This window comes from Oryza glaberrima, chromosome 3 (assembly GCF_000147395.1).
Source record: "Oryza glaberrima chromosome 3, OglaRS2, whole genome shotgun sequence".
Taxonomy (NCBI): domain Eukaryota; kingdom Viridiplantae; phylum Streptophyta; class Magnoliopsida; order Poales; family Poaceae; genus Oryza; species Oryza glaberrima.
This window is the reverse complement of record NC_068328.1, coordinates 19,313,670-19,457,848: the sequence shown is the minus strand read 5'-3', so window position 1 is coordinate 19,457,848 and position 144,179 is coordinate 19,313,670. Positions and strand designations below refer to the sequence as shown.

The 144,179-nt window shown below is 42.7% G+C and overlaps 1 protein-coding gene and 1 long non-coding RNA gene across 7 annotated transcripts; both read left to right on the top strand.

Annotated features, from left to right (window-relative positions):
• The first annotated feature begins 60,601 nt into the window (after window positions 1-60,601).
• LOC127768113 (protein virilizer homolog) lies at window positions 60,602-80,206 on the top strand. Of its 6 annotated transcripts, none has more exons than XM_052293642.1 (29): window positions 60,602-60,854; window positions 61,008-61,127; window positions 62,503-62,591; window positions 63,289-63,412; window positions 65,103-65,774; window positions 65,852-66,223; window positions 66,309-66,410; window positions 66,537-66,719; window positions 68,910-69,051; window positions 69,131-69,312; window positions 69,799-69,884; window positions 70,453-70,501; window positions 70,580-70,646; window positions 70,731-71,209; window positions 71,298-71,397; window positions 71,509-71,642; window positions 71,753-71,820; window positions 71,904-72,123; window positions 72,222-72,437; window positions 72,529-72,681; window positions 73,262-73,315; window positions 73,391-73,602; window positions 73,690-73,759; window positions 75,771-76,087; window positions 77,044-77,209; window positions 77,278-78,708; window positions 78,805-79,575; window positions 79,672-79,743; window positions 79,905-80,206. In XM_052293642.1, exons 2-29 carry the CDS (start codon window positions 61,053-61,055, stop codon window positions 79,923-79,925), a joined length of 6,627 nt encoding a protein of 2,208 aa, XP_052149602.1. In that variant the 5' UTR covers window positions 60,602-60,854; window positions 61,008-61,052; the 3' UTR covers window positions 79,926-80,206. The 6 variants fall into 6 exon arrangements, with proteins under 6 accessions (XP_052149602.1, XP_052149599.1, XP_052149601.1 ...); XM_052293639.1 differs by having other exon boundaries at window positions 78,787-79,575; XM_052293641.1 differs by having other exon boundaries at window positions 68,907-69,051.
• A 3,295-nt stretch (window positions 80,207-83,501) lies between these two features.
• Window positions 83,502-91,804, top strand: LOC127768694 (uncharacterized). Its single transcript, XR_008016610.1, has 4 exons — window positions 83,502-84,067; window positions 84,428-84,636; window positions 84,735-84,832; window positions 85,099-91,804. It is a non-coding gene; the product is annotated as an uncharacterized LOC127768694 (long non-coding RNA).
• Window positions 91,805-144,179: the final 52,375 nt, after the last annotated feature.

Genomic DNA, 144,179 nt, shown 5'->3' with positions numbered 1-144,179 from the left:
CATGAGTTTGCTCCTGATCTTCTCCAACATAGACAAAATGGTCAACTCCCTAGCCTCAAGTATGTACCTAACATGGCACTGAATAATTTTAGATAAATGATGATAATATCTTATATGAAAACTAAAGGGCATAAATAACAAGCACTTGTTAAAAACCTCCGAATTATTATTCAACAGAATATCACATTTTGAGAAGTCCCTGAAAAAAGCTCTACACCATTGGTTGGGAGGGATCTCCTCCAAGTAGCCATATGCATCTTTGTTTACTGCCTCCATTTTCTCCGTGTTAACGTTCCACTCAGGTACAGTGGTTGACCTCGCTATGGCCCATAATTGATTCTTTAGTGCCTCACCTTTGTATAGCACTGCAAAATTTTGGTAAAGATGTCTAACACAAAACCTATGCTCACTATCAGGGAATTCATCCTTGATTGCTGGAATAAGCCCCTACATTTACATGCAAACACCATCATTAAAATATGTGAAATGCAAATTAATACATACAGAATGTAAAACAGGCAACTACCTTTTGCCTATCAGTCATTACTGTCTATGGAGATGTATTCATAATACCAAGGTCTTCTTTGAGAGTACTTAGAAACCACCCCCAACTTTTTCTGTTTTCTACCTCAACAACTGCAATAGCTATAGGGTAGATACAATCATTAGGGTCCATGCCCACTGCTGTGAGAATATGTCTACCAAACTTTGTTTTGATATGGCATCCATCAAAACATATGAGAGGTCTGCATCCACTAAGAAATGTGTGAAAGCAGCCATTATGAAGGTTCGAAAAAAATTTGCTACCAGGATTTGACCTTCTCAACTCTTGAGCATAGTCCCAAAGTTGGTCGTATTGAGCAATCTCATCTCCGTAAATAGCTTCCCTTGCTATTTGTCTAGCTCTTCCTAATTTATGCCTTGATGGTGTAATGTTCAAGCTTTTCTGTACCTTCTTAGCAAAACTAGCTAGTGTCATCTTGTCATCACCCCTGAATTCCTCAATAAACCTTCCTGCGAGATATCTTGCAGTCACAGCCTTCAACTCCCACTCCTTCCTACAAGTGTGACTTCCCACATATTGCTTAACCATGAAACAATTTGCTCTACTATCAACGCTTGCTACTAACTTCCATGGACAGTTCTCAGCACAATGAGCTTCATATCTCTTCTTGTTATTCCTATCAGGCTTCACGGCAACCCTGTTTGTAATGCTATACTGGGATACCGCTTTCCTAAGTTCCTCAATAGTGCCAAACACCATACCTAGATAGAATTCTGGTGATTGCATATCGACATCAGGTCTAAATGTCTTGAAGTTAAGCTTGATTTCACCTTCATCTTCAGAACACTCGGGAAGAAATAGTCTTTCATCACTATAGAAAATATCATCAGACGCATCCTGAATATTACCCACGCCTTCCTTAACCACAGCCTTGCCCTTGACAAGAGCTAACTCATCATGAACAGTACCATCTATATATTTATCATACAAGTCATCATCATCCCTGTCAACTTCGTAATCACTGTCTACAAAATCTGGGTCCTCCATAGTATTGTCCTCTTCATCAATGTTGCATTCAGGGTTGGCAGCAACTGAAGGAGGGGCTTGGCTAGTCATTGCAATATCATTTAGATCAATTGCCTCTAAGATGTCCTAGTGATCAATATACAACACCAAGGATCTAACCTTTGGCACCAATGCAATCATGCTATTTGTATCTGCATCACACTTCAAACTCCTCAGACCATCACTAAATGTTTTTCCTGGGAGTAGCCACAACACCTTGGTCTTCTCTGACTTCTCATACCCAAGTTGCTCAATAAAGTCCTCAATCCAAAGGTGAGACCATGAATCAGAATCACAATGGTCAAACCAGCAAATATTATCATCAACGTATCACCGACTAACACCAACTCCACAAAAGAATCCTCCATGGTGCATCTCAATTGTGAATTCATCACTACCAGTATCTGCAATATGATTGTGTTGAAAAGAGTCAGAAAAAGTCTTCAGTAGAATATATTTATGTAGTGAAAAATCGTATGATCGACTAATTCTTATATATAGTTGTTTAGTTTTACGAGTATAACTTAATACTATGTGCTTGGCAATATTTCAGTTCAGTGAGGTATGTCAAGCAACTAGCATCGCTGCAAGCTGCGGCAGCCGGCGGAAACAGAATCATTTTGCAACATAATGAAAGCAAACAACGAACAAATTATTAATCTAAATGACAACTAATTTAATTGATGTGACTTATGCTTATTGCAAATAAGTTAATAATATCTTTAAAAGAAATCTAGATATCTACAGTCACATATACACGCAAGGATGAAAACTATTTCTAACTTGTTTGTTTACGCGTACATATTACTCAGTGCTAACAGATGGGCTAGTTATTTGGCTGCACATGCATATAGCTTCATGGATTTATGTGCTAAGATTTTGCAATACGAGAGAATCCATGTGATGGCAGTAGAACAACTAACCATATGTGGGCTGATGAACACCGGTAAGACGCATCATTGGAGCCATCAAATGGAGCGCTCGTGGCCAGCGTTGATGATTTCGCCGGCGATGGATTCATACGCAGCCACGCAGGCTATCGCCGCGACTCGCTAGATCTGGCACCATCCTGTCCCGTGCGCACGCTAACAAAAACCTACAATCATGGCTTAGCACACGGGGCATAACATATCTAAATCGGCCAGTTAGATTAGCAAAGAGTAATATAGTAGAAGGGTTTTTCTATAAAATTGTATTACTTTCGCCAACTCATCGTCACGTCTGCCATCGTATCGTCCACCTTGGCAAAAATAATACGCGTGGCATGTTTTTTATTATATTTGCACCTCTAAACAAATTGAGTGACTTATTTGAGCAAATTACAAGATGGGTGACTAAATTGCACCCACCTTACAAGTTGTGGTACCTACAACGCATTTTACTCTAATAATAATATATCTCCCGAGTGTAATGAAGTTGGTGTTCTTTGTTTGTTAGTCCATAGGTTAGTGCTCACTTAAGTGACTCAATATACTATGAATCGGGCATAGTATCATTAAGTTCTTGAAATGTAGCATTGGAGTAGAATATTAATGACGAGTTGGGTATATATGGAGGGGCGTACTCTCAGGAGAAGAGGCAGAGTATGTTAGAAGAATAGTTGATCATAGAACCTATGCCATTAAGGGTAGAATTCATTTAAGTATTTTTTTATCAAATAAAGACATGATCATCCTAGTCTGCATTATAAATTGTCATTCATATTTAAAAACACATTCATCATATCCATTACTTTCATCCTCAAGTTAATCTCGGTTTCCTTAAAATCTAGTAGTCATGAACCGTTTCTTTTAATTTAGCAATTTTAGTATTAAAAATCATATGCAAACATAGGGATGCATTACACTTTATATCCAATATACAATTTTCTTTAATTAATCTAGATGTACACCATCCAATTTTACCTGTTCTACCGTCAAGCGATGCATAGATAGGTCTAAACTTACAATTAGTAAAAATAAATAAAAATTAGCATCATCACGGATAGATATTTAATTTATGACTAGTACAGTAGAAAAAAAATGAAGAACTTGATTTATAAAGAAATGTACATCCATTGGAGCATAGTAATAGTTAAAAAAATCTGAATCTCCAATATAGTACATATTAATTTTTATTCAATTCCCTGGAAATTAGAATTTAGAAATCTTATTTTTCTACTGTATATGTTTAGATATGACAAAAATTAAAGATTAGTTATAGGTTAAAAAAATGGGTCATTGGTAAATAAAGCACCAAGTTATTATATGCTTGCAGAAGTTAAAAGTTAGCAAAGAATGTAAGTACACCTTTTAGATCAGTTTATTTACTGTAAAAAAACATATCATTTCAGTATAATTTCATAATTATTAAACTATAAGTGTCATATAAAAGAAATTTAGAGATGAGAAACTCATTTACTCTCTAGATGACAGGTTACAGATTATTTAAACTAGAAGTTAGTTAAACAAATATGAACATGGTAGGAATAGTCTAATAATAACTTTACTGTGTTCACCAGTGTTGTATTGCATTTTCATTTTTGTTTAACCGTACATGTTAAGAAGTAATTTAAAGTTAGGTTAAAAAAAATCTCTCATGTATTAGGTTCAAATCAGTTTTATTCTTTCACAATTAAGTAGCATTCCAACATCAGGAAAAAAAACTTGAAATTTAATCTTATGCATTGCATTACATTAATACTTTAAGGTGTCCATCGTCCATTTAATTTCTGGACCATTAATCTCTTTCCTCGATCTAATTAACAGTACCTAGCTATATCCTTCCTAATTTAGCCATAAAACTAGAGATCAACTATATACTTGGGGTACATTTGTTTGGGTAGATAGAAAGGTCAAAAAAAAATCAATTCCAGTAAAAAAATGGTAGACAACAATTATTTTAGTACCCATTAGTTCTACAGAGACATCTTATCTGCTAACTTGTAGATTTCTAAACTACAGTGATCTTACCTTAAAATTCTTAGAAATTACTCTTGTAGTAGACTCTTATAGGATATTCTTAGTAAGTCATAGATGCTTAGCAAACTACATAGGACTAAGGAGTACATACTGCTGTAAAAAAAAATTACTTTAACAATTGAACATAAAAGTGCTCACTTAAACATCATTTTAATTTCGAGGACGAAATTATTTTTTAGGGGAGGGGGGGAGGTAGGATGTAACATCCGGGTTTTAGCTATAGTCTTATTCACGCTAATGACCTAGTCACACTGGCTAAGAGCGGTGTCGATTGAGCCACGATGCTTGCTAGGATCTATAAATATATCGATTATTGTTCTATTATGGATCTTAAATGATTTTTCGATCGTTTCCTTGTCATTTATTTATCAAGCCATATTCATATGCATCATTGATTTATTGTTAGTTAGACTAAACCTGGTGAGGAGTGAGATAATTTAGTTTTGGTTAAACTGTAGTGTAGATTAGTCGTCATGAAGCGAGGTACACGTGTGCACAGTAGAAACCGCAGTTCTTTATTTACAATTTACCACTATAGGCCTGCATACATACATGCATATTATTGTACTCTAGAAATCTTATACAGTATGCATCGCATATATTGTGAATATAAATGGTGTCAGGGTTATGGATACCACATACTTAATAGTTGTATGCATCATATATATTGTGCATATACATGGTGTTAGAGTTATGGATACCACATACCTAATAGTAGTTGACTAAATCTCGGCAGGACCCACCACATACCATGTCTTATACGGAAACAAACTTCAGATATAGGAGGAGTTCCGCATAAGGATGAATAGAGTTCTACATGGAAACGACAATGACTACTCGGATTGTATCCATATTGGTTATACTAGTTCTACTTGGACAAAGGGACACCTATGGGTATAAATACAAGGCCCCCTAGGAGGAGAGGGAACAGAGAACAATAGATCAAGACACAAGATCAACATACAAGCCAATATACGCCAAGACATGCCGCCAAGTCGACAACAGTTAGATAGGCTACCTCAAATATAAATATTGTACTGGTGTGATTATGATGAATAAGAGCAACGACCGGCTTCGGCCAACAGGAGTAGGGTTATTACTTGACAATTCAAGGGTCTAAACCTATATAAAAATCCTCGTCCCCATCTGTTTTACCACAGTCTCGCGTATACCCTGTTACCGACGATCCCCATACTATGCAAATACCGGAATCACGACATCAAACGTCAACACATGGTGCTTATAGATATCACACCATAAACTGAACCATCTCAGTCAAAGATTCAGTAATTATTTATTTTCAGAAAAACTCTTGAGTTTTAGGGCAATTGCATCCCAGTCTCTAAACTCGTAGTAATCTCCAATTTACCAAGCTTGTGGGACTCAAGTGCAAAAGCACCAAACATGTTAGACTTTACAAAACTTCTATTGATTGGGAAATTAGTAAATATAGCTTTAGATTATCCCACCGAACCAGCTTTGTTGAGGTGGCAGCAAGCCCTTATCCAACCGGCATGCGAGCTGGTGAGTCACTTAGCTTTCATTAAAAATTCACACATATATTAGCCTCGGTTTGGTCGTGCAGATCAACACAGGCAGCAAGCAGTTGCAGTAGTAGTAGCAACAGCAAGAGCACAGCCATGGCGCAGAAGCCTCAGCCGCAACAGCAGTAGCAGCAAGCAGTTCGTCCGGAAAACCACCTCAAAAGAGAGAAATGGCAGAGCAGTAGCTAGTAGTCCGGCACCACAGTCACACCATATCTCAATAGTAGCAGCCATAGAAAAACAACCAGGCTGAGAGAGTAGAAGGAAAAAGAAAGGAGTGCATTAGTTTCAAGAAAATCAAGAGGTTTCTTGCTAAGGAGAAGAAGTAAGTAGCAAATCCAAATACCAATCAAGATTATCACATACCTTACCATATAAACCATAGCAGCAAGAAGATGCTGAAGTGAGACAGCAGAGAGACCAACCTGAAGAAGGAGCAAGTGGTGTTCCAGCAGTCCAGCTCAAGAAGAAGAAGAAAATGCCCAATTACTATAGTTTCTGGAGGAGCAGCTGGTGCCTGAGCAAGGAGGAGAAATATTCAAGTGTTCCAGTTCCAATAAAGGAGTGAAGTTACAGTCCCAGCAGGAGAAGCGGTAGAACCAGAGAGGGAGAAACCACACAATCTTCACAGCCACACTAGAGTCATTGACAAGGTAATCCTGAAATAAGAATGAGAGGGAAATCACATCATGGCATGATTCTTGGTTGATGCATATATTAGTATGTTTAGGAGTTATGTGCATGCACATAGTTATATCCATTAAACCTGAAAAATGAACCTCAGTAGATGGCAGCCATGTTGATATGTGCATATACTAGTACTATGTGTTGGGGTTATATTACTGAATATGCATCCTTAGTTCAATAAGCAAGACATAATTTTTATGAGTAATTGGACAAGATAGTATCGTCTAAAATTTAATGGACTCTTAGTAGGATAATTGAAGTATAGATCAGCCATCTCAGTGCATAGTTGACAGCAAGAATTATCTTGGATGATCTATAAGCGCATTTGAGTTAAGGATTTATATCTGTATACAGTGATATAAATCAAGGTTCAGTAAAGCCGTCATAGGATGAATTTTTAATGCATGCGTAGGAGCAGAGCATAATTAGAGAAAAGAATGGCATCTATTAGTGTGCGCAAATATATCTTCAGTTTAAGTATATGAAATCGCAGTTTATAAAATTGTCAGGAAACAGGAGAGTATAGTATCTGAATAAAAACCATAGCATACAGTTAGGTCATCAAATAGTCTAATTTCTCCTTGCATGAATATTTCAAATCAAGTAAATTACATAGAGGCAAGAGGTAGTACATATAGTCAGTAGCAGTAAATTATTTAAGGAAATTAGTCAACATTTACATAATTCCATTATCTATAGCATACATCTTGCCATGATCATCAAGTATAGAACCATGCAAGTTACATCACCATTCAATAAGATTTATTATTGAATCTAATCCGGTTGATGTGTTACTAATTTCAGAAATTCGGTTATTTCAACATGCAAAGCATATACATAAGGATCTGATCATGTTAGTGTTTTAACAATTTCAGTATTTCAGTTAATTCTACATGTAAGCATATATATATAAGGACAAAATCATGTTAGTGTGTTTTTAGTTTCAGTACTGCATTTTCATATGATATATTATGCAAGCATTCATTCATCCATCCATAGCATATGGTTATCATCTAATTATAGCAAATCAATTAATCTAGAACCTACAGATAGCAGGATAATTCTGAGTATAGCATCATCAAGTTGGTCATTAGGACTAGTTCACAAGCATAGAATTCACAGTAGGTCACTATATAATAGAACACCAATCAGATCACATCACAGAAGTAGGGAATGAAGGGATCAGAGAGAAGGAGCTCGGGGAGACACGGCTGGTCTGAGTCATGCTTGGATCAGGGGCGCCGGGGCTGGGGAAATTCCAATCCCAGTCGTTGAGAGCAGTAGCCAGCAGCAGCATCGATTGGAGAGGGGTTGATGGCTAGGGTTAGTTTGGGGATAGACTCATGAGGAGCCACGAAACCGATTCAGGCCGGCAGCGGCTGCGGGGCGGCTGCCGGAGGCAGGGAGCAGCGGCCGGCGTGGGGTGGAGCGGCGGCGAGACCTGAGGATGCGGCGGCGCAGGGGAGAGCGAGAGAAAAAGAAAGAGAACGAGAGAAAGAGAGGAGAGAAAGAAGGTGGGTTTGGTGGGTTGTGTTGCTGTGGGCTTTAGTAGATGGGCTAATAAAATTTAGAGGTAGAGTTAGAAAATAAAGAAAAATAATAATATATGACATTTAAACTTTTTAAACTATTCAAACTTAATTCATGCATATTCTAATGCTACTTATTTTAATTCACTTCAGATGATTTTTAAATTAAATTAAAGTGTGTCTTTTTGAAGTAAATATATATACAACCAAATCTTTCATATTATAAATCTAAATAAAAGTATTTCTTGAAATATATCTTATAAACTATTTTTCTAAGGAAACAAATATATTTAGTTCTATGAAATCAATATATCTTAGGGCTGTTGAATAAAATCTCTAGAGTGAATCAAATTTCTTTTAAGTAAAATAATTACTCTTTCTTAAAATAAAAGTAAGTCCATTACCTATATATATCCAGCCTGTGCATTAGGGTTAGACATATCATGTGCATCGCATTCATATAAACATTCTCGTATTTAGTTGTGTTTTATTGTTTCTTTCAATTGGGCGTTTATCTTGGATTTCTGGAATTCTTCGTTGATTTATTTGTTCCCCGATTTCGGGTATCTCAGGCAAGTCCAACACCTTTGACCAACTCTTGTTATATTTTCGTAATTGCAATCTATATGTATCACCTTGCATTAAATTATACTTTCTATAATTGAAATAAATATGTTGATGGATTGGATTGACTGGTGGAGAAGTCGGTCATACTACAGATGTATTCTGAACCTGCTATGGTGGTGGGGGTTCAGTTGCATATATTTATCATCATAAGGTTAAATAACAACTGTTATATGGCATTCAAGCACCGTAGCGATCATGTCGACCATATGACCTGGAATGGGACATGCTGGCTTAGTAGTTCTTTCTTAATGGCTTTATCCTGCGGGCTTAAGGACTTCCGCGAATCCCGTGAGCGTGGGCTAGCGATGAGGGTTGCCGTTGTTGCGGAATCCAATTAGATGATGTGGATCGCCGTTGTTGCGGGATCCGATGATTTGCCGTTGTTGCGGGAATCACCCGTGGAGATAACTGTCAGATGGGATTGATGAAAAGCTTGTGACCTTAGCCTTGCCGGCATACACCATGAAGTGTGCTTAGGCGCTGGCGTGGTGGCGGTGTAGCGCGGGCGTTAAAAGGTTTAAGGCATCTATGGGTACAGCGACACGCCTCTGCAAAGTGTATGAATTGTGATATGTCACTCCCTGTTTCGGGTAGAAACTACGAACGCGGCAGGAAAGGAACCTAACAGAGGTTCTAATACCTGTAGTGCCTTATATGCAGTAGATTTTATAATTACTTAATATGAGATTTTATTATACTGTTTTATGAACATGCATAAAATTCCTTGTTGGATTATGGGATTTGGAGATATATGTATTATGCAGGTAGATTATGAGCATATATTTGTTGGATTGCTATAGTTGGACTTGTTGAGTACCATTCGTACTCATCCCATATATATATTCTCCTTGTAGTGTTGAGCTAACAATTAGGTGAAGAGAAGATTCTACAAAAATAAACAAGTGTTGCATATCTCTACATTAACTTAATGGTGAAGGTGATGAAGATCTAGAAGAGCAAGGTACTATTAGTGTTATTATTTTGGTAAAAACTATTTTTTTATGGTTTTTATTTAATAGGTTTCGCTACAATTGTTTCTGCTACGCTACTCTGGTGTGCCCATTTCTTGGTAAGTTGGTTCTTACTAAGGAATGAGCCGTAGACTGGTATTCTACCTCGGAAGTGGAATACGTGGGTCGATACACGAAGAATAGAATCGATGAGATTTTCAGAGATACCAGGAATGATACTAATATTGAGATGCCTTCGACTAAGTCTGAGTTATTATAAAACGAACGTATTGTTGTGCCTATTGCTTTGGATACTAATATTTTGCAGGCATATGAGAACAACCAAGGTAATGAGGAAGAGAGGAAAGACGAAGAGGAAAAAGACCTATCTATAGCTCCATTCTTGCTTGAAGAATGTTCAATTGACCAAGCGCCTATAATTTCTGAAGATGAGAAAAAATGTAATGATAATGGTGCTACAGCAACTCAAGGTATGCATATTTATGATATGCCAACTATGTCTACTACTTATATTACATTAGAGCAACCCATAGTGGAAACAATTGCTGAAATATATTTGTCACAAAACAATTTGTTTGATGTTTCTTGTGATAAAGAACAGTTCTGCGATGCTTCACTTATATCCATGCCACAACTAGTGAATGGACATGTTAGTTCTATAGTAGAGCCACTATGTATTCAGTTTAAACATGTTATTCACATTGCTAGGGAGAATGAAGAGTTTAAATTGCTATCTTCTTTAAATACTTGGGCTTATATTCAATTTGATGATTTTTGCCTACTCAACAATTTAGACAAGAAATTATTTGCTAGATTTGAATTGCCATGCCCTTCTGATGTGATTTTTCACGTCATTGGTAATTATGATAGTAAAGGAGAATATAATGTGCATCGGGTATATATTTGTTTGAATTTGACTATACCTTCTTTTCATGATGAGATGTATTGTCTAGAGGACCGCATGCATATAAGTAATTCTCTATCTAGTTCCTCTAGTTGTTAAATGAGTTATAGGTTGGTTTGCAAGAAGGGGAGTGTTGCGGTTTTTCGACTACAAAGATTTCAGGATCCAACCAATTGGCCATCAAGAAATATCCTCACCTAATGGTGTGATAGATAAAGATAAATTCCATAGGCTCCATGACAAGGTGAAACCGAGAACGGTTTCTAATCAAGAAGAGAAGGATGATGAGGACACAACTAGCTCGAATATAACCATGACTACCATATGTTCTATATTAGATTTACTTGTTATATATTTGAACAAAAGTTGCTACACAATGAGTTTCTATGTTTTCGTTTGCAAAGGTACTTGCTTGGACGAAGGAAAAGAGGCCGAGCATAACAAATGCATGTAATATCAAAGAAGTTGAGTAGGGACAAAACCAAGATCTTCTCCAAGTTGACTTCGAGGGCAATTCGGAGTCTAGGACCAGTCTACACTAAAACGGGCACCCAGGTCGCTTACGTGCTTGGATTGGGGCGTTCTTTATATGGATGGAAAGCTAAGAAGATAACCATTCCAATGGTTTTGGTCCCACATCCAAATTCTTTCCAAGTCAACGGGAATCGACCGAATAAATTGACGTCCAGAATCTGTCCCGGCGCTGCGTTGAAGCCCATTAGGGTTATGTCAAGGGTTGGTTGCACGACCCTAAACTCTATATATCAGTACCCGCCGTCATATTTAGGGTTTGGGGTTTCACTTAGATTATTCTGTCGAGAACAGTTTCGCTGCTAAATTGGTTTGTAAGACCCCAACTTGTGAGCTTAATCTTTCATCTGCAATTTTGGTTGTATTCTACCTTGTTCTTATTTGTGTTCTTCGATTGGCAAACATGGATTAGCCTTCTCGGCAAGGTCATCCGTGTTTCGGCACGGGTGATAACCAGAGGACATGTGGTGTTGCTATTGCGGGGCTCAAGAGCGTGCGCGTTCAAGAAGTCCGATCGATTTGTGTCGTGACTCCGCCTAAATCGTTGTTTATCAGAACCTTTTGGAAAATCAGGAACCCTAGTCCACATCAATAAGGCTTATGTGGAGTTCAGGGTATGGAAAAGGGTATGGAAAAGAGTACAGCATTACCTGCATCACATATATTGCTTAGTCAAATAATCGATCCAAGGAAATACAAGACATACTTTTTGTCAAGAATGTGCATGTCTATGTGTATGGTGAATTTGTGGGTGGAAAATGGAAAATAAAAATAACTCCTTTTGTATACCTCCTCCTCCTTTTTTTTCTCTTTTGGGATTTGGGAGAGTGCATGGCTATCTCTTTTTTTTTATCATCATGCTCCATACTTGTATGAGCACTTTTTTTTCTTTCTTTTTGCATAGCCATGCCTCTCCCTTTCTCTTTTTCTTTTAAAGAACTTTAGAGGAAGAGGCATAAATGACATGGAGTATTTATTTTGTGGATAATGGATGGAAAGAATGGTAAATGAGAAATGCTAACTTCCAGTATAGAAGTCAAGCATAGATGGGTGTATGTGAAGTGTGTGATATTGACCATGAAAGTATGAAAAGCATTTCACTAGGGTCACAAAACTTGACAATGCTCAATGTACTGACAAGCGGCGTATGTAGCAAGCTAATCATGACCGATCAACCTGTGGCTCTAGTGGGAATAAAAATATCAATTTGGAGTTTAGCATCGTTATATATATATATTTTTTCTTTTTATAAAATTCCCAAATGTGCAACATGAAGAACAGGATTTCTACCATCAGACTATAATATCTCATTCATCAATTACCTAGATAGCATGGGTCCCTATTAGATATATCACCACAAGCAACAAGTAATGAGCAAAGAATAATAGGCATGCATGTTATTTTCAGGGAGACCATGAACTCTAATTGTACCATCCCTAACTTGGGTTCAATTATCTTCGATATTTTAGAATTGATAATCAAATTAAACTCAAGATAGAATCGATGTCCAATGTAAAAATTGTGCAAACCTACGCTCTGTATAAAACATAGGACGATTCATGGTAGAGGTGGTTCAGCCAAACTGGAGGTTTGGCTAACCCCTCATTGGGTCTGACTACATCAATTTCCCTTTCGCGGTTTGTCATGACTCATCACTTCTGGGGTGATCTTGCTTTAATTATGTCGTTGATGTGCAAGATCACCCCCACACTTGTCTTTGTACCTGGGACTCTTTATTGGACACAAAAAAGAAAAACAAAGACACGAGTGAAGAAAAATGACTCACTTGGTTGGAAGACCAAGGAGCCACATTTATTTTGTTTTATTTTGTCTTTTTTTATGGGAACGATGGATACGGTGGGTATCCTAGCAGGATGAAAACATGGGATGAGGATGCATAAGGTGTTGAAGATTCTTAACAGATAGATATTTACCAAGCTTAAACCTCAATTGAATGCAAAATGTTTTGCATTTGTTCTGCTTGGCTGTTGTGCATCTCTTTCCCATGGACCAAGGAGCGCAATTTAAGTGTTTGAAGTTATTGTATACTGCTCCTTGATTGTCATTTTATTATCTGCAAAAGGTTAGTGGACAAGAAATACCCGAGGGACTATAAAGAATTGCAAAGATCTTATCGTAGCCTCGAGATTAGTTGTTCACATCCATGCTAAAAACGAAATTGGATTCAAAATTTAAGAAGCGTGGATCCCACAAGTTTGTCAACTTTTTATTTTATTTTTCGAGAGACAGTTCTTTTATTCTAAAAACATTTCAATTTTTTATTATTCACCAAATTTTCGTTTAAGCAAAACTCATACAAGGCTTTAGTTAAAATTACACGAACATAACAAAGGAACATTCGACAGTATACTTACCGTGCACTTTGAATGGTGATGCGTTCATCCTTTGCATGTTAGCAATTTACTGATTTATTTCTTGAGCCCTAACTTACCTCCAGTGTGAATTGAACTTGAGGACTCACCCGTCAGTTTGAAAACTGTCCTGCAGGGGTTAGTCTATAGAAGATATGCATCCAATATCCATGAAAGTGCATGCTCTAATGGTTCATTAATCAAATTCGACACCATGTCTAATTTGATTAAAGCAGACTATTTTAACCTAAGCACATGTTGACGTAAAACACGAAGCCTGGGAGATCTGCTTAACTCTAGTGCAGGTCCAAAACTCGCCTTTGGGTATGCTAGCGTGCCAGTTGATTTGATTCTGCAATCAAAAAGAAATAAAGACAAAGAAACTGCAGTTAAACCTATAAACGATAGCCGATCGACTAAGTGCCGATGACATATCATTTATCTTTGAGCCGATGTCATATATAAATCGATCGGCAGTTATAAGTAGATAATAAAGAACTAGATCTACTCGATCGGCTGTAGATATTAACAATATATAGTTCTTATATCGATATATACTTAAATCAAGTGATTGGGATAGATCGGTGTAGAGATTATGGGTACCCCATACCCACACGGCATGGTTATCCGACTAGTCACAGGGGATAGCTTATATCTATGGAATATGTAACAGATCATGACTTGGGTATTATGTTTCCTTTTATATCATTGAGTGGCCTAAAGTCCTGATTTGATAATATTGTAAATTAGATTTAGGAAACCGATACCGTATTGGTTAAGGTTTCTATCTTGTAATCCTTCCCCCCATCCTATATAAGGTGGGCAGGAGGCCCTCTAGGGGGCATGAGACATAACCTGATCATCAGATCAATACACACCCGGCGGATTCAAATCCCAAAACAGGAGTAGGATATTACCTCTCATTGAGAGGGCCTGAACCTGTCTAAATCCTTGTCTCCGCATCCATCCACTTTTAGGTCTCGTGCGCTACCCCCTTTTATTATTGCCGAATTCATGTTCCGATAGTTGGCACGCCAGGTAGGGGTTGCGTCGAGTTATCTATCAAGAAGTGCGATGGAATCAACTTTACGAGTCGCCGGCTTCGTCTTCACTTCGGGAGCTGCAACTTCCTCGCTGCCGACGAATTCCCTAAGCTTTTCTTCTCCAACTCAGATCCAATCTAGCCGGGAAGATTAATCTCGGCGATGGATCCAATCACCGTCGCCGCCGAGTCTTTTCTTTGATCGGCATGACCGGACGTCAGTCACCGAGTTTTGTTCTTGATCAGCAAAAGATTTGAAGCCAACAGCTATTATGAGCCTCCATAAGTAGTTGTTCCTGTCAATTCTATTTTATGCAATGGGATCAAATCTGTCGCCATGTGCTGTCAAGCAACAGATCAAGCATCAGCAGAAAACATGCATGCAAAGCTCTGAAGCATCGGCGTCTTTTCTCGTCGACATCAATATTTGTTGGCGAGATTCAATTTCGGAATCGACATGGACTCCAAGCCAGCTGATTGGAGCAATTGTTGCACAAGGGCATCGATCAAGCCACTTCTGTCCAAGCTATACATGCAGGTGCATGATCTACCTAGACAGATACATGCACGCAGCGACCTTTTTGCTGGAATCCACGCAACAAACATACCAGGATATAAAGCAGATTTGCTGAGATCATCGGGAGATATCGTCTCTGATTCAATCAAGCAAGCCATACACCGCTGATGACATACATGCATTAAAAATCTTGGATTACAAACCAGGTTTATCGTTTTAAATTCTTTTGTAAATTAGATTAATTCACAGATCACTAATTATTGTTTGATCTGTTATTGTTTATGCATGTATGTCGGCTGCTGTCGTCGCCGCCGGCTGGCTTCTTTGCGTCCATGGTTGGTGTACTCCGCCACCATTGCTGATGGCGACATTGTCTTCACCAACCGGCTGCCTCCGTCGCCGCCGACTGGTGTCCTTGCCTATACGGTTGGTTGGTCATACCACCGCTGATGGGCATCTTCCTCATCACCACTGGCCTGCCTCCGTCGCCGTCGACTAGTGTCCTCGCCTATACGGTTGGTCGGTCACACCACCGTTCATGGGCGTCCACGTCTTCACCGACCGCCTTGCCTTTGCCGCCCCCGACTAGTGTCTCCGCCTACACGGCTGGCCTATTATGCCGTCGTTGTTGGGCGTCTAAGACTTCACCGCCAGCCGCCTTCGTCGCCGACGACGGGTGTCCTCGCTTATATGGTTGGCGGATTCCGCCGCCGTTGACGGGCCTCATCATCTACACCACCGGCTTGCTTCCACCTCTGCCGACTGGTGTTTTCATTGCCATTGATGGACGACTTTGTTCCCACATTAGCCACCTCTGCCGTCATCAAGAGGAATATTACAAAGCTAAGTCATTAATTTCTTTCTTTATATGATATTTTACTTTTCCTCTGCTTCACTATGTCAATTGGTTTGCCGTTGACTAGTGAGTCGGGGGCTACAGATGTTATATCATATTTTTTAAACAATTTTCATAATATTTATCTTGATGGCTTGCGATATAATCTGAGTGCAAAAGTGCCTATCGAGTTATGGAGTTCTATCTTCCTATGCTTTCCGTTTGGTTTGTCGATGGATAGTTGCCTTTAGGCCGATTCCTAGCACTCGGGGGCTCGTTGGATAGACCGAGTAACGCAAGGTGCTAAGTATTACTTGGAAAAAGTCAAAAGCATAGAGATAAGATAATTTATTTTCTGCTATTAAGAATTACAAAAGTACCCGAGTAGTAAACTCCGATCCGTGAAACTTTGTTCCATTAATGACGAACTCATGTCACTCGTATGCATGTTTGGGAAGTGCCTAGGCCGACTCCCGGTGCGCGGGGGCTATGACTAGTCGGGCAGAGTGTTTAAACGTAAGGAGTCATCCGCTCGGGGAAATCAAAATTAACAATAGGAGAAATACATATTTATAAACATTTTTAAATACTTGAATTTTCCTTGAGTATTATATTTACATCAGATACTACTCATCTTATATGTTTGTTCTGCAGGATCCAAATCCAGATATGCATAAAAGGGATTTATGGCTTTAAGCTTATCTCTTATGCTCCAGGAATGGATCAGTCAGAACATCACCACCGGCTTGCCGTCGTCACCGCCGACTGGTGTCTTCGCCTATACGGTTGGTTGGTCACACCACCGTTGTTAGGTGTCTACATCTTCACCGCCGGCTTGCCTTCGCCGCCGCCGACTGGTGTCACCGCCTGCACGGCTAGCCTATTATGCCACCGTTGTTGGGCGTCTACGTCTTCAACGACCGGCTTGCCTTTGCCGCCGCCGACTAATGTCTTCGCTTGCACGGCTGGCCTATTATACCGCCGTTGTTGGGCATCTACGTCTTCACCGACCGGCTTGCCTTCGTCGCCGCCGACTGGTGTTTCCGCCTATATGGTTGGTTGGTCACACCACCGTTGTTGGGCGTCTACGTCTTCACCGCCGGTTTAACTTCGCGCCACCGACTGATGTCTCCGCCTGCACGGCTAGCCTATTATGCCGCCGTTGTTGGGCATCTACGTCTTCACTGACCGGCTTGCCTTCGCCGCCGCCGACTGATGTTTTCGCCTATACGGTTGGTTGGTCACACCACCGTTGTTGGGCGTCTACGTCTTCATCGCTGGCTTGCCTTTGCCGCCGCCAACTGATGTCTCTGCCTGCACGGCTGGTCTACTATGCCGCCGTTGTTGGGCGTCTACGTCTTCACCGACCGGCCGCCTCGTCCGCCGACGACTAGCGTTTCCGCCTGCACAGCTGGCTTGTTATGCCGCCGTTGTAGGACGTCTACATCATCACCAACCGGCCGCCTCATATGACGCCAACTGATGCTATCTTCTTCACGGCTGGCTATGTCGCCGTCACCGCTAATAGGCGTCATCGTCTTCAACGCAAGCTGTCTACGTCTGCCGCCGACTGGTTTCTTCACTTCCATGGCTGCATGATTCTTCCAGTGTTGATTGGCCTTATCATCTTCACCACCGGTCGTCTCGTCTCCTGCCGACTAGTGCCCTCGCCTCCACAGCTACGCGTCTTTGTCATTATTGACTCGGACAAGTGGTTCTCCAATTTTCAAGAATTCTACTAGGACATCTTGAACATGTATCTTCACTCAAGCAATGGCTACTCGACGACGAGCTACAGTTCTCGACTCTATGTTTAGTTGCTTTCCAACTAACCAAAGAGTTTGGGGCTACACAAATATAAGACTCAAAATTCGACAAGTTTTATGTCAAGATGAAGCAATCAATCAATCAACGAGTCAACTCTGGGAGTTATTATCTTCGTCTTCGTCTTCGCTTCAGAGCCGACATTTTACTTCAACGACTCTAATTAATACTTCAGCCGCCTCTACTTTTCTCCAAGTGAAGCATCTGCAACAACTATAACACCAAGTTCTACTGACATCTTTATAAATCAAGTTTGATGGATTATTGTCACTGACATCATCATCAACACCTCTACTTCATCGGTCCTGACGTCTCCGCCGTTGCTAATGGGTGACTACGTCTTCGCCTCCGGTTGCTTCCGACATTCCCGACTTGTTATTTCGCCTTCATGGTTGACCTACTATGCAAACGCTGATGAGCGTCTTTGTCAGTATCATCGGCTACTACACCGCTATTGACTGGATCACCGTCATCGTCATCTTCATCAACATCCTGTCAAGCCACTTCATCATAGCTTACTCTACTGCTATTGATAGGCAACTTCGTCATCATATTCGATCATCTCTGTTGCTGCTAATCGTCATTACCGTCGGTTGCGTTTTCTGTCGCTGACTATTTTCTTCATCTTCATGATTGATGGATTTCGCCATTGCCTTTGATGAGCGTCTACGTCTTCACCACCGGCTTGCCTCTGCCGCCGCCCATGATGTCTTCGCTTTCACGGCTGGCTTATTATGCCTCTACTGATGGGCGTCTTTGTCTTCTTCACCAGGTGCCTCGTCTGTTATTGACTGATTATTTTTCTGTCATGGCTGCACAACTCTATCGCCGACTGAGAGTCTTCGTCTTCACTACTGACTGACTTGTCTGCTGCCGATTGGTTTCTTCGTCTCCATGTCTATGTGACTTCATCACCTTCGATGGGTGTCATTGTTTTTACCACCACCAACATTTTCGTCACCTCTGACGGGCGATATCATCCCCATGTTCGTCATCTTGCCTTCATGTCGACTGCATCAGCTATTGCCAATGGATAATTTTGACTATGGCAGAAGGACAAGCTATATATATGCTCAGGGGCTTATCAACTCAAACACCAGGATCATACCTTCAAGTTGAATTTTGTTCTAGATACATGCAACATGCACTCGTAGTCCTGAGATTATTTTCTATGCTCGAAGACTGGACCAATCATTATTCCCCATAAGGGCTATCAACTGAATACTTGCGCCAGTCGGGATTCAATTTTTATATCTATTTTGGAGTATCCCATAAGGGATAATCACTTAGATCAGAAGCTATTCATATGAGCTACACTTGGTCTATATCACCCGAAAGATTTATTACTCGGGAGCATGTTACATGCGTTATCCTTTAAAGGGTGTTGAAGGCATATTTTTTGGCCTAGGCCTAATATGTCTGCAGCCCATATTTTCAGGTGTGGCCTGTCACGTTCTTTTAGGGACTTAGGCACTTTTTGCTTAGGCCAAAGTGCGCGTGATCAAGTGCCCAATACATTAAAATCCTTTTATACTGCAGTTACTCGACTTTTTAGGAGTTGGTACAATGCATTTTAAAAGGTGCCCAACAGTGAAGTTTTTCATAGCTGCCCCGTTGACTTTTTTATATAAGTCAAGGCGCTGTTTGGGTTTATACAGCAATTGAATGGATACAATATCATTGCTTTTTGCCACATAAGTGTGCATTTTTATTGACCAATATTATGGCTTAGGCTGATTATATATCTTGGTCATTTTCCAGGCGGTTGATAAATCCTTTATGAGTTTATTTTCTCGGATGTTACACCACATATGCCATATATTTCCAGGTGTGATGAAACCATGTGTCTTTTAGGGACTTAAGCACATTTGTTAAAGCAGTGTGCGCATGGCGTATGCCCAATACTTTGGAAAATTCTTTATTCACAGCATATAAGGTTCTTTATAGCTATTTTTGCCTTGTGAATTTTCAATGATGTAGTCAACTTTAGGTTGTACGCATCATGTTTTACAAAGCAGTCGGTATATCACTTGGATTATGTTATTCGGGGATTCACACCGCATATGCTACATATTAATATCAAGTCGCTTGGTTGACTACAATTATCGAAACCACTCGGTTGGTTGGATTATTTATTCCTTGACTATATGCTTGGTTTGTTCAATTAACCACATAGTCGGGGGCTACACCTATTAGATGCATCGACTAGATGCACCTGACTTTTTTTTTCAGCCCTTCACAGTCTTCAGATGATGGCTTTGGAGTAATCTAGTTCGAGAGAAGATTATCTTTTCGATTGTGAAGGTCTCAGGGGCTACTGTGGAGATTATGGCTACCCCATACCCACACGGCATGGTTATCCGACTAGTTATAGGGGATAGCTTATATCTATGAAATATGTAACAGATCATGACTTGGGTGTTACGTTTCCTTTTATATTATGGAGTGGCATAAAATCCTGATTTGATAATATTGTAAACTAGATTTAGGAAACCGATACCGTATTGGTTAAGGTTTCTATCTTGTAATCCTGCCCCCCATCCTATATAAGGTGGGCAGGAGGCCCTCTAGGGGGCATGAGACACAACCTGATCGTCAGATCAATACACACCCGGCGGATTCAAATCCCCAAATAGGAGTAGGGTATTACCTCTCATTGAGAGGGCCTGAACCTGTCTAAATCCTTGTCTCCGCATCCATCCACTTTTAGGTCTCGTGCGCTACCCCTTTTATTATTGCCGAATTCATGTTTCGACAATCGGTCGCCATGCCGAGACTGCATAAATCACTTAGATCGAAATATATATTAATAACGAGACTATATTTGTTTATAGCATAGCCGATCAGATAGATCTAGCATGTATCGGCTAATACTCCGATACGACTATGTTAAGATGTTAAAGCAAGCAGAATATAACAAACAGAAGCTTAATATACTAATATGCAATAAAATCTTGACATAAAGGGTAGATTTAATGTGTCAATGAAGCATATAGAGCAAATATAGTTAAATCAGGTAAGATCGGCTGAAACTCCGATACTACCCTAATCAGCAACCAGAAGGCAGGCTATAGATTGATATTCTAAGCACGACTTAATAGATCAAACTCAACTGATGCAACATTAAGTATGAAAAGAAGAACAATATCTAGACAATCAAGCCGCTGGAAGTTTCATAAAGTGGTAGATATCTTATATAATCTAAACCAACGTCGATATCTAACCTAATCAGCTGCCCTCTGTTAACAGATGTTAGCCGATTGTGGGTTAGATGGTGATATTTCTAGAGATTATGTAAGATATATGGTAACTCGACGAATTACATAAACAAGATTAGAGTATCATAAAGATGGAAGCACTAATCCCGAGAACGCAAGCCGTCATAACAAGTTTTATCTCTTGTTGAAGATCGAAACCGATACAGCTCAACCCGAAAGCAAGAACTCGTCGAAATAAAACAAAAGCAAAAGGGTGGTGATGCGCCGAAATTGTATTGAACGTGTGTGTTCTTTGATTACATGGGGTTCGGGGTCTATTTATACCCGAAAATTACAAACTATGTCCATGTCGGACACGACTCTTATCTCTAACAAACTCTAAGAGACCATAAGTCTTTACGGCAGACTATTGCCCCAAACATATCTCTAAGAAAATTACATAAAACATTCTAATTAATAGATACAATTGCCTTCTCAGGACTCTATCCATGTGCGGCAATCATCTTGAAGCATATCAACTCAACCCGATGTTGTACACTAAGTCATATTGTCGGAATCGGCTGCATCGGCTTACCTAGTCCGATTCGGACCCAACCGATCCTAATTTTAGCCGATCTAGACTCCAGCCGATTCTTGCTCTGTTCTTCAATCGATCTCCGCCTTTGACTCCACTTCAATCTAATCTTCTTTTCCGATGCTGATATTACCAAATTTGGTCGTTAACACATGCCCCCCAAGTCCGGAATATTTGGTAATGTTTCGGATTTGCTGTATATCGACTCCGAGCAAATTTCCCACTATGTCGTTTACCGACTGTTACTCCCGTGCTTTAAATACTAACCGTCACCCTCGAGAAATCTCACACCGTCCTCTTCCGTTTTCACCGCTGAAGCAAACCTTGTCCTCTTTCTCTCCGGCGACTCCACCAACACAAAAGGCGATTCCATCTCCGGCCGGATCTCCGCCTGCGGCGATGTCGTCTTCCGCCAGCCCGTCTACCGCGCTATCGGCCGAGTATGCTAAGGTCAGTTCTCATCGGCTAGATCCCCTTTTCCTCGCATGAAATCGATTTCCCCTTTTCTCATCGTGTTTTCTTCCTCCCGATTCCTTTGGATTTGCAGCACCTCTCCAACCTAGTCGTGATTCCCAGCCTGTCGCACGAAAACCACTATTTTCTTGGCCCAATCGGCAATCTTGACCCCACTGATTTTATCATCGGCGAAACCAATAGAATCCCCTTTAGATTAGACAACCCTAATTTGAGTCACTGGAAGAATACTTTCAAGTCTTGGCCATCTCTTGAGAAACCACCCCTGAGAAGAGCTGGACCACGTGGTACAAGTGCGTATCGGCTAGCAAGGAAGTTCACTGGGATGAGATTGGCATTGGCCAAGCACTTGCCCTCACCATAGCTAATTCTGCTAAGGATGAACCTTTGATGGCCGCTGCCACCTATTTTTGGTCCAACACTATCAATGCCTTTTTGTTCAACCAAGGGCCGATGACTCCAACTTTGATCGACATTACCATGATCACCGGTTTAGATGTAACTTCATCGGCTAATCCTATAAGCATGAACACCAAGAATCAATTCGACTTCAGGACAAAAAGCATAGGTGGTTGGTCTGGCTATGTAGCAGCATATATGGGCCAAGGATCTTTTACTCCTCGAGAGCATGTAGCTTTCTTGCTAATGTGGCTCAAAAAATTCCTCTTTTGTGGATCGAGCTGTGACCCTACAACCAATTGGCAATTTGTAGCCAAAGCCCTAGAATCAAAGAAACAATTTCCCTTGGGCAAAATCCTCCTCGGCTATCTATACCAAATGTTGAACAATGCATTAGCCAAAATAGCCGTCGGCTTAGTGGTTGGAGCAGATGGACCATGGTGGCTGCTACAATCCTGGCTCAACTTGATGGTCATGAAGGTTGTCAATCGGCCGTCAGTAACAGAAGCCGAATTCCCAAGGCTGGAGCCGATTGTAGAAGATGATGGAGAAGAACGCACCCATCGTAGGTGCATGTCTTATGGGGAATATGCATCCACACCAACCGATACCGGAGCAAAACTATTGGCTGAGCTGCTCAAGGATTGGTTTTGCAGTTTTTATGAAGGCTTTCAGAAAGATGCTCGAGTTTGGTTTCCTTATGAGGACTCAGCAAACCTCGATCTCCCATCAGACTTTAGGTTTGAAGACATTAATCATGAAAGATACCAAAAGGCCAGGGAAGTTCTCTCAACTGCAATCAGCCCATGCATCTTACCTGTCGGCATTCACTAAGAAACATCCAAGTCTCCTATGAGTTCTATCACCCAATGAGTTCAGCAAGACAACTTGGATTGGGCCAACTCCCAATCGGCTTATTCTTTGCCAACAAGATCCAGTGCCGAGGAGAAATCACATCAACTCTGATGATGGATCGGCTGCTTAACCTCCCAAGACCCCCTTTGGGCAACATTGACAATATTGAGTTGGCAGGATTCAAGAGCAGAAACTTTGATAGATGGTGGGGTGAATGGAAGCTGCACCTATTTCATCAATCGGCCTCGATGTATATGACAGATCTATTCCCTGATGTCATACCCCAGGTAAACCCTGTCATTATTAACTTGAATGATTGTCAGCCGATTCATTACTTGACTAATCTTTTGTTCTTGTTTTGCAGACAATCAATTCTTCCCCTCCACGTCAAAGCAACAGTGGAAGGGACATTGAATATGCTCCAGGCCTGATTCCTAATGGAGGTGGACCATCTCCCCCTGATTCATTACTTGACTAATCTTTTGTTCTTGTTTTGCAGACAATCGATTCTTCCCCTCCACGTCAAAGCAACAGTGGCAAGGACATTGAATATGCTCCAAGCCTGATTCCTAATGGAGGTGGACCATCTCCCCCTGTCATCGGCTATCATGCCCCCAAGACTTCAACTCTCCTCCAAGGCCTAATCAGGGAACCAACCGAAGCAGGCAAGAAAAGAAGAACTAGGTCATTGGCTATGGACGCATTAGCTCTTGCTCCAAAGAAAAGGGCCAAGTCCAAGAAAACCAAGCCGACCGATGACCTGCCTGCCTTGGATCCATCCATTGAACAAGCTCTGGATGAAGAACAAATTGGTGAGGACGTTGACCAGGCTACAGCTAATGTAAGTGACATCGAAGAAACACCATTAGCTTCACCCAAGCAGACACCTCCAACTCCTTCTGCCCCCACTCATTTCTCAAGAGTAAGCATCTTTCTTCGGCTTCTTTTGTAATTACTTCACTTTTCGGCCAATCACTCATAGGCTGTATGGTTGCAGAAGAAGAAAACTGCTGTGAAGAAAAAGCCAGTAGCAACAATTCTCAAGTCGGCTCTATCAGTAAGATATTTTTAATTCTTTTACTAGTCAATCTCAGCCAATTTTATATAACACTTGTCTATTTTACAGCCTCCTCCTCCTCCTTCTCCTTCCGTACAACAATCATCAAGTGACCAAACTCCGTCGGCTGTGGGGAGCCATCATATTGAGGAGGAAGAACAATCAGTTGCTCCTACTATCCCAGTAAGTTTCCCCTTGATGCAAGAAATTAGATCGGCTATATTTACTTAGCTCTCAATCTTCCTGAAATCGTCTCTGCAGGTTTTAGCCGATCTCTTCTCTTTTGACATCAGAGATTATCTTGATGAGGCAGAAGAAGATACTTCGAGCAAAGCTCTAGCTCCCTTATCCAATGATGTGAAGAAAACACTTGAAGATATCTCTCGTCGGCTAGAGGCCTCCTCTTTAGATAGCTTAGTGGTCGACTGTGGATCGATTAGGACACGGCTGCATGAAGTTCAAGCTCTAATTCCTGAAGAACTAGCTGACGTCCTTACTCCAGCCGCTTATCTTGAGCAACATCAATTCAACCTGGAAAAGGCCAAGCTAAGACAAGCCGAACACCGGGAGTGCAAGGAGATTGAAGCCACAATCCAGGTCAATCGGCAACTTCTGCATAAAGAAAAGGTCAAACTTGATCAGCTATCTGAGGGTCCGATTAAGTCCAATATTGATCGGCTCGAAGCTCGCAAGATCGATCTCTTGGCACAGCTTGAAGAATGCAATGTTAAACTAGACATGGAACACAAAAAGCTAGCTGATCTCCCAAAGTCTATCGAAGAGTAGAAAGCAAGACTCAAATCGGCTATCAAGAATGTTGCTGATCTGACCAAGTCCCGAAAGGTTATTTCTGGGACTGATGCTCAAGACGCCCAAGCCATTGAAGAAGTAGAACAAGTTAGGCAAAGGGCTATTTCGGCTATCCAGCAATACTTGTCTCAATGACTTTCTGTGTAATAGGCTTTAGAAATTTTTGTAATCGGCTAAGATACTCTTAGTACTTTATGTCTTGACAATCCTTTTTGCCGATTAACACAACTTCTAACTTCGCTCAAAATTTTCATTTTCTGTACATATGTGCCCCCCTAATTTTACAATGTCAAAAGCATTGATAAAATTATAAGGCAAAATTGGTTATATAGCATCGAAAATTCATGTTTTTGGTTTTATAGCACCGAAAGTTATCGGTTCACTTTAATAGCACCCAAAGTTCACCATGTTTCCATTTTTAACACTTCCGTCAATTCTTGATCGTTTTCCGTCCATCTTGATCGTTATTGATCCAGCCACACACACGATATGACGTTTCTACCCCTCACAAGTACAAGTATAATGCATGTCAATGAGGGGTAGAAATGTCATATCGTGTGTGTGGCTGGATCAATAACGAGCAAGACGGACGGAAAAATTGACGGAAATGCTAAAAATGGGAACAGGGTGAACTTTGGGTGCTATTAAAGTGAACCGGTAACTTTCGGTGCTATAAAACCAAAAACGTGAACTTTTGATGCTATATAACCAATTTTGCCAAATTATAAAAACAACTAAGGGCGATATAACAATATCGGCCATTGTATATCGGCAAACCACAACCGATTACCATATAGAAAAACAACTAAGGGCGATATAACAATATCGGCCATCTCTAGACGATGGAAACACATCGGCTATCATGTATCGGCAACATCAGCCGATCATGCATTAACCCAGACACTTGGGTAATATATCTTCAAATATTTGCCATTTAGTGCTCTGCCAAAAACGTCTCCATCGAGTCCTTGCAACATGTAAGCTCCTTTAGAGACAACCTTATAAATTTGAAACAGTCCTTCCCAATTCGGCGACCACTTGCCGAATTTGCTATCACGAGTTCCAATTGGCAAAATCAACTTCCATACAAGTTCCCCCTCTGAGAAATCTTTGGGTACTACTTTCTTATTGTAATGCCGAGCAACACGCTCCTTATCCTTGGTAACTTTTGCAAGGGCTCGCAATCGTGACTGAACCAGATCTTTCTCTCATCGGCCATAAGGTTGTAATACTCATCGGCCGTTAAATCATTTTGTAACTCCGTTCTTCTAGAGCCGATTCTAATTTCCCTTGGCAAAACAGCCTCATGTCCATAAACAAGTTTATAAGGAGGGACTTGGATCGATCCATGACAAGCCATTCGATAAGACCACAATGCTTCGACCAACCGAGTATGCCATTGCCGAGGATAATCAGAAATTTTCCGCTTAATCAACTTGATCAAACTTTTGTTTGATGCTTCGGCCTGCCCATTAGCTTGTGCATAATACGGTGAAGAATTCAATAATTTGATAACCATGCTATCGGCAAACTGAACAAACTCATCGGACACGAAGACTGAACATTGATCAGTTGTAATAGTTTGAGGAATACCAAATCAGTAGATTATGTGCTCTTGAACAAACTGTCGCATCAAATCGGTAGATTATATGCTCTTGAACAAACTGTATCGCATCCCCAGAATCAACCTTCTTTAAAGGAATCGCCTCTACCCACTTGGTGAAATAATTGGTCGCCACCAATATAAACTTATGTCCTTTACTCGATGGTGGATTTATCATGCCGATCATATCAATTCCCCAACATCTGAATGGCCATGGCTTAATGATAGGATTTATAACCGACGCCGGTGCTCGCTGAATTGCTCCAAATTTCTGACAATCTTGACACCCTTTGTAATATCTGAAACAATCTTCCAGCATTGTCGGCCAAAAATAACCTGCACGCTGAAGTAACCACTTCATCTTATGAGCCAATTGATGAGTATCACAAATTCCTTCATGGACTTCGCCGATTGCAACTTTAGCCTGATCGGCACTCAAAGACTTAAGCAACACCCCATCAATCGTCCGATAATAAAGCTCATCATCCAATAAAGTGTACTTCAACGCCTTATATCTTAATTTCCTAGAAGCCGATTGAGATGGATTCTGTAAATACTGATGCACATCATACCTCCAATCATCGGCTGTCATTGCTGCAATTTCAACCTTCACATTTTTGATCATCGGCTTATACCCCGACGCCCCTTGGGCCAAATCATTAACTTCGATATTTTGTTCTCAAGATACATGCTTCAAAGTAACCAACCGAAATTCCTTCATCAATTCTTGGCACTTCTCATTATAAACCATTAATGCATCATTCTTACACTCATATTCTCCTACCAATTGACTGATTACCAGCAAAGAATCCTCCATGATTTCAATAGCATCGGCTTCAACTTCCTTGAGTAATTGTAACCCTTTGAGTACTGCCTCATACTCATCTTGATTATTAGTTGCATTAGGTTTAATAGTATAAGCAAACTCAAAACATACCCCCCTAGGGGAAATTATAACTAAGCCGATACCACAACCATGAGTACACACCGATCCATCAAAGAATAAAGTCCATTGCACAACCTCGACCGAGCCGATTGAATCAACACGATGTTTCACAATAAAATCGGCTATAGCTTGTCCTTTAATTGCCTTCGGCGAATCATACCGAAGATCAAACTCAGTTAAGGAAAATATCCACTTTCCAACCCTTCGTTTCAAAATCGGAGCCGATAACATGTATTTGACAACATCGGCCTTGCATATAACAGTGCACTCATTGGATAGTAGATAATGCCTCAACCTTGTACATGAAAAATATAAGCACAAGCAAAACTTCTCCACAGGGGAATATCTAGTTTCAGCATCCAAGAGCCGACGACTGAGATAGAATACAACCCTTTCTTTTCCTTCAAGCTCATGAATCAAGACTGAGTCGATCGACTTCTCACCGGCCGATTAGATATAATCTAAAAGGTATTCCTTTCTGTGGAGGAATTAAAACAGGAGGAGAGCTAAGATATTCCTTAATATTATCCAAAGCCTTCTGTTGCTCTGCCCCCAGAGTAAACTGCTGATCGGCTTTCAATCTCAACAATGGTGTAAAAGGTTCTAACCTTCCAGATAAATTAGAAATAAACCTTCTAACAAAATTTATCTTGCCGATCATCTCTTGTAGTTCTGTCTTGTTCTCTGGAGGCTGAATTTTCTTGATCGCATTAACACTCCTTTGAGTCACCTCGATCCCCCTCTCATGAACAAGAAATCCCAAAAACTGGCCAGCCGATACACCAAAAGCACATTTTGTCGGGTTCATCTTCAAGCATTATTTTCTGGTTCTCTCGAAAACTTTCCTCAAATCGTCTATATGGTCTTCTATCTCTTTAGACTTAACAATCACATCATCAATATGGACTTCAACCAACCAGCCGATTAGATCATGGAATATATAATTCATGGCTCTTTGATATGTAGCTCCAAGCACTCTTCAAGCCGAAAGTCATCACAACCCATTCAAATAAGCCGATTGCACCAGGACACCTAAAAGTTGTCTTATGAATGTCTTCTTCGGCCATAAAAATCTGATTATATCATGCGTTTCCATCCATAAAACTCAAAATCTTGTGCCCTGACGCAGCATCAACCAGCTGATCGGCTACCGGCATTGGATATTCGTCCTTCGGGGTAGCTTTATTCAAGTTTCAGAAATCAATGCACACCCTGACCTTACCGTTTTTCTTGATAACAGGAACTATACTAGAAACCCACTCAGCATATCGGCAAGGACGAATAAAACCAACATTATATAATTGTTTAATCTCAGCCTTGACAGGTTCAAGTATATCGGCTTTGCATCTCCTCGGAGGTTGTTGGTGTGGCCTAACCCCTAGTTTGATAGGTAGCCGATGTTCAACAATCGATCGGCTGAGTCTAGGCATTTCATAATACTCCCAAGCATAGCAATCTCTGGATTCTTTCAACAGCTCTATCAACTTGGTTCTAAATTCTGCCGATAAATTCTTACTAATAAATGTCGGCCTTGGTCGATCACCTGGACCTATATTAATTTCTTTCAAATCATCAGCCGACATAAAACCCTGTCCTTGTTTGTCATCGAGATCATCCACTGTGTCCTTGTTGTAGACATCTGAACCCTCCACGACGCCCTCAAAATAATAGCTTGGGTTCTCCATCTTCAATTGGTTGTATATCAGAATCGGACACTTTTAGAAAATCTCCATCCCAAACTTTTCCAGATAAACAATCAAGACCATCCATCTCCCAAAGAGCTAAATCGGCATTGGCAACATTGACTGACCTGTCGGCTGGCACAATTTCAATCTTGTCGCCTTGCCACTGAATCAAGCATGATGCATGGTTGAAGGAATGCAACAATTAGCATGAATCCAATCCCTTCCGAGCAACAAGCTATAAGAACCCTTCCCATCGATGACAAAGAACATTGTAGGGATGGTTTTGTTGCCGACTGTCAGCTCCACATTCAAAACTCCTTTGGTTTCTGATGGATTGCCGCCAAAATCTTTGAGCACCATGTTTGTCTTGATGAGATCTTCAGCGTTTCTGCCCAACTTCCTGAATATAGTGTAAGGCATCAAGTTTACTGCAGCTCCACCATCGACCATCATCTTGGACATCGGCTTCCCACTGATATAACCATTTATGTACAATGGCTTAAGATGTCGATTCTCCGTTCCCTCTGGCATCTCGAAAACTGCCTGCTCTGGTGACAAAATTAGCTTAGCCGATTCTTCTTCAACTTCGTCAATATCGGCTTGCTTGATCCCAAACTCGGCAGGCAACGTGAAAACCATGTTGACCGAAGCAGTTACAAGACGTTTTCCTTTAGGCAGCCGTTTTGCTTTATCGGCTGTAGCTTCATCGGCTACAAGAACTTGATTCTTAACACGCCACTCCTGCCTCGGCTTTGTTTTCTTCAGCCGATGGTTGATTTCCTGCTCGACTTCCGGAAAGCGCTCCCTGTTCCTCAATCTTTGAACCCTTCTCTTTTGATTCTTCGTAAAGATACCAGAAGGACACCATTGAGTTTTCCTGTTTTCATTGTCCTCCTGGCCACGATCTTGATTCACTGGACCCAATCTTTGATGAACAGGAAGTCTTGTCTGCCTTAGCCGATTGCCCCTACTATATGATCGGCTTGAGCTCTCCGTAACATCATTGTACCCAGGACAGTCCTCAATAGATGGCAGCCTCATACCTTCATTCCAACAAAATCTAAAGAACTCACAACCCCAATGAGGATCAAAGCCATCATCATCTTCTTCATAATGCTTCTCCTGCTGCTTGTCATACTTCCTTTGATACTTGTTGATAATCATGGCACCATTTACCTGAAAACCTCTTGCACGGCCCCCATCGGCTGTTCGGCCAGCTTGTATGCACCATATTAACATGAAAAGGATTGCCATCAACCTTCATCGGCCTCTTAGAGTCATCAAATTTGATTTTGCCTCCTTCAATAGCCGCTTGGATCTGCTGCCTGAATACCTTGCAATCATTAGTCGTTTGAGACCCAGAATTATGCCACTTGCAATACCTTTTCTTACCCAATTCTTCAGTCGTTGGAATTGTGTGACCAGCAGGAAGTTGAATCTGCTTCTCCCGGAGTAGCAAGTCAAAAATCTTGTCAGCCTTGGTTATATCAAAGTCATACCTTTCCTTTTTCCCTGAGTTCTTCACCCATTGGCATGGTATAACCTTTTTACTCCTTACCCATTCGGCTGCAGCTATCTCAGAATCATCATCCGACCCATACATATAAGGACAGACATGGTTAACTTTCCTAGAATTCTTCCTCGCCTCTGCAAACCTTTGTTCATGCAAGGTTACCTTTTGTGTAAGATGGGACAAGCTTTCAAAATCCTCAGATGAGAATTTCTCCCTAATTGGAGCAATCATACCCTAAAAAGCCAAATCGGCTAACTGGGCATCAGTCAAGCTTAAGCTGTAGCACTTATTCCTCATCTCTCTAAATCTCTGAATATACTCATGCACAGGCTCATCATGTCTTTGCTTGATGGATGTCAGATCGGACAATTTCATCTCATGAACCCCACTATAAAAATAGCTGTGAAACTGCTTTTCTAAATCGGCCCAACTGTTAATTGATCCATATGGTAAAGAAGGAAACCAAGTAAAGGCCGATCCAGACAAAGATAACCGGAACAACCTAACCTTCAAGGCATCCACAGCCGATGCTTCACCACATTGGGCTAAAAATCGGCTAATGTGCTTATAAGTCGATGTACTATCTTGCCCTGAAAATTTTGAAAAGTCTGGTACCTTAAACCGATTGGGTAGAGGAACCCTCTCAAACCATTCAGGATAGGGTTGTCGATACAAATTTCCAGCATCTTTCGGCCTAAGCCCAAACTGCTCCTTCATGACATCTGCAATCAAATCGGCCCATGGTCGTTGTTGAGGTGTTCCTTGAGGTTGCTGTGGCATAGGCTCGAATTGGTTGTATTGAGGAATAAATTGGGGTTGAGCCGATCCTGCCTGCTGGTATTGAACTTGAGGTGATGGCGGCTGATACTGATAGTTCAAATTGCCCCCCTGATAATTTTGAAGATCTGGCTGAATATTGCGCACCAAATGTTCAGGAATAACTTGAGGAATCACTGTGCCATCTGGTTGTACGTGATGAACCAAGTGCTCTGGAACAACTTGATTCGCGGCATGCTGCACAGGCTGACCACTAGGTGTTGCAAACCCTGCCGATGCATTCATTGAACCTTGCTGCTGAATCGGCTGGACAACGTGCTACCTTAATGGCGCTTGCTGAATCGGCTGCAAGACCTGCCGTCTAGGTGGCATCTGCTGAGCTGGTTGCACAACCTGTTGGATTGGGGGTGTCTGCTGAATTGGTTGCACAACTTGCTGCCTTGGCGGTGTTTGCTGAATCGGTTGCTGCTAGGTTGGATCAATGGTGTGTTGAGGAGGTAAGAACATAGATGCAACCTGGTCTTGCGTTAGCCGATTCACATTCTGTCTAGCGTGCTGTGGCTGTTCTCTCACCAACAATCGGGGATTAATTACTTGGCCTGGAGCCGAAAGTGTTGGAGCAGGTGCATGAGCCGATACTGGTGCCGTCGGCTGAGCCGATGTTGCATTAAGAGGGATTGACTAGACGACTGGTTGATTATCAGTGATTATTGGTCGATAATTAGGGAATACTCCTCCTGGTAGGTACACCGGTCCTGTAGCTTGATACTCGGCCATTGAACCATCAACCATTGACTTCACCATGTTTGCCAAAGTGTTGGTTAATATTCCAGATTGGTTGATCAAAGCATGGTGTACAGCATAGTCAACCTGATCTTGAAAGTTGTTGAACTACAACTGTGCTGCATTGTCGTCTTGATTAACACCTCCACCTTGAACTCCCTGAGAACCATCACCTTGAACTCCCTGAGAACCATCACCTTGAACCCCGTGACTCCTTGAGAGTTGTCACCTTGATTTGCTGGAAAACCATATGTGGCACCTTTGTCACTTGGTTGAGCCAAGCCATCTGGAGCTTGTTTCCCTTCTTCATCCTTAGAAGAACTAGTCCCGGGATCATCAGCAACTACCTTTATTTTATACTTCTGAACAAGTGTTCCCTTGCGGGTCTGCATGAATGAGTTCAAGAACTGATCCCGTGCTTGCTACATCATTTCTTCAAAATCTTTCTTTTGATCAGGTGTGAACTTTTCTGGATCGATGGTCACGATGTTCCCTTCATTAACGTCTAACAAACCTAACTTCTGGATCTTTTCTTTAACAGAACCTGGGCTAGCCGAGGACGGTGATTGCGGTGGTTTCTCGGCCATGAAGAAAACTGCTTGTCGACTCCTAATCAGTCCCACCAGGCGTGCCAAAAGCGTGTTGACATAAAACACGAGGCCTGGGAGATCTGCTTAACTCCAATGCAGGTCCAAAACTCGCCTTCGGGTATGCTAGTGTGCCAGTTGATTTGATCCTGCAATTAACAAGAAATAAAGACAAAGAAACTGCGGTTAAACCTATAAACGATAGCCGATCGGCTAAGTGCCGATAACATATCATTTATCTTTGAGCCGATGTCATATATAAATCGATCGGCAGTTATAACTAGATAATAAAGAACTAGATCTTGTCGATCGGCTGTAGATATTAACAATATATAGTTCTTATATCGATATATACTTAAATCAAGTGATTGGGATAGATCGGTCGCCATGCCGAGACAGTATAAATCACTTAGATTGAAATATATATTAATAACGGGACTATATATGTTTATAGCATAGCCGATCAGATAGATCTAGCAAGTATCGGCTAATACTCCGATACGACTATATGTTAAGATGTTAAAGCAAGTAGAATATACCAAACAGAAGCTTAATATACTTATATCCAATAAAATCTTGACATAAAGGGCAGATTTAACGTGTCAATGAAGCATATAGAGCAAATATAGTTAAATCAGGTAAGATCGGCTGAAACTCCGATACTACCCTAATCGGCAACCAGAAGGCAGGCTATAGATTGATATTCTAAGCACGACTTAATAGATCAAACTCAACTGATGCAGCCTTAAGTATGAAAAGAAGAACAATTTCTAGACAATCAAGCCGCTGGAAGTTTCATAGAGTGGTAGATATCTTATATAATCTAAACCAACGTCGATATGTAACTTAATCGGCTGCCCTCTGTTAACAGATGTTAGCCGATTGTGGGTTAGATGGCGATATTTCTGGAGATTATGTAAGATATATGGTAACTCGACGAATTACATAAACAAGATTAGAGTATCATAAAGATGGAAGCACTAATCCCGAGAACGCAAGCCGTCATAACAAGTTTTACCTCTTGTTGAAGATCGAAACTGTCACGTCCCAAAACAACTCTAAAATATATCCTTTAAATTATGCCTAGAATAATTAAAATCCGTGTGAAAGCCTCCAAAAATTAAAATGTGCAAAGTAAAAGTCAAACAAGGCTTAGAGGATTTTTGTATATTTCCTAAAAGCCTAAAATGTGTAAATAAATTTTAGTGGAATTTTTAGAGCACAAATAATAATTAAGAAGAAATAAACAAAGTTAAAATGATTTTATAAAAAGAAAAACCCTAAAAGTTCCCCTTCCCTCCCTTGGGCCGGCCCGGCCCATCTCTCCTTTCCCACCCCCCTCTCTCCCCGCGGCCCACTCGGCCTCTCCCCGCGCGCGCGTCGCTGACGGGCGGGCCCGCCCGCCACCCTCGCTGACGGGTCGGGCCCACCCGTCATCCCCTTCCTCCCGCCGCTCCCGCCGCCTCCCCCGTGCCCTAGCGCCGCCGCCGCCGCGAATCCCGCCGCCTCCCGCCGTCCCCGCGTGCAATAAAGTGGGGGGAATCACTCCCCGTGATCCCCTCTCCCTTTCCCCCCATTTTTCCCTCTCTCTCTCGCGTTCAAACGGGCGGATTTGCCCCCGCAAATCTCGCCGGCGCCATTGATGGCGGCCGGACCTCCCGCGCCGGTTTCCTTCCCCTCCGGCCGCTCTCTCCCCCTTCCAACCCTATTTAAACCTTCCCCGCACCCCCTCCGTCCGTTTCCGCCTCTCGCCGCCCTTCCTCCTCGCCGGATTCGAGCTCGCGACGTCGCCCTCTCTCTCCTCCGTCGCCGACGACCTCCGGCCGGCCTTCTCCGCTCGCCGGGACCATCTCCCGCCCCGGCGTCGCCTCCTCCGGCTTCGCCGCATCGCCGTCGACCCCGTCCACCCCCTCGCCGAGTCCGCCGACCACCGGAACGCCGTTGACCCCGTCAACCTGAGCCGCGCCGCCGCCTTCCTCCGCTCCGGCCTCCTTTTTTGTCGTCGCGTCGACCTAGGGTGAGCCGTGGACCGTCGCCTCTTTTCCCCCTTCCCTTCCCCTCCCTCGGCCGCCGCTCCGCCGTGCCTATGGCCACCGCCGGCGACAATAGGGGCGCGGGCGCCACCTCCCGCCGGCCGCGCCGAGTGGCCGCCTTCGGGCGCTCCGAGTGGTCGCCGCGTGGGGCACGGCCGTCAGCCGCCCGCGCCCTCGGGTGCGGCTGACGCATGGGGCCCACGGCGCCGGCCGGTGCGAGCCCCGGTGCGCCCGGTCCACCGTGGACCGTGAGGCTGCCATGTGGGCCCCACTCCCGTGGACCCGGTCCGCGCGCCCCCTCCCCTCGGCTGACGCAATAAACCCTTTTCAAATTAAATTTTAAATGGAGAAATTCGCAAATATTCATTTAAAGAGCATATAAACTTCAAATGGTCATAACTTGGCCATTTGAACTCGGAATTGGACCGTTCAAGTCTCTAATTTTTCCTTAAGAAGTCAAGAACCCATTTTTGTGCTTTGTTCCTGCTTGTTATATGGAGTTTATTAGAGTAAAAGCCCTTTTATTTCTCGTTGGTCGTGTAGACGCTGCAGCTTCGGAAGATCCGCTCTTCGTGGAGGTTGAAGCCGATGTTTGGGAAAACGAGCAAGGCAAGTCACATCATCCTTGAACATATCGAATCGCAGTTTATAAAATTATTTTGATTTAAATTATTGCATTATCGCTTTATTTAAATTCCCGCGTTATCGCTGTTTTATCTAGCCATGCATATTTACCTTTGTTATGACCTTATTATTGTTATTGTTATTATTACTTTGTTCACCCTAGAATAAACAAAACCTCAACTAGTGGGCACATTATTCATGGTTCCACTAGCATGAATCTGGGTAGATGCTTCGCTGGTTAATTAGGCAACATTAGGTGGTTTTACAACTCTATACTTTGGGGATATTCATATCACTTGGACACTATGGAATGGTTGGATTATTGTGGAATTGGTTTCACACCTCCCCCTCTATTCAAAACCCTCAAAATGGTTTTAGGCTGGGCTCGGGGTGCATGGTTTTGATAGTAGCACCTCGGCCATGTAAGGACCGGTCTTCGGGCCTCTGTTGCAAAGCACTACCGTACTTCCACATGTCTAGTGGGTAAGGCTTAGTTTGTGGCTCAGTCTGGTTATAAACAAAAGTACACGGATGGAGATGGACGAAGTCGGGGGTCGATGGACATCTCTAGGGCAAATGAAGGCTACACGAGCTGCGGCCCGATAGTCGTGATGTCATGGCACAGGGCCGGTGTCCTGCTGCTAGGGGCTCAGTCCTGCCTACCTGTCCCGGGGGTTCCGGCCGTAGGTGGGGTTGGGTCGGTACTCTTGTCTATGGCCAGGATGGGTTGGAAACTATGTCACGTCTTCCGTCCATATACCGTGGTGGTATGTGGCACGTGGTTACACGTGAGGAAGATGTGTCTTGTGGGTAAAGATGTACCCCTCTGATCAGAGTATAATCTATTCGAATAGCCGTGCCCTCGGTTATAGGCAAGCCGAGCAATGTACCCAAGTTAGTGTTTTTAATTCTTAAAACCTGCTTAACAACTAAAATGTGGAATGGTTGGCCTGGGTTGGCTTGGGACGAGCTGGGACCCAGGGTCGGGCTGCCAGTTCGGTCTGAATCATCGTAGGCCTTGGGTTAAGGCAGGTTCGTGTGGGTTCACGGCCTTGATTAATAATATTGTATAGCTCTAGGATCGTATTTACAAAATAGCTTTGAGCAACTAAGTGTCTTTAAATGCTGTTTACTGCAAACCCTAACCCCTATATTATGGCTCCCTTGTACTCCCTTGCATTTATTCTGCACTCGTGGGTGTGTCTTGTTGAGTACGGTGGTTGTACTCAGTCTTGCTCAATTTTGTCCCAAACCCAGAAGAGGAGCCCCTGGATGATGAAGGCTTTGGTGTCTAGCTCGTGCCTGCCGTCAAGCGCCTGTGGTCGTCGCCCTAGTCTTCCGCTGTTTTTCGTTTGTCTTCTTGTGTGCTGGGTCTTCGCCGCCCATGTAATAAATTAATTAATTACGCTTTCGCTTGTTAAACTCTGAATTGTATCAACTTTTGGTGTACCTTGCCTCCTGGGACAAGGAATAATGCACACACGTAAGGAACGCCCGTTGGGTTATTTCCGGCCGTGACAATTTTTCCCTCATACTTGCTAAAATTTAGCATGGCCAGCCATTTGGCCATTCTATTGGAGTTGCTCAGGGTTGGTAGAGAATTTGATGGATGCCTGTCTCCTCAAGTCCCTGGATGCTGGAACCTAGAGGTCGCACGTAGTGCTTGGCTCCCAGCCATCTCGTGATACCTACAGCCGACGCTACAAGCGCGCGGCGCGGCGGTATGGCTGGCGCGTGGGGGATGGGGGTGGTAGTGCGACACGGGGAGGAGAAGCGAGCGCGCCAGCTGGCGGGCCCGCAGCGCAGCTGGCGCGCGCACGCTGGGCCGAAGGAGAAGCGAGCGCGGGCGCTAGCGGGCCCTCGGCTGTCGTGCGTGAGGGATGGGGGAAACCAGCACGGCGGGGAGGGGAAGCAACCGAGTTCGGCGGCAACAGCGGTTGTAAGCGATCCGGATGGGGCATGAGAAATAGAGAAACCCTAAAAAGAGATGTGGGCTAGGCTTCACGCCTATGCGAGCGTCCGGATTAGATCGAACGGCTGAGAATTAAATGGTGATGTGGCTTTACCACATGTCAGCTTTGGGTCTTAACTACATAGAAAGAAGGGATACAAGGACTCAAATGTAAAATTCCAAAGCCAAAATTAGAACTATACAAAAATGAAATGCTCTTGTCACATAGGTTTTCTTTTTGCAAACGGATCTCCAATCTGACACTCCAAAATTATTTTACCAAGGTGTATGGATCTCACGGTGTTGGTTTGGAACCAAGAGAGAGAGGGAATTAGACTCAGTGGAGATGGTTTGCATGAGGTGGACAGCCAGCACTGGTTTGGAAAGGTCCCACGTGAAAAAAATATAGAAACAAACTGAACCAAAATAGAAACCAATCCAATCTAATCTCTACCTTCCATCTTCCTCGCGCACATCAGCACGGCCGCAAGAGCACATACAAACAATGGAACAGGGCAATACCACACGGCATAAACCCTAGATGCAACTCCAAAACTGACCATTATGCGGTGTAGAGATGGTGCTCCTGGTGCTCCGTCTTCTGCGGGTGACATCGAAGGCGATTCCTGATCATGGCTCCTACTGAAACCCATGGCGAAGGCTATGGAGCAAGAACGGCGCAAGGCGAAGAGTAGCGCCAAGCTAGAGGCGTCTCAGGCGAAGGGTGCAAGGCGAAGACCGTCTGCCGAAGGAGGATGACTTCGCCTTGACAAGTTCGCCCCCGCGAGGGCCGAGGAAGCCTTTCCGGCCCATTAGGCTGGCGATCGCCAGACGGCCCATCAGGGGCCCATGAGCCCCTATAACATTATGTACCCCTGTAAATGTCCCTTTTGTATGGGTAATCATGTAAATTCCCCTGTACAACCTAAACCCTGGTAGTAAGAACCTGTAATGGGGCTATAAATAGTCCCCTAGGGCCATGTAATGGGGGGATCCCAAGTGAAATTCAAAATTTAGTACACTTCTTTTTTCCAACCACTGTTGAGTAACCACGTCTTTCAACGTATGCAGTTGTCGTTTCGACAACAGCTGGCGCCGACCGTGGGGAGTCCGAGCGAAACCACTGAGAGCGAATGCCACCAAAGAGGGTTGTGAAGGAGAAGGTTGTCAGGCGGAAGGATAGCGACGCCGGACTGGACATGGCCGCCGAGGAAGGAGCAGAGCCTTCGGCGTCCGTGGCCGAAGATGGAGAAGCACAAGCGCCATCACAGCCGCCTTCGGCCCCCGCGCCACCACAACCATCTTCGGCCCCCGCAACCTCAGTACAAGTGCGGAACACGACTGACGTGGCGAAGGTGGCTGCGGCGGCAAGGGCACTCCAGACCAGGGCGGAGATCCTTTCGACTAACCAACTGGTGGTGCCTCAAGCCGCCCCGTCGCAGCCGACGGCGCCAACTGCGCTCACTGTTGTACAGGCCCAAATCAGCCTGGACCCTGAAGCGCAAGCCGAAGCCGACATGGAAGCCATGCAGCAGAACATGACACGGCTTCAAGACATGCTCCACCAAATGCAAGAACAACAACAAGCATACGAGGCGACAAGGCGGACCAAGGCCACGTCGGCTCCAATCATTCAGTATCCGGCAGGCTATGCCCCACCTCAAGTCCGGCCGCAAGTGGTGACCCAGCCCTCTCCGCCACTAGCCGCACAGCCGCCGGTGTACTTCGCCGGGCAGCATCAACCACCTGGCCAAGCGCCACAATCAGTGGCGGAAGGGGCTTCGGCTCTGCAGGCGCAACTCCAAGCTTTCCTTCAGCAACTCAACCAACCCCACTACATTTCAAGCACAACCCCATCGGCTCACCCGGTGGGGAATACAAGTCAAGGTGCGCCCAATTGGTTCCCACCAATTCAGCTAGGCTCGGGACCTTCGCCGTGGAGTCAAGGACCGCAGTTCGACTTCGTCAACACTGCTCAGGTGCCAACCGTTCCGCAGCAAGTTCCAACCCCAGGCTTCGGAACAAACCAAGCACCAATCCGAGCTGCCATGATGTGGTCGCAGCCAATCTTTGACCCATCCATGGCGGCCCAGCAAGTACCACCAGTTGGAGCCGGGCAGTCGAATGCCACGGCCCAACTCCACGCACAAGCAGCGATTTCGCCCTTCGCCACACCGTACCCGCAGCAAGGTGCGGTAAACAGGGCGGGAGGCGAAAAGGGGCTGCCGCTGAGTGGGGGAATCAAGACTCGTCCAATCCCGCCCCAGTTCAAGTTCCCACCTGCCCCGCGTTATTCGGGCAAAACTGACCTGAAGGAGTTCCCCTCCATCTACGAGTCAGCGATCGAAGCAGCTCATAGTGACGAAAATACTAAGGCGAAGGTAATACATCTCGCTCTAGACGGCATCGCCCGTTCTTAGTATTTCAATTTACCAGCCAATAGCATTTACTCATGGGAGCAATTGTGCGATGTTTTTGTCCTTAACTTTCGAGGCACCTATGAGGAGCCGAAGACGCAGCAACACCTTCTTGGCATTCGCCAAAGGCCGGGGGAGTCGATAAGGGAGTACATGCGTCGCTTCTCGCAAGCCCGGTGCCAAGTTCAAGACATAACCGAGGCGTTAGTTATAAACACCGCTTTGGCCGGTCTGCTTGAGGGCGAACTAACAAGAAAAATCGCCAACAAGGAGCCGCAGACACTCGAGCACCTACTTCGCATCATTGACGGGTTCGCAAGGGGTGAGGAGGATTCTAAGCGACGACAAGCTATACAAGCTAAGTACGATAAAGCCTCCGTCGCCGCTACTCAAGCTCAAGCGCAAGTTCAAATTGCCGAACCACCTCCCCTCTCTGTTCGCCAGTCTCAGCCGGCGATCCAGGGACAGCCGCCAAGGCAAGGCCAAGCCCCCATGACTTGGAGAAAGTTCAGAACAGATCGGGCGGGCAAGGCTGTGATGGCTGTCGAAGAAGTGCAAGCCCTCCGCAAGGAGTTCGACGCCCAGCAAGCAAGCAACCATCAGCAGCCAGCCCGCAAGAAGGTCCGAAAAGACCTCTACTGCGCCTTTCACAGACGCTCTTCGCACACCACGGAGCAATGCCGAAACATTTGCAACGTGGCAACGCGCAAGACCCAAGGCCGCAGCAGGGAACAACTGTCGAAGCACCCCGTGAAGCAGTTCAGGAGCAAACACCCCCAGCCGAACAACGCCAAGATACACAACGAAGGGTAATCCAAGTGATTACAAGAGCTGACCCGCCAAGCCAGTTGTCGAAACGGCAGAGGAAGATGCAGATCCGCATGGTCCACAGCATCACTTCGGCGGGTGAGGGGGCGCCGCAGTACGTGAACCAGCTGATCTCTTTCGGGCCAGAAGACGCCGAAGGAGTCCTGTTCCCGCATCAAGATCCACTGGTAATCTCAGCTGAGATAGCCGGTTTTGAAGTCCGACGAATCCTGGTCGATGGAGGGAGTTCGGCCGACGTGATCTTCGCCGAAGCATATGCTAAGATGGGCTTGCCAACCCAAGCTCTTACACCAGCACCAGCGTCGCTCCGGGAGTTCAGCGGAGAGGCAGTGCAAGTTCTTGGCCAAGCACTTTTGCTGATAGCTTTCGGCTCGGGAGAAAACAGGCGCGAAGAGCAAATACTGTTCGACGTCGTCAACATCCCATACAACTACAATGCCATCTTCGGCCGTGCAACCTTGAACAAGTTCGAAGCCATTTCCCACCACAATTATCTCAAGCTCAAGATGCCTGGCCCAACAGGGGTGATAGTAGTCAAGGGGCTTCAGCCTTCGGCCGCTTCAAAATGCGATCTAGCCATAATCAACAGAGTAGTGCACAATGTTGAGACCGAACCGCATGAGCAGTCGAAGCACACGCCGAAGCCCACCCCTCACGGCAAGGTAACAAAAGTGCAGATTGATGATGCCGACCCCACAAAGCTCGTATCACTGGGGGGCAACATGGGCAAAGAAGAAGTTGACAGCATATTAGAGGTGCTCAAAAAGAACATCGATATCTTCGCCTGGAGCCTTGACGAGGTGGGGGGCGTCCCGGCGGATCTCATCATGCATCACTAAGCAGTCAAGCCGAATATTAAGCCAAGAAAACAAAAGTTGCGCAAGATGTCTGCCGATCGCCAAGAAGCGGCGAAGACCGAAGTACAAAAATTACTCCGGGCGGGGGTTATTCAAGAGATTGACCATCCGGAGTGGTTGGCGAATCCAGTGTTGGTGCGGAAGTCAAATGGCAAATGGCGCATGTCTGTCGATTTCATAGACCTGAACAAGGCATGTCCGAAAGACGATTTCCCCTTGCCACGAATCGACCAGCTCGTGGATTCAACAGCTGGATGCGAGCTCATGAGTTTTCTGGATGCATATTCCGGTTACCACCAGATCCACATGAACCCGCTCGACATCCCCAAAACATCCTTCATCACTCCATTCGGCACATTTTGTCACCTCAGGATGCCTTTCGGCTTAAGGAACACAGGAGCAACCTTCGCCAGGCTAGTGTACAAGGTCCTTGGCAAGTAGTTGGGGCGAAACGTGGAAGCTTACGTCGACGACATCGTCATAAAAAGCCGCCAGGCTTTCGACCATGCGATCGACCTGCAAGAGACGTTCGACAGCTTGCGCGCGGCAGGCATAAAGCTGAATCCGGAGAAGTGCGTTTTCGGCGTCCGCGTAGGCAAGTTGTTGAGTTTCCTTGTTTTCGAAAGAGGCATCGAGGCGAATCCCGAGAAAATCGATGCCATCCAGCAAATGAAGCCTCCGTCAAGCGTACATGAAGTACAAAAGCTCGCAGGCCGAATTGCAGCACTCAGTCGATTCCTCTCAAAGGCGGCCGAAAGAGGTTTGCCCTTTTTCAAGACCCTCCGGGGCGCGGGAAAGTCTAATTGGACACCAGAGTGCCAAGCAGCATTCGACGAGCTAAAGCAATACTTGCAAAGTCTGCCAGCTCTGATAAGCCCACCCCCAGGAAGCGAACTGCTATTATACTTGGCAGCTTCGCCGGTGGCAGTCAGTGCAGCACTCGTCCAAGAAACAGAGTCCGGACAGAAACCGGTCTACTTCGTCTCCGAAGCACTGCAAGGAGCGAAGACAAGGTACATTGAAATGGAAAAGCTCGCTTACGCTCTAGTGATGGCTTCGTGCAAGCTTAAGCACTACTTCCAGGCCAATAAAGTCATAGTGCCATCACAGTACCCCTTGGGCGAAATACTCCGAGGCAAGGAAGTCACTGGCCGGCTCAGCAAGTGGGCGGCAGAGCTATCCCCGTTCGACTTGCATTTTGTTGCACGCTCTGCTATCAAGTCTCAAGTGCTAGCTGACTTCGTAGCTGAATGGACTCCAGTACTTGCCCCCGACCCCGAGCCGGCCGAACAGTTCTGGGTGATGTGCTTTGACGGTTCGTGGTCGCACAAGGGGGCAGGCGTTGCGGCAGTCCTCTTTTTGCCGAATGGTGTGCCGATTTGGTACGCAGCGAGATTACAGTTCGACACAACCAACAATGCAGCAGAATACGAAGCCGTTCTCCTGGGCCTAAGAAAGGCGAAAGCACTAGGAGTCCGGCGCCTGCTAATTCGAACTGACTCTAAGTTGGTAGCAGGTCATGTTGACAAATCCTTCGAGGCAAAAGAAGAGGGCATGAAGAGGTATCTGGAGGCTGTTCGGTCCATGGAAAAATGCTTCACCGGTATAACGGTCGAACACTTGCCTAGAGACCAGAACGGGGAGGCAGACGCCTTGGCGAAATCCGCTGCTTGTGGTGTCCCACATTCGCCGGGCATCTTTTTCGAAGTCCTGCATGCTCCAAGTGTGCCCATGGACTGCTCCGAAGTCATGGCAATCAACCGGGAGAAACGGGGCGAAGACCCACATGACTGGCGAACCCCATTTATGAAACACCTTGAAATAGGCTGGCTTCCGGTAGACGAAGCAGAAGCGAAGTGTTTGCAGCTCAGAGCCACGAAATATAAGATGGTTTCGGGTCAGCTTTACCGCACAGGGGTACTTCAACCCTTACTTCATTGTATCTCATTTGCCGAAGGCGAAGAAATGGCAAAGGAGATACACCAGGGGCTATGCGGCGTGCACTAGGCTGCAAGAACAGTGGCCTCCAAAGTATTTAGACAAGGAGTTTATTGGCCCACTGTGTTGAAAGTCTGTGTTGAGCAAATCAAGAAGTGCGAAAGTTGCCAGCGTCATGGCCGAAGCCAAGCCGCGCCCCAGTATGATCTGCAGCCCATTGCGCCAATATGGCCCTTCGCCAGATGGGGACTGGACATCATTGGGCCGTTCCCAGTAGCGCGAAATGGGTATAAATTCGCAATTGTAGCTGTGGAATATTTCTCTCGATGGATTGAAGCCGAACCCCTTGGGGCAATCACTTCGGCAGCAGTACAGAAAATTGTATGGAAAAACATTGTTTGTCGTTTCGGAGTGCCAAAGGAGTTCACTACTGACAACGGCAAGCAGTTTGACTCTGATAAGTTCAGAGAAATGTGCGAAGGGCTTAACCTGGAAATCAAGTTCGCATCCGTCGCACACCCGCAGTCAAATGGGGCGGCCGAACGTACAAATGGCAAGATCTTAGAAGCACTGAAGAAAAGACTTGAGGGGGCGGCGAAAGGCAAATGGCCAGAGGAATTGCTATCGGTTCTCTGGGCTCTTCGGACGACCCCCACAAGACCAACCAAGTTTAGCCCGTTTATGCTTCTTTATAGCGATGAGGCAATGACCCCAGCAGAGCTAGGGGCTAACTCACCAAGGGTGATGTTTTCCGGGGGTGAAGAAGGACGCGAAGTATCGCTCGAACTCTTGGAAGGAGTAAGAGTCGAAGCGCTCGAGCACATGCACAAGTACGCCACAAGCACTTCGGCAACTTACAACAAAAAAGTTCGACCCACGGAGCTCATACCTGGTCATCTCGTCCTAAGGAAGAAGGCGAACCCAGTAGCAGTTGGCAAGCTTGAATCAAAGTGGGAAGGACCAAACCTCATCAAGCGCAAGTCCAGGACGGGATCTTTTCGCCTAGCGACACTCGAACGCGAGGAGTTCGACCATTCCTGGAACGCCGCCTCCCTCAAGCGCTTCTATGTCTAGAATGGGTGGCACCCAAATCGCCAACTTGTAAAAATGTACATACTGTCATGTAAGCCCTTCGGCACTATGTAAGCCTTTCGGCGAGAACAAAAAAAGAGAGAGAAAAAGAAAAAAAAACTGGATGTAGGGCTATTATCCACCATGGAGGCCCGAACCAGTATAAAATCTCTGTGTCCTCCGCCTTCTTACTTTTCGTATGATTGATAATTTGTGGAAAAACCCCAAGGCAAACGCCTGATCAGCGAAAAGGGCCAAGGGGGCGAAACGAATCGGCCGAAGCATTGCTCGCCGAACGTTGAAACCGCAACAGCTTGTCTCAGAAAATAAATAGCTGAACGACGTTACGACCGATCAGCATAAAAGCAAAAGCGTTTCTCTCGACACAGAACGCTACAGATCGAAAACGAACGATGAAAAGCTGAAAAGTCAGTACACCTATTTCGCTAATATATGCAAAGGGGCCGGCATGTTCCGGCCTAACAAAAGCACAAAATGTGACGATGCGAAAAATAGCGAAAAGGAAATAAAGCACGTTCTTTATTAGCTTCGAAAAAATAATCGAAGAATACAAGGTTTACAACCCGATACAATTCATTTTACAAGTAAATTACATTTTCACCCCAGTAATCATTATCCCTCCCTAAGGAATGGTCGGATGAACTAGGTTCGTCATCACTACTAATATCATACACAACCTTAAGAGGAGTAGGGGGCGAAACACAGACCAAGCTGTAACGACGCTGAGAGATCGATTCCTGGCGTTTAGTCTTCTGATGGTTTCGCCAAAAGCGAGCCATATCTTCCAAACGTCTTGAGTGAACAAGATCGTAATCTTCTAAGGTTCGCCCGGGGTGAGCAAGTAGCCAGTTGGCAACCTTGATAACCTTATAGCTGCGACCGTTTATCTCCATTTCGCGATAAACAAGCCGAAATGGACATCGCGTCTTCGGCAGCCCTTTCAATGCCACAAATTTCTCGTTTTGACTTCGCCAGCTCCCAGAAGGGGGCCGAATGCACGATTTTCGGCGGACCCCCTGGTAGACAGTGCAGAAAAGGCAAAACACATCTTGCATGGTAAGAGTAGGCGAAAGAAGGGGAAGGTATGGCATAATGCGAAACGAGTGAAATAAAAATATGCCAAAAAAGCATACCAAAAGGCCTTTTTTAAGGTTTAGTGGCAGTTTGCCGAATATACGCCACATCTAGCGAACACCAAAAGAAAACTATGAAAATCTAAGAGAAGGGCGGAGGGCCTCACACCTCTGGGTGGTCCTGGGCATCACCTCCACCCCCTCCGGCCGCCGCGCCTTCCTCTTCACAAAGGTCCGCCGCCTCAGCTTTCGCCAGCTGCTCCAAAAGGCGTGCCTTAGCGGCGGAGCAGCCGTCTTTCTGCCAAAATTGTTTTCGCCATGCACGAAGTGCAGGCGAAATGTCTTGCGCACTGATTTCCCAATCCCCCTTCGTGTACTTGGGGAACTCGGCGATGTGCTCGCAGCCGAACTGCTGCAGGAGGCCCATGGTAAAGGCCGCTGACACGCACGCACAGCAGTCGCTGTACGCGGTGGCGCAGTCCGAAACCGATCCGCCGGCCTGCTGGGTCCACTCCGAGAAGTCGAAGGCTGAGCATCCTCGGTAGGGACCCCCCGCACCTTTGCGCCCATGTCGGTAAGGGCGAGGCGGAGTGTTTGGCAAGCCGTTCTCGCGGATTCGGTGGTCTTCGCCATCTCCCGCGAAAACCGCTGCGACTCCTCCGCGGCGCTCGCTTCGGCCCTGCTAGCCTTCTGGTGAAGAGCCTCCATCTTCGGCTCAATAAGGTTGTAATAGTCGATGAGCACCGCCGAATGGGCCTTCTCTTTCTCCAGTTCGGCCTTTAAGCGATCGACTTCGGTCCAGGCTTCTTTCCCTTTCTCCAGTTCCAATTGGAGCCGCTTGTTTTCAGCCTTCGCCTCCTTAAGAGTGTTGGCAAGGGCCTCCATCTCCAAATTTTTACGGCCTAGCTCGTCATCCTTGGCCCGAAGACGGCTTTTGAACCCATAAAGTCGGGCTCGCACGGTTCGCTCCGTTGAGCAGTGAGCCGCAAGGATCTGGGCGCAGAATACGAGCGGCGATGAGAACAAGTGTCAATTGTAAAAACAAGATAGAGGAAGGGTAAAGATAAAAAAAACGGGGAGGGAAACGTACCCGAACAGCCAGGCTTTTTATAGCAGAACACCCCTCGTCGAACTCATTCAGCTCAGTGAACAAGCTCGGGGCACTGGCGGGCAGTACAAGATTGCTTACCCCCTCCACAAAAGGAAGGAGGTCCGCACGCGTCTCGAAATCACTAGTGGCAAAGCGGGGTACCGAGAGCGAATATTCCGAAGCGGACGTCTCAGCGACCGCTCTCTTTCCCTTCGCCTCAATCAGCGGCGATGCAACCGGCTGAGGCGGAGGACTACCGAATACTTTCGCCGCGGCCGTCACAATCCTTTCCGCGGAAGCCAAAGCCCCAGCGGCGGTACTACCGTCCACTCCAGCGGCGCCGAATGGATGAATGGGGGCGGCCGAAAGATCCAGGCTGCGACCAGCGGGCGAAGTCGGAGTCTCGTCGGAGGACTCGTCGTCGCTAAAAACGCGAGCGACATCGACGAGTCCTTTCTTCTTAGCCACCTTTTTGACAGAACCTCCCTTCGCCGCTGCACCTGAAGAGAACGCAACTAGGGCTTTCGCCCCTTCCAAATCCTTCCGACGAAGGGGGGAGCTATTCGACTTCACCCCGGTCTCGTTGTGACCGGGACTTAGGGTAGGAGTGTAGCCGGGGGTGTCGACACGGTCTTCGACCGCCTCGCTCGCGGCCTTATCAGCCACAGCCTCCACCTCCTCCTCTTCCTCTCCTTCCTCCTCGCCGTCACGTTCTTCGGCATCATCCTCGTCGTCGGCGTCAGAGTCAGACGAAGTAGGAACCCTTCACTTCCTGGGGGCAAGCTTCACTTGTCCACGCATCCGCTTTCGCGAAGACCCTGCCTCGTCGTCAGCCTTTTGAGGATTCACCCGGGGAGGCAGTTCGCCATTGTAAACCCGGTTCACCCGCCTAGCCGCTTGACACGTTAACAGCTGACTATACTCGACGACCGAAACATCGCCGATCATCCTACAGGCTTCGGCTTCGGCCTGGTCGAGGGTCAACACTGTAAAAGTAGAGTGTGAAGCTATGTCAAAGGTCAAATAAGGCGAAATAACAAAGCATAGCAGTATATAGCAAAAGAACAGTCTTACTGTTCGCCCCCTCAGGAAGTATCAGGTTCGGCAAACCGTCGACCTCTTCACCTTGTTCAACCGTGACTTGCCATGACTGGGAAAGGGGAAAAATGCGAAGCATAAAAAATTCCTCCACCAAGTCACGGCAGCTAAGGCGGGAGCAAACCTTCCGCAGTAGAACGAACGCGCCTCCATGGTGCCGTCCACGGCGATCTTGGGTCTCCAGTTCGGCGCAATCGCCCTGCGCCGGCACCGGAGGGCTTTCACTGATTCAGAACCAGCCTCGAAGGGGATGGTGTGGTAGAACCACCTCGCCATCCAATGGCGGTCCCACTTCGACATGGCAGCGTTCACCGGCCAAAGATCGGACCGCTCGGGGCGAACGTTGAAGTTCACGCTCCCGAACACTGTTTTTTTCGTTCCAGCCAGGGTAATCACCGTCTTCCAGTTCACGGTGGCGAAAAATATGGCGCCAAAGAGCTCGGCGTTAGGCTCAAACCCGGAAGTCCGGCACGCCCAGTCGAAGATAGCGATCCGAACAAGCGCCGACGGGCTCAGCTGCGGAAGTTCTACCTGGAAGAGGTGAAGGATTTCCAGCAACAACATGTTGCAGGGAAACCGTAGCCCTGCCTCAAAAAATACGGCGAACACAACTGTCCGATTGTCGACAAGTTTCGGCACCACGGTTTTCCCTGGGGCGAAAGCCTGCCCCTTAACCAACGCTCCGGAGCTGACCAGCTTCGCCAGCTCGACGTCGTCTACAAGAGAGACCCCAAGAAAGGTGGTGCTGTCGTCATCGACTCGGCCGGGATCTGGCCCTTTCGCCGAAGTAGGGTTTGGCTTACGTGGGGCCATGGCGAACGGTGCGTTTGCGGTGGTGAAAAACGAGATTCGGCGAAAAAAGAGATTCGGCGAAACGCGTGAGGGGTCGAAAGATGCTGTGAAAGGAAGAGACGAAGGAAGAGAGCGCGCGCGGTAAAATGGCAAGTGGGGCGGTGAAAAGGAAAGAGCAGTGGGAATATATAGCCCACCCAGGCGACCGTTCGCCTACCCACCAGTAACAAAGCGCCACGTGTCGCAAGGGTAGGCGAAACGGTAAATTCCTATAGACCGAGCGGCACAGTGAAAAGCCCACGATAGGAAGGCCCAATACTGTTCCGTTCGACCCAGGAAAAAAGAATATATATAACCATCAATCGCAGGAGGCGAAGCGCGGCAAATTAATACAAGCCGCACAAATAACAAACTTCATTCGCAAGAATAATGTAGGTTTCGGCAGGAACATCGGTTGAAAGGGGGCGCCGCATACCATACCACATGGTTTGCACGGTCTCGGCCGAAGCTCCAATCTCACCCTTGCCCGTGAGGGGCTTGTTGGCGGATGGCAAGGAGCCCTTCAACCAAACTTGCCGAAACCCATGGCGAAGGCTATGGAGCAACAACGGCGCAAGGCGAAGAGTAGCGCCAGGCCAGAGGCGTCTCAGGCGAAGGGTGCAAGGCGAAGACCGTCTGCCAAAGGAGGATGACTTCGCCTTGACAAGTTCGCCCCCGCGAGGGCCGAGGAAGCCTTTCCGGCCATTAGGCCGGCGATCGCCAGACGGCCCATCAGGGGCCCATGAGCCCCTATAACATTATGTACCCCTGTAAATGTCCCTTTTGTAAGGGTAATCATGTAAATTCCCCTGTACAACCTAAACCTTAGTAGTAAGAACCTGTAATGGGGCTATAAATAGTCCCCTAGGGCCATATAATGGGGGGATCCCAAGTGAAATTCAAAATTTAGTATACTTCTTTTTTCTAACCACTGTTGAGTAACTACGTCTTTCGACGTATGCAGTTGTCGTTTCGACAACAGCTTTGAAACGGACGCACCCAATCCACTCCAGTATGTAAAAAACTCATGGTTTGGTTCTTTTTGAAATTTTTCATTCCGGTGAAAAACATTGCACCCACGTGTGCCATGTAATATCCTGATTTTCGTTTTAGGATTTATAATTATTTAATAAATTATTTTTACAATTTATATTAAATGCTCATTAATTTATAACTGAAGTTAAATGCGGGAAGTAAAATTTCCTAAATATAAAGCATGGCTGGATTTAATTTTTATTAAATTCGCCATGATTAATTATGCTATATGGAATTTTCTCAGTTTTTCACTGCTCAATTCCTAATTTTAATAATATAGAGAATATTTCAGTAGTTATTTAAATAATAAATTAATCATTAAATGATCTATCTATAATTTTTTTAAATAGTTTGCTTGCTTATTTACTTCCTAGAATAGTTTGCATCTAGGAATTATTTGAGCTAGGGGGCGGAATCAACGACGAGCTAGGAAAGGGTGCCAACAACGCGTGCAGCGAGCAGGTACAGGGCGTCGGCTGCCGTTGTGGGGTGGGAGCCGGCGGAGTGGAGGGGATCTACGGAGGGAGAAGGGAAGAGGGTGTGGTTGGAGGCGAAGAGGCGGGTGGTGCCGTCGACCAGCGGGAGGCGGCGCAGGAGCGCGGGGACCCTGTGGAAGACAAAGCGCGCGTCAGAATCGTCGGGGTAGCCGGTCTGGAGCGGCTTGAGGTAGGCGACAGTGGAAGGGGATGGGGAGGGGAAGGCGAGAAAGGAGGCGACAAGTCCCTGGCGGCGGCATCCTTGGAGCGGGAGAGGTTGGCGAGCGCGTCCTTGGTGGTGCCGGCGTTGGGTGCCGCCCTGAGGAGAGAGACGACCGCGGCGATGGAGATGTTGAGCAGCGGCCGCCATGTTCTCGAAGGCGGCAGACGGCACCGTGAGCTGCGCGGCGAGGAACGACACCGCCCCTACGTCCGCGAGCGGCGCCGGATGTCGACGATGGCGATGGTGATGGCGACAACGGTGGCCACCCCGTCGTGCACCGCGGCGGCACCCTGTAGCCTACTGACGAGGGGGATGAGGACGGGAATGGAAACGGTGTGAGAGAGGAGGACGGAAAAAGTGACGGGAGTGGCATGGTTCCAATTTTATAAATTTTTAGTGGCATGTAACCGATATGATGAATAGTAGTGGCATTTTTTTTAATTTGGCAAAGTTACCGTGGCATGGATCCAATTAACCCTAATTAAAAAAGGTTTTAAAATCCCTCCCCTAAGCCATTGGGCCGAATCCAGCCCAACTCTCCTTTCCCATCCGTCGCGCCGGCCGACATGTGGGCCGTACATGTCGGCCCGAACCCCATCCCTCTCTCTCCTTCTGCCGCCGACATGTGGGCCGTACATGTCGGATTCATCCCCTACCTCTAGCTGCCGGCCGAGCCCGAGCACCGCCGCCTCCCCGACGATTCCGCCGCACCCGTTCACCCCCCGTGTCCGATTAGTTGAGGAGAAATCATCCCCTTATCCCCCTCTATCTTTTCCCCAAGAACTGGAGCCGATTTCCCTGTAGTTTATCTTAATCAAACCCGGGTTCGAGTTTATCTCTCCAAATCAAACCCTAGGTTTTCCCGGCGCCAAATCCTCTCGTTTTGACCTTAGCTAAACTGTATAACAATAATAAGATTAAAATAGCCTTCACCTATTGCAACGCACGAACATTTTTCTAGTTAATTAAAATTCAAAAAAAAATTGGCAAACATTAAAATGCGTACAAGAAAAATTTGAAAGTGGCCCGGAGTATTTTTCTTAAATTCTCCTTGGTCTAAAAGGAGCTTAAATTATCATAGCACCGCAAATATTTATTAAGCAACAAAAACAATTCTCACAGTTTATTAAAAACAAAAACTAAAAATTAATCCTCCTTTTCCTTTGGGCCAAGTCAGGCCCAAGGTCCCCCTCCTCTCCCTCGGCTTCCTTCCTCCTTTTCCTCTAGGCCGGTACACACCCTCCTCTTCTCCTCCTGGCCTGCCCCGGCGCAAGTCTCCCCTCCCGCTCCCACCTGGGCTGCCTCCCGGCCCAAGCCGCGCCGCCCAGGCCGCCTCCTGCCCAGCCCTAGCCCGCCGCACGTGCGCCCGCGTGCCTTCCGCGTGGGCCCCACCTATCAGGTCGTCTTCGACCTCCAGTCGCCGGCCTCCTCTCCTCTCTCTCCCATGAACCCTAGTTCCTTCCTTCCTCAAATCCATGCGATTCAAATGACTAATTACAAAATTAATTGGGGAGGGGGGAATTAATCCCCTTTCCTTCCTCTTCAATTCCCCCAAATTTCCCCCCTTGAATGGCGCCCTCAATCACCCGGAATGGCCGCGCCATTTCCAGCCACCTTTCATGGCCGCCGGCCGCCATTCTTGGTGCCACCCTCGCCTTTCCCGTGGCGGGCTCCCTCCCCTCCACTATAAAATGGAAACCCCTCCTTCCATTTTTCTCGTTTTTGCCTCCTCCCGAACTTCCCCATGGCCACAACACCTCTCCCCGCCTCCTCCTCTTTTCCCAGCGCCGGCCGCCTCCAGCCACCCCTCCCGCCGAGGCTGAGTACCGGCCGACGTCGCCCTCCACCCCAGCCACTCCTCGATTTTGTCCGATAGTCGTCGGAACGCTGCCACTGTGCCGCCCTGTCCATCCTCCTCATCGGAGCTCCTTGGGCCGCCCCTTCCTCCTCGCTCGTGCGTCGGTTAGCCGAACCACCACGCATCGCAGCGGCAAGGTCTTCCTCGGCCTTGCCTCCCCTCCGCCCGAACCGTCGGTGTTCGTCGTCGTGCCTTTCGTCGTCATCTCCTTGTCGTTCCCGGCCATCGTCCTCCTCGTCGTGGTGTTCGTCCCTCCGTCAAGACACGCCCGTTCGCCGTCCACGTATCGTCAAGTGTGCCGCTGTCCCATCGTCGTCTTTGTTCTCAGCTCCGCGTCATCAAAAGTTGCGCCGGCCTCATCTTGCCTTCGTCCTATGGTCGCCGCCGAAGTGTCGTTCGTTCGTCACCACCGGTCTGTCCCAAGCCATCTCCGCCTTGTCCGTTCGTTGTCGTCATTATGCACCTCGTCCTGTTGTGGTGAGGACCCCTCCCCTCGCTGCCCCCTCCTCATCCTCTCGGTGTTGCTACCGTGCACGTCGTGCACTTGTCGGTCTCGGTACCCGTGTACCAGTGTCGGCAGTTGTTTGCCCGGCCTTTAGGTTGACGTGTAGGGTCGACATGTCAGCTGTGCAACTTTCTTTTCTTTTCCAGGCTGGCGCTTTACACATGTTTTATAGTTGCAAAATTAATTACAATAATCCATAAACCTCTATATAACAACATTAAACTTCGGATGACTATATCTTGGTCATGCGAACTCTGAATCGACCCATTCAAATCTCTTAATTTTTGTTATAATTTAAAGAACCCTGTGCTTTTCTTTTTATGTATTGTTATTGCTTCTTTATAAGGTTTTAGCTTTGCTTGTGTGCTTCGTGTAGCTCTTGTCTTTTTAGAGGTTCCCGAAGCGTGGTTCGCGGTCGTCGCCGAAGGTTCGGAAGACCGTTCTCTTTGAGCAAGGCAAGTCGTATCATCCTTGAGCATATTTAATCCCAGTTTATAAAAATAGTTTATTTTAAATTATTAAATTACCGCTTTATTTAAAGTCTTGTGTTATCACTGTTTTATTTTGTATTTCCTATTATTTAGCAATATAGGCCAAGATTGGCATTAATTGACAAATTTTTGCCGTTTGTATCGTGGAGAGATTTTTCGAAACGAACGCACCCAATCCACTCCAATATGTCCAAAACTCATGTTTTGGTGTTTTATGAACTTTTTCATTCCGGTGAAAAAACCTTGCACTCACATGTGCCAATATCGGCATTAAATGATAAAAGCTCGTCGTGTGAGTCACGGAGAAATTTTTTGAAACGAACGCACCCAATCTAGTCCAATAATTTCAAAACTTATGTTTTGGTGCTTTCCAAAACCCACGTGTACCAACAACATAAAAATTTGCGAAACATAAAAAGAACAAAAATATAGGTTAGATTTTTATATGCTAGGTAAGACTACTTATTTTATATGTTGAAATGATGAATAGTTGCTCTGTTTTATATCTCTTATGTGTTACTTCATAGTTAAGAACTCTCTCAAGTCTGAAGGCCAAATATTATTCTGGAACTTGAGAGTTGTGAGTAGAACATTGCATGATCTAAGTCTAGGTTGTTGCGAGATATCATATGTTAAAGTAGAGTAGCATTGGGTGTATGGGTAAGCCATCGTGCTAACTCACTTAACTCGAGAGAGAGTACTCATACTATGCACTTTGTGTCTTTAAGATATACGGCATAGTAGCAACTCTTGATCAACAACTAAGCTTTGCCTTTGCATGTCCTTTACTCAGGACGATAAAAGGTTTAATCTTGGGGCGGTTTGTTGACGGTCGTTATAGACCAATTTCGACCGTCAATACTTCCAGAAATAATGGACAACTAACAATGGTTGCATGTATATTTATTTAGAAATAATCTAGTTCCACTTGTACTTGGCAAAGTATTTGCATACAGGGGATCAATTTATAAATGGAGGAGAAATGATGGAAAATCACCGTTCAACCAAACAGAGCCCGACATGTGGCCGACATGAGAATGGATGGGCCCACAAACCTATTGAATCACCTAGAATTGAGCCCAACCATCATGCCACTGGGCTGAGGTTCCATCAGAAGACGTCCAAGAGGAAGCACTGGGCCAGGGAAGCCTGCTAGGGTTCGGCCGACCCCTGGGTTCGTCCAACCCCAGGCTTGGCTCCGCTGTGCTAGGCCCAAGCCAGTGACGGTTACTACTGACCTTCCAATGACAGTTTTACCGGTTTTGGCGCCTCCAATTGTCATACTTCAACTATAAAAGGACCTCCTGTCTTCATTTCAACACACACTAAGAAGGAATCAAGTGAAGAAACTCTCTTAGTTTACATATTTTGCTCTAGTGCTAGTCTCTACTATTATAAAAATTGAAGATGTTTCCGCGGTTCGTCATCTGATGTTTCCACGGTCCGTCATCCGTGTTTGAGTCGGTTATAAAAATTGATGATGTTTCCGTGGTTCGTAATCCGTGTTTGAGTCGGTTTTAATTGTATGTTTCGGTTTTAATCTATATCTCTTCTCTACTATTATAAAAATTGAAGATGTTTTTGTCGGTATTTTGGTACGCCATCCGTGTATGAGTCGGTTTTTAGGTTTGTTTGCTTTTAAGATCCGGATTTGAGTTGGTTTTTAAGATCGTTTGCTTTTGGCAATACATAAGGAATCATAAAAGAAATCTGTTTAAAAAAACTCGCATGCTAACTTGAGACGGTCGCACTCTTAACTACAGCTCATGATTTTCTATATATATATATATATATATATATATATATATATATATATATATATATATCCAAGCGAACTCCCACAGTGAATTTTATCTTAACTAAACCATATAACAATAATAAGATTAAAATAAACTTCACCCGTTGCAACGCACAGGCATTTTTTTCTAGTAGAGTTAGAATTAGAATAGTCTTCTTGAGTTCTTCAAGTCTTCCGGAGAATTTGAGTATGGTTCTAGAAGTTCTTCCCTCTCTTGTAAGACTTTATCCATTAATAAAATATTCTTCTTTATGTAGTTTGGTCCTTTACTATGTTTGCATAATTATTCAAGTACCAACTTTAGTTTATTCTTGACTCTCATTAATTATGTGGATAACTTGCCAGAGATATGGAATGGTATTGGCTTAGTGTTCATTTATATGGTTGCTCTATGTCATCTGCAGAGATGTAGAGTAATATTTAGTAATGTAAGCGTGGTGCTTAGATTATTAGATATCATTAAGTGGTGCTATATGCCACGGATCTATAGAGATAGGCCGCTGATGGTGACAGCTTAGTACGGGTATTCCTTCACGTGCGTATATAGAGTTAAGAAAGGTTCCTAGTGCGGGTACTCCTCTGTATTTATAACCGATTGGATAGCCATGACAGATTGTCGTAAGGAACTCAGCAATATGGGGTTGTTTCTCGATATACCAGGAATGCATAGTTTGGGGGTATTAGCCACATAGTTGTACATTAGCAAGTGTACATTAGCCACATAGAAGTATAGAAATGATGCTTTTCTTATTCTTCTCTACTTAACCTAGACTTAATTTAGTGAGAGTATTGTAAACTATTCCTTTTATGTGTCAAATCTATCATTATCCTCAATTGATTAACCCCTGCATTAGACTCAGGCATATAAGTGTCATATGAATTTATAACATAGTACTCTCTTACCATATCTTCCCTTGGGATTAAATAAAGACGATACCTTGGAAATACTTCCGGGTAAAATGCTACAGCGGTATATCCGTGCACTTGCGGATTTATATATGTAACCCATAAGAATATCGTTTAATATTTCTGGCAACATTGTTTAGGATTAAGTTCCTATTAATATCGTTAAGAAATATCAACAATAATAAACAACGTAATGAGCTTAGGTCATCCCATACTAGCACATGTGGTTGCACGGTATATAATAGTTGGTGACATAAAGTTCGGTCCTTAGTCGACTCAGGCAAACACTCCACCTATCGGTGTGCAACTACCACTATATGTATACCACTTGCCGCCCAAGTCTTAAAACATATTTTTCATCATATTAGTTCAGAAATAACCAAAGTATACATCTTTGTCCAGAAGTTACAAAATCCCCAAGATGTTGAGTATAAATGATCCATTATGTTTCAGGTATAGTTTCTAAGCATGGCTAAGCATATGGCAAATTTATAAGCATGTATAATACCCGTTTGAGCACTTGACGACTACTCTAAACCATCCTAAGGTTACAATTAGTGGTGAATACAAGTTTCAAGGAGGATTATGCAGCAAATAGGTCATAGCTAACATCTACCACATTTCAAATAATGTTTTAGCAAATACGCGTGCAATTTTGTAAAGAAAACATTTCATTTCCCCGAAGCATAGGTTTCAATATGTTCAAAGAATGAGGGGAGCACTTGCCTTTCTCCGATTCAACCTGATCAGCAACTAAAACCACTCCTTCACCATTGTCGTGCTTGTTATCTATACAATTATAACGTGTATGCATGTAAATACAGAAATATGCGAAAAATCCAAAATGCTATAGATTATGTATATAGAATAGGTAAAGAATTGAGACTCAGTTATTACGTTTATGTATCAGGAAAACGGCTTGTAGTCCTAGTTCGGTAAGATTGTAAAGTAGTTCTAGGAGATTTAAACCATATTGGGTTAAATCTCTATCTTGTTAACCTGTCTCCTCCGTCTATATAATGAGGGCAGGATGTTCCTTGAGGGCATAACCACAACCTAGATCGTCAGATCAATACAACAACCGACGGATACAATACCTAAACAGGAGTAGGGTATTACTTCTCATCGAGAAGGCCTGAACCTGTATAAACCCTCATCTCATCACCCATCCACTTTAGATACTTTGCGGAACCCCCTTTTCGTATTGTTGAATTCTAGTTTCGACACTTTATTTCTCCTTAGCTTGCAGAGGTGGGATTAAACTTCCAACAACTACTTGCTCGCTGCTACTGCTGCTGCTCGGCAGTCGGCACTGCTGCTTCGCTGCACTATTACTGCTGCTGGTCGCCAGGCTAGGACCAAGGACAGTTGAGCTGCTGTTGCATGCATGGTAGCTTAGCTTGCTTACTTGGCCCAAGGAACGAAGTGGCCCATCCTTCTTTTATGTCATCTCTTTTTCTTGTTTTTCTTCTTTATCGATTATTATTCCAGGGTGTCACAGAGGTGTACTGCCTTCTCTTGCTATCATCGGCTTTAGGGAATTCAGACTTCAGTACGAGTCCTTGCCGAGTCATACTAAAAGATTCCAAATAGAGTTTTTGATAATCTTGAATAGCTTCACTCAATTTGGCCTTTTGATCATCAAATAACTTATCTACTACTCCGACATGGTGAAAATACTCATCACACCGGACGTGCCAACAATGTGTTGGTGCAAAATTTAACACCTCCGCACGAAGGCTTGGAAGATTTGCTTCACTTTCCTTTTAGGTCCTAAAATTTGGGTTCAGGGCATGCCAGCTGATTTGATCCTGCAATTAACAAGCATGGGCGGATCCAGGAATAAAAAATTGGAGGGGCTCAGTTACACAGTTTCTTCAATCTCCAGCCATTTAGGGACCTTTAGTTTATCATTCATGGTGAAAAAATCGAAGGGGTGCTTCGGGGGTATCCATGGGTCTTGTGGGTATAGGGGGGACTTGAGTCCCCACTTCACCCACGTTGGATCCGCCCCTGTTAACAAGATAAACAATAGAAAAGGTCCCGATCGGCCAATGGCCGATGTTGTATCGTATCAGCCGATGCTGGATCGAATCGGCTATAAGTTGTATAAAATAACGATCATAAAACTAGATTTAGATTGAACATAAATGCAAATAATTATTCTTTGGTAAAACCAATCCTATAGGTCAAACCCAATGCAGCATAAGATTGATGAAATCAAAGTTGAATATTATACAATTATATGATCTAAATAACTAGTCAATGAACATGAGAAGTATGAACAAGACCTAAAGCAATCATGATCGGCTTAAAAATGAATAGCATTATAATAACTAATTCAATCTTTCTCTTTAATATAAGCAACGATGATAGATCGGACTTAACCGGACAAACAATATTAATTGCTAGTGACAAAAATCATACAAATTGATAATTATATATATTCATACAATAGCCGATGAAATTACTTAGGTTATAGATAGATAATATATCGGCCAGTCTTATGTAAATATATCATACATAGTTAAATCTATTAGAACAAACCAAAATTGGACTTAACTAAGATAGTGCAAAACTGATAGTATGCTTAATAGATTTATAAGTGTGATACAATTGCATAAGACGATACATATAATAGATAAGGTAAAGAAAGAACATACAAACTTAAATCTAAAATAGCTATATTAGGTAAGATCGGCTGAAACCCCAATTCAACACCTATCGGCAATTATAAAGCAAGTTAGTTCTTACAACTTTGACTATAATTTAGTAGATCAAACCTATAATTTAGTAGATCAAACCTAACTGATGCAACATCAAGTAATAATAAAAATTGATAGGTCTAGACAAGCAAACAATTGATATTCATGGTGGTAGATACATTAACTAATCTAAAGCAACACTATAGTTTAGTCAAATATCACCATAGCCAAATTTGGATCGATCGATAGAAGTTAAATAATATTGTCAACTTAGATTAGCTAATGTATATGATAAATAATGCTTATATCGACTGGATTAGAGTTTCAAATCCATCCGATGGAAGCACTAGCCCCGATGATACAAACAAAATTGACGGAACTTACCTCGTTGCTAGACATCAAACTCAAACGATGCAGCCCAACTCGAAATAAGAACTCGTCAAGATAAAAACTAGGTGGCAATGCGCCAAAAAATATATTATTGAACTGTTGTTATTACAAAAGACCCTGGGTATACATATTTATACCCATGAGCAAATACTAATACTTATCGAACACAACGCAAACTTTTCTAAAGATAAAAGTAAAAAATTACAAGCCCAATACTGGTATCTAAAACACACTTTCCTAAAATATAGAAGGAAGAAACAACTAAGTCTTGCTAATTGATAGATAAATCACCATGTCAGATTCCTCCGAACTTATTCTCTTCTGGATGATATTTCCTTAATTGACCAATTTTCTTATCCTGACAAGAACTCGACTTCCGGCTACTGACAACTTCCATCGGCAACTTTTATAACTTCCAAAGCCGATATCAATCGTAGCCGATTCCACTTGCTTGGGCCTTTAGCCGATGTAATCTATGTTTCTTGGCAACCGAAATCATGCCATTATTTCCGTTTTTACTTTCTCCTTGACTGACAATATATGCCAAATTTTGCCGAACGTCAGCACGTCCTCCTCCTCACCATCCTTCGTGCTCATCAGCGTGTCGATCTTGTTGGTGTCCTCCTTCTGCCAAATCAAGCACCCGTCGTCATCGTCCTCGATGCCATAGTAGGCGATCTTGCTAGAGTAGTCCTGGTCGGAAGCCATAGAAGTGGTGGCTAGTAGCAGCAGCTTCCTCGGTGACCCCGCTGTTCTACCTCCAAGCCACCATCCATCATTGTCCCATGTTTCTGCTGCATCTCGTCGGCGTGCGGCCGGCAGCACCATGCTTCATGCTAGGCGGGTACCTCATGGTACATGATGATTGGGAAGAGAGAAGAGAGAGGAGAGGGGGAGAGAGAGGAGAGGAAGAAAATGCTAACCACTAACATGTGGGCCTGACGCGACTCAGCTTACCACGTCAGCTAAAACCAGACATAATATTGGCTAGGTGATCTTGTTTTTTAAATTAGGGGACCTATTGTATCTTGTATTTCAATGAGGGATGAATTTTAGACTCCGCGACAACTTGAGGGACATAAATGAACTTATTCAGCGGCCAATGCCATATCCTAGCGAGAGCGTAATGGGCCTATCGACTCCTTGCGATTGTGGCCTTCTTTATCGATCTTGCTGCCGTCCCTGGCCTGCCTGGCTGCCTCGACACCCGTCCCGTCTCCTTCGCCCGCCGCGGCGCCGCCTGGGGCTTGGGGCCAATCACCGCGACGCGAGCGGCGGTGCAGGCTGCTTCCGCCGCATACTCCTTGCGCAAGTCAATCTCCCCGTCCCCTCGGCCTCGACTCCCGGAGGTCTCCTTGCGAGCTCGCCGACGCCCGCTGCCGCCCGTGCCGATCTCCTTCCCGCGAGCAGCGGTGCCGTCGTCCTGCTGCTTCCGCCTCCGGTGAGCACCCGTGCCGACGCATATCCTCTTTCTTTCCCATCCCCTCTCTCTACACACTTTTTCCCTCTTTGCTTTAACCTTGTCTTCTCTTCTAGATCTGGAAGCTCTTCTTTGCCTTAAACCCTAGTGCTAATAACAGAGTTTTTTCCCAAGAAAATTTGGGCACGTTAGGTTCCGCGTCCGCCCCTGACGAAAGCAATGGGACGCCCGGAGCCTGTGGTTTTGTTTGCACAGACGATCCTCCACTCCCAGCTGGATGAGTATGTAGACGAGGTAAGCTTTTCCAAATACTTCTTTTCCGTCTTAATCTGCTCTGTTTGTGGTGACGCTACTTCTTCGTGATTATACTTTTGTACGTTTGGTTTGATTGTTCGTCCTGTTCCATCGGACCGTACGTTCTCAAATCTTGCGCACGATTAGGCTGAATATTAGGGCTAGTTGGTGCATACTGGTCTCTAAAAGAACTTCTATTTTCCAAAGAGGTTCAATGTAATGGGCCTGTTTGGGGGAGTTTCTAGTTGCTGCAGCTTCTCCCAGAATCAGAAGCTCCCCTAATCAGTCCAGCTTTTGGTCCAGATTCTGAGAAGTTATAGTTATAGAATCCAGGAAATGAACTATCAGCCAGAAGCTGGGAAATCCAGCTTTTCCAGATTCTCAGAAGCTGGCTACCAATCAACTGCGTCTCAGAATCTTAAGCTCCCCTAAATAGACCCAATATACGCTGTGAAAAAGGTTTACAGTGTTTGATCCTGCTAGTGTGTCAAAGTTTTTATCTGAGACAATCTAGTCAAGTTGATCAGTAATGCGGTAATGCCAAGATGTAATATAGTTGACATACCAACAGTACACAAGCAATAGATCGAATGCCTTTGAGCCCATGAAGACTGGATCAAGTGTTGTTGTGTCCTTTTCAAACGATGGGATGCACCTTTTCACCTACCAATGGTGTCAATTGATTCTGATGGTTACCCTGTAAACCTTACTAAACAAAAAAAAAATCCCCTATTAGTTCATCAGTAGTCAGCTTGATTCTTTTTTGTTGCTGACTCATTTCAGACTACTATGCATGCCTAACAAAGATGAATTTGTATTTGTTTGAACATCATTTGTTTTACAATAGATAAATTTGCCAGTGTTTTGTTATAGTAGATGTGACAAAACTTCAGAAAAGAAGACATGCAGAAAGCTTTCTTACATGGTACTCCCTCCGTACTCGTAAAGTAAGTCGTTTAGGACAGCGACACGGTCTCCAAAACACAACTTTGACTACTTGTTTCTATAAAAAATATTTATTGAAAAGTGATATATGTATACTTTTATGAAAGTATTTTTCAAGACAAATCTATTCATATAATTTTTACATTTTCAAACTCAACAACTTAAGAGTTATTATTCATGATTTATATTCCTAAGGTTTGACTTAAACATTGTCCTAAACGATTTCCTTTACGAGTACGGAGAGAGTACTAACTACTAACTGCCCATGGGAACCAAACATCCACAAGTGTTCACCATTGGGACATTTGTTCCCTCAAGAATATAACTTACAGTTTATAGGGAGGGAGGAAAGGAGAGGCCCATTTGGCCTCTTTAACTTCATATTGTATTTTCTCTCCTTGTGTTCACTTCATTCTTCTGTATCACACAGGTGTTATTTTCTGAACCTGTCGTGATCACTGCTTGCGAGTTTCTTGAGCAGAATGCCTCTCCTTCTACACCAAACATATCCCTTGTAGGGTGAGAAACACTTCTCATGAATATATTTTTTGCAATTTCATCTTCTTGTATATCGCGAAATCAACATGTTTCTCCATGTGCATACCCTGTATAGGTGAACTAGGATACTCCTTCCATCCCAAAAGGTAGCTATATTTTGGGATGGAGGGAGTAAAATATGTGTGTGTGTAATTTATTTTGTTTTTGTCTGTTAGAAACATTGTCCACTTTTGTAATTACTTATGTAGTGGTTATGAACATTAGTATTTCTTAATGATTTGACTTGTAGGTGGATGACTATCACATGACTAAAGGAAAATGTTCTTTTTTTTGACATAGGTAGATGTTACCTAGCTGAAATCAGTATTTCTTATTTTTATGAACTCAACAATTTCATTTTTCTTTAGATTTTCTGAGCAGCTTGTAACTACAATAGGACATTCTCCATTTTTCAGTGTGCATATAGAACATGCCTATATTTATATTATACCTGATTTCTGATGTACTTTTAATATGCTAGGCTAATGCTATTTTGTTGATATGTAAATAAGCACAAGACTCCAGTTTCTATGGTATGAGAGATGTTATTAATATCTACTGGCTAGCTGTGTGAAGAATATGCTCTCACATTTTGTTATGTGTTAACAACATTTTTCACTTTTTGTTCATGTGTTGATAAGCCATTTTCCCTAATTAACATTGATCATTTTATATTCAGGGCTACATCCCCACCTTCATTTGCTCTGGAAGTCTTTGTTCACTGTGATGGGGAGTCCCGATTTAGGCGCCTTTGCCAGCCTTTCTTGTATTCACACTCTTCATCCAATGTGCTAGAAGTTGAGGTACAGCTTCTGATTCTCGGTGTACTTTGTCCATTATTCTTAGTTGGTGTTAGTGTCTTTTTTTTATCTATAGTTCAATGGACCCTACTCCAGTTCGGAAGCAACAGCTATTGCAGCATTTTCAATGTTTGTGTTATTTTACCAAGTAAAGCTCATTTCTTTGCAACAACAGTGAATTTGGGTCCTTGAACTGAAGTCTGCACATTTATGCCCCCAACACTTGTATAATAAGTCAACAAGGTCCAGGCATTACCTAATTGGTAGTCTTACATATGCTATTTTGAAGTGGGAGTTTGTTCATCCCTCCTTGACTAACAGAAAACATATCCCACCTCTAGAAAGGACCTAGAGAAAAAAACTAACTCGATAACCAACTGATTGGATCACAAAAGAATGAATGTTTATGGAGTATTGCTGTAATACAATACATTCTAGTATCCCACTAACTGGAGTAGCAACTTCGCACCTCTGATATACTACCTATACAAAAATAATACACTCCTTTATTACTTGAGTATATTAATCTGCATGGCTACCATGGCATATTAAGGCTGTGTTCTTCCCCCTTTTTTCCCAACTCACCTCCCTCTTTTTCCGCGCGCACGCTTTTCAAACTGGTAAACGGTGTGTTTTTTGCAAAAAATTTCTATTGGAAAAGTTGCTTTAAAAAATCATATTAATCCATTTTTCAAGTTTTTTAGGCTAATACTTAATTAATCACGCGTTAAAGGGCAACACCGTTTTCTGTGCGTGGTACTCCACCTCCTGAACTCAGCCTAAGTGACCATGACATCTGAGGGGTGCCAGGAAGGCACGGTGATGCTGTTGCATGGCCAAGGCGAGGTGAAGGGCAGCAGGGATGCATGAAAGTGCAGAGCGGAAGGTAGAATAGAGCACAGCAGATCAGTTGATGAAGCATGGGGAGCAGAACAGATTGGGGATTGATAGGCAAGAGAAGTGCAAATCAGAGCAAAAAGGAGGCATGGAACAGCACAAAGAGATGACTAGCAAAACAGATCGGGATTGAGAGGCAAGAGAAGTGGAAATCAGAGCAAAGGGAAACAGACAGCAGAGCTGATCGGTGGTTGGGATGAATGGAACCTGCAGATCACGAAGTTTCCACAGCATGGATGAGGAAGCTTGGCCAGTGGAACAGGCAGGTGAAGGAAGGCCAGCATGGCAGAGGCAACCCTCCTGGCGAACACCCCCCCTGCCTCGCTCTTTCATCTAATCCCATACGGCCAAGGTTTTGTGGTGTCAAGTGTCAACCATGTTCATGTGCTTAATTCAACTCCGATCCAAATTCCATGAATATATTGCAAAGAACCCCATAACTTATAGGCTGTTTTGATTAACCTTCAGATTTGCCCACAGAACTACTAGAAAATTCTAGACACAAACTTTCTCCACAGGATTTTCTAGTTTACTAGTTTGTCTGCCATGTGAAAGGGGAGTAGAAATGCTAGATATAAGATATATCTCTATTCTTTTAGCTTATGGTTGAAGTGCCCTATCATCATTTGCTTACATAGGGTTTGAATATTCCTCCAGTAACTTAACACAAGTTTAAGGACATAAATGCTCAGTTTGCTGGTTCTGGTACTAATATAGATTTTTGTCAAGTGGTATGCCTACCTGCTATTTTTAGTTTGCTGCTTGAGCCACTTTTCTTTCGAATTCTATTTTGCAGGCTATCGTTACAAATCATTTAGTGCTTCGTGGAACTTATCGCAGCCTTACTCTTGTAATTTATGGGAATACCGCTGAAGACCTTGGCCAATTCAACATAGAACTAGATCTGGATCATTCTCTTGCGAATGTGGTTAGCTCTCCATCAGAGGGAAAGCTTGAGGACCTGCCACCAGCACTACATTCATCCAAATTTACATTTGAAGAATCATTATCTTCACTAAAACCATTGAGTTTGCAAGCTACAGAGTTGGATTTATCTATTGAAGTGAAGAAAATTCTACTTTTAGCTCTTACAATGTATCAGATACCAAATGTGGAAAACCTTATTCCTAACCTACAAAGTGCAGTTATCTCAGCTGTTTTGAAATACATGCCTGCTAGCACTAACTGCATGTCACGCAATTGGAATCGGGACCCCGCAAATTGCTTCGCTGAGGATAATGTCGATTCTCAGGGAACTAGTAACACTCTTCTAATGGAAGCTAGCAACGAGCTCTTTGACATTTGGAAAAATGTCAATTCTATTGTAGACAATATTACTTTTGATGATAATGGCCTTGCCTTCAGACTAGAAGAGTTGCCCACGACTAAACACCTATTCACGTTGTTTGATAGTTGTTTCCCATATTACAGAAATTGTTCATTACTTGATCTAGAGTGCCCTTTTCAGGTAATTTATCTACCAACTTTCATTACTTGTTTAATGTAACTACACAGCTTACTTATCTGAAGCCTTTTTAATTTCAGAGTAAACGGCTAGTTTTCTCTTTGAGTTTGGTTCTCCTACTATGTTCCTCAAAAGAGAGCTGCTTTTATTTTGTTGATGCTGGCGGAATGGAGCAAATCATTAACCTGCTTTGTTGGAAGACCTCAATATCTCCAGCTACTACACTGCTTGTCTTAGGTATTGTTGAGCATGCTACTCGGTATGTTGTCGGATGTGAAGCTTTCTTGGGATGGTGGCCACGGAGTGATGACAACAATATACCTATTGGCAGCAGTGTTGGCTATTGCTCTTTACTGAAGCTTCTACTGGAAAAGGAAAGACATGATATTGCCTGTCTGGCTACATATGTTCTACAACGCCTGCGTTTTTATGAGATACTATCGAGATATGAGGTTTGGAAATTTCTTTCAACACCTAATCATTTGTCTGTTTTCATTGTATTGTGTATATTGTATGAAGCCTTTAGTTGATTTGCAGTCTGCAGTGGTAAACATTGTGTCAAACCTACCTTCTGAAGAACTTTCTTCTGATGGAGTTAACTTTCTTAGTTCTGCAAGTATTGAACTAGCTGAACTGCTGGTAAAGTTTCTAAACATGTCTTTTATCAGGCCAATATCAATACACAGGATATGTATGTCCTGTCATCCTCCTTGCATGTGAAGTGGGCTATCAGTAGTATAATTATACTGACAAATATTAATGCAGAAAATGATAAATATGTGTGTCCCTATTGAAGATCCTTCACCAGTGCTTACTGCTAGAAGAATATGTAAATTTGGTCATTTGGAAGGTTTATTGTCATACAACTTGACAATTGGTCTTATAACTTCTTCGAAATACAGTTTCCTGCAGTTCGATGCTGATCCATACATGTTATCTCTTATCCAGGTAATACTGTCTAACCATACACACTTGTTTTTCTTTGCATATTGGTTTATCTCTGTGCATTGTAAGCCTTTATGAAGATTTATATGAGAGTGAGTTGGATATTGGGCCACATATTACAGAAGTTTCACTTTGGACTAGGTAATGTTTCCTTGCTGTTGAACTTTGACCACCCTTCTCCATTCCTATTCTTATCAAACTCCATCTAGCTTCCTCCTTGATCAATGGTGGAGGCAAGGAGAATGATTAGGAAGCATGGTTCCTGTGCTTTCACTATTGTCCACCTTGCACCATCATCTGTGTGTTCTGGTGCTCTGTACTGTGCACTAGACTCAAGCAACCACTACCTGGAGTGCACCAGAGTGACAGCACAGACCACTGTGCCCTTTGCTGAGCTGCTGGACATTGAACCCTGAGCCCGAGCCCCCAGATATACTTGGAATCGTAGTAATCAGCTGTAAGGTCCTAAACACTGTCTTCAAGCTCACCATTGGACCAAAGCTTCCCCACTCCATGTCCTCTTCATCTTGGGCCCTGCTGATGTTTATCCAGGAGGACGCAAGTGGGAACCTCGAGAGAAGAGAGTGAGAGATGGAGAGGGAAGATGTGGCTAAAATGCAACAAAGGAATATTACCTGGTTCACATAGAAAACATTCCCCAAGGGGTGGTCTGAAATGAAACTTTGGTAATAATATGTGGCCAATGTGTGAATGCTTGTTGTCAATCTGCAAGTCCTGCTTTTGTTGAAATTAACTATATTATCATTTCTTTACACGATAGCATGAACAATAGCTTATTGTCTATGAAATGAATGTGTTGCTTAATAGTCTTTCACCCACAAAGGGCCACCTTTCATCCTTTTGTGGACTGGATGTAGGTGTCGCTGGACAAGTTCCAACAGGTTACATTAGTATTTTGGTTAGGGTTAAGTCCAATATAGGTTCTAATCCTATATTACATACATGTGTCTATGGTTTGTCATGTGGCATCCCATTCAGGCTGGTAGGCCCCACTGGGCATACCCTACCCATGAGAGCTCCAGCCACCCATGCCTATAGCTCCACTTCGGCGCCCACCACCCTTCTCTGCCCATGCCTGCCAGAGAGCAGCAGCGGCTGTGGCATCCTCCCAGCCCCTCCTTCCTTCAACCCATGTCGTTGTGATAAACCCTCATCGGATGTGGCCCATGGTGAGCCCCCTCGGTGCCGGTGGCGGCAGACTCACCATGGAAGGATCACGTTGGCGGAGCAGGAAGCACACTTGGCACCTTGTCACTGTATGTCGTTGACAGTGTGGCTGATGTGGTTGCTCCGTTGGAGTAGATCTGGTAGTTGGATTAATTCATGCTTGTTTGTTGCGTTGCATGCAAATCCAAATGGATGTGGCAGTTAGGACCTCGTGTGTGCATGTCAACAAAAATAGTGCAGCATGCCAACGAAATCTGCTCGATCGGTGTGTCGGTTCTTTAAGCCGGACTCAATGTCATTGATGGTGGCCTTGAGAGCCTAGCAGATCAGCTAGCGGCAGCTTTGAGGCCATCTCGGCGTGGGGTAGGGTGGTGGTGTCGGGGCCATTTCGGCAGCTCCAAGCTGTCACAGCCGCTGGCCTCCTCCGAGCTCCCATGTTGCCGCCACGGGCCTCTTTTGGAGTTGTGAGAGAGGGAGAGAGAAAGAGTGGGAAGGACGAAGAAGATGAATAGGACAGTGACACATGGGGCCAACTAAAATATTTTTATGAACTTGTTGACTAGATTGCCACATGTGTGTCACGCTGAAGCAAAGCCACCTGATATGGCTTAGGGGGTATTTCGTCTGGTTTGAAAAGTTGAAGGGTGTTAAATGTCCAGTATTAGAGTTCAGGGGGGTAGATTGAACTTTTGCAATAGTTGAGGGGGGTAAATCGGACTTGAACCCTTTTGGTTACTATGCTAACTTATATCCTATTTTTATTTTTAAGACCCATAAAGCAATATTATACTGAAGTTCGTAAATATTATCTGCAATGAACAATGCTATGCAACAGCAAATTCTCCTTTAAAGTGTAGTAGCATTTTCATTTTATGTTTGTTGCAAACTTTTCTCTTTGTCAAGGTATTCCTGCTATTCCTCATTACTGCTTGTTATCAGCAGACGGTACGCTTTTTTGTTTTTCAGAAATGTGAGTTGTTCACTTTGGTGTTCTTTTTCAAGCAGGAAAGAGGTTTTTTCCCCCTGTCAGCGGCCTTGTTGTCATCACCAGTACTGCGGTTAGCGAGTGGACCTGCTGCTGAAATTTTGATGGAGATAGCATCATCAATTGAAGCCCTTGTCCTCTCCCTTCTTTTTTGCCGTTCAGGTTTGATTGGCATTTTCTTAAAACTGGTATTCATCATTTTTATACATTGTGACATGAAATCTTCCTTTTCTGTTCTCAGGGTTATCTTTCCTGCTTGGTCAGCCTGAAGCAACTGAGCTTATACTTCTGTCCCTTCAAGATGGTGAAGATATGAGTAAAACAGAATGCATGACTCTAAGACAGGCCTTTGTTCTTCTGTCAAAAGGATTCTTCTGCCGCCCACAGGAAGTTGCAATGATCACAGAGCTACACCTTAAAGTGGTCTGTGCAGGCTGACCACATGAGAACTTTTATCCTTTTTTTATGCTGATAAAACATTTGGGAATACATCTGAATGGTAGACACTGCTCACTAGGATGTGAATATGGAGAATGGGTTATGTCAGGGCATTAGATTTGGTGAAAATGCAGGGTGGATTTTACCTAAGAAAGTGTTATCTTCCCTGGTTGTGCTCGAATCGTTAGTTATATGCCTTGATGCGTAGTTTACACCATGCATTTTTTTTCTACATTTTGCTCCCACTAACTTGTATGCTTGTGTTTTACCTCAACTTTTGTTCCGACTTGAAAGCATTAATTCAATCATTCTACTCATCATGTCATCCACATTATCAGTGCAGCATTGGGCTGTAATAATATTGTTTACATAATTGCTTCAGGAACATAGTTTATTTGCATACAACTTATTAAACTTGAAAGTTTCAACTCTTCTTAGTCATATTGATGATTTGAATTATTTGGTCTGTAGGGAAGTGCTGCCAATAGGCTACTAGCAGTTCCTCCAAATTCTGATGAGCTTTTGTGGGTTCTTTGGGAACTTTGTGCTATTTCTAGGTCAGTGTTGAAGTCATCAGTTTTTACTGAATAATACTCCCTCCGTTTCATATAATAAGACTTTTTAGCATTGCCCACACTCATATAGATGTTAATGAATCTAAACACATATATATGTCTAGATTCATTAACATATATATGAATGTGGATAATGCTAGAAAGTCTTATAATATGAAACGGAGGAAGTATATGATATGTGCTTGTGATCGAAAGTCCTACATGTGTGCAAAATAATGGCTAAGCCTATGCATTGCCATTTTGATATTATCACTGTCTTGGCCCATTTCTAACTTTTTTTTTGGCAGGACTTGCATTCTCTGTAATCAAGAAAATTCTAAAACTGTCTGAATGTTTTCTAATATTGTAAATTTTTAACACACATTCTTACTCTAAAATAAAAAGTACTAAAACTTTGATCTGTATAATGAAACAAAACAGTGATAAGAAGTACTGTAATGTTGCTTTGAATGTGGAAAGGTCACAGAGAAGCTAGTTTTCAGTGTCTTCTTTCTATAGACTTTTCTGTATGGAATAATGCACATGTTTATAAACATTATAAGTGATGCAGGTCTGATTCAGGTCGCCAAGCATTATTAACTCTTGGTTTCTTCCCTGAGGTGCCATTGTTTGTCTGCATTAGTAATTGTATATGCAACTTATTTGAGATGTTGAATGATGCTATATTCCTGTCACAGGCAGTATCAGTTCTGTTGAGTTCTCTCTCTTCGTACAATGACCTTGATTCAGTCACGAATAAAAATGGTTAGTAAGCAACATTCTTCTAGACATTTCATTTTTGAAGTTTGAATATAGCTTACATCTCCATGTTGACTTAACCGGTATCAGGAGGGTCTCCTTTGGGCCATGCCATCTTCCATTCGACTGCGGAAATTCTTGAAGTTCTGGTTGCAGATTCAACTGCTTCATCACTTAAATCATGGATTGGATTTGCTATTGATCTCCATAAGGCTTTGCATTCATCTTCTCCTGGTTCAAATAGGAAAGATGCTCCAACAAGGTTGCTTGAATGGATCGATGCTGGTGTTGTGTACAAGAGAAATGGCGCTGTTGGGCTTCTCCGTTACTCCGCTATTCTAGCTTCTGGTGGAGATGCTCATCTTTCTTCTGGAAATGTGCTTGTCTCAGATTCAATGGACGTTGAGAATGTAGTTGCAGATCCAAATAATACAGATGGTCAAGTCATTGATAATCTTCTTGGTAAGCTTGTCGCGGATAAATATTTTGATGGAGTTGCTTTGTGCAGCACTTCTGTTGTTCAATTAACGACAGCTTTCCGCATTTTGGCGTTCATTTCGGAAGAAAAGGTAAGCAGCTCATTCCGTTAAAAAACCTATTTGTTCTTAACTTCTTATTTGCAAAGAGTGGATGCCATCCTTTTTTGTTGTTTTGAAGGCTGTAGCTTCATCCCTTTTTGAAGAAGGCGCAATCAATGTTATATATGTTGTCCTGATGAACTGCAAGTCTATGCTTGAACGCTTGTCCAATAGTTATGGTTAGTATGTATTTATCATGCTATTAGTATGTATTTATATTGTTAATGAAGTAAATCAAACTTCACATCCTATTTCTGTGCTAACTGATGTCACAATTATTTTTCCTTAAGATTACCTCGTTGATGAAGGCGCTGAACTCAGTTCTACTACAGAATTGCTTCTAGACCGAACTCATGAACAAACCCTTGTTGATCTCATGATTCCCTCACTTGTCTTGCTGATAAATCTTCTTCATATATTAAATGTAAGATGCTATCTTCTGTTATTTGTGATGTAGATGTATGCTTCTGTGTATAATCATGCTATTGCTTCCAGCTACTAATTTCAATAATTTTGGATTTCTTTATTTTGAAGGAAACAAAGGAACAGTATCGCAACAAAAAGCTTCTTACTGCTCTTCTGCAGTTACACAGAGAAGTCAGGTAGGTCATGGATATAATCCTTTTGTCCCCTACTGCCCCCTCTCCTCTCTCTCTGATATACATCTGCAATTTCATTTTTTCAGCCCAAGACTAGCAGCATGTGCTGCAGATTTGTCTTTCATGTTTCCTAGTTTTGCTGTCAGTTTTGGTGTTGTTTGCCATCTTGTTACGTCAGCAATTGCTTGTTGGCCATTGTATAATTGGGCACCTGGTCTGTTTCATTGCCTTCTTGAAAATGTTGAGGCTACTAATGCTGCAGTACCATTAGGTCCAAAAGATGCATGCAGTCTCCTTTGCCTTCTGGTAAGTCTTTTACTTTTTTTGGGTAACGAAAGTACAGGCACTGCCTTGTACAATTGTATTTGTTCTTGTTGCTTATCAGGTTTTGTCTGCATTTGAAGGGTGATCTTTTCCCAGATGAAGGCATATGGCTGTGGAAAGTGGAGGTTCCTTCTCTGACTGCCATTAGATCTTTGAGTACTGGTACGGTCCTAGGTTGTCAAGTTGAAAAACATATGAACTGGTACCTTCACCCTGAGCATGTATCCATACTACTCGTAAGATTGATGCCACAACTTGATCGACTTGCATGTGTCATTGACAATTTTGCTACTTCGGTATGTCGTGGCTTTCAATTTCTGTTTTGTTTCTCACTCAGTGTCAAACAACTTTCAACCGTAAATACTTGTGTTGACAACTGTGTGACAGGCCCTTATGGTGATACAAGATATGCTTCGTATCTTCATTGTCCGTATTGCCTCTGAAAAGATTGAATGTGCTGTTGTTCTTCTTCGTCCGATCTTTATTTGGTTAAACAACAAAGTTGATGAAACTTCACTGTCAGAGAGAGAGATCTTCAAGGTAATGTGGACTAATTATGGCTCGCTGTTATGACAATGCATGATTCATAATCTTGCCATGAATCAAAATTAAGATTCAAATAAATTCATAATCTTGCCGGTGCATGACTGTATGTGATGAATAATTTTGGTGAAATTTTTTCCATCCGGTGAATCCTATCAACTTCTGTTCTTGATGTAAAAAAAGAGTAAAATTGCAAAGTTCTCAGGAGAGCAGGGGGCAAATTTGCAAGGGTATACATGCCATTTTCAGCAAATCTAACATCGTTTGGATGACTTAACATAACAGGGGTAAACCATAGCTTCTTTTAAAAAAAACAGGGGTAAAATCACAAACCCTAAAAAACAGGGATAAAATCACAATTGCACTTGAAAGTAGGGGTAAGAACACAATTGCCCCATGATCTTTATGGACTGGCTGGAAGTAATCACTGCAGTACGAAATTTCAGTACAGTACTATTTGCATGCCGTTTGTGATAACAGATGCACACAACATTCAATTTTCCACCCAATTTAGTCTTCTCTTCATTTTATGCCGCCACTCAGCATCACTAATCAGTTGCTTAATGTGTTGTTTCAGGTTCATCAGTTGCTTCAATTTATTGCAAAACTGTCAGAACATCCAAATGGCAAGGTGAGAGGTTCTCTGCTATTCATGGGCCATTGCATTTTTTTTTCTCCTACTCGTCTCATTTTTCTTGTTATTCAGGCATTGCTCTGTAAAATGGGAGTCGCAAGGATTCTTAGAAAGTTATTACAAGAGTGCAGCAGTATGTGTTATATGGAGGACAACATGATTTCTGATAAAGGGGTCTACTCAAATGATCTCCTTATGCTAAGATGGAAGATTCCTTTGTTGAGATCTATTGCATCCATCTTTAGTACCCGGCCATCTAGTAAAGAGCCGACTACTGTTGAAGAGTAAGAGATATACTGTGGCATTGTTTATTTTTAGGTGTATAAACACCTTGCTTGCATGTTAAAACTAATTATTTTCATTGGAACTAGGCTTTGGAACGAGAATGCCTGTGTTGAAGAATGCTCTTCTATCATGTATCACCTCTTGATGTTATGCCAGGTGCAGTTTCTTTTATTTCTTTCTGGAATAAGTTTCTGCTTGTGCAAATATGGTTTTAAATGTTTAGTAAATCACTAATTTACTTTCCACTTCTTTGTTTGATTGCCAAGCTAACCTGTACATTTGAAGTCAGGATGTGTAGCTCAATGTTTCGTTGTGGTTTCTTCAGTTCTGTCTGAAATGATTCCAGCAGAGCTCTTGCTCACATTGGAAAAAAAAATTCCATGTACCTCCAGAAAAATGATTATTTTATTTCTGTTCCTTGATCATTTCCAGAGCATAGTTATTAAAACCGGACCAGACCGGCAGTCGGACCGGAAAAAACCGGAACCAGAGCCCCTACCGATCCGGTCCAGGTAAAAGACCGGCATGCAATTGACCCGGCTATGAACCGGTTAGACCGTCCGGTTTTGGGTGAAAACCGCTATTAAACCGGAGAATAAAACCGCTTTGAACCGGCCTTATGGCTGCTATCCACGCGTGCAGGGTGCTGGTGGGGGAAAATGAGGGAAAATATGGCTTGGGTGGGAATCGAACCTAGGACCACATGGGAGTTAGTAAACTCCCCTAACCACCAGGTTACTTCGTCGCTTGTGTTTACATAGAATGACTAATATATTTAAGAGTTATTGAACCGGATTAGACCACCGACCCAACCAGTTGAACCAGTGAACCATTGAACCGAGAGCCTCACCGGTTCGATTACCGGTCCGGTCTCAATAACTATGTTCCAGAGTCTTGTTCCTCAACCCATTGAAGTTTTCTTTTGCACCCAATATTTCATGGGCAGCTTGGTGCCATGTGGTCGCCACGTGACTTATTTGTGCCATTTTGTTTTTTCTACACCATGAAATGATCCCACTTTGTTATCTCCTTGCTTAGGCAGGGTTATTATATTCTTGCTTATATGTTCTAAGTTTATGATCTCACAACAACATTTCATGACCTGAGGCCATGATGGGATAACCACTGCCTAGATGATAGCCGGGCGGCATTGGCTACTGGAGAAGGGATGTAGATTTAGACTAGGGAGAAGAACATTGGGGGAGAGATTAGACTAATTGATTTCATTCCTTAATACTCCCTCCTTCCCAAATTGATCATCATGTAATAGAATCCAAAATTTCTCAAATTGATCATTATATAACTGCATGGACACAGATTTCATCATAATACAATTAATGCAGTATGGAAGAATGTGTGCATGCTAGGGTGTAATTGGCATGGGGTTTTAGTCGATGCATGCATTGTGGGAGAATGTGTGCATGGTGTCTTGATTGATGTGATTTAAATTGTCCTTGGTCTTGGTGCATAAACTTATATGATGATCAATTTGGGAAGGAGGGAGTACATCCCTTCTCCAGTAGCCGATGCCGCCCGGCTATCCTCCTGGCGGTGGTTATATCCATCATGGCCTTTGGTTGTGACACATCATTTGAAACCGAACATGGAAAGATTTCGATGCACAGGTTTTGATAGTACTGGGATGTAAAATGGACAATTTTGGAGTTGTAGGTGACAATGATACGGGATTTAAAATGGACACTTTTTTGGGAAAAAATGTAGTCACTGACATTTTGGTCTGACATATCAGCGACTGCAACTTTTCAATTGCATTTTTGATGCACTCAGTGGTGATGGAATTTATAAGAAACACACACTTGTGGTTCTTGATTTTTGTATGCATCATTCAGTAGAGGTGAAAGTGAGACCCTGAAGGATTAGCTAACTGCTTATAGAAGTTGAGGGTGTCAACATAATAAGGTAGGGTGGGCAAGATTTTCCAGTTCCCCCCTGTTTGGCTAGGGTTGTTTTCCAGTTCTCCAAGGTCATGTGAAAACATGTCAAAATCCTTAGGTACCACAGGAATCCTATCATAAGATACATTTAATGCAAAAATATGTCACTTATACTGTGGTGTTTACTCTTAAAGTTATACTTCTAATCCAAGAAATTAATATATGTACTAATTATTATATGGCACTTATCATGCTCTAATATGCCATGTCAGGTTCTGCCAGTTGGACGGGATATGTTTGCATGTTCTCTGGCATTCAAGGAGGTTGCTTCTTCCTATTCCTGTAGAGGCGCAGTGACTTCAATATTTTCACAAATCCAAACTTCTAACAAAGATGAGCCCCAAAAAAGTGAGAGTGAGACCTGTCATGACACGTCAAAGGTGGATAATTGGTGTGGCTTTTTCCCTTTGTTGAAGTGCTGGAAGAGGCTCCTACAATATATTTGTGCTAATCGTCCAACAGATTATTTGGTAGAAATAGTTTATGCCTTGACACTAGGTGCTATTGCCCTCAGCCAGTCTGGTGAAAAGTAAGCATTGTTTTTCTTTCTTTTGAATATCTTACTAATAAGTTTTAAACAAGTAATATCAATTGGGTTTCATTCTGATGTGCAAGCATGCCAAGCATATCTTTGCAGTCAGTGCTTCACTAGACTGCATGCTGATTCTCCAGAACTAATAAATTCACATGTTAAAAAACATTTGTATATAAATGCTGGGAAGCAAACTTTGGACCTAATGAATTCACGTGCACATGGGATGCTCAACATCTACATATGATATTTTTAGAGAAGATTTCTATTCGACCTGTATATTATTAAATATGGGCTTAGATTTAATCCAAAATCTATTAAAATATAATGTTTTGAACCAGCTGGCTAACTGGTTAAACCGCAGTTGAACCAGCAAACTAAGAACCAATGGACTGACCCAGTTTACCCACTGTTCTGGCGAAATCTGGCCCATAGGTGGCTATGACTCGGATGGTGTGTGTTCACCCTTCTTGCTTCCATTATTGGTGATTTGGCCACTTCATCGTCTTGCAGCATGCAATGCTTTAGTGATACTGAGGATCAGTGACTACTAGGGGGAAATGGTGGAGGAGCACGCTATAGGGGGAAAGAGGCATGGTTGGGCACGGGGCGGGGGGGGGGGGGGGGGGGGGGAGGGGGGGGGGGTTGGCTCTGTGAGTATTCATGGTTTGAGGGGAGTAGTGGCACTGTGAGCAGTTTGGGGTCCTTCGAATGTGACAATGCCAGAAAGGAAAGGGTAGAGTGTTCAGTGTGTGTGAGAGCCAGGGTCTGCAAGACTGCAACAGCGACAGGAGAACAGAACAAGCTCCCTTTTTATATAGTTCATGACTTTAGATTCATATAGCTGTGAGAACTTTAAGTACATTTTATATTATTGATGCTTATGTTTTGACAACAGTTTTTTTATGGATAGACATGCACATAAATACTCACATAGTTTACGTTGCTCATAGTCTTGAAGGTACCATCATATTGAGGCGTCTATTTGGGCACCCCTCTGTTCCTAGTTCATCAGAGGCCTCTGATGAGGTTACTTTTTTATTGAAGACTTTTCAAGAGAAGATATGCCAGGGGTTTGACAATTGGTCGCCTTACGTTGGGAAACCTCTTTTACATCAGGTATTTTGGTTTTTTTCTTCAATATTTCAGTTTTCTGGCCTGTTTCTCACATTGATCATAATTCAAAGGTACGGAGCTCTGTCAGATTGCTATGCTCTATTATTGAGAATTCTGGACCATTCACGGATTCGGTACGGATGGTTCTTGAAGAGAGCACAATACCAGTTGGGGTGTTCCACAATATTGTCATGACTTCTCATCTAATGCCTTCCATAGACTTTGTGTCAGTAAATGATGATCCTGCTCTTTTATTTACCAATGCTTGGAAGGCTTTTGGTGATTTTGCAGAACCTTTTGGATGCCAAGTGTCTGACTTTAGCAAGAGGATGGTGTGGGAGTTGCCTGATTGTTCTATTGATAAACAGCTAATCCCGAGCCAATCTGCCAGGAGAAAACTGGCACTAGGAGATAGCGCAAGTAGACGTGTAAGGGACAATCAAACACATGAACCTAGTGGACAGTTCTCTCGAGGTTTAAATACACCTAGTGCCTCTATAGGTCATACGCGTAGAGACACTTTCCGCCAGCGGAAACCGAACACAAGTAGACCACCTTCAATGCATGTTGATGACTATGTCGCAAGAGAGAGAAACATAGAAGGTGCAAGCAGTGCATCAAATATTGTAAGTTCTACTCCACGTGGAGCACTTAGTGGAAGGCCTCCATCCATTCATGTAGATGAATTTATGGCAAGACAGAGGGAACGTCAAAATCCTGTTCTAGCGCCATCTGGGGATGCAACTCAGGTAAGAAGTAAGGCAACTTTGGATGACAATGTCTCTACCAAGCCAGAGAAACCGAGACAACCAAAGGCTGATCTTGATGATGATCAAGAAATCAACATAATCTTTGATGAGGAGTCAGGATCAGATGATAAACTTCCTTTTCCTCAACCAGATGACAGTCTGCAATCACCACCTGTCATTATTGGGGAGAACTCTCCAGGTCCCGTTGTTGATGAGACAGAAAATCAGCAGAACGGAATAAATCTGTTTTCTGGTACAGTTGTATCTGAGAGTGATGAAGCTTGTGAAACTGTCATATCTTCACAGACAGCAATCCGTCAAGAATCTAACATCCCTTCTGAGCGAAAATTTTCAGTTTCTAGCCCAGAGAAGGTCATGTTCCCTGATCATGCGGACGAATCTCCATTTATCTCTCCTACTACTGGATTGAAGGTTATACCTGGTTATAGCACACATGCTGCACAAGCAACACTGCGACAATTACCTCCAAATATGCATCGGAAAAGAAGCCCACATAAGCTGGCTGAGAGTTCGGTGTCCTCTGGATCTCATGGACATGATCGTACACTTTACAACAGCCAGCCACCTTTGCCACCGATGCCCCCACCAGTTTCTTCTACGTCTCTACAAAATCCTGATTCAATTCAAAGGCAACCATCATCTTACATTGCTAGAGATGGGCCACCACCTTTTCCTCCTAGTTATCTAATGCAGTCTTTTGACGCTTGTATGCCTTCATTTGTGGGGCATCAGGTAATAAATGTCTTAAAGTTTTAGTTGTTATGATCCTGCTGCCATTTTGACTTGCTGTTGTGATTTAAATTCTACAAGATGAATTCCCTTTTTCAGGTTCAAACTGAAAATGTCCTACCAAGCACCGGTGATTCATCATCAAATGCATTGCCAAGTGTTGATGCCAAGTTCTTGTGGAGCACACTTCCAGTAAATAGGATCCCTATGGAACACCTCAGCTCTGGTTCATCTACTCGGCCAGTGTCACCCCTTCCTCTACGGCCAGTTCTGGCAACCCAACATGCTGCAATGGACTCTGGGCCTCCAGGATCACTGTATAATCAAGGAGGGTCTGGTGTTCTCCAGCCTTCTCCACCTGCATCCCTTATCAATGATGCAACTTTAGGGACAAATCCCGCATCTGGTGGTGCACTTGCTTCAAATTCTTTGCCATCACTTGCATCACAATATATAATTGGTAGGCCTTCAACTCCTCCATTTTTTGGCACTCCTCTTCAAATCCAACTCTCATCTGGCCTTGCACAGAGTGTCTCTAATCCCCAGCCTTCTCTTTCCTCAATGCAACCACGAGCACCACCACCACCACCTCCGCAGCCACATCCATCTCAAACATTCCAAGGTTCTCTTCAACAACCACAAGAGCAGCCAATGCCATATCCACTAAATACTATTCAGCCTCAGGTGCCATTGCAGTTTCCGAACCAGCTTCATGTTCCACAACTACAATTTTACCATCAGACTCAGCAGGAGTCTGTCTTGCAACCGATTGGGCATGTGTCTGAACAACCGATTGGGCAGAGTGCACAACAGCAGACTGACTCTGGGATGAATTTAAATCATTTTTTTTCATCTCCAGAAGCTATTCAGGTTTATTTGATTTTTCTTTTCTTGGAATTACATGCTAGAGATCCTCGATGCCAATGGTTAGACTGATTTTGACGTCTTCTACTCTACTTCTTGCAGAGTCTGTTGAGTGATCGTGACAAGCTTTGTAAGCTTTTGGAGCAGAACCCCAAACTCATGCAGATGCTTCAGGTTAGATGGATGGATTTTGCGTGTTCTTTAGTGCGTTATATAAGTGCTTGGTCTCAGTAGGGGCCCAGCGTTTTTGGTTCGAGTACAAGGTTTGCTGGATTTGTTACTGTCATACCTTAACTGCCTACTGAATGAGTATCTGCTTTTCATTTGACAAACAGGATCGTATTGGCCAGCTATAACTGAAATGGGAGGCGCCGGTGCGATGTGCCTGCTTGATCACCATGTTGCCAATGACAAATTAAGTCTTCTCTTTTTCTTTGTTCATATCTGTGAGCTAGGGGCAAACATGATGAGGTATTTATTGTTGCGATCCTTGGCAATGCGTGCAATATGTGTAGTGTTGCTGTCAGTTTTTGACCGATATTAAATTGGTTCATAAGCTCATCCTACATGGGCTGTGTGTTGAGAATGAATGCTTCTAACAATCCTTTAAAATCACGAGATGCCACTTTATCAGAAATTTGGATAGCTGAAGACCGTACGGTATGAATTGTTTTCTGACCAAATAAAATTGTTTAGAATCCAAGAATATGAACTGAAAAAAAAAGGTGCCACCTAGTTTAATTGTACAACACTTGAAATTTGTTTTTTTTTTGAACTTTTTATCTTTTAATTTTAGAATTAAATACTTTCAAAACTTATTTTCATGATCTAAACTTTTTGGTTACGCCACGCCAATCTCGCTGGATTCCAACATTATTTGATTACGCTGGTCTGTTGGTGTGGCAGCGTTATTTGGCCTTGTCACCTTGATTGATGTGATGACAAAATTATCACGCTTGCTATGCGTGACATGTCAGGGTTGTTTTGTCAAGCTAGATAAGTAGGTATGGTTAAAAGGGTTATTTTGAAAATAAGTGCTGGAAGGGTTTATTTAAATAAAAATTAAAAAAGTTAGAAAATTTTAAAAATTGACAACGCTAGCACAGCCTTGCCGCATCGAGACGCTGGCAATCCATGGCTGACACTGATACTGTTCAGAGCGCTCACTTTTCATCAATACGAAGTAATCTCACGTTCACTACTGAGACCAATCAATCATAAACTTTCTTTTGAACGGAAAAGATCTAAGTGCTGACCGGAAAGACCTGCAGACTTTATTTTGGATGGATACCAAAATCTCAGTGCCATTTTGGATGGATACCAAAGCGTGACTTTATTTGGCTAAATAGTAAATGTGCTACTCCATCTATCTCAAAATATAAGCATTTTTAGCATAGTGCCACGTCAACCATTTACAACTTTGACTATTAATGGAAAAAAATAAAAAAATATCAATCAAGTAAAATTGATGTTACTAGATTTATCATTAATCAAATTATTATAATATGCAACTGTTTTTATTTAAAACATTTTATTCTTATAGATATTGTTGGTCAAAGTAGCATGTCGAAAACCGTGTCAAGATCTAAAAATGCTTATGTTTTGGGACAGAGTGAGTAGTTTGGATTGAGGCAAACTAATTGGTAGTGCCCATATTTTATTTGGCTAAATTCTAGAGGTTTTATCACTATAATATCAAATTTTGGCTTTATATTGGTCTCAATCTAAACATGAGCTACATTACCAATTTATTGGTAGAGCAAAAGTTCCATCAGATGCCACAAAAGTACAACTGTGATCTAACAGAAGGGCAAATTGTCCATCCAAATCCACATCGTCACATTCAGAAGAGGCTGGGAGAGGGTAGGACTGTAGGAATCAGAAAATAATCGGTTCGCTGGACCACGCTTATCGCCTATCTGGAGTAGAAGCGATTCGGGACAAGCGATGCGATCGGACGAAAGCCTGGATGAAACGACTGTAAAATTTCTTAAGCACGTAAAGACCAGGCTGTCATAATTTGGACAAAATTTAATCAAGAAAGAAAAACACTACACTAAAAATATGATGGCCGTTGAATCCTATCCGAGACAAAAGTGTATTAAGGCCCCTTTGAATCGCACAATTGGAAAAACAGAGAAATCAAAAAAACACATAATTCTGATAGGAATAAAAGTGTAAAATAGAGTATTGTAAAACACAGGAATGATCGTTTGATTGGATCGCAGTAAAAACACATGAATCGGATAAGATAGATAGACTCAAAGGAAATTTTCGAGGTTCGAGCTCTTCCTAAGTTTTCTTCAAAATCTACATGTAGTGAGCCATTTCATTGGATTTTCATAGGATTTGGAAAACTCCAATCTTTTGAATCAAATGGCCATATAGGAAAATTTCCTATAGTAGTTTAATTCTATGGAATTCTTACATAAATCATTTGATTCAAGTGGGTCCTAAAACTTCCAAAGGAATTGTGAATATGAGGCTGGATCCCTTGATAGAAATCCTCCAAAATATGGAGGAAAATTTCCTATCATATGAAATTCATTTGAACTGATCCTACCATCCAACTAGGGAAAGTATATGGTGGAAACCACATGCTAGATGGAAACTTGGAAACTTTTTTATAGAAGTTATCAAAAAATCTAAAACAAAATCACATGTGGTAATAGGAAAACAAACAACCCTAGAGAAAGTTTCATGAACAAATTCAAATTCGTTAATAAGATATAAAATTGACAAATAATGCTATTCCTATTTCTTTGTCTTATTTTTCTCTGTTTCTCAGTTTTATATCTCAAAAGGTTTATTTTTGGAACTTTGCATGGTTGTTTAATATTACCTTAGCTATTTATAAGATTTTTTTTTCAAATTTTGTCAAATATCTCACAATAAACAACCATGAAAGTTCCAAGGATAAACTCAACTTTATTTGTGAGATTAAAATTGAGAAACAGAGGAGAATAAGACAAAAAACAGGAATAATATTATGATAAGGACATCACTCTTTTGGATGCACACGCTACTCCTCAAGTTGTTTTGCAAGGTCCGATCACTAGCTCACGCCGAGCAATTAAATTTACAGGTGAGCTCGTTCTCAAGTACTTCTTTTTGTGCTCTTGAGGATAGATCGCTACCTAATGATTTAATTATAATCATTCATCTGCAAACGAGGTGTTGTTTTTCTTGTTCTTGCTTGTGTTCTTCGATTCATACGTAGGAATTAGCCTTCTTGGTGAGGTCAATCAGGTTTCGGCAGGGTTGATAACCAGAGGAGACGTGGTGCTGCGATTGCAGGGTTCGGATCGTGTTGATCAGGAGGCGGATCATGTGTGTCAAGTTTCCACCAAATCGATATTTATCTTCACTTGATAAAAAATTGGGCATCCTGTTGCCATCATATTATTTATTAATTTTATATCTTGTTACCAAAGTTATATTTGTTCATCAAACTTTGTAAGGTTGTTTGTATATTTCATATTTCTATTTCTCTATATTTGCTATAAAATTCATTCCATTCAAAGGAGCTCTAAAAGTTATTATATTGGGATGAAAATGTTTGGGGACAAAGGCGCTATAAGAACTAGCTGGAAATAGCGCCTCCTCCTGCATTCGGCGCTGGCGTGGATAGCAGCGCGTGCCGACGCGTCAGCAAGGCGCTGGATGGCAGGTGGTTTTTGCGAGCTCTCCTGTGTCCACGTCCTCGCTGGTGTTTTTGGAAAGAAAAAAACCCTTGAATTACCTGATAATTTGTTATAGGTCCCTGGTTCTTAGCTCTAACGCTTTGCGTTCTTACTTAGATGATCTCTACAAAAAACAATATTCTATACGAAGAAGCGAAAAATCGAACCTCACTCTGAAACATAAAATATCAGGGGCGTTTTTGCAAAACAGAAACAACCCTAACACCCTTCCCGAAACCCTAGCCGCCACCATTCCTTTGCCTCCTCCCGCTCCGCTCTCTCTGTCTCTCTCTCATGCCCAAGTGACGGCCGCCACCGCGTGCCGCCCCCCTCATTCTCTTCTTTCCGCAAGTGACGAGCTCCCCCGCGCACTCTCTGCTGCTGTGCCTGCCGCTGCTCGGCATGCGGGCCGCTGCCGTCGCCATCCTCTCACTCCCGCCGCCGCATCCGCCAAGGAGGAGGCCTGGACCGTCGTAACTGGTGACTCCGGCCTCCTCGCCGGCAGATCCGGCCCCTTTGAGGCGAGGGTGGATCCAGCCGCCTCGGGGCAAGGGAAAGCCCTCTACTCTCTACTCTTCTCCTGCTACACCTAGAACAGCCCTCCTCTCCCTTGCCCTCTCCATCCTCTTCCTCTCCAGATTGGCCCAGCGTGGGCTGGCACCGCAAAGCCATCGAGGAGACCGGGAAGTCCAGCGGTTTGATTCGGATGGGGAGCAGGTTTATTTGTGGCATTGGAATCCACGAGTGCCACCGGATCAGGCTAATGGAGGACTCCTCGTCAGCTCCATCATACTCCGTACTGTTCTTCAAATGAGGTGAGCACAGAGGAGTTCCCTCTACAACTTCCTCACGCCTACCTGTTTGAATTAGTTGGGGAAAGATACAATTTCACTCTGCATGTTATATCTTTGCAAAGTCGGTTTTCTTGGTGTGATACTGCGGTTTGGACCAATGAAGATATGCACATGTTCTATTTCTACTTGCTCAGGAATAATTAGGTGCTGCTTTATTATTTTACATAAGATGATTGTGTATTTGCTACCTACTTGAAGGTTAATTGCCTTCACTGGGATGCTGGTGAGAAGAATGGAATGCCTTCTTGGTTAATTGCCTTCTTAATTAGTTGGCACTGCAATACTTACATTTTTCGGAACTATGTTATCTTTGCTTTACAGATGATCACGTAAATACAGTTACTCTTCAGCCACGAAGAAAACAGTCTGCAAGATTTGATGAAGAAGCCTGTTTTTTTAATGACAATGTACTGACTGAAAAGAAGCAGTTTGTTGTGGCTGCCTTCAGCACAAATCTGCAATTTCTCTTTCATGCTAGAGCTGGAGCTGCTTCCACCTGCAGCTACATGTCCCTAGCTCCCTCCATATAAGTATGGTCCAGCCTCTCTACAAGTTTGTCTGAGCAAAATGGAAGAGGTGTTTTTCTTGAGTACCTTTTGATGCATGCTATCTATTGTTGACATTGTAGGAAAAAAAGAGTATTCTTTTCCTGCTCCGGTAATGCACTTGGCTAAGAAAGTTGGTGGACAGTTAAGCTGCACATTCTCCTTGATCAAAACATAAATGGTGAGAAATAAAATTGTATAATCCCTCCATACATCTATTAGAGCTGTCCCCCCGCTCTTGGGCAACTGAAATTGATTTCACCTAGCACATTCCTTTACTTACTTTTTTCTGGATCAAATCATTTTTTCTAGAACAAATTGTTTTACCTTTTATATACTCCACCCCACTTCTAACATCTCACCATATTGTATTTCTGTAAGCAAGAGCAAGCATATATAAACCACGTATACAACCATACCTCTGACATGTGTATTTCTTATCTGTAGGATAATTGAAGATGCACATGAGAAAGGCTTGATTATGCCTGTTTTTATGGTGCTGGATTGATGTATTAAAAGAACGATGATAATGTTGGTACTGTTTTGGTATTAGTTTATATTTCAGAAAGGTTGCAGGCTTATTGCTATTGATAGGTGAAAACCAGGGTCCCACCTCTTAGAAATTGTTAGAGACTGCTCCCTCCGTTTCATATTATAAGACTTTCTAACATTGCCCATATTAATATAGATGTTAATGAATCTAGACTTATATATCTATATTGATATTAGCAATGCTAGAAAGTCTTATAATATGAAACGGAGGAAGTAGAAACTTAAATGCCTCATTCAGATTTTCTGTAGTAAATTCTTTTCTGGTGAATGGACTAAATTAATTCCATACCTTTTTTGTTCTTAATTGTTGATTACATATTCATGCTAAACTAATTACTACTCTTTCTGTTACATTTTAACCATCTTCTGACAAGTGTTAAGTAGTGCATGCTTCCATTTGCTGCAGATATTTTAGGGGGGGGGGGGGGGGTTCAAGTGTATGATCAACATAGTGGAACAACTCATGAATATCATGCCTAAATAAAGTTGTTAACCAGGCAACAAACTCAGCAAATCTAAAGGTACATTTCAAATGGTCTGGTAGAAATCCCCACCTTAAATATTTTATACTCTGCATACCACAACTATGTATCTGTTTCCCTTATTTTGCTTATATTTACGCATGGCCACGGTGTTTCATGTTATTTTTCTGAAAGTGTCATCACCTAAGATATGGAAGCACACAACTAACAAAGTGGACATGTAACAATTTTTGGAACAAGAGGTACCATTTATAGAATAAAATGCTATATACATATATGTTGTTTTTTTACATGAACACTTTTTTTTACCATGATGGATGTTAATAATTGAGGGATACGATGAGTTAGATGATATAGACGATAGCTTGGGAAGTTGCTCTTTTATATGTAGAAATGGAAGGCACATTACTCTGTCCCTGTGAATGAATTGAGACCATCCTAATGTTGGTTTGGACAGGTATTATATTTCATTGGATTTCACCCTTTATGCACTATTTACAATAGTTGGAGTGGAAAAACTAGAGCTAGAAGACCTTTTTGCTTCCTCTTTAAATGTGGGCATGCCCTTAAGACCATCTTTTTTCCATATTACATGTTCGTTGCTTTTCTGCAAGTTCAGTTGGAATATGGATTTGTTCAGCTACTTGCAAATATTGGCATACGTGGGTGCGATGTTTCTGACCGGAATGAAAAAGCTCAAAAAGCACCAAAACATGATTTTTTGGACATATTGGAGCGTATTGGGTTCATTCGTGGCAAAAAATCACTTCGTGATTCGTGCGCGACCTTTTGTCAATTAATGCCAATATTGGCATATATTGGTACACGTCGGTGCGATGTTTTTGACTAGAATGAAAAAGTTCAAAAAGCACCAAAACAAAACTTTTGGATATATTGGAGTGTACTAGGTTCGTACGTGGCAAAAAATCACTTCGTGATTTGCGCGGCGAACTTTTGTCAATTAATGCCAATATTGGCACACGTGGGCGCGATATTTTTGGCCGGAATGAAAAAGTTCAAAAAGCACAAAAATATGATTTTTGGATATATTGGAGTGTATTGGGTGCGCTCGTGGCAAAAAATCACTTCGTGATTCACGCGGCTGATGAACCCTAAGTTCCACTCGACACTCAAGGCTGTTGTTGGCCCAATCTTTTGGTGAGTTGCTGATAGCTACGATTTGGGAGAAATGTTGACGACCCGACTACAACCGTACTATACATTGTTGTGTTGCGCCTTAGCGATCGATACACCTTTCCATGGGTTGTTGATCTTGCCGATGCAGATCAACCTTATTCCTGCAAGCAAATCGAAGAAACAAGCAAGAATAAGATAAAAGCAATCTGAATTGCAAATAGGAATTTGAACACAAATGATAAGTTGGGGTTCCGTAACGAGTAAACCGGCGATCTAACCGATCACGGGATTACACGGCAAAGTAGCAAAGCTAAACTTTAATTTAAACAAAACCCGAGAAACCCTGAAAGGGTACCTAACTATTTATAGGGGTGGGAGGACAACCAAGGGGTGCCACGGGTCGTTCTCCACCTGGTTGGGCGCACCTCACATGGGCCCCACTTGGGCCGAGGTCCCAAACAAAGTTACAAGTCCAGAGGCCCATTACAAGTGACGCAACACCTAGTTTTTGCAATTGCCGTTGACTGAGATGGAATTTTGGAACAAGGTTGGATTCATTGGAAAGACGGCTTCGTGAGCTTTCCATCAAATACTCATGCACCCAAAACGGAGCTCGTATGCACATTTGGCGGCCATTTGAATTCAGCACAGTAGCAGGTGGTCGAATTGGATTCCAGAATTTGGACGGCTTGATCTTGAAGTGTTCTTCTTGATTCATGATGTGAGCAACGGCTGTATCAATGGTAGCCATGGTCATATCATCCTCCCCTTATTCACGGAGAACCGTCCTCGGTTTTTCCATATGGTACTCTTCACATAGTCCATTCAAAATAACCTGTTTCATCCAATCAAAACTAGAGAAACTCGAAGTAGTGTGATTAGCAATAACATGTTTCTCTAAATCCAAACAAATGAAAACTCTATGCACCAAATATATTCCTCTATCATTATATTCACCAAAGATATGAAAAATAGCATTAGTTCCACTCTAAATCCGAATTGGAATCCGGAACTTGGTCAACTTGATCTTGACGTGAACGACGGTTGTATCTATAGTAGCCATGGTCATATCATCCTCCCCTTCTTCACGGAAAATTGTCCTCAGTTTTTCCATATGGTGCTCTTCGCGTAGTCCATTTAAAACAACCTGTTTCTTCCAATCAAAACAAGACAAACTTGAGATAATTTTGTTAGCAATAAGATTTCTCTCTAGCTTGCATGTTTTATCCACATATACAGGAGGTTCTAAATCTGAACATATGTGAACTCTATGCACCAAATATATTCCTCTATCATGAGATTCGCCAAATATATGAAAAATAACACTAGTTGGACATGGCAAATCAGACTTAGCAAATAATTTCTCCTTCAAATTATCGAGCTCACAAAAATCATCAAACTGAACATAGCCCAAAGTATTTAAAGAAGATGTCAATTCTCGTTCCTCTATTTCATTAGCAATGTGAACAACATGCTTAAAATCTGCAGACAAAGAAACACTAGAAACAACATGTTCATTCACTAGTTGTGGCATGGATATAAGTGAAGCATTATCACACAACTCTTCTTCATCACAAGGAACAGCAAATAAATCAACTTGTGACAAAGGCATCTCAGTAGTTGGTTCCACTAATGGCTGCTCTACTATAGCATGAAAAGTGGACATGTATAGCTTAGCTTGAGAATACTCACACTCATTTATCTCAGCACCATTTAATTTACCGTGCAAACTTTCTTCAGACACCGCTGGTGCTTCATCCTCTTTCTTCTCATGTACACCATTCTCCTCCTTTTGTTGAATGTTCTAAACTCCCTGCAAAACTTTAGTAACAGGAGACACAAAAGATTGCTCCTCGCATGTTTGCACACGATCATTGCATAAGAATACAGGAGATCAAGAAACAGGAGAGAAATCACATTGTTCGTGCTTCCTCACATTTTGACTTGATCTGACTCTCAATGCTACGAGCAAGCATGAATAGGTGTCCAATATGATTATATGTCACATTAGCAAGCAAAACCTGAATTTTAGAATTAAGCCCCTTGAAAAATCTGCACATTGTGTTTTCGTTGCACTCTTTTAGATCACAGTAAATGATACAAACTTTAAATTCATGGATGTACTCCCTAATAGTTCTATCACCTTGATTCAGATGTTCTAATTTCATACGAAGAGTACATTTGTAATAAGAACTCACAAATCGCTTTCTCATCATGTTTTTGCATTCATCCCAAGTTTCAGGTTCATTACTAACATAAGTCTACCAAAATAATGCAAAAGAGGTAAACTTATTACTAGCAGCCTTAATCATTTGAGCCTCAGAAAAATCATATTTGTCAAATTCGTTGTCTATTGCTAGCTCCCAATCAATATATGCAACAGAATCATACTTACCATCATAGAATGGTAAGATATATTCAACTCGCGCAAAATTATAGTCATATACCTCATATGCATCACGTGGAGAAGTTGTCATATCTTGTCGACGGTTCCCTTGTGCAATCCTGCCATGATTAGTAGTAAACAAGAAACACACACAAGAATATGCACGCTCCTATCAACTACTAGGTAGTGGTAGCTCAAATATCACGCACACTCAAGCTTTTAACCAAGCTCTTACAAGTTCTTACGAAAGCAAGCAGAATGGTGCCGTACACCGACTCAACCAAGCACCCCAATGGAGTTTGGATGTATCGATGCCTTAGCAAACCCTTGCTGTACGGCTGCAATCAAATGTGTGGAGCTCTAGATAGGCTTAAATATGTAGCAAAGGGATAGCAAATGCTCAAATCAGAGAATGCAACGTTGAATAATGGTTCAAAGTCAAGCACGTGCTGGTCCTAGGCAAGAACGTACTAGAGACGCGAGCCTAGACACAAACGATACCACAAGATAGCACAAGAAACAACTCAAGCACACTCTGATATATGACAATCTGAAGGATACAACTAATTTTCTCTTTTTTTTCTTTTTCTTTTTCTTCTTTCTTTTCTTCTTCCTTTTTTTTCTTTTCTTTTCTTTTTGGTAAGGCTTTTTTTTCAAATTTGTAAGCACCTTTCTGCCTTTTCTCACTTTTTTTTAGCAAAAACGACTAAAGAACCTGAATGCAAGATTATAGGGACCCAAACGTGAATATAACATATAGGGATGCGATGTTTTTGACCGGAATGAAAAAGTTCATAAAGCACCAAAACATGATTTTTGGACATATTGGAGTGAATTGGGAGCGTTCGTGGCAAAAACCCAATTCGTGATTCGCGCGACGAACTTTTGTCAATTAATGCCAACATTGGCATATATTGGGCCACACGGGTGCGATGTTTTTGACAGGAATGAAAAAGTTCAAAAAGCACCAAAACATGATTTTTGGACATATTGAAGTGTATTGGGTGCGTTCGTCGCAAAATCTCACACGAGTGCGATGTTTTCTACCCGAATGAAACAGTTCAAACAACACCAAAACATTATTTTTAGACATATTGGAGTGTATTGGGTGAGTTCGTGGCAAAAACCCAATTCGTGATTAGCGGGGCGAACTTTTGTTAATACCAATATAGGCACACAAGGGCGCGATGTTTTAGACCGGAATGAAAAAGTTCAAAAAACGCCAAAACATGATTTTTGGACATATTAGAGTGTATTGGGTGCGTTCGTGGCAAAAACCCACTTCGCGACTCGCGCGCCAAACTTTTGTCAATTAATGCCGATATTGCCACACGTGGGTGGAATGCAATATACCGGAATCAAAAAGTTCAAAAAGCACCAAAACATGATTTTGGGACATATTCGAGTGTATTGGGCGCGTTCATGGCAAAAACTCACTTCACGACTCGCGCGACGAACTTTCGTCAATTAATGCCGATATTGCCACATGTGGGTGGGATGTAATATACCGGAATCGAAAAGTTCAAAGAGCACCAAAACATGATTTTAGGACATAATGGAGTGTATTGGGTGCGTTCGTGACAAAAACTCACTTCGCGACCGGCGCGGCGAACTTTTGTCAATTAATGCCGATATTACCACACGTGGGTGCGATGTAATATACCGGAATCAAAAAGTTCAAAGAGCACCAAAACATGATTTTTGGACATATTCGTGTGTATTGGGTGCGTTCGTGGCAAAAACACACTTCACGACTCACGTGACGAACTTTCGTCAATTAATGCCGATATTGTCACACGTGGCTGGGATGTAATATACCGGAATCAAAAAGTTCAAAAAGCACCAAAACATGATTTCTAGACATAATGGAGTTCATGACTCGCACGGCGAACTTTTATCAATTAATACTGATATTGCCACACGTGGTTGCGATTTAATATATCGGAATCAAAAAGTTCAAAAAGCACCAAAACATGATTTTTGGACATATTAGTGTACTGGGTGCGTTCGTGGCAAAAACTCACTTCACGACACGCGCTGCGAACTTTTGTTAATTAATGCCGATATTGCCACTCGTGGTTGCGATTTAGTATACCGGAATCAAAAAGTTCAAAAAGCACCAAAAAATGATTTTTGGACATATTGGAGAGTATTGGGTGCGTTCGTGGCAAAAACACACTCCGCGACTCGCGCGGCGAACTTTCGTCAATTAATGTCGATATTTCCACATGTCGGTGGGTTGTAATATATCGGAATCGAAGAGTTCAGAGAGCACCAAAACATGATTTTTGGACATAATGGAGTGTATTGGGTGCGTTCGTGGCAAAAACACAATTCGCGACTCACGCGACGAACTTTCGTCAATTAATGCCGATATTGTCACACGTTGGTGGGATGTAATATACCGGAACCAAAAAGTTCAAAAAGCACCAAAACTTGATTTCTAGACATAATGGAGTGTATTGGATGCGTTCGTGGCAAAAACTCACATCGCGACACGTGCGGCGAACTTTTGTCAATTAATACCGATATTGCCACTTATGATTGCGTTGTTTATAACCGGAACGAAAATGTTCAAAAAGCACCAAAACATGATTTTTGGACATATTGGAGTGTATTGGGTGCGTTCGTGGCAAAAACTCACTTCACGACTCGCACGACGAACTTTTGTCAATTAATACTGATATTGCCACACGTGGTTGCGATTTAATATATCGGAATCAAAAAGTTCAAAAAGCACCAAAACATGATTTTTGGACATATTAGTGTACTGGGTGCGTTCGTGGCAAAAACTCACTTCGCGACTCGCGGTGCGAACTTTTGTTAATTAATGCCGATATTGCCACTCGTGGTTGCGATTTAATAGACCGGAATCAAAAAGTTCAAAAAGCACCAAAAAATGATTTTTGGACATATTGGAGAGTATAGGGTGCGTTCGTGGCAAAAACACACTTCGCGACTCACGTGACGAACTTTCGTCAATTAATGCTGATATTGTCACACGTGGCTGGGATGTAATATACCGGAATCAAAAAGTTCAAAAAGCACCAAAACATGATTTCTAGACATAATGGAGTGTATTGGATGCATTCGTGGCAAAAACTCACATCGCGACACGCGCGGCGAACATTTGTCAATTAATATCGATATTGCCACTCATGATTGCGTTGTTTATAACCGGAACGAAAATGTTCAAAAAGCACCAAAACATGATTTTTGGACATATTGGAGTGTATTGGGCGCGTTCGAGGAAAAAACTCACTCCACAACTCACGCGGCGAACTTTTGTCAATTAATGCCGATATCGCCACACGTGGGTGCGATGTTATATACCGGAATCAAAAAGATCAAAAAGCACCAAAACATGATTTTTGGACATATTGGTGTGTATTGGGTGCGTTCGTGGCAAAAACACACTTCGCGACTTGCGCTGCAAACTTTTGTCAATTAATGCCGATATATGGCCACTCGTGGTTGCGATTTAATATACCGGAATCAAAAAGTTCAAAAAGCACCAAAACATGATTTTTGGACATATTGGTGTGTATTGGGTGCGTTCGTGGCAAAAACTCACTTCGTGACTCACGCTGCAAACTTTTGTCAATTAATGCCGATATATGGGCACTCGTGGTTACGATTTAATATACCGGAATCAAAGAGTTCGAAAAGCACAAAAACATGATTTTTGGACATATTGGTGTGTATTGGCTGCGTTCGTGGCAAAAACTCACTTCGCGACTCGCGCTGCAAACTTTTGTCAACTAATGCCGATATATGGCCACTCGTGGTTGCGATTTAATATACCGGAATCAAAGAGTTCAAAAAGCACCAAAACATGATTTTTGAACATATTGGAGTGTATTGGGTGCGTTCGTGGCAAAAACTCACTTCGTGACTCGCGCTGCAAACTTTTGTCAATTAATGCCGATATATGGCCACTCGTGGTTGCGATTTAATATACCGAAATCAAAGAGTTCAAAAAGCACCAAAACATGATTTTTGAATATATTGGTGTGTATTGGCTGCGTTCGTGGCAAAAACTCACTTCGCGACTCGCGCTGCAAACTTTTGTCAATGAATACCGATATATGGCCACTCGTGGTTGCGATTTAATATACCGGAATGAAAGAGTTCAAAAAGCAAAAAAACATGATTTTTGGACATATTGGAGTGTGTTGGGTGCGTTCGTGGCACAAACTCACTTCGCGACTCGCGCTGCAAACTTTTGTCAATTAATGCCGATATATGGCCACTCGTGGTTGCGATTTAATATACCGGAATCAAAAAGTTCAAAAAGCACCAAAACATGATTTTTGAACATATTGGAGTGTATTGGGTGCGTTCGTGGCAAAAACTCACTTCGTGACTCGCGCTGCAAACTTTTGTCAATTAATGCCGATATATGGCCACTCGTGGTTGCGATTTAATATACCGGAATCAAAGAGTTAAAAAAGCACCAAAATATGATTTTTGGACATATTGGAGTGGATTGGGTGCGTTCATGGCAGAAACTCACTTCGCGACTCGCGCGGCGAACTTTTGTCAATTATTGCCGATATTGCCACACGTGGGTGGGAAGTAATATACCGGAATCAAAGAGTTCGAAAAGCACCAAAACATGATTTTTGGACATAATGGAGTGTGTTGGGCGCGTTCGTGGCAAAAACTCACTTCGTGACTCGCGCGGCGAACTTTTGTTAATTAATGCCGATATCACTACACGTGGGTGCGATGTAATATACCGGAATCAAATATTTTAAAAAGCACCAAAACATGATTTTTGGACATATTGGTGTGTATTGGGTGCGTTCGTGGCAAAAACTCACTTCGCGACTCGCGCTGCGAACTTTCGTCAATTAATGAAGATATTGGCACATGTGGGTGGGATGTAATATACCGGAATCGAAAAGTTCAAAAAGCACCAAAACATGATTTTTGGACATATTGGAGTGTATTGGGTGCGTTCGTGTCAAAAACTCACATCGCGACTCGCGCGGCGAACTTTTGACAATTAATGCTGATATATGGCCACTCGTGGTTGCGATTTAATATACCAGAATCAAAGAGTTCGAAAAGCACCAAAACATGATTTTTGGACATATTGGTGTGTATTGGGTGCGTTCGTGGCAAAAACTCACTTCGCGACTCTCGCTGCAAACTTTTGTTAATTAATGCCGATATACGGCCACTCGTGGTTGCGATTTAATATACCGGAATCAAAAAGTTCAAAAAACACCAAAACATGATTTTTGGACATATTGGAGTGTATTGGGTGCGTTCGTTTCAAAATCTCACTTCGCGACTCGCGCGGCGAACTTTTGTCAATGAATGCCGATATATGGCCACTCGTGGTTGCGATTTAATATACCGGAATCAAAGAGTTCGAAAAGCACCAAAACAAGATTATTGGACATATTGGTGTGTATTGGCTGCGTTCGTGGCAAAAACTCACTTCGCGACTCGCGCTGCAATCTTTTGTCAATTAATTCTGATATATGGCCACTCGTGGTTGCGATTTAATATACCGGAATCAAAAAGTTCAAAAAGAACCAGAACATGATTTTCGGACATATTGGAGTGTATTGGGTGCGTTCGTGGCAAAAACTCACTTCGCCACTCGCGCTGCAAACTTTTGTCAATTAATGCCGATATATGGCCACTCGTGGTTGCGATTTAATATACCGGAATCAAAGAGTTCGAAAAGCACCAAAACAAGATTTTTGGACATATTGGTGTGTATTGGGTGCGTTCGTGGCAAAAACTCACTTCGCGAGTCGCGCGGCGAACTTTTGTCAATTAATGCCGATATTGCCACGCGTGGGTGGGATGTAATATACCGGAATCAAAGAGTTCAAAAAGCACCAAAACATGATTTTTGGACATATTGGTGTGTATTGGCTGCGTTCGTGGCAAAAACTTACTTCGCGACTCGCGCTGCAATCTTTTGTCAATTAATGCCGATATATGGCCACTCGTGGTTGCGATTTAATATACCGGAATCAAAAAGTTCAAAAAGCACCAAAACATGATTTTTGGACATATTGGAGTGTATTGGGTGCGTTCGTGGCAAAAATTCACTTCGCGACTCGAACGGCGAACTTTTGTCAATTAATGCCGATATTGCCACACGTGGGTGGGATGTAATATACCGGAATCAAAGAGTTCAAAAAGCACCAAAACATGATTTTTGGACATATTGGAGTGTATTGGGTGCGTTCGTGGCAAAAACTCACTTCACGACTCGCGCGGCGAACTTTTGTGAATTAAAGCCGATATTGCCACACGTGGGTGGGATATAATATACCGGAATCAAAGAGTTCGAAAAGCACCAAAACATGAGTTTTGGACATATTGGAGTGTATTGGGTGCGTTCGTTTCAAAAACTCACTTCGCGACTCGCGCTTCAAACTTTTGTCAATTAATGCCGATATATGGCCACTCGTGGTTGCGATTTAATATACCGGAATCAAAAAGTTCAAAAAGCACCAAAATATGATTTTTGGACATATTGGAGTGTATTGGGTGCGTTCGTGGCAAAAACTCACTTCGCGAGTCGCGCGGCGAACTTTTGGCAATTAATGCCGATATTGCCACACGTGGGTGGGATGTAATATACTGGAATCAAAGAGTTCGAAAATAACCAAAACATGATTTTTGGAAATAATGGAGTGTGTTGGGCGCGTTCGTGGCAAAACTCACTTCGCGACTCGCGCGTCGAACTTTTGTCAATTAATGCCGATATTGCCACTCGTGGGTGCGTTGTATATAACAGGAACGAAAAAGTTCAAAAAGCACCAAAACATGATTTTTTGACATATTGGAGTGTATTGGGTGCGTTCGTGGCAAAAACTCACTTCGCGACTCGCGCTGCAAACTTTTCTCAATTAATGCCGATATATGGCCACTTGTGGCTGCGATTTAATATACCGGAATCAAAAAGTTCAAAAAGGACCAAAACATGATTTTAGGACATATTGGATTGTATTGGGTGCGTTCGTGGCAAAATCTTACTTCGCGACTCGCGCGGCGAAATTTTGTGAATTAAAGCCGATATTGCCACACGTGGGTGGGATGTAATATACCAGAATCAAAGAGTTCGAAAAGCACCAAAACATGATTTTTGGACATATTGGTGTGTATTGGGTGCGTTCGTGGCAAAAACTCACTTCGCCACTCGCGCTGCAAACTTTTGTCAATTAATGCCGATATATAGCCACTCGAGGTTGCGATTTAATATACCGGAATCAAAAAGTTCAAAAAGCACCAAAACATGATTGTTGGACAGAGTGTGCGTTCGTGGCAAAAACACACTTCGCGACTCGCGCGGCGAACTTTTGTCAATTAATGCCGATAATGCCACTCGTGGGTGCGTTGTATATAACCGGAACGAAAAACTTCAAAAAGAACCAAAACATGATTTTTCGACATATTGGAGTGTATTGGGTGCGTTCGTGGTAAAAACTCACTTCGCAACTCGCGCTGCAAACTTTTCTCAATTAATATCGATATTGCCACACGTGGGTGGGATGTAATATACCGGAATCAAAGAGTTCGAAAAGCACCAAAACATGATTTTTGGACATATTGGTGTGTATTGGCTGCGTTCGTGGCAAAAAGTCACTTCGCGACTCGTGCTGCAAACTTTTGTCAATTAATGCTGATATATGGCCACTCGTGGTTGCGATTTAATATACCGGAATCAAAAAGTTCAAAATGGACCAAAACATGATTTCAGGACATATTGGAGAGTATTGGGTGCGTTCGTGGTAAAAACTCACTTCGCTACTCGCGCGGCGAACTTTAGTCAATTAAAGCCGATATTGCCACACGTGGGTGGGATGTAATATACCAGAATCAAAGAGTTCGAAAAGCACCAAAACATGATTTTTGGACATATTGGTGTGTATTGGGTGCGTTCGTGGCAAAAACTCACTTCGCCACTCGCGCTGCAAACTTTTGTCAATTAATGCCGATATATAGCCACTCGACGTTGCGATTTAATATACCGGAATCAAAAAGTTCAAAAAGCACCAAAACATGATTGTTGGACAGAGTGTATTGGGTGCGTTCGTGGCAAAAACTCACTTCGTGACTCGCGCTGCAAACTTTTGTCAATTAATGCCGATATATGGCCACTCGTGGTTGCGATTTAATATACCGAAATCAAAGAGTTCAAAAAGCACCAAAACATGATTTTTGAATATATTGGTGTGTATTGGCTGCGTTCGTGGCAAAAACTCACTTCGCGACTCGCGCTGCAAACTTTTGTCAATGAATACCGATATATGGCCACTCGTGGTTGCGATTTAATATACCGGAATGAAAGAGTTCAAAAAGCAAAAAAACATGATTTTTGGACATATTGGAGTGTGTTGGGTGCGTTCGTGGCACAAACTCACTTCGCGACTCGCGCTGCAAACTTTTGTCAATTAATGCCGATATATGGCCACTCGTGGTTGCGATTTAATATACCGGAATCAAAAAGTTCAAAAAGCACCAAAACATGATTTTTGAACATATTGGAGTGTATTGGGTGCGTTCGTGGCAAAAACTCACTTCGTGACTCGCGCTGCAAACTTTTGTCAATTAATGCCGATATATGGCCACTCGTGGTTGCGATTTAATATACCGGAATCAAAGAGTTAAAAAAGCACCAAAACATGATTTTTGGACATATTGGAGTAGATTGGGTGCGTTCATGGCAGAAACTTACTTCGCGACTCGCGCGGCGAACTTTTGTCAATTATTGCCGATATTGCCACACGTGGGTGGGAAGTAATATACCGGAATCAAAGAGTTCGAAAAGCACCAAAACATGATTTTTGGACATAATGGAGTGTGTTGGGCGCGTTCGTGGCAAAAACTCACTTCGTGACTCGCGCGGCGAACTTTTGTTAATTAATGCCGATATCACTACACGTGGGTGCGATGTAATATACCGGAATCAAATATTTTAAAAAGCACCAAAACATGATTTTTGGACATATTGGTGTGTATTGGGTGCGTTCGTGGCAAAAACTCACTTCGCGACTCGCGCTGCGAACTTTCGTCAATTAATGAAGATATTGGCACATGTGGGTGGGATGTAATATACCGGAATCGAAAAGTTCAAAAAGCACCAAAACATGATTTTTGGACATATTGGAGTGTATTGGGTGCGTTCGTGTCAAAAACTCACTTCGCGACTCGCGCGGCGAACTTTTGACAATTAATGCTGATATATGGCCACTCGTGGTTGCGATTTAATATACCAGAATCAAAGAGTTCGAAAAGCACCAAAACATGATTTTTGGACATATTGGTGTGTATTGGGTGCGTTCGTGGCAAAAACTCACTTCGCGACTCTCGCTGCAAACTTTTGTTAATTAATGCCGATATACGGCCACTCGTGGTTGCGATTTAATATACCGGAATCAAAAAGTTCAAAAAACACCAAAACATGATTTTTGGACATATTGGAGTGTATTGGGTGCGTTCGTTTCAAAATCTCACTTCGCGACTCGCGCGGCGAACTTTTGTCAATGAATGCCGATATATGGCCACTCGTGGTTGCGATTTAATATACCGGAATCAAAGAGTTCGAAAAGCACCAAAACAAGATTATTGGACATATTGGTGTGTATTGGCTGCGTTCGTGGCAAAAACTCACTTCGCGACTCGCGCTGCAATCTTTTGTCAATTAATTCTGATATATGGCCACTTGTGGTTGCGATTTAATATACCGGAATCAAAAAGTTCAAAAAGAACCAGAACATGATTTTCGGACATATTGGAGTGTATTGGGTGCGTTCGTGGCAAAAACTCACTTCGCCACTCGCGCTGCAAACTTTTGTCAATTAATGCCGATATATGGCCACTCGTGGTTGCGATTTAATATACCGGAATCAAAGAGTTCGAAAAGCACCAAAACAAGATTTTTGGACATATTGGTGTGTATTGGGTGCGTTCGTGGCAAAAACTCACTTCGCGAGTCGCGCGGCGAACTTTTGTCAATTAATGCCGATATTGCCACGCGTGGGTGGGATGTAATATACCGGAATCAAAGAGTTCAAAAAGCACCAAAACATGATTTTTGGACATATTGGTGTGTATTGGCTGCGTTCGTGGCAAAAACTTACTTCGCGACTCGCGCTGCAATCTTTTGTCAATTAATGCCGATATATGGCCACTCGTGGTTGCGATTTAATATACCGGAATCAAAAAGTTCAAAAAGCACCAAAACATGATTTTTGGACATATTGGAGTGTATTGGGTACGTTCGTGGCAAAAATTCACTTCGCGACTCGAACGGCGAACTTTTGTCAATTAATGCCGATATTGCCACACGTGGGTGGGATGTAATATACCGGAATCAAAGAGTTCAAAAAGCACCAAAACATGATTTTTGGACATATTGGAGTGTATTGGGTGCGTTCGTGGCAAAAACTCACTTCGCGACTCGCGCGGCGAACTTTTGTGAATTAAAGCCGATATTGCCACACGTGGGTGGGATGTAATATACCGGAATCAAAGTGTTCGAAAAGCACCAAAACATGATTTTTGGACATATTGGAGTGTATTGGGTGCGTTCGTTTCAAAAACTCACTTTGCGACTCGCGCTTCAAACTTTTGTCAATTAATGCCGATATATGGCCACTCGTGGTTGCGATTTAATATACCGGAATCAAAAAGTTCAAAAAGCACCAAAATATGATTTTTGGACATATTGGAGTGTATTGGGTGCGTTCGTGGCAAAAACTCACTTCGCGAGTCGCGCGGCGAACTTTTGGCAATTAATGCCGATATTGCCACACGTGGGTGGGATGTAATATACTGGAATCAAAGAGTTCGAAAATAACCAAAACATGATTTTTGGAAATAATGGAGTGTGTTGGGCGCGTTCGTGGCAAAACTCACTTCGCGACTCGCGCGTCGAACTTTTGTCAATTAATGCCGATATTGCCACTCGTGGGTGCGTTGTATATAACAGGAACGAAAAAGTTCAAAAAGCACCAAAACATGATTTTTTGACATATTGGAGTGTATTGGGTGCGTTCGTGGCAAAAACTCACTTCGCGACTCGCGCTGCAAACTTTTCTCAATTAATGCCGATATATGGCCACTTGTGGCTGCGATTTAATATACCGGAATCAAAAAGTTCAAAAAGGACCAAAACATGATTTTAGGACATATTGGATTGTATTGGGTGCGTTCGTGGCAAAATCTTACTTCGCGACTCGCGCGGCGAAATTTTGTGAATTAAAGCCGATATTGCCACACGTGGGTGGGATGTAATATACCAGAATCAAAGAGTTCGAAAAGCACCAAAACATGATTTTTGGACATATTGGTGTGTATTGGGTGCGTTCGTGGCAAAAACTCACTTCGCCACTCGCGCTGCAAACTATTGTCAATTAATGCCGATATATAGCCACTCGAGGTTGCGATTTAATATACCGGAATCAAAAAGTTCAAAAAGCACCAAAACATGATTGTTGGACAGAGTGTGCGTTCGTGGCAAAAACACACTTCGCGACTCGCGCGGCGAACTTTTGTCAATTAATGCCGATAATGCCACTCGTGGGTGCGTTGTATATAACCGGAACGAAAAAGTTCAAAAAGAACCAAAACATGATTTTTCGACATATTGGAGTGTATTGGGTGCGTTCGTGGTAAAAACTCACTTCGCGACTCGCGCTGCAAACTTTTCTCAATTAATATCGATATTGCCACACGTGGGTGGGATGTAATATACCGGAATCAAAGAGTTCGAAAAGCACCAAAACATGATTTTTGGACATATTGGTGTGTATTGGCTGCGTTCGTGGCAAAAAGTCACTTCGCGACTCGTGCTGCAAACTTTTGTCAATTAATGCTGATATATGGCCACTCGTGGTTGCGATTTAATATACCGGAATCAAAAAGTTCAAAATGGACCAAAACATGATTTCAGGACATATTGGAGAGTATTGGGTGCGTTCGTGGTAAAAACTCACTTCGCTACTCGCGCGGCGAACTTTAGTCAATTAAAGCCGATATTGCCACACGTGGGTGGGATGTAATATACCAGAATCAAAGAGTTCGAAAAGCACCAAAACATGATTTTTGGACATATTGGTGTGTATTGGGTGCGTTCGTGGCAAAAACTCACTTCGCCACTCGCGCTGCAAACTTTTGTCAATTAATGCCGATATATAGCCACTCGAGGTTGCGATTTAATATACCGGAATCAAAAAGTTCAAAAAGCACCAAAACATGATTGTTGGACAGAGTGTATTGGGTGCGTTCGTGGCAAAAACTCACTTCGTGACTCGCGCTGCAAACTTTTGTCAATTAATGCCGATATATGGCCACTCGTGGTTGCGATTTAATATACCGAAATCAAAGAGTTCAAAAAGCACCAAAACATGATTTTTGAATATATTATTGTGTATTGGCTGCGTTCGTGGCAAAAACTCACTTCGCGACTCGCGCTGCAAACTTTTGTCAATGAATACCGATATATGGCCACTCGTGGTTGCGATTTAATATACCGGAATGAAAGAGTTCAAAAAGCAAAAAAACATGATTTTTGGACATATTGGAGTGTGTTGGGTGCGTTCGTGGCACAAACTCACTTCGCGACTCGCGCTGCAATCTTTTGTCAATTAATGCCGATATATGGCCACTCGTGGTTGCGATTTAATATACCGGAATCAAAAAGTTCAAAAAGCACCAAAACATGATTTTTGAACATATTGGAGTGTATTGGGTGCGTTCGTGGCAAAAACTCACTTCGTGACTCACGCTGCAAACTTTTGTCAATTAATGCCGATATATGGCCACTCGTGGTTGCGATTTAATATACCGGAATCAAAGAGTTAAAAAAGCACCAAAACATGATTTTTGGACATATTGGAGTGGATTGGGTGCGTTCATGGCAGAAACTCACTTCGCGACTCGCGCGGCGAACTTTTGTCAATTATTGCCGATATTGCCACACGTGGGTGGGAAGTAATATACCGGAATCAAAGAGTTCGAAAAGCACCAAAACATGATTTTTGGACATAATGGAGTGTGTTGGGCGCGTTCGTGGCAAAAACTCACTTCGTGACTCGCGCGGCGAACTTTTGTTAATTAATGCCGATATCACTACACGTGGGTGCGATGTAATATACCGGAATCAAATATTTTAAAAAGCACCAAAACATGATTTTTGGACATATTGGTGTGTATTGGGTGCGTTCGTGGCAAAAACTCACTTCGCGACTCGCGCTGCGAACTTTCGTCAATTAATGAAGATATTGGCACATGTGGGTGGGATGTAATATACCGGAATCGAAAAGTTCAAAAAGCACCAAAACATGATTTTTGGACATATTGGAGTGTATTGGGTGCGTTCGTGTCAAAAACTCACTTCGCGACTCGCGCGGCGAACTTTTGACAATTAATGCTGATATATGGCCACTCGTGGTTGCGATTTAATATACCAGAATCAAAGAGTTCGAAAAGCACCAAAACATGATTTTTGGACATATTGGTGTGTATTGGGTGCGTTCGTGGCAAAAACTCACTTCGCGACTCTCGCTGCAAACTTTTGTTAATTAATGCCGATATACGGCCACTCGTGGTTGCGATTTAATATACCGGAATCAAAAAGTTCAAAAAACACCAAAACATGATTTTTGGACATATTGGAGTGTATTGGGTGCGTTCGTTTCAAAATCTCACTTCGCGACTCGCGCGGCGAACTTTTGTCAATGAATGCCGATATATGGCCACTCGTGGTTGCGATTTAATATACCGGAATCAAAGAGTTCGAAAAGCACCAAAACAAGATTATTGGACATATTGGTGTGTATTGGCTGCGTTCGTGGCAAAAACTCACTTCGCGACTCGCGCTGCAATCTTTTGTCAATTAATTCTGATATATGGCCACTCGTGGTTGCGATTTAATATACCGGAATCAAAAAGTTCAAAAAGAACCAGAACATGATTTTCGGACATATTGGAGTGTATTGGGTGCGTTCGTGGCAAAAACTCACTTCGCCACTCGCGCTGCAAACTTTTGTCAATTAATGCCGATATATGGCCACTCGTGGTTGCGATTTAATATACCGGAATCAAAGAGTTCGAAAAGCACCAAAACAAGATTTTTGGACATATTGGTGTGTATTGGGTGCGTTCGTGGCAAAAACTCACTTCGCGAGTCGCGCGGCGAACTTTTGTCAATTAATGCCGATATTGCCACGCGTGGGTGGGATGTAATATACCGGAATCAAAGAGTTCAAAAAGCACCAAAACATGATTTTTGGACATATTGGTGTGTATTGGCTGCGTTCGTGGCAAAAACTTACTTCGCGACTCGCGCTGCAAACTTTTGTCAACTAATGCCGATATATGGCCACTCGTGGTTGCGATTTAATATACCGGAATCAAAGAGTTCAAAAAGCACCAAAACATGATTTTTGAACATATTGGAGTGTATTGGGTGCGTTCGTGGCAAAAACTCACTTCGTGACTCGCGCTGCAAACTTTTGTCAATTAATGCCGATATATGGCCACTCGTGGTTGCGATTTAATATACGGAAATCAAAGAGTTCAAAAAGCACCAAAACATGATTTTTGAATATATTGGTGTGTATTGGCTGCGTTCGTGGCAAAAACTCACTTCGCGACTCGCGCTGCAAACTTTTGTCAATGAATACCGATATATGGCCACTCGTGGTTGCGATTTAATATACCGGAATGAAAGAGTTCAAAAAGCAAAAAAACATGATTTTTGGACATATTGGAGTGTGTTGGGTGCGTTCGTGGCACAAACTCACTTCGCGACTCGCGCTGCAAACTTTTGTCAATTAATGCCGATATATGGCCACTCGTGGTTGCGATTTAATATACCGGAATCAAAAAGTTCAAAAAGCACCAAAACATGATTTTTGAACATATTGGAGTGTATTGGGTGCGTTCGTGGCAAAAACTCACTTCGTGACTCGCGCTGCAAACTTTTGTCAATTAATGCCGATATATGGCCACTTGTGGCTGCGATTTAATATACCGGAATCAAAAAGTTCAAAAAGGACCAAAACATGATTTTAGGACATATTGGATTGTATTGGGTGCGTTCGTGGCAAAATCTTACTTCGTGACTCGCGCTGCAAACTTTTGTCAATTAAAGCCGATATTGCCACACGTGGGTGGGATGTAATATACCAGAATCAAAGAGTTCGAAAAGCACCAAAACATGATTTTTGGACATATTGGTGTGTATTGGGTGCGTTCGTGGCAAAAACTCACTTCGCGACTCGCGCGGCGAACTTTTGTCAATTAATGCTGATAATGCCACTCGTGGGTGCGTTGTATATAACAGGAACGAAAAAGTTCAAAAAGCACCAAAACATGATTTTTTGACATATTGGAGTATATTGGGTGCGTTCGTGGCAAAAACTCACTTCGCGACTCGCGCTGCAAACTTTTCTCAATTAATGCCGATATATGGCCACTTGTGGCTGCGATTTAATATACCGGAATCAAAAAGTTCAAAAAGGACCAAAACATGATTTTAGGACATATTGGATTGTATTGGGTGCGTTCGTGGCAAAATCTTACTTCGCGACTCGCGCGGCGAAATTTTGTGAATTAAAGCCGATATTGCCACACGTGGGTGGGATGTAATATACCAGAATCAAAGAGTTCGAAAAGCACCAAAACATGATTTTTGGACATATTGGTGTGTATTGGGTGCGTTCGTGGCAAAAACTCACTTCGCCACTTGCGCTGCAAACTTTTGTCAATTAATGCCGATATATAGCCACTCGAGGTTGCGATTTAATATACCGGAATCAAAAAGTTCAAAAAGCACCAAAACATGATTGTTGGACAGAGTGTGCGTTCGTGGCAAAAACACACTTCGCGACTCGCGCGGCGAACTTTTGTCAATTAATGCCGATAATGCCACTCGTGGGTGCGTTGTATATAACCGGAACGAAAAAGTTCAAAAAGAACCAAAACATGATTTTTCGACATATTGGAGTATATTGGGTGCGTTCGTGGCAAAAACTCACTTCGCGACTCGCGCTGCAAACTTTTCTCAATTAATATCGATATTGCCACACGTGGGTGGGATGTAATATACCGGAATCAAAGAGTTCGAAAAGCACCAAAACATGATTTTTGGACATATTAGTGTGTATTGGCTGCGTTCGTGGCAAAAATTCACTTCGCGACTCGTGCTGCAAACTTTTGTCAATTAATGCTGATATATGGCCACTCGTGGTTGCGATTTGATATACCGGAATCAAAAAGTTCAAAATGGACCAAAACATGATTTCATGACATATTGGAGAGTATTGGGTGCGTTCGTGGTAAAAACTCACTTCGCTACTCGCGCGGCGAACTTTAGTCAATTAAAGCCGATATTGCCACACGTGGGTGGGATGTAATATACCAGAATCAAAGAGTTCGAAAAGCACCAAAACATGATTTTTGGACATATTGGTGTGTATTGGGTGCGTTCGTGGCAAAAACTCACTTCGCCACTCGCGCTGCAAACTTTTGTCAATTAATGCCGATATATAGCCACTCGAGGTTGCGATTTAATATACCGGAATCAAAAAGTTCAAAAAGCACCAAAACATGATTGTTGGACAGAGTGTATTGGGTGCGTTCGTGGCAAAAACACACTTCGCGACTCGCGCGGCGAACTTTTGTCAATTAATGCCGATAATGCCACTCGGGGGTGCATTGTATATAACCGGAACGAAAAAGTTCAAAAAGAACCAAAACATGATTTTTCGACATATTGGAGTGTATTGGGTGCGTTCGTGGCAAAAACTCACTTCGCGACTCGCGCTGCAAACTTTTCTCAATTAATATCGATATTGCCACACGTGGGTGGGATGTAATATACGGGAATCAAAGAGTTCGAAAAGCACCAAAACAGGATTTTTGGACATATTGGTGTGTATTGGCTGCGTTCGTGGCAAAAATTCACTTCGCGACTCGTGCTGTAATCTTTTCTCAATTAATGTCGATATTGCCACACGTGGGTGGGATGTAATATACCGGAATCAAAGAGTTCGAAAAGCACCAAAACATGATTTTTGGACATATTGGTGTGTATTGGCTGCGTTCGTGGCAAAAATTCACTTCGCGACTCGCGCTGCAAACTTTTGTCAATTAATGCCAATATAAGGCCACTCGTGGTTGCGATTTAATATACCGGAATCAAAAAGTTCAAAAAGGACCAAAACATGATTTCAGGACATATTGGAGAGTATTGGGTGCGTTCGTGGTAAAAACTCACTTCGCTACTCGCGCGGCGAACTTTTGTCAATTAAAGCCGATATTGCCACACGTGGGTGGGATGTAATATACCGGAATCAAAGAGTTCGAAAAGCACCAAAACATGATTTTTGGACATATTGGTGTGTATTGGGTGCGTTCGTGGCAAAAACTCACTTCGCGACTCGCGCGGCGAACTTTTGTCAATTAATGCCGATAATGCCACTCGTGGGTGCGTTGTATATAACAGGAACGAAAAAGTTCAAAAAGCACCAAAACATGATTTTTTGACATATTGGAGTATATTGGGTGCGTTCGTGGCAAAAACTCACTTCGCGACTCGCGCTGCAAACTTTTCTCAATTAATGCCGATATATGGCCACTTGTGGCTGCGATTTAATATACCGGAATCAAAAAGTTCAAAAAGGACCAAAACATGATTTTAGGACATATTGGATTGTATTGGGTGCGTTCGTGGCAAAATCTTACTTCGCGACTCGCGCGGCGAAATTTTATGAATTAAAGCCGATATTGCCACACGTGGGTGGGATGTAATATACCAGAATCAAAGAGTTCGAAAAGCACCAAAACATGATTTTTGGACATATTGGTGTGTATTGGGTGCGTTCGTGGCAAAAACTCACTTCGCCACTCGCGCTGCAAACTTTTGTCAATTAATGCCGATATATGGCCACTCGAGGTTGCGATTTAATATACCGGAATCAAAAAGTTCAAAAAGCACCAAAACATGATTGTTGGACAGAGTGTGCGTTCGTGGCAAAAACACACTTCGCGACTCGCGCGGCGAACTTTTGTCAATTAATGCCGATAATGCCACTCGTGGGTGCGTTGTATATAACCGGAACGAAAAAGTTCAAAAAGAACCAAAACATGATTTTTCGACATATTGGAGTGTATTGGGTGCGTTCGTGGCAAAAACTCACTTCGCGACTCGCGCTGCAAACTTTTCTCAATTAATATCGATATTGCCACACGTGGGTGGGATGTAATATACCGGAATCAAAGAGTTCGAAAAGCACCAAAACAGGATTTTTGGACATATTGGTGTGTATTGGCTGCGTTCGTGGCAAAAATTCACTTCGCGACTCGTGCTGTAATCTTTTCTCAATTAATGTCGATATTGCCACACGTGGGTGGGATGTAATATACCGGAATCAAAGAGTTCGAAAAGCACCAAAACATGATTTTTGGACATATTGGTGTGTATTGGCTGCGTTCGTGGCAAAAATTCACTTCGCGACTCGTGCTGCAAACTTTTGTCAATTAATGCTGATATATGGCCACTCGTGGTTGCGATTTAATATACCGGAATCAAAAAGTTCAAAATGGACCAAAACATGATTTCAGGACATATTGGAGAGTATTGGGTGCGTTCGTGGTAAAAACTCACTTCGCTACTCGCGCGGCGAACTTTAGTCAATTAAAGCCGATATTGCCACACGTGGGTGGGATGTAATATACCAGAATCAAAGAGTTCGAAAAGCACCAAAACATGATTTTTGGACATATTGGTGTGTATTGGGTGCGTTCGTGGCAAAAACTCACTTCGCCACTCGCGCTGCAAACTTTTCTCAATTAATATCGATATTGCCACACGTGGGTGGGATGTAATATACCGGAATCAAAGAGTTCGAAAAGCACCAAAACATGATTTTTGGACATATTGGAGTGTATTGGGTGCGTTCGTGGCAAAAACTCACTTCGCCACTCGCGCTGCAAACTTTTGTCAATTAATGCCGATATATGGCCACTCGTGGTTGCGATTTAATATACCGGAATCAAAAAGTTCCAAAAGCACCAAAACATGATTTTTGGACATATTGGAGTGTATTGGGTGCGTTCGTGGCAAAAACTCACTTCGCGACTCGCGCTGCAAACTTTTCTTAATTAATGCCGATATATGGCCACTCGTGGTTGCGATTTAATATACCGGAATCAAAAAGTTGAAAAAGGACCAAAACATGATTTTAGGACATATTGGATTGTATTGGGTGCGTTCGTGGCAAAAACTTACTTCGCGACTCGCGCGGCGAACTTTTGTCAATTAAAGCCGATATTGCCACACGTGGGTGGGATGTAATATTCCAGAATCAAAGAGTTCGAAAAGCACCAAAACATGATTTTTGGACATATTGGTGTGTATTGGGTGCGTTCGTGGCAAAAACTCACTTCGCCACTCGCGCTGCAAACTTTTGTCAATTAATGCCGATATATAGCCACTCGAGGTTGCGATTTAATATACCGGAATCAAAAAGTTCAAAAAGCACCAAAACATGATTTTTTACATATTGGAGTGTATTGGGTCCGTTTGTGGCAAAAACACACTTCGCGACTCGCGCGGCGAACTTTTGTCAATTAATGCCGATAATGCCACTCGTGGGTGCGTTGTATATAACCGGAACGAAAAAGTTCAAAAAGAACCAAAACATGATTTTTCGACATATTGGAGTGTATTGGGTCGTTCGTGGCAAAAACTCACTTCGCGACTCGCGCGCGAACTTTTGTCAATTAGTGCCGATAATTCCACTCGTGGGTGCGTTGTATATAACCGGAACGAAAAAGTTCAAAAAGAACCAAAACATGATTTTCGACATATTGGAGTGTATTGGGTGCGTTCGTGGCAAAAACTCACTTCGCGACTCGCGCTGCAATCTTTTCTCAATTAATGTCGATATTGCCACACGTGGGTGGGATGTAATATACCGGAATCAAAGAGTTCGAAAAGCACCAAAACATGATTTTTGGACATATTGGTGTGTATTGGCTGCGTTCGTGGCAAAAATTCACTTCGCGACTCGCGCTGCAAACTTTTTTCAATTAATGCCAATATAAGGCCACTCGTGGTTGCGATTTAATATACCGGAATCAAAAAGTTCAAAAAGGACCAAAATATGATTTCAAGACATATTGGAGAGTATTGGATGCGTTCGTGGTAAAAACTCACTTCGCTACTCGCGCGTCGAACTTTTGTCAATTAAAGCCGATATTGCCACACGTGGGTGGGATGTAATATACCGGAATCAAAGAGTTCGAAAAGCACCAAAACATGATTTTTGGACATATTGGTGTGTATTGGGTGCGTTCGTGGCAAAAACTCACTTCGCGACTCGCGCGGCGAACTTTTGTCAATTAATGCCGATATTGCCACACGTGGGTGGGATGTAATATACCAGAGTTAAAAAGTTCAAAAAGCACCCAAACATGATTTTTGGACACATTGGAGTGTATTGGGTGCGTTCGTGGCAAAAACTTACTTCGCGACTCGCGCGGCGAACTTTTGTCAATTAATGCCGATAATACCACTCGTGGGTGCGTTGTATATAACAGGAACGAAAAAGTTCAAAAAGCACCAAAACATGATTTTTTGACATATTGGAGTGTATTGGGTGCGTTCGTGGCAAAAACTCACTTCGCGACTCGCGCTGCAAACTTTTCTCAATTAATGCCGATATATGGCCACTCGTGGTTGCGATTTAATATACCGGAATCAAAGAGTTCGAAAAGCACCAAAACAAGATTTTTGGACATATTGGTGTGTATTGACTGCGTTCGTGGCAAAAACTCACTTCGCGACTCGCGCTTCAAACTTTTGTCAATTAATGCCGATATATGGCCACTCGTGGTTGCGATTTAATATACTGGAATCAAAGAGTTCGAAAAGCACCAAAACAAGATTTTTGGACATATTGGAGTGTATTGGGTGCGTTCGTGGCAAAAACACACTTCGCGACTCGCGCTGCAAACTTTCGTCAATTAATGATGATATTGCCACACGTGGGTGGGATGTAATATACCGGAATCAAATAGTTCAAAAAGCACCAAAACGTGATTTTTGGACACATTGGAGTGTATTGGGTGCGTTCGTGGCAAAAACTCACTTCGCGACTCGCGCGGCGAACTTTTGTCAATTAATGCCGATAATGCCACTCGTGGGTGCGTTGTATATAATAGGAACGAAAAAGGTCAAAAAGCACCAAAACATGATTTTTTGACATATTGGGGTGTACTGGGTGCGTTCGTGGCAAAAAATCACTTCGCGACTCGCGCTGCAAACTTTTCTCAATTAATGCCGATATATGGCCACTCGTGGTTGCGATTTAATATACCGGAATCAAAAGTTCAAAAAGGACCAAAACATGATTTTAGGACATATTGGAGTGTATTGGGTGCGTTCGTGGTAAAAACTCACTTCGCTACTCGCGCGGCGAACTTTTGTCAATTAAAGCCGATATTGCCACACGTCGGTGGGATGTAATATAACAGAATCAAAGAGTTCGAAAAGCACCAAAACATGATTTTTGGACATATTGGTGTGTATTGGGTGCATTCTTGTTAAAAACTCACTTCGCGACTCGCGCGGCGAACTTTTGTCAATTAATGCCGATATATGGCCACTCGTGGTTGCGATTTAATATACCGGAATCAAAGAGTTCGAAAAGCACCAAAACATGATTTTTGGACATATTGGTGTGTATTGGGTGCGTTCGTGGCAAAAACACACTTCGCGACTCGCGTGTCGAACTTTTGTCAATTAATGCCGATATTGCCACTCGTGGGTGCATTGTTTAGCCGGACCGAAAACGTTCAAAAAGCACCAAAACATGATTTTTGGACATATTGGAGTGTATTGGGTGCGTTCGTGGCAAAAACTCACTTGGCGACTCGCGCGGTGAACTTTTGTCAATTAATGCCGATAATGCCACTCGTGGGTGCGTTGTATATAACAGGAACGAAAAAGTTCAAAAAGCACCAAAACATGATTTTTTGACATATTGGAGTGTATTGGGTGCGTTCGTGGCAAAAACTCACTTCGCGATTCGCGCGGCGAACTTTTGTTAACTAAAGCCGAAATTGCCACACGTGGGTGGGATGTAATATACCAGAATCAAAGAGTTCGAAAAGCACCAAAACATGATTTTTGGACATATTGGTGTGTATTGGGTGCGTTCGTGGCAAAAACTCACTTCGCCACTCGCGCTGCAAACTTTTGTCAATTAATGCCGATATATGGCCACTCGAGGTTGCGATTTAATATACCGGAATCAAAAAGTTCAAAAAGCACCAAAACATGATTTTTGGACATATTGGAGTGTATTGGGTGCGTTCGTGGCAAAAACACACTTCGCGACTCGCGCGGCGAACTTTCGTCAATTAATGATGATATTGCCACACGTGGGTGGGATGTAATATACCGGAATCAAATAGTTCAAAAAGCACCAAAACATGATTTTTGGACACATTGGAGTGTATTGGGTGCGTTCGTAGCAAAAACTCACTTCGCGACTCGCGCGGCGAACTTTTGTCAATTAATGCCGATAATGCCACTCGTGGGTGCGTTGTATATAACAGGAACGAAAAAGTTCAAAAAGCACCAAAACATGATTTTTTGACATATTGGAGTGTATTGGGTGCGTTCGTGGCAAAAACTCACTTCGCGACTCGCGCTGCAAACTTTTCTCAATTAATGCCAATAGATGGCCACTCGTGGTTGCGATTTAATATACCGGAATCAAAAAGTTCAAAAAGGACCAAAACATGATTTTAGGACATATTGGAGTGTATTGGGTGCGTTCGTGGCAAAAACTCACTTCGCGACTCGCGCTGCAAACTTTTCTCAATTAATGCCAATATATGGCCACTCGTGGGTGCGTTGTATATAACCGGAACGAAAAAGTTCAAAAAGAACCAAAACATGATTTTTTGACATATTGGAGTGTATTGGGTGCGTTCGTGGCAAAAACTCACTTCGCGACTCGCGCGGCGATCTTTTGTCCATTAATGCCGATATTGCCACACGTGGGTGGGATGTAATATACCGGAATCAAAAAGTTCAAAAAGCACCTAAATATGATTTTTGAACATATTGCAGTGTATTTGCTGCGTTGATGGCAAAAACTCACTTCGGGACTCGCGGGGCGAACTTTTGTCAATTAATGCCGATATTGCCACTCGTTGGTGGGATGTAATATACCAGAATCAAAAAGTTCAAAAAGCACCAAAACATTATTTTTGGACATATTAGAGTGTATTGGGTGCTTTCGTAGTAAAAACTCAATCCGCGACTCGCGCGGTGAACTTTTATCAATTAATGCCGATATTGCCACACGTGGGTGGGATGTAATATACCGGAATCAAAAAGTTCAAAAAGCACAAAAACATGATTTTTGGACATATTGGAGTGTATTGGGTGCGTTCTTGGCAAAAACTCACTCCGCGACTCGCACGGCGAACTTTTGTCAATTAATGCCGATATTGCCACACGTGGGTGGGATGTAGTATACAGGAATCAAAAGGTACAAAAAGCACCAAAACATAATTTTTGGACATATTGGAGTGTATTGGGTTCGTTCATAGCAAAAACTTACTTCGCAACTCGCGCGGTGAACTTTTGTCAATTAATGCCTGATGAGGACATCAACACCATCAATACATCCACGTCCCCCCAAGTACAGCATGATGGTCCTATTACCCGCGCTCGTGCACGTCAACTAAATTATCAGGTGAGTTCTTTCTTGAGTTCATATTCCTCTTCTTTATACCCCGGAGACGCGTGTACTCGTGTTTTACTCAGGAACGATGGAGAGGATCCAAAGGGGAGAGGATTCGCGCGGGGTGGATTCGGACTGCAGGGCAGCGCCAAATTCTGACGGCCGCCACGACTTCATGCGAACTCCGATTTAGGCATGCAAGTACTTCATGGAAAGCTTATTAAGGCTACTTTCAAATCGATCCAGCCACATGCCCATATCTATTCTGGAGCGGCCGCAATTATCATTTTACTCCCGACTGTTTTCTGTCCATGGTGCTGCGTCACTTCTTTTGGCCCAATGGGCTGTGTATCCAAGTTGGGCCCATTAGGGGCGCGTCCTAGGGTTGGAGCACGACCCTATTGTCGTTCTTCCCCTCTTCTTATTCCTCTAGTCGCCGCCAAGAACACTGGGGGTTTTGATGATAGAGATAGCTACTTGCTACCGGCTTGCAGCGCGCGTGTTGGCTAAACCGCCCGTGTGCCTGTAATCGGAACCCCACCATATTGTGTTTGATAGTCAAACTTTCATCTTTATCTAGCAATTTCAGTGCTTATTCTACTTGTTCTTGCTTGTTCTTCGATTGCTTGCAGGACGAGTGCCCTCGTGGCCGGGTTGACGCGCACCACAAGTTCGCGGCGACCATTGGAGACGGTGTATCGGTTGCTAAGGCGCAGCGTCTTTGGACGGTTGTAGTCGGGCCGTGAACGTCATCTTCATCCAATCGAGTTATCCCTTACCTCTCATCGAAAGATCGGGCCACAAACCCTAGCGGGTTCGCATCAGGTGGTATCAGAGCGTGGTTCATCGGTGAGAGAATTTACCCTTCCCTTAGTCATTAATTTTTTTTCCTGTAGTCCAGAAAAGGCCAACAAAAAAAATAGTAGATTAGTTTTCCCATGATCCTATAGACCATTGTGCTTTTTTATAGTACTGCTTAGTTAAGCCTTGTTGAGTTTTCGATTGCATCGGTTGTGTTAATTTGCTGGTCTTAGTGTTAGGCGATTAGAGTTTCGAGTTCTTGCCACCACCGCACATCGCCACCTTCATCAATTTTGCCGTCATCACCACCATCACCACCGTCGCAGTCACCCACCAAATCACTTTCTATTTGTGTTTGATCTGTTGCCGATAGCTTTTGTGAGTTGCCTTGTATCCTGTCGCCACTAGAAAGGAAATAGAACCCTGATTCGAGTGACCTTCCTTAAAACAGTCATATCTTTTTCATACGGACTCGAAATTAGGCTTATAATATATCCACGGACATCTACAAAAAAAGTTACATAAAACTCTGACTCGCCGGGTTCGGCAAATTTAAAATCGCCAAATTCCTCTTGCAAAATTCTGTTTTTGTGGCGAGAAGCTTCGGGACCTATTCGCATAGAACTATGAAAAAATTCTACAAGCTTCATACTTTGTCCGTTTGAGATAAGATTTTCTGTGGTTGGTTCCAATGGGCTCCTGGTTGTGAAAAAAATATCAAAAAAAAATAAAATAAAAATAATAAAAAAAAGTTGTGTCTCTCTCCTCAGCACTAGAGAGAGCAAGCAAAAAAAAAAAAGAATCCAGCGAGCACACCCCACCATTCCCCCTTTGTCACCACCTTCCACCACTGTTTCTTGTTTTCGTTGCTATTTGGGTTTGTGTTTTGTGGCGTCCTTTGTAGTTAGGCTCGCGTCTCTACTTCGACTAGCCTAGGTCCAGCACTGTACACTATACCCTTGAGCGATTATTCAATTTGCTTTGGCTAACGTGGTTTCTAGTTTTCTCTTGAGCATTGCTTTTAGCCCACCAACAGCTCCACAAACCCGACTATAGCTTGACAGGTCTTATTGCTACAGCACCGATACACCTCGTTCCACGGTTGCTAACTTGTGGGTTGCTGTCCCCCTCCTATGGGCAAGGTAAGAACTGGTAAGAGCTTGTGAGACAAGCTGCGAGTGAAGTGAGAGTGAGCGTCTTGCAAAAGCTACATCCCAATAGTTGTGTAGGGCTTACATTACATCCTCCATTGTTTTGTTGTCCTTCATTTCTAAACCATGGCAGGTCTAGAGGATAAAGATGAGGAGGGTGCATCTCATTCCCCACGCACCCAAAGGCATCATCCAATACTTTACTAGGCAAGTGAAGCAGCACACAGAAGGACTTGATACAGATTTGCAGGTGACAAATGAGAAGATTGGACAATTGGAGTCCACGCAGATCTCCACCAACACTAAGCTTACAGGGTTGGAGACAGCGGCCGCCTGCATTGACACTAGCCTTGCTGCTCTTGTGAGGCATTTTGATGCTCTCAATGCTGGAGGCAATGGTGGGGGTAATGACGATGACATTGACGGAGAGTACGTCGAGGATAATTCGGAGGATGAATATATTGCTGACACTGAACAAAATGATTAAGATGCTCGAGATCGTCGACGGCTACACAACAATCGACGAGGTATGGGTGGTCGCCGCCGACGCGAGGTACGCAACAATGATGATGCTTTTTCTAAAATTAAATTTAAGATTCCTCCTTTTGATGGAAAATATGATCCTGATGCGTACCTCTCTTGGGAGATTGCTGTTGACCAAAAATTTGCATGCCATGAGTTTCCTGAGAACACTAGAGTTAGAGCTGCTACTAGTGAGTTCACCGATTTTGCTTCGGTTTGGTGGATAGAACATGGCAAGAAAAATCCTAATAACATGCCACAAACTTGGGATGCTTTGAAACGGGTCATGCGGGCTAGATTTGTTCCTTCTTACTATGCACGTGACTTGCTGAATAGGTTGCAACAATTGAGACAGGGTGCAAAAAGTGTAGAGGAATATTATCAGGAGTTACAAATGGGCTTGCTTCGTTGTAATTTAGAGGAAACTGAGGATGCTGCCATGGCTAGATTTTTGGGTGGTTTAAACCGCGAGATTTATGACATTGTAGACTATAAAGATTACACTAATATGACCCGATTGTTTCATCTTGCTTGTAAGGCTGAAAGGGAAGTGCAGGGACGACGTGCTAGTGCCAAGGCTAATTTTTCTGCAGGTAAAACTTCATCATGGCAGACACGCACCACTCCTCCGGCCGGCCGTACTGCTTCTCCATCTTCCACACCCACAACCAGTCGAGCAGCACCTCCTCCATCTAGTGACAAGTCAGCGACAAAGGCTGCTCAGCCAGCATCGAGTGCTTCTTCAATGGCATCCACAGGCAGAACGAGAGATGTTCAGTGCCACCGTTGCAAGGGCTTTGGGCATGTGCAGCGTGACTGCCCTAGCAAGCGAGTTTTGGTAGTCAAAAAAGATGGTGAGTTCTCCTCTGCTAGTGATTTCGATGATGATACACTTGCTTTGCTTGCGGCTGACCATGCAGGTAACGAGCCACCGGAAGAGCATATTGGGGCTGCAAATGCGGATCACTATGAGAGCCTCATTGTGCAGCGTGTCCTTAGCGCACAAATGGAGAAGGCGGAGCAAAATTAGCGACACACGTTGTTCCAAACCAAGTGTGTCGTCAAAGAGCGTTGTTGCCGCATGATCATAGATGGAGGTAGCTGCAACAACTTGGCTAGCAGCGAGATGGTGGAGAAGCTTGCACTTAGCACCAAACCGCACCCACATCCATACTACATCCAATGGCTGAACAACAGTGGTAAGGCGAAGGTAACAAAACTGGTGCACATTAGTTTTGCAATTGGAAATTACCATGATGTTGTTGAATGTGATGTTGTGCCCATGCAAGCATGTAATATTCTGCTAGGTAGACCATTGCAATTTGATAGGGATTCTATGCATCATGGTTGGTCAAACCAGTACTCTTTTCTGTACCATGATAAGAAAATTGTGTTGCATCCCATGTTTCCTGAAGATATTTTGTGTGATGATGTTGCTAAGGCTGCCAAATCCAAATGTGAGAGTGATAAAAAAGCCCAATCTGATGGCAAGAAACCTGAGACAATCAATTTGTAACCCAAATGATTACTTGCTACTAAATTTGATATTAATGAATTAATTGCATCACCTTCAGTTGCCTATGCTTTGGTATGCAAAGATGCTTTGATTTCCCTTCACGATATGCAGCATTCTTTGCCCCCTGCTGTTGCTAACATTTTGCAGGAGTACTCTGATGTGTTTCCCAAGGAAGTACCACCGGGGCTGCCACCGGTGTGCGGCATTGAGCATCAAATCGACTTGATCCCAGGTGCTTCCCTACCCAACCGTGCGCCATACCGAACCAACCCTGAGGAAACCAAGGAGATTCAGCGTCAAGTTCAGGAGTTCCTTGATAAAGGGTATGTACGCGAGTCTCTTAGTCCATGTGCGGTTCCGGTAATTTTGGTACGAAAGAAAGATGGTTCATGGCATATGTGTGTTGATTGTAGAGCTATTAATAACATTACCATCCGATATCGTCATCCTATTCCTAGGTTAGATGATATGCTTGATGAATTGAGTGGCTCTATTGTGTTCTCCAAAGTTGATTTGCGTAGTGGTTACCACCAGATTCGTATGAAGTTGGGTGATGAATGGAAAACAGCATTTAAAACGAAGTTTGGGTTGTATGAGTGGTTAGTGATGCCTTTTGGTTTAACTAATGCACCCAGCACTTTTATGAGGTTGATGAATGAGGTTTTGCGTCCTTTCATTGGAAAATTTGTGGTGGTCTACTTTGATGATATCTTGATTTACAGCAAGTCTATGGGTGACCATTTTAATCATTTACATGCTGTTTTTAATGCTCTTCGTGATGCACGTTAATTTGGTAACCTTGATAAGTGCACCTTTTGCACAGATCGAGTTTCTTTTCTTGGCTATGTTGTAATTCCGCAGGGGATTGAGGTTGATCAAGCCAAGGTTGAGACAATTCAGAGTTGGCCGACTCCTAAAACGGTCTCACAAGTGCGGAGCTTTCTAGGACTCGCGGGGTTCTATCGCCGCTTTGTGCAGGATTTCAGCACCATTGCTGCACCATTGAATGCGCTTACAAAGAAGGGAGTGCCTTTCACTTGGGGCACATCACAAGAGAACGCCTTCCACATGTTGAAAGATAAGTTGACCCATGCACCTCTCCTCCAACTTCCCGATTTTAATAAGACGTTTGAACTTGAATGTGATGCTAGTGGGATTGGATTGGGTGGTGTTTTGCTACAAGAAGGAAAACCTGTTGCATATTTTAGTGAAAAGTTGAGTGGGCCTGTTCTGAATTATTCTACTTATGATAAGGAATTGTATGCTCTTGTGCGAACTTTAGAGACATGGCAACATTATTTGTGGCCCAAGGAATTTGTCATACATTCTGATCATGAGTCTTTGAAGCATATTCGTAGTCAAGGGAAACTGAACCATAGACATGCTAAATGGGTTGAATTTATTGAATCTTTTCCTTATGTTATCAAACAGAAGAAAGGGAAGGAGAACATCATTGCTGATGCATTGTCTAAGAGATACACTTTGTTGACACAACTTGACTACAAGATTTTTGGCCTGGAAACAATCAAAGACCACTATGCGCATGATGCTGATTTTAATGATGTGTTGCTGCATTGTAAGGATGGAAGAACATGGAACAAATTCGTCATCAATGATGGGTTTGTTTTCAGAGCTAACAAGCTATGCATTCCAGCTAGCTCCGTTCGCTTGTTGTTGTTGCAAGAAGCGCATGGAGGTGGTTTGATGGGACATTTTGGTGCCAAGAAGACACAAGACATCCTTGCTAGTCATTTCTTTTGGCCACAGATGCGAAGAGATGTTGGCAGGTTCGTTGCTCGCTGCACTACATGTCAAAAGGCTAAGTCACGCTTACATCCACATGATTTGTATATGCCTCTCCCTGTTCCTACTGTTCCTTGGGAAGATATTTCAATGGATTTTGTGTTAGGATTGCCTAGGACCAAGAGGGGGTGTGATAGCATTTTTGTGGTTGTGGATAGATTTTCTAAAATGGCACATTTCATACCATGTCATAAAACTGATGATGCTTCTCATATCGCTAATTTGTTCTTTCGAGAAATTGTTCGCTTGCATGGTGTGCCAAACACAATTGTTTCTGATCGTGACACAAAATTTCTTAGCCATTTTTGGAGAACTTTGTGGGCTAAATTGGGGACTAAACTTTTGTTTTCTAGTACTTGTTATCCCCAAACTGATGGACAAACTGAAGTGGTGAATAGAACCTTGTCTACTATGCTTAGGGCTGTTTTGAAGAAAAATATCAAGATGTGGGAAGAATGCTTGCCTCATATTGAATTTGCTTATAACCGTTCCTTGCATTCTACTACAAAAATGTGCCCATTTCAGGTTGTGTATGGTTTGTTGCCTCATGCTCCAATTGATTTGATGCCTTTACCATCTTCTAAAAAACTGAATTTTGATGCTACGCAACGTGCTGAGTTGATGTTAAAACTGCATGAGACAACTAAAGAAAACAAAGAGCGCATGAATGCTAAGTATAAGTTTGCTGGTGACAAAGGTCGAAGGGAATTGAATTTTGAACCTGGAGATTTGGTTTGGTTGCATTTGCGAAAAGAACGATTTCCTGATTTGAGAAAGTCTAAATTGATGACTAGAGCTGATGGACCATTTAAAGTGTTAGCAAAGATTAATGAGAATGCATATAAGCTTGATTTGCCTGCAACTTTCGGGGTTAGTCCCACATTTACCGTTGCAGATTTGAAGCCGTATTTGGGAGAAGAAGATGAGCTTGAGTCGAGGACGACTCAAATGCAAGAAGGGGATGATGAGGAGGACATCAACACCATCGATACATCCACGTCCCCCCAAGTACAGCATGATGGTCCTATTACCTGTGCTCGTGCACGTCAACTAAATTATCAGGTGAGTTCTTTCTTGAGTTCATATTCCTCTTCTTTATACCCCAGAGACGCGTGCACTCGTGTTTTACTCAGGAACGATGGAGAGGATCCAAAGGGGAGAGGATTCGCGCGGGGTGGATTCGGACTGCAGGGCAGCGCCAACTTCTGACGGCAGCCACAACTTCATGCGAACTCCATTTTGGGCGTGCAAGTACTTCATTGAAATCTTATCAAGTCTACTTTCAAATGGATCCAGCCACATGCCCATATCTATTCTGGAGCGGCCGCAATTATCATTTTACTCCCGACTGTTTTCTGTCCATGGTGCTGCGTCACTTCTTTTGGCTCAATGGGCTGTGTATCCAAGTTGGGCCCACTAGGGGCGCGTCCTAGGGTTGGAGCACGACCCTATGGTCGTTCTTCCCCTCTTCTTATACCTCTAGTCGCCGCCAAGAACACTGGGGGTTTTGATGATAGAGATAGCTACTTGCTACCGGCTTGCCTGTAATCGGAACCCCACCATATTGTGTTTGATAGTCAAACTTTCCTCTTTATCTAGCAATTTCAGTGCTTGTTCTACTTGTTCTTGCTTGTTCTTCGATTGCTTGCAGGACGAGTGCCCTCGTCGCCGGGTTGACGCGCACCACAAGTTCGCGGCGACCATTGGAGACGGTGTATCGGTTGCAAAGGCGCAGCGTCTTTGGACGGTTGTAGTCGGGCCGTGAACGTCGTCTTCATCCAATCGAGTTATCCCTTACCTCTCATCGAAAGATCGGGCCACAAACCCTAGCGGGTTCGCATCAGGTGGTATCAGAGCGTGGTTCATCGGTGAGAGAATTTACCCTTCCCTTCGTCATTAATTTTTTTCCTATAGTCCAGAAAAGGCCAACAAAAAAAATAGTAGATTAGTTTTCCCGTGATCCTATAGACCATTGTGCTTTTTTACTAGTACTGCTTAGTTAAGCCTTGTTTAGTTTTCGATTGCATCGGTATTGCCACACGTGGTTGCGTTTTAATATACCGGAATCAAAAACATTCAAAAAGCACCAAAACATGATTTTTGGACATATTAGAGTGTATTGGGTGCGTTCGTGGCAAAAACTCACTTTGCGACACGCGCGGCGAACTTTTGCCAATTAATGCCGATATTGCCACACGTGGGTGGGATGTAATATACCGGAATCAAAAAGTTCAAAAAGCATCGAAACATAATTTTTTGACATATTGGAGTGTATTGGGTGCGTTCGTAGCAAAAACTCACTTCTCGACTCGTGCGTCGAACTTTTGCAAATTAATGCCGATATTGCCACACGTGGTTGCGTTTTAATATACCGGAATCAAAAACATTCAAAAAGCACCAAAACACGATTTTTGGACATATTAGGGTGTATTGGGTGCGCTCGTGGCAAAAACTCACTTCGCGACTCGCGCAGCGAACTTTTGCCAATTAATGCCGATATTGCCACACGTGGGTGGGATGTAATATACCGGAATCAAAAAGTTCAAAAAGCACCAAAACATAATTTTTAGACATATTGGAGTGTATTGGGTGCGCTCGTAGCAAAACCCACTTCGCGACTCGCGCGTCGAACTTTTCCAAATTAATGCCGATACTGCCACACGTGTTTGCGTTTTAATATACCGGAATCAAAAACATTCAAAAAGCACCAAAACATGATTTTTGGACATATTAGAGCGTATTGGGTGCGTTCGTGGCAAAAATTCACTTCGTGACTCGCGTGGCGAACTTTTGCAAATTAATGCCGACATTGGCACACGTGGTTGTGTTTTAATATACCGGAATCAAAAACATTCAGAAAGCACCAAAACAAGATTTTTGAATATATTGGAGAGTATTGGGTGTGTTCGTGGCAAAAACTCACTTCGCGACTCGCGCGGCGAACTTTTGTCAGTTAATGCCGATATTGCCACACGTGGGTGCGATCTAATATACCGGAATCAAAAAGTTCAAAAAGCACCAAAACATGATTTTTGGACATATTGGAGTGTATTTGGTGCGTTCGTGGCAAAAACTCACTTCGCGACTCGCGCGTCGAACTTTGGTAAATTAATGCCGATATTGGCACACGTGGTTGCGTGTCAATATACCGGAATCAAAAACATTCAAAAAGCACCAAAACATGATTTTTGGACATATTAGAGTGTATTGGGTGTGTTCGTGGCAAAAAGTCACTTCGCGACACGCGGTGCGAACTTTTGTCAATTAATGCCGATATGGCCACATGTGGGTGCGATGTAATATACCGGAATCAAAAAGTTCAAAAAGCACCAAAACATGATTTTTGGACATATTGAAGTGTATTGGGTGCGTTCGTGGCAAAAACACACTTCGCGACTCGCGCGGCGAACTTTTGTCAATTAATGCCGATATTGCCACACGTGGGTGGGATGTAATATACCGGAATCAAAACGTTCAAAAAGCACCAAAACATGATTTTTGAATATATTGGAGTGTATTGGGTGCGTTCGTGGCAAAAACTCACTTCACAACTCGTGCGGCGAACTTTTGTCAATTAATGCCGATATTGCCACACGTGGGTGCGATGTAATGTACCGGAATCAAAAAGTTCAAAAAGCACCAAAACATGATTTTTGGACATATTGGAGTGTATTGGGTGCGTTCGTGGCAAAAACTCACTTCGCGAATCACGTAGCGAACTTTTGCCAATTAATGCCGATATTGCCACACGTGGGTGCGATGTAATGTACCGGAATCAAAAGGTTCAAAAAGCACCAAAACATGATTTTTGGACATATTGGAGTGTATTGGGTGCGTTCGTGGCAAAAACTCACTTCGCGAATCACGTAGCGAACTTTTGCCAATTAATGCCGATATTGCCACACGTGGGTGGGATGTAATATACCGGAATCAAAAAGTTCAAACAGCACCAAAACATGATTTTTCGACATATTGGAGTGTATTGGGTGCGTTCGTGGCAAAAACTCACTTCGCGACTCGCGCGTCGAACTTTGGTAAATTAATGCCGATATTGGCACACGTGGTTGCGTTTCAATATACCGGAATCAAAAACATTCAAAAAGCACCAAAACATGATTTTTGGACATATTAGAGTGTATTGGGTGTGTTCGTGGCAAAAAGTCACTTCGCGACACGCGGTGCGAACTTTTGTCAATTAATGCCGATATGGCCACACGTGGGTGCGATGTAATATACCGGAATCAAAAAGTTCAAAAAGCACCAAAACATGATTTTTGGACATATTGAAGTGTATTGGGTGCGTTCGTGGCAAAAACACACTTCGCGACTCGCGCGGCGAACTTTTGTCAATTAATGCCGATATTGCCACACGTGGGTGGGATGTAATATACCGGAATCAAAACGTTCAAAAAGCACCAAAACATGATTTTTGAATATATTGGAGAGTATTGGGTGCGTTCGTGGCAAAAACTCACTTCGCGAATCACGTAGCGAACTTTTGCCAATTAATGCCGATATTGGCACACGTGTGTGCGATGTAATATACCGGAATCAAAAAGTTCGAAAAGCACCAAAACATGATTTTTGGACATATTGGAGTGTATTTGGTGCGCTCGTGGCAAAAACTCACTTCGCGACTCGCCGGCGAACTTTCGTCAATTAATACCGATATTGCCACACGTCGGTGGGATGTAATATACCGGAATCAAAACGTTCAAAAAGCACCAAAACATGATTTTTGGACATATTGGAGAGTATTTGGTGCGTTTGTGGCAAAAACTCACTTCGCGACTCGCGCGGCGAACTTTGGTCAATTAATGCCGATATTGCCACACGTGTGTGCGATGTAATATACCGGAAACAAAAAGTTCAAAAAGCACCAAAACATAATTTGTGGACATATTGGAGTGTATTGGGTCCGCCCGTAGCAAAACTCACTTCGCGACACGCGCGGCGAACTTTGGTCAATTAATGCCGATATTGCCATACGTGGGTGGGATGTAATGTACCGGAATCAAAAAGTTCAAAAAGCACCAAAACATGATTTTTGAATATATTGGAGTGTATTGCGTGCGTTCGTGGCAAAAACTCACTTCGCGACTCGCGCGGCGAACTTTGGTCAATTAATGCCGATATTGCCACACGTGGGTGGGATGTAATGTACCGGAATCAAAAAGTTCAAAAAGCACCAAAACATGATTTTTGAATATATTGGAGTGTATTGGGTGCGTTCGTGGCAAAAACTCACTTCGCGACTCGCGCGGCGAACATTTGTCAATTAATGCCGATATTGCCACACGTGGGTGGGATGTAATGTACCGGAATCAAAAAATTCAAAAAGCACAAAAACATAATTTTTGGACATATTGGAGTGTATTGGGTGCGTTCTTAGCAAAAACTCACTTCGCGACTCGCGCGTCGAACTTTTGCAAATTAATGCCGATCTTGCCACACGTGGTTGCGTTTTAATATACCGGAATCAAAAACATTCAAAAAGCACAAAAACATGATTTTTGGACATATTAGAGTGTATTGGGTGCGTTCGTGGCAAAAACTCACTTCGCGACTATACCGGAATCAAAAAGTTGAAAAAGCTCCAAAACATAATTTTTGGACATATTGGAGTGTATTGGGTGCGTCTTAGCAAAAACTCACTTCGCGACTCGCGCGTCGAACTTTTTTAAATTAATGCCGATATTGCCACACGTGGTTGCGTTTTAATATACCGGAATCAAAAACTTTCAAAAAGCACAAAAACATGATTTTTGGACATATTAGAGTGTATTGGGTGCGTTCGTAGCAAAAACTCACTTCGCGACTCGCGCGTCGAAGTTTTGCAAATTAATGCCGATATTGCCACACGTGGTTGCGTTTTAATATACCGGAATCAAAAACATTCAAAAAGCACAGAAACATAATTTTTGGACATATTAGAGTGTATTGGGTGCGTTCGTGGCAAAAACTCACTTCGCGACTCGCGCGGCGAACTTTTGCCAATTAATGCCGATATTGCCACACGTGGGTGGGATGTAATATACCGGAATCAGAAAGTTCAAAAAGCACCAAAACATAATTTTTGGACATATTGGAGTGTATTGCGTGCGTTCTTAGCAAAAACTCACTTCGCGACTCGCGCGTCGAACTTTTGCCAATTAATGCCGATATTGCCACACGTGGTTGCGTTTTAATATACCGGAATCAAAAACATTCAAAAAGCACAGAAACATGATTTTTGGACATATTAGAGTGCATTGGGTGCGTTCGTGGCAAAAACTCACTTCGCGACTCGCGCGGCGAACTTTTGCCAATTAATGCCGATATTGCCACACGTGGGTGGGATGTAATATACCGGAATCAAAACGTTCAAAAAGCACCAAAACATGATTTTTGAATATATTGGAGAGTATTGGGTGCGTTCGTGGCAAAAACTCACTTCGCGAATCACGTAGCGAACTTTTGCCAATTAATGCCGATATTGGCACACGTGTGTGCGATGTAATATACCGGAATCAAAAAGTTCGAAAAGCACCAAAACATGATTTTTGGACATATTGGAGTGTATTTGGTGCGCTCGTGGCAAAAACTCACTTCGCGACTCGCCGGCGAACTTTCGTCAATTAATACCGATATTGCCACACGTGGGTGGGATGTAATATACCGGAATCAAAACGTTCAAAAAGCACCAAAACATGATTTTTGGACATATTGGAGAGTATTTGGTGCGTTTGTGGCAAAAACTCACTTCGCGACTCGCGCGGCGAACTTTGGTCAATTAATGCCGATATTGCCACACGTGTGTGCGATGTAATATACCGGAAACAAAAAGTTCAAAAAGCACCAAAACATAATTTGTGGACATATTGGAGTGTATTGGGTCCGCCCGTAGCAAAACTCACTTCGCGACACGCGCGGCGAACTTTGGTCAATTAATGCCGATATTGCCATACGTGGGTGGGATGTAATGTACCGGAATCAAAAAGTTCAAAAAGCACCAAAACATGATTTTTGAATATATTGGAGTGTATTGCGTGCGTTCGTGGCAAAAACTCACTTCGCGACTCGCGCGGCGAACTTTGGTCAATTAATGCCGATATTGCCACACGTGGGTGGGATGTAATGTACCGGAATCAAAAAGTTCAAAAAGCACCAAAACATGATTTTTGAATATATTGGAGTGTATTGGGTGCGTTCGTGGCAAAAACTCACTTCGCGACTCGCGCGGCGAACATTTGTCAATTAATGCCGATATTGCCACACGTGGGTGGGATGTAATGTACCGGAATCAAAAAATTCAAAAAGCACAAAAACATAATTTTTGGACATATTGGAGTGTATTGGGTGCGTTCTTAGCAAAAACTCACTTCGCGACTCGCGCGTCGAACTTTTGCAAATTAATGCCGATCTTGCCACACGTGGTTGCGTTTTAATATACCGGAATCAAAAACATTCAAAAAGCACAAAAACATGATTTTTGGACATATTAGAGTGTATTGGGTGCGTTCGTGGCAAAAACTCACTTCGCGACTATACCGGAATCAAAAAGTTGAAAAAGCTCCAAAACATAATTTTTGGACATATTGGAGTGTATTGGGTGCGTCTTAGCAAAAACTCACTTCGCGACTCGCGCGTCGAACTTTTTTAAATTAATGCCGATATTGCCACACGTGGTTGCGTTTTAATATACCGGAATCAAAAACTTTCAAAAAGCACAAAAACATGATTTTTGGACATATTAGAGTGTATTGGGTGCGTTCGTAGCAAAAACTCACTTCGCGACTCGCGCGTCGAAGTTTTGCAAATTAATGCCGATATTGCCACACGTGGTTGCGTTTTAATATACCGGAATCAAAAACATTCAAAAAGCACAGAAACATAATTTTTGGACATATTAGAGTGTATTGGGTGCGTTCGTGGCAAAAACTCACTTCGCGACTCGCGCGGCGAACTTTTGCCAATTAATGCCGATATTGCCACACGTGGGTGGGATGTAATATACCGGAATCAGAAAGTTCAAAAAGCACCAAAACATAATTTTTGGACATATTGGAGTGTATTGCGTGCGTTCTTAGCAAAAACTCACTTCGCGACTCGCGCGTCGAACTTTTGCCAATTAATGCCGATATTGCCACACGTGGTTGCGTTTTAATATACCGGAATCAAAAACATTCAAAAAGCACAGAAACATGATTTTTGGACATATTAGAGTGCATTGGGTGCGTTCGTGGCAAAAACTCACTTCGCGACTCGCGCGGCGAACTTTTGTCAATTAATGCCGATATTGCCACACGTGGGTGGGATGTAATATACCGGAATCAAAACGTTCAAAAAGCACCAAAACATGATTTTTGAATATATTGGAGAGTATTGGGTGCGTTCGTGGCAAAAACTCACTTCGCGAATCACGTAGCGAACTTTTGCCAATTAATGCCGATATTGGCACACGTGTGTGCGATGTAATATACCGGAATCAAAAAGTTCGAAAAGCACCAAAACATGATTTTTGGACATATTGGAGTGTATTTGGTGCGCTCGTGGCAAAAACTCACTTCGCGACTCGCCGGCGAACTTTCGTCAATTAATACCGATATTGCCACACGTGGGTGGGATGTAATATACCGGAATCAAAACGTTCAAAAAGCACCAAAACATGATTTTTGGACATATTGGAGAGTATTTGGTGCGTTTGTGGCAAAAACTCACTTCGCGACTCGCGCGGCGAACTTTGGTCAATTAATGCCGATATTGCCACACGTGTGTGCGATGTAATATACCGGAAACAAAAAGTTCAAAAAGCACCAAAACATAATTTGTGGACATATTGGAGTGTATTGGGTCCGCCCGTAGCAAAACTCACTTCGCGACACGCGCGGCGAACTTTGGTCAATTAATGCCGATATTGCCATACGTGGGTGGGATGTAATGTACCGGAATCAAAAAGTTCAAAAAGCACCAAAACATGATTTTTGAATATATTGGAGTGTATTGCGTGCGTTCGTGGCAAAAACTCACTTCGCGACTCGCGCGGCGAACTTTGGTCAATTAATGCCGATATTGCCACACGTGGGTGGGATGTAATGTACCGGAATCAAAAAGTTCAAAAAGCACCAAAACATGATTTTTGAATATATTGGAGTGTATTGGGTGCGTTCGTGGCAAAAACTCACTTCGCGACTCGCGCGGCGAACATTTGTCAATTAATGCCGATATTGCCACACGTGGGTGGGATGTAATGTACCGGAATCAAAAAATTCAAAAAGCACAAAAACATAATTTTTGGACATATTGGAGTGTATTGGGTGCGTTCTTAGCAAAAACTCACTTCGCGACTCGCGCGTCGAACTTTTGCAAATTAATGCCGATCTTGCCACACGTGGTTGCGTTTTAATATACCGGAATCAAAAACATTCAAAAAGCACAAAAACATGATTTTTGGACATATTAGAGTGTATTGGGTGCGTTCGTGGCAAAAACTCACTTCGCGACTATACCGGAATCAAAAAGTTGAAAAAGCTCCAAAACATAATTTTTGGACATATTGGAGTGTATTGGGTGCGTCTTAGCAAAAACTCACTTCGCGACTCGCGCGTCGAACTTTTTTAAATTAATGCCGATATTGCCACACGTGGTTGCGTTTTAATATACCGGAATCAAAAACTTTCAAAAAGCACAAAAACATGATTTTTGGACATATTAGAGTGTATTGGGTGCGTTCGTAGCAAAAACTCACTTCGCGACTCGCGCGTCGAAGTTTTGCAAATTAATGCCGATATTGCCACACGTGGTTGCGTTTTAATATACCGGAATCAAAAACATTCAAAAAGCACAGAAACATAATTTTTGGACATATTAGAGTGTATTGGGTGCGTTCGTGGCAAAAACTCACTTCGCGACTCGCGCGGCGAACTTTTGCCAATTAATGCCGATATTGCCACACGTGGGTGGGATGTAATATACCGGAATCAGAAAGTTCAAAAAGCACCAAAACATAATTTTTGGACATATTGGAGTGTATTGCGTGCGTTCTTAGCAAAAACTCACTTCGCGACTCGCGCGTCGAACTTTTGCCAATTAATGCCGATATTGCCACACGTGGTTGCGTTTTAATATACCGGAATCAAAAACATTCAAAAAGCACAAAAACATGATTTTTGGACATATTAGAGTGCATTGGGTGCGTTCGTGGCAAAAACTCACTTCGCGACTCGCGCGGCGAACTTTTGCCAATTAATGCCGATATTGCCACACGTGGGTGGGATGTAATATACCGGAATCAAAAAGTTCAAAAAGCACCAAAACATAATTTTTGGACATATTGGAGTGTATTGGGTGCGTTCTTAGCAAAAACTCACTTCGCGACTCGCACGTCGAACTTTTGCAAATTAATGCCGATCTTGCCACACGTGGTTGCGTTTTAATATACCGGAATCAAAAACATTCAAAAAGCACAAAAACATGATTTTTGGACATATTAGAGTGTATTGGGTGCGTTCGTGGCAAAAACTCACTTCGCGACTATACCGGAATCAAAAAGTTGAAAAAGCTCCAAAACATAATTTTTGGACATATTGGAGTGTATTGGGTGCGTCTTAGCAAAAACACATTTCGCGACTCGCGCGTCGAACTTTTTTAAATTAATGCCGATATTGCCACACGTGGTTGCGTTTTAATATACCGGAATCAAAAACTTTCAAAAAGCACAAAAACATGATTTTTGGACATATTAGAGTGTATTGGGTGCGTTCGTAGCAAAAACTCACTTCGCGACTCGCGCGTCGAAGTTTTGCAAATTAATGCCGATATTGCCACACGTGGTTGCGTTTTAATATACCGGAATCAAAAACATTCAAAAAGCACAAAAACATGATTTTTGGACATATTAGAGTGTATTGGGTGCGTTCGTGGCAAAAACTCACTTCGCGACTATACCGGAATCAAAAAGTTGAAAAAGCTCCAAAACATAATTTTTGGACATATTGGAGTGTATTGGGTGCGTCTTAGCAAAAACTCACTTCGCGACTCGCGCGTCGAACTTTTTTAAATTAATGCCGATATTGCCACACGTGGTTGCGTTTTAATATACCGGAATCAAAAACTTTCAAAAAGCACAAAAACATGATTTTTGGACATATTAGAGTGTATTGGGTGCGTTCGTAGCAAAAACTCACTTCGCGACTCGCGCGTCGAAGTTTTGCAAATTAATGCCGATATTGCCACACGTGGTTGCGTTTTAATATACCGGAATCAAAAACATTCAAAAAGCACAAAAACATGATTTTTGGACATATTAGAGTGTATTGGGTGCGTTCGTGGCAAAAACTCACTTCGCGACTATACCGGAATCAAAAAGTTGAAAAAGCTCCAAAACATAATTTTTGGACATATTGGAGTGTATTGGGTGCGTCTTAGCAAAAACTCACTTCGCGACTCGCGCGTCGAACTTTTTTAAATTAATGCCGATATTGCCACACGTGGTTGCATTTTAATATACCGGAATCAAAAACTTTCAAAAAGCACAAAAACATGATTTTTGGACATATTAGAGTGTATTGGGTGCGTTCGTAGCAAAAACTCACTTCGCGACTCGCGCGTCGAAGTTTTGCAAATTAATGCCGATATTGCCACACGTGGTTGCGTTTTAATATACCGGAATCAAAAACATTCAAAAAGCACAAAAACATGATTTTTGGACATATTAGAGTGTATTGGGTGCGTTCGTGGCAAAAACTCACTTCGCGACTATACCGGAATCAAAAAGTTGAAAAAGCTCCAAAACATAATTTTTGGACATATTGGAGTGTATTGGGTGCGTCTTAGCAAAAACTCACTTCGCGACTCGCGCGTCGAACTTTTTTAAATTAATGCCGATATTGCCACACGTGGTTGCGTTTTAATATACCGGAATCAAAAACTTTCAAAAAGCACCAAAACATGATTTTTGGACATATTGGAGTGTATTGGGTGCGTTCGTGGCAAAAACTCACTTCGCGAATCACGTAGCGAACTTTTGCCAATTAATGCCGATATTGCCACACGTGGGTGCGATGTAATGTACCGGAATCAAAAAGTTCAAAAAGCACCAAAACATGATTTTTGGACATATTGGAGTGTATTGGGTGCGTTCGTGGCAAAAACTCACTTCGCGAATCACGTAGCGAACTTTTGCCAATTAATGCCGATATTGCCACACGTGGGTGGGATGTAATATACCGGAATCAAAAAGTTCAAACAGCACCAAAACATGATTTTTCGACATATTGGAGTGTATTGGGTGCGTTCGTGGCAAAAACTCACTTCGCGACTCGCGCGTCGAACTTTGGTAAATTAATGCCGATATTGGCACACGTGGTTGCGTTTCAATATACCGGAATCAAAAACATTCAAAAAGCACCAAAACATGATTTTTGGACATATTAGAGTGTATTGGGTGTGTTCGTGGCAAAAAGTCACTTCGCGACACGCGGTGCGAACTTTTGTCAATTAATGCCGATATGGCCACACGTGGGTGCGATGTAATATACCGGAATCAAAAAGTTCAAAAAGCACCAAAACATGATTTTTGGACATATTGAAGTGTATTGGGTGCGTTCGTGGCAAAAACACACTTCGCGACTCGCGCGGCGAACTTTTGTCAATTAATGCCGATATTGCCACACGTGGGTGGGATGTAATATACCGGAATCAAAACGTTCAAAAAGCACCAAAACATGATTTTTGAATATATTGGAGAGTATTGGGTGCGTTCGTGGCAAAAACTCACTTCGCGAATCACGTAGCGAACTTTTGCCAATTAATGCCGATATTGGCACACGTGTGTGCGATGTAATATACCGGAATCAAAAAGTTCGAAAAGCACCAAAACATGATTTTTGGACATATTGGAGTGTATTTGGTGCGTTTGTGGCAAAAACTCACTTCGCGACTCGCGCGGCGAACTTTGGTCAATTAATGCCGATATTGCCACACGTGTGTGCGATGTAATATACCGGAAACAAAAAGTTCAAAAAGCACCAAAACATAATTTGTGGACATATTGGAGTGTATTGGGTCCGCCCGTAGCAAAACTCACTTCGCGACACGCGCGGCGAACTTTGGTCAATTAATGCCGATATTGCCATACGTGGGTGGGATGTAATGTACCGGAATCAAAAAGTTCAAAAAGCACCAAAACATGATTTTTGAATATATTGGAGTGTATTGCGTGCGTTCGTGGCAAAAACTCACTTCGCGACTCGCGCGGCGAACTTTGGTCAATTAATGCCGATATTGCCACACGTGGGTGGGATGTAATGTACCGGAATCAAAAAGTTCAAAAAGCACCAAAACATGATTTTTGAATATATTGGAGTGTATTGGGTGCGTTCGTGGCAAAAACTCACTTCGCGACTCGCGCGGCGAACATTTGTCAATTAATGCCGATATTGCCACACGTGGGTGGGATGTAATGTACCGGAATCAAAAAATTCAAAAAGCACAAAAACATAATTTTTGGACATATTGGAGTGTATTGGGTGCGTTCTTAGCAAAAACTCACTTCGCGACTCGCGCGTCGAACTTTTGCAAATTAATGCCGATCTTGCCACACGTGGTTGCGTTTTAATATACCGGAATCAAAAACATTCAAAAAGCACAAAAACATGATTTTTGGACATATTAGAGTGTATTGGGTGCGTTCGTGGCAAAAACTCACTTCGCGACTATACCGGAATCAAAAAGTTGAAAAAGCTCCAAAACATAATTTTTGGACATATTGGAGTGTATTGGGTGCGTCTTAGCAAAAACTCACTTCGCGACTCGCGCGTCGAACTTTTTTAAATTAATGCCGATATTGCCACACGTGGTTGCGTTTTAATATACCGGAATCAAAAACTTTCAAAAAGCACAAAAACATGATTTTTGGACATATTAGAGTGTATTGGGTGCGTTCGTAGCAAAAACTCACTTCGCGACTCGCGCGTCGAAGTTTTGCAAATTAATGCCGATATTGCCACACGTGGTTGCGTTTTAATATACCGGAATCAAAAACATTCAAAAAGCACAGAAACATGATTTTTGGACATATTAGAGTGTATTGGGTGCGTTCGTGGCAAAAACTCACTTCGCGACTCGCGCGGCGAACTTTTGCCAATTAATGCCGATATTGCCACACGTGGGTGGGATGTAATATACCGGAATCAGAAAGTTCAAAAAGCACCAAAACATAATTTTTGGACATATTGGAGTGTATTGCGTGCGTTCTTAGCAAAAACTCACTTCGCGACTCGCGCGTCGAACTTTTGCCAATTAATGCCGATATTGCCACACGTGGTTGCGTTTTAATATACCGGAATCAAAAACATTCAAAAAGCACAAAAACATGATTTTTGGACATATTAGAGTGCATTGGGTGCGTTCGTGGCAAAAACTCACTTCGCGACTCGCGCGGCGAACTTTTGCCAATTAATGCCGATATTGCCACACGTGGGTGGGATGTAATATACCGGAATCAAAAAGTTCAAAAAGCACCAAAACATAATTTTTGGACATATTGGAGTGTATTGGGTGCGTTCTTAGCAAAAACTCACTTCGCGACTCGCACGTCGAACTTTTGCAAATTAATGCCGATCTTGCCACACGTGGTTGCGTTTTAATATACCGGAATCAAAAACATTCAAAAAGCACAAAAACATGATTTTTGGACATATTAGAGTGTATTGGGTGCGTTCGTGGCAAAAACTCACTTCGCGACTATACCGGAATCAAAAAGTTGAAAAAGCTCCAAAACATAATTTTTGGACATATTGGAGTGTATTGGGTGCGTCTTAGCAAAAACTCACTTCGCGACTCGCGCGTCGAACTTTTTTAAATTAATGCCGATATTGCCACACGTGGTTGCGTTTTAATATACCGGAATCAAAAACTTTCAAAAAGCACAAAAACATGATTTTTGGACATATTAGAGTGTATTGGGTGCGTTCGTAGCAAAAACTCACTTCGCGACTCGCGCGTCGAAGTTTTGCAAATTAATGCCGATATTGCCACACGTGGTTGCGTTTCAATATACCGGAATGAAAAACATTCAAAAAGCACAAAAACATGATTTTTGGACATATTAGAGTGTATTGGGTGCGTTCGTGGCAAAAACTCACTTCGCGACTCGCGCGGCGAACTGTTGCCAATTAATGCCGATATTGCCACACGTGGGTGGGATGTAATATACCGGAATCAGAAAGCTCAAAAAGCACCAAAACATAATTTTTGGACATATTGGAGTGTATTGCGTGCGTTCTTAGCAAAAACTCACTTCGCGACTCGCGCGTCGAACTTTTGCCAATTAATGCCGATATTGCCACACGTGGTTGCGTTTTAATATACCGGAATAAAAAACATTCAAAAAGCACAAAAACATGATTTTGGGACATATTAGAGTGTATTGGGTGCGTTCGTGGCAAAAACTCACTTCGCGACTCGCGCGGCGAACTTTTGCCAATTAATGCCGATATTGCCACACGTGGTTGCGTTTTAATATACCGGAATCAAAAACTTTCAAAAAGCAGAAAAACATGATTTTTGGACATATTAGAGTGTATTGGGTGCGTTCGTAGCAAAAACTCACTTCGCGACTCGCGCGTCGAAGTTTTGCAAATTAATGCCGATATTGCCACACGTGGTTGCGTTTTAATATACCGGAATCAAAAACATTCAAAAAGCACAAAAACATGATTTTTGGACATATTAGAGTGTATTGGGTGCGTTCGTGGCAAAAACTCACTTCGCGACTATACCGGAATCAAAAAGTTGAAAAAGCTCCAATACATAATTTTTGGACATATTGGAGTGTATTGGGTGCGTCTTAGCAAAAACTCACTTCGCGACTCGCGCGTCGAACTTTTTTAAATTAATGCCGATATTGCCACACGTGGGTGGGATGTAATATACCGGAATCAAAAACTTTCAAAAAGCACAAAAACATGATTTTTGGACATATTAGAGTGTATTGGGTGCGTTCGTAGCAAAAACTCACTTCGCGACTCGCGCGTCGAAGTTTTGCAAATTAATGCCGATATTGCCACACGTGGTTGTGTTTTAATATACCGGAATCAAAAACATTCAAAAAGCACAAAAACATGATTTTTGGACATATTAGAGTGTATTGGGTGCGTTCGTGGCAAAAACTCACTTCGCGACTATACCGGAATCAAAAAGTTGAAAAAGCTCCAAAACATAATTTTTGGACATATTGGAGTGTATTGGGTGCGTCTTAGCAAAAACTCACTTCGCGACTCGCGCGTCGAACTTTTTTAAATTAATGCCGATATTGCCACACGTGGTTGCGTTTTAATATACCGGAATCAAAAACTTTCAAAAAGCACAAAAACATAATTTTTGGACATATTGGAGTGTATTGGGTGCGTCTTAGCAAAAACTCACTTCGCGACTCGCGCGTCGAACTTTTTTAAATTAATGCCGATATTGCCACACGTGGTTGCGTTTTAATATACCGGATTCAAAAACTTTCAAAAAGCACAAAAACATGATTTTTGGACATATTAGAGTGTATGGGGTGCGTTCGTGGCAAAAACTCGCTTCGCGACTCGCGCGGCGAACTTTTGCCAATTAATATCGATATTGCCACACGTGGGTGGGATGTAATATACCGGAATCAGAAAGCTCAAAAAGCACCAAAACATAATTTTTGGACATATTGGAGTGTATTGGGTGCGTTCTTAGCAAAAACTCACTTCGCGACTCGCGCGTCGAACTTTTGCCAATTAATGCCGATATTGCCACACGTGGTTGCGTTTTAATATACCGGAATCAAAAACATTCAAAAAGCACAAAAACATGATTTTTGGACATATTAGAGTGTACTGGGTGCGTTCGTGGCAAAAACTCACTTCGCGACTATACCGGAATCAAAAAGTTGAAAAAGCTCCAAAACATAATTTTTGGACATATTGAAGTGTATTGGGTGCGTCTTAGCAAAAACTCACTTCGCGACTCGCGCGTCGAACTTTTTTAAATTAATGCCGATATTGCCACACGTGGTTGCGTTTTAATATACCGGATTCAAAAACTTTCAAAAAGCACAAAAACATGATTTTTGGACATATTAGAGTGTATGGGGTGCGTTCGTGGCAAAAACTCACTTCGCGACTCGCGCGGCGAACTTTTGCCAATTAATGTCGATATTGCCACACGTGGGTGGGATGTAATATGCCGGAATCAAAAAGTTCAAAAAGCACCAAAACATAATTTTTGGACATATTGGAGTGTATTGGGTGCGTTCTTAGCAAAAACTCACTTCGCGACTCGCGCGTCGAACTTTTGCAAATTAATGCCGATCTTGCCACACGTGGTTGCGTTTTAATATACCGGAATCAAAAACATTCAAAAAGCACAAAAACATGATTTTTGGACATATTAGAGTGTATTGGGTGCGTTCGTGGCAAAAACTCACTTCGCGACTATACCGGAATCAAAAAGTTGAAAAAGCTCCAAAACATAATTTTTGGACATATTGGAGTGTATTGGGTGCGTCTTAGCAAAAACTCACTTCGCGACTCGCGCGTCGAACTTTTTTAAATTAATGCCGATATTGCCACACGTGGTTGCGTTTTAATATACCGGAATCAAAAACTTTCAAAAAGCACAAAAACATGATTTTTGGACATATTAGAGTGTATTGGGTGCGTTCGTAGCAAAAACTCACTTCGCGACTCGCGCGTCGAAGTTTTGCAAATTAATGCCGATATTGCCACACGTGGTTGCGTTTTAATATACCGGAATCAAAAACATTCAAAAAGCACAAAAACATGATTTTTGGACATATTAGAGTGTATTGGGTGCGTTCGTGGCAAAAACTCACTTCGCGACTCGCGCGGCGAACTGTTGCCAATTAATGCCGATATTGCCACACGTGGGTGGGATGTAATATACCGGAATCAGAAAGCTCAAAAAGCACCAAAACATAATTTTTGGACATATTGGAGTGTATTGCGTGCGTTCTTAGCAAAAACTCACTTCGCGACTCGCGCGTCGAACTTTTGCCAATTAATGCCGATATTGCCACACGTGGTTGCGTTTTAATATACCGGAATAAAAAACATTCAAAAAGCACAAAAACATGATTTTTGGACATATTAGAGTGTATTGGGTGCGTTCGTGGCAAAAACTCACTTCGCGACTCGCGCGGCGAACTTTTGCCAATTAATGCCGATATTGCCACACGTGGTTGCGTTTTAATATACCGGAATCAAAAACTTTCAAAAAGCACAAAAACATGATTTTTGGACATATTAGAGTGTATTGGGTGCGTTCGTAGCAAAAACTCACTTCGCGACTCGCGCGTCGAAGTTTTGCAAATTAATGCCGATATTGCCACACGTGGTTGCGTTTTAATATACCGGAATCAAAAACATTCAAAAAGCACAAAAACATGATTTTTGGACATATTAGAGTGTATTGGGTGCGTTCGTGGCAAAAACTCACTTCGCGACTATACCGGAATCAAAAAGTTGAAAAAGCTCCAAAACATAATTTTTGGACATATTGGAGTGTATTGGGTGCGTCTTAGCAAAAACTCACTTCGCGACTCGCGCGTCGAACTTTTTTAAATTAATGCCGATATTGCCACACGTGGTTGCGTTTCAATATACCGGAATGAAAAACATTCAAAAAGCACAAAAACATGATTTTTGGACATATTAGAGTGTATTGGGTGCGTTCGTGGCAAAAACTCACTTCGCGACTCGCGCGGCGAACTGTTGCCAATTAATGCCGATATTGCCACACGTGGGTGGGATGTAATATACCGGAATCAGAAAGCTCAAAAAGCACCAAAACATAATTTTTGGACATATTGGAGTGTATTGCGTGCGTTCTTAGCAAAAACTCACTTCGCGACTCGCGCGTCGAACTTTTGCCAATTAATGCCGATATTGCCACACGTGGTTGCGTTTTAATATACCGGAATAAAAAACATTCAAAAAGCACAAAAACATGATTTTGGGACATATTAGAGTGTATTGGGTGCGTTCGTGGCAAAAACTCACTTCGCGACTCGCGCGGCGAACTTTTGCCAATTAATGCCGATATTGCCACACGTGGTTGCGTTTTAATATACCGGAATCAAAAACTTTCAAAAAGCACAAAAACATGATTTTTGGACATATTAGAGTGTATTGGGTGCGTTCGTAGCAAAAACTCACTTCGCGACTCGCGCGTCGAAGTTTTGCAAATTAATGCCGATATTGCCACACGTGGTTGCGTTTTAATATACCGGAATCAAAAACATTCAAAAAGCACAAAAACATGATTTTTGGACATATTAGAGTGTATTGGGTGCGTTCGTGGCAAAAACTCACTTCGCGACTATACCGGAATCAAAAAGTTGAAAAAGCTCCAATACATAATTTTTGGACATATTGGAGTGTATTGGGTGCGTCTTAGCAAAAACTCACTTCGCGACTCGCGCGTCGAACTTTTTTAAATTAATGCCGATATTGCCACACGTGGGTGGGATGTAATATACCGGAATCAAAAACTTTCAAAAAGCACAAAAACATGATTTTTGGACATATTAGAGTGTATTGGGTGCGTTCGTAGCAAAAACTCACTTCGCGACTCGCGCGTCGAAGTTTTGCAAATTAATGCCGATATTGCCACACGTGGTTGTGTTTTAATATACCGGAATCAAAAACATTCAAAAAGCACAAAAACATGATTTTTGGACATATTAGAGTGTATTGGGTGCGTTCGAGGCAAAAACTCACTTCGCGACTATACCGGAATCAAAAAGTTGAAAAAGCTCCAAAACATAATTTTTGGACATATTGGAGTGTATTGGGTGCGTCTTAGCAAAAACTCACTTCGCGACTCGCGCGTCGAACTTTTTTAAATTAATGCCGATATTGCCACACGTGGTTGCGTTTTAATATACCGGAATCAAAAACTTTCAAAAAGCACAAAAACATGATTTTTGGACATATTAGAGTGTATTGGGTGCGTTCGTAGCAAAAACTCACTTCGCGACTCGCGCGTCGAAGTTTTGCAAATTAATGCCGATATTGCCACACGTGGTTGCGTTTTAATATACCGGAATCAAAAACATTCAAAAAGCACAAAAACATGATTTTTGGACATATTAGAGTGTATTGGGTGCGTTCGTGGCAAAAACTCACTTCGCGACTATACCGGAATCAAAAAGTTGAAAAAGCTCCAAAACATAATTTTTGGACATATTGGAGTGTATTGGGTGCGTCTTAGCAAAAACTCACTTCGCGACTCGCGCGTCGAACTTTTTTAAATTAATGCCGATATTGCCACACGTGGTTGCGTTTTAATATACCGGATTCAAAAACTTTCAAAAAGCACAAAAACATGATTTTTGGACATATTAGAGTGTATGGGGTGCGTTCGTGGCAAAAACTCACTTCGCGACTCGCGCGGCGAACTTTTGCCAATTAATGTCGATATTGCCACACGTGGGTGGGATGTAATATACCGGAATCAGAAAGCTCAAAAAGCACCAAAACATAACTTTTGGACATATTGGAGTGTATTGGGTGCGTTCTTAGCAAAAACTCACTTCGCGACTCGCGCGTCGAACTTTTGCCAATTAATGCCGATATTGCCACACGTGGTTGCGTTTTAATATACCGGAATCAAAAACATTCAAAAAGCACAAAAACATGATTTTTGGACATATTAGAGTGTACTGGGTGCGTTCGTGGCAAAAACTCACTTCGCGACTATACCGGAATCAAAAAGTTGAAAAAGCTCCAAAACATAATTTTTGGACATATTGAAGTGTATTGGGTGCGTCTTAGCAAAAACTCACTTCGCGACTCGCGCGTCGAACTTTTTTAAATTAATGCCGATATTGCCACACGTGGTTGCGTTTTAATATACCGGATTCAAAAACTTTCAAAAAGCACAAAAACATGATTTTTGGACATATTAGAGTGTATGGGGTGCGTTCGTGGCAAAAACTCACTTCGCGACTCGCGCGGCGAACTTTTGCCAATTAATGTCGATATTGCCACACGTGGGTGGGATGTAATATACCGGAATCAAAAAGTTCAAAAAGCACCAAAACATAATTTTTGGACATATTGGAGTGTATTGGGTGCGTTCTTAGCAAAAACTCACTTCGCGACTCGCGCGTCGAACTTTTGCAAATTAATGCCGATCTTGCCACACGTGGTTGCGTTTTAATATACCGGAATCAAAAACATTCAAAAAGCACAAAAACATGATTTTTGGACATATTAGAGTGTATTGGGTGCGTTCGTGGCAAAAACTCACTTCGCGACTCGCGCGGCGAACTTTTGCCAATTAATGCCGATATTGCCACACGTGGTTGCGTTTTAATATACCAGAATCAAAAACTTTCAAAAAGCACAAAAACATGATTTTTGGACATATTAGAGTGTATTGGGTGCGTTCGTAGCAAAAACTCACTTCGCGACTCGCGCGTCGAAGTTTTGCAAATTAATGCCGATATTGCCACACGTGGTTGCGTTTTAATATACCGGAATCAAAAACATTCAAAAAGCACAAAAACATGATTTTTGGACATATTAGAGTGTATTGGGTGTGTTCGTGGCAAAAACTCACTTCGCGACTATACCGGAATCAAAAAGTTGAAAAAGCTCCAAAACATAATTTTTGGACATATTGGAGTGTATTGGGTGCGTCTTAGCAAAAACTCACTTCGCGACTCGCGCGTCGAACTTTTTTAAATTAATGCCGATATTGCCACACGTGGTTGCGTTTTAATATACCGGAATCAAAAACTTTCAAAAAGCACAAAAACATGATTTTTGGACATATTAGAGTGTATTGGGTGCGTTCGTAGCAAAAACTCACTTCGCGACTCACGCGTCGAAGTTTTGCAAATTAATGCCGATATTGCCACACGTGGTTGCGTTTTAATATACCGGAATCAAAAACATTCAAAAAGCACAAAAACATGATTTTTGGACATATTAGAGTGTATTGGGTGCGTTCGTGGCAAAAACTCACTTCGCGACTATACCGGAATCAAAAAGTTGAAAAAGCTCCAAAACATAATTTTTGGACATATTGGAGTGTATTGGGTGCGTCTTAGCAAAAACTCACTTCGCGACTCGCGCGTCGAACTTTTTTAAATTAATGCCGATATTGCCACACGTGGTTGCGTTTTAATATACCGGAATCAAAAACTTTCAAAAAGCACAAAAACATGATTTTTGGACATATTAGAGTGTATTGGGTGCGTTCGTAGCAAAAACTCACTTCGCGACTCGCGCGTCGAAGTTTTGCAAATTAATGCCGATATTGCCACACGTGGTTGCGTTTTAATATACCGGAATCAAAAACATTCAAAAAGCACAAAAACATGATTTTTGGACATATTAGAGTGTATTGGGTGCGTTCGTGGCAAAAACTCACTTCGCGACTATACCGGAATCAAAAAGTTGAAAAAGCTCCAAAACATAATTTTTGGACATATTGGAGTGTATTGGGTGCGTCTTCGCAAAAACTCACTTCGCGACTCGCGCGTCGAACTTTTTTAAATTAATGCCGATATTGCCACACGTGGTTGCGTTTTAATATACCGGATTCAAAAACTTTCAAAAAGCACAAAAACATGATTTTTGGACATATTAGAGTGTATTGGGTGCGTTCGTAGCAAAAACTCACTTCGCGACTCGCGCGTCGAAGTTTTGCAAATTAATGCCGATATTGCCACACGTGGTTGCGTTTTAATATACCGGAATCAAAAACATTCAAAAAGCACAAAAACATGATTTTTGGACATATTAGAGTGTATTGGGTGCGTTCGTGGCAAAAACTCACTTCGCGACTCGCGCGTCGAAGTTTTGCAAATTAATGCCGATATTGCCACACGTGGTTGCGTTTTAATATACCGGAATCAAAAACATTCAAAAAGCACAAAAACATGATTTTTGGATATATTAGAGTGTATTGGGTGCGTTCGTGGCAAAAACTCACTTGGCGACTATACCGGAATCAAAAAGTTGAAAAAGCTCCAAAACATAATTTTTGGACATATTGGAGTGTATTGGGTGCGTCTTAGCAAAAACTCACTTCGCGACTCGCGCGTCGAACTTTTTTAAATTAATGCCGATATTGCCACACGTGGTTGCGTTTTAATATACCGGATTCAAAAACTTTCAAAAAGCACAAAAACATGATTTTTGGACATATTAGAGTGTATTGGGTGCGTTCGTAGCAAAAACTCACTTCGCGACTCGCGCGTCGAAGTTTTGCAAATTAATGCCGATATTGCCACACGTGGTTGCGTTTTAATATACCGGAATCAAAAACATTCAAAAAGCACAAAAACATGATTTTTGGACATATTAGAGTGTATTGGGTGCGTTCGTGGCAAAAACTCACTTCGCGACTATACCGGAATCAAAAAGTTGAAAAAGCTCCAAAACATAATTTTTGGACATATTGGAGTGTATTGGGTGCGTCTTAGCAAAAACTCACTTCGCGACTCGCGCGTCGAACTTTTTTAAATTAATGCCGATATTGCCACACGTGGTTGCGTTTTAATATACCGGATTGAAAAACTTTCAAAAAGCACAAAAACATGATTTTTGGACATATTAGAGTGTATGGGGTGCGTTCGTGGCAAAAACTCACTTCGCGACTCGCGCGGCGAACTTTTGCCAATTAATGTCGATATTGCCACACGTGGGTGGGATGTAATATACCGGAATCAGAAAGCTCAAAAAGCACCAAAACATAATTTTTGGACATATTGGAGTGTATTGGGTGCGTTCTTAGCAAAAACTCACTTCGCGACTCGCGCGTCGAACTTTTGCCAATTAATGCCGATATTGCCACACGTGGTTGCGTTTTAATATACCGGAATCAAAAACATTCAAAAAGCACAAAAACATGATTTTTGGACATATTAGAGTGTATTGGGTGCGTTCGTGGCAAAAACTCACTTCGCGACTATACCGGAATCAAAAAGTTGAAAAAGCTCCAAAACATAATTTTTGGACATATTGGAGTGTATTGGGTGCGTCTTAGCAAAAACTCACTTCGCGACTCGCGCGTCGAACTTTTTTAAATTAATGCCGATATTGCCACACGTGGTTGCGTTTTAATATACCGGATTCAAAAACTTTCAAAAAGCACAAAAACATGATTTTTGGACATATTAGAGTGTATTGGGTGCGTTCGTAGCAAAAACTCACTTCGCGACTCGCGCGTCGAAGTTTTGCAAATTAATGCCGATATTGCCACACGTGGTTGCGTTTTAATATACCGGAATCAAAAACATTCAAAAAGCACAAAAACATGATTTTTGGACATATTAGAGTGTATTGGGTGCGTTCGTGGCAAAAACTCACTTCGCGACTCGCGCGTCGAAGTTTTGCAAATTAATGCCGATATTGCCACACGTGGTTGCGTTTTAATATACCGGAATCAAAAACATTCAAAAAGCACAAAAACATGATTTTTGGATATATTAGAGTGTATTGGGTGCGTTCGTGGCAAAAACTCACTTGGCGACTATACCGGAATCAAAAAGTTGAAAAAGCTCCAAAACATAATTTTTGGACATATTGGAGTGTATTGGGTGCGTCTTAGCAAAAACTCACTTCGCGACTCGCGCGTCGAACTTTTTTAAATTAATGCCGATATTGCCACACGTGGTTGCGTTTTAATATACCGGATTCAAAAACTTTCAAAAAGCACAAAAACATGATTTTTGGACATATTAGAGTGTATGGGGTGCGTTCGTGGCAAAAACTCACTTCGCGACTCGCGCGGCGAACTTTTGCCAATTAATGTCGATATTGCCACACGTGGGTGGGATGTAATATACCGGAATCAGAAAGCTCAAAAAGCACCAAAACATAATTTTTGGACATATTGGAGTGTATTGGGTGCGTTCTTAGCAAAAACTCACTTCGCGACTCGCGCGTCGAACTTTTGCCAATTAATGCCGATATTGCCACACGTGGTTGCGTTTTAATATACCGGAATCAAAAACATTCAAAAAGCACAAAAACATGATTTTTGGACATATTAGAGTGTATTGGGTGCGTTCGTGGCAAAAACTCACTTCGCGACTCGCGCGGCGAACTTTTGCCAATTAATGCCGATATTGCCACACGTGGTTGCGTTTTAATATACCGGAATCAAAAACTTTCAAAAAGCACAAAAACATGATTTTTGGACATATTAGAGTGTATTGGGTGCGTTCGTAGCAAAAACTCACTTCGCGACTCACGCGTCGAAGTTTTGCAAATTAATGCCGATATTGCCACACGTGGTTGCGTTTTAATATACCGGAATCAAAAACATTCAAAAAGCACAAAAACATGATTTTTGGACATATTAGAGTGTATTGGGTGCGTTCGTGGCAAAAACTCACTTCGCGACTATACCGGAATCAAAAAGTTGAAAAAGCTCCAA

Excerpts from the sequence above, each read along its gene's own strand:
- LOC127768113 (XM_052293636.1), top strand. The coding sequence starts at position 61,053 with ATGGGACGCCCGGAGCCTGTGGTTTTGTTTGCACAGACGATCCTCCAC. Across the intron at positions 61,128-62,502 it reads TGGATGAGTATGTAGACGAG|GTGTTATTTTCTGAACCTGT; the intron begins GTAAGCTTTTCC and ends TGTATCACACAG. Across the intron at positions 66,411-66,536 it reads TTGAACTAGCTGAACTGCTG|AAAATGATAAATATGTGTGT; the intron begins GTAAAGTTTCTA and ends ATATTAATGCAG.